The sequence below is a fragment of the Prionailurus viverrinus genome, chromosome E3 (genome assembly GCF_022837055.1).
Source record: "Prionailurus viverrinus isolate Anna chromosome E3, UM_Priviv_1.0, whole genome shotgun sequence".
NCBI classification, from domain to species: Eukaryota; Metazoa; Chordata; class Mammalia; order Carnivora; family Felidae; genus Prionailurus; species Prionailurus viverrinus.
Window position 1 is genome coordinate 10643227 of NC_062576.1, and position 121896 is coordinate 10765122.

Genomic DNA, 121896 nt, shown 5'->3' on the forward strand with positions numbered 1-121896 from the left:
ATCAGGCCTCCGAGCCCGCCTCTGGCCAAGCCTGTCATCTGAGTTTAGCTCCAGGCTGCCTGGGTGAAGGATTCCCTCACTGCCCACCACCCACCTGGAGGAAAGCTATCTGAGGTGAGAGGGGGGAGCTGGGGCCCAGGTACGAGGAGGAAAGTTGAGGCCTACGCACCCAACCACCTTCCCCTCCAGCACGCTCCCTCTTCCTCTGGGCGTCTTCTCTCAGCGAGCGAACCTGCCAGCCCCTCCCTCCCCACCAATGTCCTGGCAGCCCTGTAATGGCGGCCACATGGCTGTTGTGCCAGCACGAACCTCCCCGTCCCTTACTGGAACGCTTCACCGTCCTCTGTCCCCAGGCCCACCCTGCCTGTCCAGCCTCATCGACCATCACTGTGGGCTTACAGTAGTGACAATCTGGGGGTGTCGCCCTGAGCCTTACATCTTCCCTGGCTCCCTGTTGACTGCAGAGAAAGTTCCAGCTCCTTAGTCAGCCGTCAAGGCCCCTGGCTTCCATGCTCCCTGGGTCCCAGTCTCCCTGTGTGAAACACGTGTGGCCCCTGGAAAGTCTGGGCTGTCTGGCAATATCTCCTCAGTCCTAGGCCTGGAAAATCCTTCCCCAAAGATTTGGCTGAATGCCCCCCCCCCACCCCATGAAGCATGCTGCTGACTCCCCTCTCTGGCCTGAGGGGTGGACTGCTCCCCCCTGGCTGCCCCTCCTTCCCGGTGACCCCATATGGCTTGTTGACTATTATGCTCAGGGGCACTGATTTGGGTTCTAGGCTGTCCTCACGAAAATCAGGAATCAGGGGTGCCTGGGTGGCTCAGTCGGTTAAGCGTCCGACTTCGGCTCAGCTCACGATCTCACGGTTGATGGGTTTGAGCCCCACATCAGGCTCTGTGTTGACAGCTCAGAGCCTGGAGCCTGCTTCGGATTCTGTGCCTCCCTCGCTCTCGGCCCCTCCCCCACTTGCTCGCGCTCTCTCTCTCTTTCTCAAAAATAAATAAACATACTTTTTTTTTTTTAAATCAGGAATCAACCCTGTTTCCTTCTCTCTGTGGTCCCAGTGGCCTGTGTGGGATCTGGCCCGGAGAGAAGACACAAGGAATGCATTCCTTCATTCATTCCTGCATTTGGTACTGTTGGGGTGTTCTTTGAAGACTGGACTACGTATTCAAGCAGGACAGCTGTGTGCAGCCACAGGGTCTGGGGCCAGTTGATGGGACCCAGGAGAGGTACAAGTTATCGGTGTCTGATAGGGGAGACCCGACCCCCTCCAAGGAGGTTTTGAGGCAGCCTGGTACGTGGGAGCGCTTGGATTTGAATTTAAGCTCTCCCACCCCCTGGCTGTGCATTTGGGGCAAACCACTCACCCTATCTGAGCCTACAAGGGCATTTCCCCCCGGGGTGCTGCTAAAGCGCATGGTGGGCGCTTCGCAGATAGTGACTCTCCACCCCTACGTTCTCTAGGGAGCTTCTGGTTCAAGGTGGGCCACTGGGGACCTATACTCCAAGAACTAAGGACTTGGGACCCCTCTGCCCACAGAAGTCGGCCTGATGTGGCCGGGTGGGCCTGTGAGGGCAGCAGAGTGGTCCTAGATGTCTCTGCCCTGGGACAAGGGGCTGCCTGGGTTAGGGGAACAGGGGTGCCCGCCTCCCTTCCTACCCACAGGCCACCCGGTGGCCCTGCCCTCTGCGCTCCTCGGCAGGCCGTCGGGGCCAGTATCGGATGTGCCCAGCTTTGGCCCTACAGCCGCTGGCAGGGCCAACGCTGTCATCGGGCCTGGCCCTGTGTCTGGCATCTCTCTGGCGTCGCCTGGGCCCGGGCTTCCTGAAGGCGGATGCGGGCTTGTACCCGGTGCTGACAGGCCCTCCCCGGAACTGAAGGTGTCCTGGGGGCAGGCCCACACCCAGTGACCTTCCCAGTTGAACGCAGACTTGTCAGAGAAGGGCCACATCCTCCCGCAGGTCACAGCTCTCAGGGCAGGGTGACAGCTCCCTGCTCTGATTAGGGCTTCTCAGAGGAGGCCCCGTGCCCCCCTCAGACTTTTGAGCCAAGGCTGTGCCTTCCCCCCTCAAACCCTTTGCAGAGTATGACTGTGTCTCCCCCCCTTAGACTAACTTACTTCGTAGGGCAGATCCAAGTCTCTTCCTTCATATCAGCTTCTTGGGGCAGGGCCATAACTCCTGCTCAGACTAGGGAAGGGGGTGAGTTGCCAGAACATTCCAGGAGCACCTGGTGGCGGGTGGAACATGGCAAAATTCAAGGCCCTGCAAAAGGTCGCCTGGGTGGGTGTCCAGTGGTAGAGGACAGAAGGTAATGGGTGACGAGTGACAGGCCAGGTGGGCCCTCTGGCACCCTAAGAATGGGCTTTTGTCCTGAAGACTGTGCGGAGCCAATGAGGGGAACAAAGTCGTTCTCGCAGAACTTCCTGGCTGCCACGTCAGCCACGGGGAACGGAAGGCCGAGCTGCCCAGGGGTGGTGGGCAGACGAGAGGGAACAGGAAGGGCCACCTGGGGAGGAGGAATTGATGGGCCTGGTAGTGGAGAAGGGTGAGCGGGTCAGGCCCAGCACCCTGGCTTCTGGCTGGGGCAGTAGGGGTGAGGTCCACAGCAGGGGAGCAGTGCAGTGGGCCCTTTGGGGCCCAAGCCTACAAGGAGCCTGGGGGCCGTGCAGGTGGACGTTTCCAGAATGCAGCCCCCGGCGGCGGTTTTCAGCAGGTGGAGCGGGTGCATGAGGTTGCCTGGGGGCGAGGGGGAGACTCCAAGGAGGGGTTCCGGGGGGGGTGCACAAAGAGGAGGCAGGGTAGAGGCCGGGAAGACAAAGCCCTCACTGCTCTGTCTCCGCTTCCTCTTCTAGAAAAGGGGAGGGTCCCATGCTTCGGGGCCATGTCCCTGGCTGGGGGTGCCCAGAGCAGCTGAGGCTTTGCAGGCTGGGGGAGAGGAGCGGGGGGGGGGGGGGCTCCCCGCCCCCCCCCTCCAGCCCTTCAACCCAACACTGAGCCCTCACACTCCTTTGGAATTTTCCAGGTGGAAATTCACCTCAAAGTCCCTCTCTGGCTCCACATACTCAACGCATCCTGTCTCTGGTCCCAGCACCCCTGACCCCCAGCGGTTTCTAGGGGCTCCAGGGCTGAGTCCCCCTGGAGCGCCGGGCCCTCCTCCCAGGGGGAGGCCGCCAAGGAGGGAGAGAGGCCCTCTGGTGACCCCCGTGCACCTCTCCCCGCTCTCCACCAGTTCCAGACACATTGCGATTTATCTGTTGTTTATTGTGCGGAGGCCAGGCTTCCCAGCCAAATCGGAGCTGGACCGGCCAGCCGCGGCCCGAGACGGCTGTCCCGGCCAAGCCCAGAGCAGCCCCCCGCCCACCGTCCGTCCCCTCGGCCGCCCCCGAGCCAAGCGGGCCCTGAGCTCTGGCGGGCTGGACACTCTTTATGGAGCCCCAGGGCCCGTCTCCCCCATCGTCTGCCCGTGTTTACAGCCTTGCTCGTGTTTGCCTCATGATCTTATTCCGGGTGACGCCCCAGTCTGGACGGGGTTTGCATGCCATCCTGCTGAGGCCTCGCTCGTCGCCCGGGCCCTGGGCCCCTGGGCCCCCGGGCTTCTCATCCATCATTTCATTGAGCCTCACCCGCCCGGAGCAGTGGTGGGAGAGCTTATCACCCACGGGGGTGAGCGAGGGCTCGGCCCGTGGGAGCCGGGTGGGAACCTGTTCTCTTTCTGCCACATGCTGGGGGGGCGGGGGGCAGGGCGTGCCCTGGGTGCTCACAGATGCGCACGCGTGTGTGTGTTGGGGTTTGCGTTCATGGATGTGCATGTGTGTGTGCATGTGCGTGGGGGGGGGGGAGGCTTGCACGTGAGGGTGTGAGCACACACACACACACACACCACCCAGAGCCTACCATCTGTAGCTCTGTCTCTGATAGAGACAGCCCGCAGACCTCCAGGCCAGGCTTCCAGGATGGCTCTCTCCTTTACAGGTGTGTGTGACCTTGGCCTCATTCGCCTCTCACTTTCCTTTGGATAGAAGGGGGGCTGTATCGATTCCAGCCTCACAGCACGCCTTTGGGCATCTAGAAGGGCTGTGCTCAGCCCTCACTGCAGACCCGGGGCCTGTCTCTCTGTGCATCCCTCTGTCCCTCCCCTCCCTGAGCTACAGTTGTTGACCTCTGAGGCTCTGCCCGGAAAAATGCACCTGTAAGCATACAGGTAAAATTTAGCAAGTCCTCTGATGTCCCTCCGCGAATCTTCTGGTGAAAGACCTCTTGTGGGGCTGGACAGGAAAATCCGCAGAGGCCTAGAGTTTTTCACAGCAAAATACGATGGTGATGGCAGTCACCTTGATGTCCCTAGAGACAATTAAGGGACCCAAAGCTGCTACTCAGGCCTATCTCTTCCTTTTTTTTTTTTTTTTTTTTTTGTGAAGTTTATTTATTTTGAGAGAGAGAGAATGAGAGTGGGGGAGAGGCAGAGAGAGAGAGAGAGAGAGAGAGAAAGAGAGACGGAGAGAGAGAATCCCAAGGAGGCTCCGGTGCCCCATCAGCATAGAGCCCGACCCGGGGCTCGAACCCACGGACTGCAAGATCATGACCTAAGCCGAAATCAAGAGTCAGACGCGTAACCCACTGAGCCCCTAGGCGCCCCTCGGCCCCTCTCTTCTCTCCACCCAGAAGCAAAATACTGGGGCAGTTCTCAGACACCCTGGTATGACAGTATGACAGGTTACCTGAGGTCACACCTTCACCCTAGATTGTTTGATGACCAAAGTTGGTGCCTCCACCTCGGGAAATTCGGGAGCTGGAGTACTCATGCAGCTGAGCGGCCCTGGGCTGGGGTTTCCCCACCAGGCCCCCAACAGGCTGTAGATCCCCAGGCCAGGCAGGGGGGGTGGAGGGGAGGACACCACCCGGTGGCAGAGCCGGGTGGTGTGCAAGGTGGCGGGGGCTTTGTTGATCTTGCTCGTCCTTTATGATGCGCTGACAGCCCGCCCTAACACTTCCCAAACACACTCCCTTCCATCAGGACTGGAGTTCCAGAAGCAAACAGTGGCAATCAGACGACTGCTGCCTGAGACTCCAGACGGCAGGCCCGGAGGGTTTGTAAGCTCCTCGAAGACACCAGGTCCCCGGCCACCTGCCTAGGATTCCTGCCCCCAGAGCTGCGGCCTCTGAGCCCCTGGGGCCCCTGCGGCTTCCCCTGGCACTGGGCCCAGGGCTCTGGAGACTGGGGACCAGCCCGGGGCCCTCTGGGGCTGGCCGAGGTGCTGGTGGGTGGGGTGGTTGTGACTGAGGCAGGGTGGCTCAGGGATGCCCTGGGGAGGGAGAAGGGTCAGCCCAAGGTCGTGGAGCTCCCAAAGAGGCAGCCACCTCCCAGGCTCTCTGACTCTGGTCAACCCATCTCCACTAACCTGGGTGGACAGGGGCTCCCGTCAGGACCCGAAGAGGCTGAGGTGACCAGGCCCAGACAATCTCTGTTCCTCCCACGTCTCAAGGCTGCCTTGGAACCCGAGAATCCTCCACCTGTTCCACACCAGCCAAGGGCATCTGAGAAACGGATGCATCATCTTTCCTGGACCATGCTGGAAGGTAAGAAGCTGCCGAGGGTGTCAGGAAAACCATACCCCCACAAAGCAGCTGATCCCCGAGAGACAGGCTGGAGGGAGGGATGGTTCCGAACAGCCAAGCTCCTCGGTCCTCCCTATGGCAAAGTCTGGCACTCAGGAAAAGCTCAAGGGTGCACACACGCGTACGCGTGCACGTTCGAAGCCTCACGGACGGTCCAGAGTCTAGAGCAAGAACGAGATGTGCTCCATGACCCCAAGGCAGGCCATGCAGCTACATGGGAGCCCACAATCCCAGCCAAGGACGGGCTTGCAGCCCCCCCTCCCCATACACACGCAGAGGCCAATATCTCTCTCTGATTGTCTGCCTTTCGGAGAACAGAGGACCGAGTGGGGACTGGGAGGCCTCGGGAGAGCCCACAAAAGCGCCGATAAATGCATTTATGTTCCTCCAAATGACACTGTAACAAAGCACACAAAAGGAAGAGGCAGAGTTTCGCGCATATTAAATCATGGTCATGGGACCTGTGCAATTAATTCTCATTTATCATCTGCCCTGTGCGCTAGAAACTTCCGCGTCTCGGGCCAGCGCCCACCCCAACCCCCACAACTCCGTGTCCACCAGACGCTCATAAATCTGTTTTGCTTGTTCCACACGAGCTGCCTGGGAAAAGGCCCCATTTGCTGCGTCTGCTCCTCTGTCCAAACTTTCAACGCCTTCGACATTTTATGGTTTCGCGTTATTGACTTGGCCTCCCGGCTCCCCTGTGGTAGGCGGCTTTTGAGAGAGCAAGCGAGAGGCTTGGGGTGACCTCAGGTTCACCCCCTTGCCTGGCCGGAGCTGGCAGGACCGTGCAAAAGCCTTGAAGTTGCCTGGGGCCCGGAGCTCCTGAATCACAGATCCTCCCCAGGGTTTCCCCCCTGTGCCCCGACTCAGGCCCCGAAGCCCACCCCGAACTGAGGTCCTGGGCCCGTTCTTCCTCAACCTCCACAACCTGCGTTGCCCAAACCTCCGCTTTTGCAGCCCTCTCCAGCCCCAGCTCCTCCTTTTCCCAAAGGCCTCCTCCCCGCCCCCAAGGGAGCACACATGAGGTCAGTGTGCCTAGGAGCAAAATGCCCAGGTGGAGGGGACGGTGTGCAGGCATAATGCCTGGGGTGTTCACGCCACAACAGACCAGGCCTCCTTTGTGCCATCGAAGACACAGATAAAGACCAGACTGATTTTCAATTTCTTTTTTAGTTTATTTTATTGAGAGAGAGAGAGAGAGAGAGAGAGCACAAGCAGGGTGGTGGGGGAAGGCAGAGAGAGAAGGAGAGAGAGAGAATCCCAAGGAGGCTCTGCACCGAGAGCATGGAGCCCGACATGGGGCTCGATCCCACGAACCCTGAGATCATGACCTGAGCTGAAGTCAAGAGTTGAATGCTTAGCCGACTGTGCCACCCAAACGCCCCAAGGCCGGGTTGATTTTCAGCCAGTGTGTCCTGGAGAGGTTGTTAAATACTTTGATTCATGTCTTGAATGAGGGAAACCTGTCCTTGCCCTGAAGGAGCTGGATGAGGGACAAACAAGCAGATAACTAGATAATTATTATTCCAGCAACCAGCAGTGTATCAGCACAATTTGGGGGCTCAGAGGCATCATTTGAACCCTGTCCAAGGCTCCTGGGGGAGGAGGCAATGTCTAAGTTAATCTGGGAAGGACCCACAAGAAACACCAGAGGTTTATGGTGATAGGGAAGAGGAGGTTGTGGGGGGAGTGTGCATCCAGGCAGAAGGAACAGCATGTGCCAAACCCAGGGGCGAGGGAGGAACATTCGATGTCTGAGAAGTAGCTTTTGGTGGTCACGGAACAAGGAGATAAAGACTGGAGAGGTCAGCTAAGGCCAGCTGTGAGCCGAGGCACCTACACAGCTGCAGCTGGTTGGTTTGCCTTGTGGGAGACCGTTTAAGCAGGGGAGTGACATGGTAAGATTTGAATGTTGGCCAAACCACCCTATAGTGTGGATTAGAGGAGGAGTAAGACCGGTAGAAGTCCCCTACCTCACACCATACACAAAAATAAATTCAAAATGGATCACAGACCTATCATTGCTAAACTATGGAACTCTGGAAGAAAACCTAGGGGGAGAAAGTCCTAGTTACCACTTGAGTTTGGCAAAGATTTCTGAGATACAATATTAAAAAGCGCAAATAATAAAAGAAAAAATCAATAAACTAGACGTTGTTAAAATACAAAACTTTAGCTCCTCGAAGACACTGTTGAGAAAATGATGAAGGAAAGGCACAGACTGGAATTCTTGTAAAATATAGCCAACAGAGGGCTTGTATCTGGAATATATGAAGAGATTTTACAACTCAGTATGAAGACAAACAACCCAGTTTAAAAATTGGAACTCTCATTCATGGCTGGTGGGAGTATAAACATGAAACAACTTTGGGAAATAGTGCGGCAGTTCCTTAACAAGCTAAACATACTCCCACCACAGGACCCAGCCATTCTACTCCCAGGTACTTCCCAAGAGAAATGAAAGCATCTATCCACACACACACACACACACACACACACACACACACGATATATGAATATTCATAGCAGCTTTAATTGTAAGAGTCCCAAACTGAAAATAATCCAAATGTCCATTAATGGGTAAATGGATAAACAAATAGAGGTATAATCATATTCCTCTGATGGAATGAAAGGAATGAACTAGTGATACCTGCTATAATATGGATATATCTCAAAATAATCATTCTGAATGAAAGAAGCCAGACCAAAAAAAAAAAAAGTATATAAAATTCTAGAAAATTCAAGCAAATCTATAGCGAGTTGTCTGGGGACTTGGTGGGAGGTTAGCAGTGGGAGATTACTACGGGACAGGAGGAAACTGTTGGGCGTGATGAATGTGTTCGTTATCTGAAATGTGATGCTGATCCCATCAGATCGTACACCCACATCCCTGGGTGTATATAAGTCAACACATAACAAACTGTGCCTGTTAATGTACATGCTGTTAATATATGTCCATCGAACCTTAATAAAGCTATAAAAAGTAAACGTACAAATTACACCAAGTGACCAGGGAGGCAAGGGCGATGTTCAGGACCATGTCAGGGAGATTAAATACATGATTGTTGATTCACTCACTCACTCCCATTCCCACTCATCTTTTACTAAACTGTAAGTCTTCTAAAGGCAGGAAGTCTGCTCTGCTCACCCCCATGCCCCTAACATTCAGCTTGTAGTAGGCACAGGGGTGGAAAAAGGTGAATTGTCTTGGGAGGAATTTAGCAATACTGGGCTAGCCATGAGGATGTCTGAAGTGAGGGAAGTTGAGGAACGAAAAATAACCCCTGTGTTTCTAACTCAAGTAAATGCTGCTGGGGTGTGAGTTTGGAAAGGAGAGGAAGGTGAGCTCAGACTTGAGCTGAGTTTGCAGTGTGGCGTTATGTGGAGACAGACATGTTGGAGTGAAGGAGGCATCACTAGCGGATCTCAATACTTCTTACTGGTTCAGAATGAAGACTGGAAAGATTTGAAAGATACCAAATCCTGGGCCCCACCTCTAGACCAATAAAATCTCTGAGGATTCTACCTGGCACTGGGATTTCCCCATAGTTCAGAGGGGATTCTAATGTGCAGCCAGAGTGGATAACCCTCACCGTGGAGGGTGATTTAAGTCGTGGGAGGAGATGAGTGCCCCAGATGAGGATGTGGGAAGTGAGACAGAAGAGGACCTGGGACCGAGCCTCAAGGAGCCCTGACTTTAGGGATGGAAAAGGGAGAGTAGCAAGAGATGGGAGTAGCTGAAGAGATAGGAAGAAAATCAAGAGTGCAAGTCACAGAACAGGGAAAAGGGATCCATGGACTGGAAGGTGGAAACCGCTGTCAAAGGCTGTGGCCACGTGGGGCAAAAGGCAAGATGAATTGGGTTAATCAATAAAAGGTCATTGGTGAACCAGGAGGGAGCTGTTTTATGGGTGTGACAGAGCCAACCTTGGGAAGGGGTTGCGGAAGAAAGTGGGAGATGAGGGGTGGAAATGGTGAACTGTTAAAATAGCTTTGTTTTGAAGTAGAGAGTTGGAAGGAGAGAATGGAGTTAAGGGAGGGTCAGAGGGGATTAGGCAGCGGGGAGACCTGACCATGTTTAATTGCTGATAAAAAGGAATCAAATGGAACCAAATAGAGTCTAGAAACAGACCTTGCCTGTATGGTCACTAGACTTATGACAAAGGGACAAATACAATGTATGTAAATTTAGATTAATAAATTTAAGATATACAACATGTTGGGGCACTTGGATGGCTCAGTCGGTTAAGCATCTTACTTCAGCTCTGGTCATGATCTTATGGTTTGTGGGATTGAGCCCCGCGTCGGGCTCTGCGCTGGTAGCACGGGGTCAGTTGAATGATAAAAGAAAGATCTCTTTAATAAATGCTACTGGAACACCTGGATATATGTATGGGGGCGGGGGCGGGAAGAACCTTGATTCCTACCTCACACCACACACACACACAAATTAGTTCCAGATGGATCATAGACCTAAATATGAAGGCAGAAACCATAAAGAAATTATAAGGGAATTTATGATTCTGGAGCAGGCAAATATTTGTTAATAAACATGACATAAAAATACTGACCATAAAAGAAAAAATATATATATTGGACTTCTTAAAATTTGTAAGCTTCTGTTTATCAAAAATCATCACTAAAGGCAAAATCAATCTATGATGATGCAAAATAGATCAGGGTTGCTGGCTGACTGGGAAAGGCATGAGGGAACTTTCTGGAATGATGGAAATGTTCTGTGTCCTGATGGGGTAGGGGTTACGTTAGTGTATGCATTTTTCCATTTTTTTTTAGATGGTTTCTTTTTTTATCAAAATATATTTGACATATAACATTGTGTGAATTTAAGATATACAACATGTTGGGGCACCTGGGTGGCTCAGTCAGTTAAGCATCTGACTTGATTTTGGCTCAGGTCATGATCTCCTCATTCATGGGATCGAGCCTCTCATCGGGCTCCCCGCTGACAGCACAGGACTTGCTTGTGATTCTCTCTCTCCCTCTCTTTCTGCCCCTCCTCTGCTCACACGCTCACTCTCTCTTTCAAAATAAATAAATAAACAAACTTTTAAAAAAAGATATAACATGTTGATTTGACACATTTATGTATTATAATATGATTGCCATCATATTGATAGGTAGCACCTATGTCATATCAATAATGATCATTTCTTTTGTGGTTGGAATAATTAAATATAGACTGTTAGCAAGTCTGATGATTATAATATAATATCATTGTCTATATTTGGTATACTATGCATTAAACTTCCAGGGCCTGTCTATTAGTTGCAAGTTTGTAACACATGCATTTTTCAAAACAAAGATTGAACTGTACCTAAGATCTGTGCATTTAATTGCCTTCAAGTTATAACTTAATAAAAGAAGATAGAAAAGAAGGAAAGTGAAAAGGCAAGCCATAGACCAGAAGACAATATTTGCAATGTATATATATGATAAAGAACTTACATCCAAAATATATAAAGAATTCTCATAAATCAGAAAGGAAAAAAAAAAGACCCTATTTTTTAAATGGGCAAAAAAACTTGAACAGGCATTTCACAAAGCTATTCCAATGGTTCATAAACACATGGGAAGGTGCTCAACATCATTACCCAGCAAGGAAATGAAAATGAAAAACCACAATAAGACTCCCCCCCCCCACACACATACACATCCAGAATGGCTAAAATGCAAAAAACCGATAATTCCTAGTGTTGGCAGGATGTGGAGAGATTTTATACTTTCAGACGCTGCTGAAGGAAGCCTTCTTACAGCAGGGAAGGAGAAGGGCTCAAGGTTGACAAGGAGTCACTGTGCATATGTCACTGCTGCTCTCCTAGGCCTGGGTGTCCTCAGTTTCCCACAAGACACAACTGAGCCATTGTTGTGTTGCCTGAAGCCACACAATCCCCATTTTGCTCATATCCCTCCTGTCCACTCCCTTTCTTTCCATTCCTGCCCCATTGGCCCCTGGCACCTGAGGTCACAACACACTTCCCTGGGCCGTCTTTCTCAAAGCCAATAGCATAGGTAGAACAAATCCTGGCTCACAGGGCAGACAGCAGAGGCTCAGTCCCCCTCTGACAGCATGGTGGCTTTCTCTCCTGCAGCCTGGGCTTCCTCTCCACTAGCCCCTCTCCTCTCTCGTGGTTAGTACTAGCAAACTCCTCACTGCTTCCCCAGACTCCTGTCCCACCTCTATCCCTCTGCTATTCACCTGCAGTCTCACCAGCCCCTGCTGGCACCCTTTGATAGCCCACTGCCTTCAGGCTACAACTTGAGCTGCTGGACTCGGCATTCAAGGCCTCTGTGGCCCACTCCATTTCTTTAGCCTGTTAGATCAGATGTGAGCATAAGGGACCTTTTGGGCATGCTGAGGCAAGGCTACAGAAGGCCTACAGCACTGTCCAGAGAGAGATCAGGCAAGGCTTGGGCACAATAAGGAGGGAAGGGAAGTTGACTATAGGGGATGCCCCATCTGGCCCATACACAATGCACATGGCCAACGGGAGTGGGGTGGTCCAGGCCAGCCATTGGTAGACACAGCTGGCTTCCATGAGGAAGGAGGTGCCAGCATGAGTAGTCCTGAGCCAAGGAAGTGGGAGTTCAGCACGGACTTTTGTCCTGGTAGGGAAACTGAGTCAGAAGCTTGGACCTGTGGACCAGGCTGTGCAGTGGATGAAGGGAAAGGCGAAGCCTGGGCCACTGGGAGAAGTCAGCCAACTTGGTAGGGGGTGGGGGAGGCGTCTCAGGTCTCAGGGCTAAAGGACCTAGTTCCCAGCTCTGAGACCAGGGTGAGGAAGCTGGTGGGGGTGAATATCATTTGTTAAGCAGCTGCTTAACAAACAGGGCCTGTGTTGGGTTCTGTATCAGGGGGGTCTTGGCAGGGGGTGGGGACACCTCCAAAGAGGTTAACAGAGTGGCTTTAAGGAAGGGAGTGTGTGCAGAAAGGGGTGGGGGCAAGGGAACCAAGAAGGGAGGCTGAGGCCCAACACAGCAAATGTGGGGAGCTGTGATCTGCCCGGTTCAGGCCTGGAGGGGCCCCGGAAAGGAGCGTGTTACTGGAGTGCGGACCCCCCACCCCGGACGCCAAGACCCTAGAGGTACAACCACTGGCAAAGCTATGACCAGGCATGAAGAGAGCCTGGGGGTAAATACCCCAACTTCTCTCTCCTCTTGCCCCCCTCCCTGAGCACCTCATATGCATTGCTCAGCATCATCCTTCAAGATGGAGATTTTTTGTCCATTTTATGGAAGAGGAAGATGAAGGTCAGCAGTGGGGGGACCTGCCCACAGCCACTGTACAGTTCGTAAGTGGCCAAGGCACAGACTTTAGGACCTTGACCTTAGTGCTCCGGGCAAGCCTCCGAGGTGCTCCTCACAGGGAGGACAGAGAAGACAGCAGGTGGATTGTCGTCAAAGCTGGCTTCGAGAACTCAGAGCTCGTCACCAAGTCAGGTGTCTCCTTCAGGATGGTGACTTTAGCCCCCTCCCGCCTCTGAGCCGGGGACCTCAGCCACATCTGGCCCTCCTCTGGTGGCTCCCTTCGAGGCCATGGCTGGACACTGGCCAGTCACGTGGCCCATGCTGACAGATTGGGTGTCTCCAGTGCACCCGCAGCTGCCGCTAAGTGGCTTCCTGGCAGGGAGTCAGGGGTCACCTCATCGCTGCTCTGCTCAGACGGCACTGGCCTCTTCGGGGGTGCCTCCCACGTCTGTCTGCTGAAATCGGGTGTGTTTAGCATCAGGTCTGAGAGGCAGCCCTACTTGGCGACCCATGGGGGAGCCCTGAGGCCCTTGGGGGCAGACACAGTGCTGGCTGGGGGGTGGGGGTGGGGCTCTGGGCCCCAGTTCAAGTGAGCTGGCGGGTCTCACCACCCGTGTTCCTGGCGTGCCACGGGGGCGGGCTGCTCTGTGTCCTGGGTGCCTGTGTCGCATGGTCTCCTGCTGGCTGCTCGCGATGTCCAGGCCCCTGGCTCTGGGCCTCGGCTCTGGGTAAGTCCTCCGTCTCAGAACTCTTCTTTTTCTCTTTGCCGTGTGTTCCCCTGAGCCCCTTCTGGGACCTGGGACCAGGTGAGCCTGTGTCTGAACCACCATCCAAGGCTGTGGTCCCGGTCCCTGAGCTCCCCCTTCACCCCACCCCCCCCCGGCGGGGCAGGGAATGATCACAGGGGTCAGACCAGTGTGGCCCTGGGGCCAGCGAAGCTGAGTGAGTCTGGGCAAGTCACTTCCCTGCCTGGGGCTCAATCTTCTTTGAAAAACGGTAGAGCCAGCTACGCGCTAATACATGCTTCGGGACCCCTAAGATGTGTGCACAATCACAAGGCTGGTCGGCCCTTCTCTCCCAGCTGTCTTGGGCTGACCCCATCTGGGACTTCAGACAGCACCGGTGAGCAGGGGACGCAAGTTAGTCCAGGGTGACAAGTGCTCCTAGTAGCTGTCAGAATGAAAGGCCAGTACAGACAAGGCGGGGAGCAGGAAAGTCTCTTCGGAGTGACATTGGAGCAGGCAGTGAGGCCCAGGATGTCGAGTGCAGAAGGAGGCTGGTGAACAAGAATTCCAGATCGAGGGACCCTCACATGGAGGAGGGAAGGTGTGTCAGGAAATCAGACGTGGCTCTTGATGGCCAGAGCAGAAGGTGCGTGGGGTGGGGGTGGCGGGAAGTCAGCTGGAAAAGTGGGCGCCTGAAGGCCCAGGGTGAGGCCGGTGGGCGGGCCCCGTCTGTGTCAGGCTCCCTGCTCAGGGTGCAACTGGGCACTCTGCTCTGGGGGTCCCTGATCACAGACAGGTCCCGGTTCCCTGCGGTGGAAGCCAGGCCCCGGAGCCAGTGGGCGGGGCCCCGTCCAGCTGACACTGGCTCTTTGTCTACATCTCAGCAGCGGGAGGTGCCTGAGCCCGCGTCCAGCCTGGTCGGGGACCAGGCCAAATCAGCAGTGCCAGCCTCCCATCTGGTCCTGGAGATGCCCCCCAGAGTTCCAGTGAGAGAGGACAGGATGGCTGCGGGACAAGCGGCTGGCACTGGGCGTGGGGAAGTCTGAGGAATAAACAGCTTTCCCACCACTCACGGGCAGAGGCACAGCGGGTTCCCACAGACGTGGATGGGCCGCCCCGGGCCAAACCTTAGCCGCAACTGAGCCAGGGTGGTGAGCCCCATGCTGTTCCAGATGGCTCGGGGGCTCGGTCAGTTTGCGCACGGGAGTGAGGCGTTCCCCAGATCACCAAGCCTCCAGATTTGAACTAATTCCAGCTCGGTGAGGGCTGGGGGCTGAGGAGGCCAGGGAGGAGGGTGGGGCTCGGGGACAGGGCCCACGGAGGGTCCAGGAGCTCTGAGAGGGGCTTGTGTCCTGAGCCTGGGGATCAGCCGAGGCTTGGCCCGGGCGGAGCTCCCTTGGTGCCTGGCACCGGCCGAGGCTGGGGGTGCCTGGCCTCTTCCAAAGCCCTCCTTGTCGGGCAGCGGGCAGGGCGGGCCGGGGGCTGGGCGCGGCCGCTCATATCTTCCCCGTTACTTCATTCATTTTGCTCCCACTGATCCCTTGTTTATCTCACTGGGAATGCAGCACAGTGGAAGTTGGGGCCAAGGGAAAGGCCAGAGCCTCGGTGGCCTCCAGGAGAGCCCCAGCCTCACTTGCCTGTCTCCCTTACCTGGGTCCCTGGGCTGAACCCTGCAGGAAGGGGGTCCGTCTCTGAGAACTAACATGGGGCCCAGACGTTCCGGCCCAGGCCGTGTGAGCTCGTGGAGAGCTGACCGCTCTGGGCCCTCCTTGCTTCATTGCAGTGGGAGGTTATTCCAAATGACCTTTGAGAATGAATGCGTATTGTCATGAAATGAGCACCCATCCTGTGGCCACCATGTTCTAGCCCCGAGGTCCCTGCTCTCCCCCGAGGCTCACACATCTGCATGGATTACCATGAGCACATTTTTTTTTTTTTTAACATTTATTCATTTTTGAGAGACAGAGTGTGAGCAGGGGAGGGGCAGAAAGAGAGGGAGACACAGAATCTGAAGCAGGCTCTGGGCTCCGAGCTGTCAGCACAGAGCCTGACGCAGGGCTTGAACCTACGAGCAGTGAGATCATGACCTGAGCTGAAGTCGGACCTGATCATGACCTGAGCCGAAGTCGGACGCTTAACCAACTGAGCCACCCCGGCGCCCCACCAATAGGGCACTTTAGAGAGGAGGTGGGGCACAGGGGCCATTCCCGGGAAGAGGTGGGGCTGGAGAACGAGCTAGAAGAAGACCCTCTGGGCAGGGTGGATGTAGTCAGAAGTCAGGGCTGCCACGGGCAGGGGTGTGTGAGGCTAGCAGGACCAGTGTCTGAAAATGTCCTTTCAGAACGGGTCAGTGGGAAATGCCGGGCCCCCACCTGGCCCTCCTGTTGCAGGGCCCCCGGCTGAGGGTGGAGGTTGGAGGGCGGAGGGTGGAGGCTGGGGCATGAGCATCCCCTGGGGGCTTGGGTTAAGTGGGCCCTAATCCCCATCACCAAGCAAACCTGTCTGCCCTGGAAGATCACCCCTTCGGTAGAGGGCGGGCACCACGGCTCTAAGCAGCCTGGTCTGAGCCCTTGTCCTTCGTCAGGGATGTTCAAGGACACCGGACCCTGCAGGGAAGAGGCGGCCAGGCCCCTATCAGATGTGGAAACTGAAGCCCTGAGAAGCTGATTGAATTGCCCAGGGCACACAGCTGGGAGTGGCAGCAGCGGGACCTGATCACAGCTTGTCTGACCCACGAGCGTGCCCACTATCATCTAGGCTGTGGCTGCCTGGCCCTTCTGGGGTCCCCGCCCTGGGGGTGGCCACCCGGCAGGGCATGGATTCAGGCCAGGTACCGGGGCCAGAGCCTCAGTGCCCCCTTGTCTTCTTCCCCCGCAGTGAGTTGGTGTTCCAGTCTGTGAAACGGGATGGGTGGGTCCAACTCAGGGCCGATGTCTGTCCTCCGTCCTGGATCCTTAAGGAGGAGTGAGGTCATATTTGTCTGGGGGCTGGAGCATCTTGGAAGGAGAACGCTCGGCAAAGACAAGGGCCCATTGTCCCCCCTTCCCTGGCCCCCTGCCAGCTCCTGCTCTAGTCACCAGACAAGGCCAACCCTGCCTGCAGGCCCCAGAGGCCACCGTGTGCCAATAGGGGGTGACTCAGTGCCCCCTCCCTTCCCGTTAACTGGCATTGCCACCTACCACCCAAGCGTTGTCGGGGGTCCCCCAGAGGGGAAGGCCGGGAAAGAAGGGAAGGCTTGGGGTCCCAGCCTGGGGATGTCACACTCGGGGCTTTACAGCCGGCTTGAGCGAGGTGCCTCGTCATAATAAATAATTCTAAGAGCAGCCTGTGGGCTTGCTTTTGAGCAGCCTTGGTTTGAAGCTCTTACAAGCGTTGGCTCAACGCCTGCTCACAGCACCCCCCAAGGGGGGCACTGATGTCATCACCCTCACTGCACAGATGTGGAACGCTCGCCCTCCGCCACCTAGCTCATAACTGGTAGATGTGGCTGGGAGAGGCGGAATTTGGCCTGGAGGCTGTGTGGTTCTCGAGAATTCTACAGAGGCTCCAGGATGTGCAGGTGGGGGCTGAACTGGGGGATGAAGAAGGGGCCGGCCCAGAGTTCGTGTAGTAGATGGGGAGTCCCAAGAGAGATGTGGACGCCTCCCCCCCCCCCCCCCCCCCCCCGGCTGGGCCTGTAGACCAGGCCTCGGTCCTTCTGGGCCGCAGGATGGAGGGCTTTTTGCTACCAGGGACCGGGAAGGCTTGGTGGCTTCTGGCATTGACAAGGCGGGATAAGAGATGCTTGAGCAATTTCAGCGCTTTGAGACACCTCCTGGGGCCACACGTGGGCTGGAGACACCCTGCTCTCTGGCCTCCCTGCAGCTCTGAGGCCCATGGAGGTCTGTTAGCCGTGAGCCAGGCAAAGGCAAATAGCAGCTCAAGCCTAACGCGTCCGAAAGTAAACTCTCGATTTCCTCCCCAACCTGCTCCTCCTCGTATCTTCCCCGTCTCAGGAAGCGGCACCATCGTCCACCCAGTTGCTGGGGCCAGAAAACTGGGAGGCACCCTTGGATCCTCCTGGTTCTCGCCACCCACATCGATCCATTGCCAAGACCTGTCAACTCTACCTCCAAAATAAATCCCGAATCTGCCTCCCTCGGTTCCCGCTGCCACCGCTGTGCCCAAGGCACCACCCGCTCTCCCTGGACAGCACCGCTAAGCTGCCCTCCACCCCCTCCGGCCCCCTGCCCCAGCTTCCAACATACATCAGACCCCACCGTTGTCTTGCCTCCTCCCAGAGGCTTCCTACTGCGTTTGGAGCCAAACTGACACCCCTCGATGGCTACGAGGTCCCCCGTGACCTGGCATGACCTCGTGACCTCACCTCCATCTACCCTCCCCTCGCTGTCTCGCTCTCTTTGCATCCGTGCATTGACGCTCGCTGCTCGCTCTGTCTAGAAGCCCTTCCCTGCAGTTTTGCACCGAGTGGGTCCCCCCCACACCGGTCCCTCCCATCCCGGCTGGTACGTACCTTGCATCCTTCGGCACTCCAAACCGGGTCGCCCCGAGTCCGTTCCCTCAGAGCCAGTTTGTAGGAATTTTCCTTGATTTATAACTGCGTGTTTACCTTTTTGCCTTTCCAACTAACCAAGGCCCGTGAGAGCCGTGTCTGCCTTGCCAGCCATCATCCCCACCCCGGGATGGCATTCAAATCTCTGTTGGATGCATTACCAGGCGGGGTAATTGCAGTGGCCATTATTTCTTGAGCATTTCCAGCGCTCTCTCGTGTTGAATGCAGTCACCTCACCACCCACCGAGGGAGGCGACATCAACACTCCCCAAGTTTCAGACGTGGAAACCAAGGCTCAGAAGCCAGGGTCAGTCACCCCAGGATCTCGCAACCAGAATACGGCAGAGCCAGGTTCAGAGCCCAGGGCGGGCAGCTCTGAGGTCTGACCTTCTAGCCGCCCTGCCGTCTCGGTCACGAACCGTCCTCGATGCCTTTGCTATAGGCCATCGAGTCCGAGAAGTCAGCGGTTGCAAGGTGTACCTCTGTTTTACGGCCCATTCAGTCAGATAAAGGCTCCAAGATCTAAATCAGTACGCGCCATCCCAAATTTCAAAGATGTGAGATTGTGGTAACAGCGTCGTCGTCTGGGAATTGGTGAAATACGGTACTTGGGGAACAAAAACCATTCAATCCTTAGGACCCAAGGGACACAGTAATGGATTTCTCAGCAGTGCTGAGGATTGTTCCGTAACCACCTGGGGGCACAAAGGAGGCCCGCCTTTTGGCCCCCAGAGAGTTCAAGGTCAAGCAAGGACAGTCTGATGATGAATGTGCTGGATGGTGTGGTGAGAGAGCCCAGGGCTTCCCCAGAGGGTGGGAAGTGTGGGGAGCAGGTGGTGAGGCTTCACAGAAGAGGGGGCGTCGAAGGCAGACACCAGAGGAGGAACAGAGGTTAAGCAAGCTGAGAGGGGGTGAAGCATGCCAGGCACAGGGGAGGGCCCATAGAAAGGTCTGGAGCACACCTTCCCTTGTGGGAAACGGCATGTGGCTGGGGCGGAGAGCGAGCGAGGAAGTTGGACGGGTCATGGGATGGATGGTGATGGTCCTCCCCAGGCTGACGGAGCTGAGGCTCCATCCTGCAGAGCAAGGAGCCCGAGAAGTCACCAGACAGCAGAATGACAGAGCCACCTTTGTTCATCAGAAGGGTGGAGTGAGGGGTGATTGGGACCTCGAAGGCAGCAGGGAGGCCTGGGAACGTCTGGGAGAGGCCGTCAAGTCACTCGGACTGGATGGGGCCGCTGGCCTGAGTCACACACTCGCTCTGGGGGCTCCCCTGGCATGGCCGGGCCCACTGGTGGGGGGCATGGGGAGGCAGCCTCCCCCAGGCCTGGGAATGTCCCGGGCAGCTGAGAGCCCGCCAGAGGCCGGTGAAAGGCCCACTTACCATGACGGATGGGGGCCCCGTCGGCCACGCCGATTAGGCAAGATGGAGTGCCAGGGCAATGCTATAAATATCTTGGCTGCTGACCAGCCCAAGAATGTAAATGATGGTGTTGGACAAGCAGGAGAAAATGTTCAGTTCAGACAGGACGGGGTTTTTGTGTGTTTTTAAAACATGCTTTTCCCTCCCCAAAGACTTCAGGTCGGGCAGCAATCAGGCTGGGTGCCCAAGAGCGGGCTACTTGTCCCGTGGGGGGCCACAGCGAGGACCCACGAAATCCAAGTTTGGGGGCAAGTCCCTGAAAAGTCAGTGCATTTGAAGCCCAGAAAAAGCCTGAGCCCCACTTGCAGCCTTGTCCCCGGCCAGAGGGGTACACTAGCCATCCAGCTCGGGGACACAGGTGCAGGCAACTAGAAGCATCTCCCCTACACCAGCTGTTCCCAGAGTTCCCTGTCTTGTTGTGGGTGCGCCGGACAGGGCGTCACATGTTGGGGCTGAGGGCAAACCCAAGCTCTTCAAGATCAGAGATGGGAGGACGAGCTTTCTGTTGGGGTCATCGCGCAGTAAGGTGGGGAGACTCTCTAAGGCGTGTGGGGAGATGTGGGTCCCCCTGCCCTAACGCTTCTTGTAAATCTTGCACAACATTGACCTACAAGGAGATTAACCCTCCCCCCATCACCTTTTTCATTTCGAACCACAGGCTGCAGGACGACAGGCAAGGGGAAGCAAGGGCTGGCTGAGAAGGGAAGCGGTTCAGCATGTCCTTGGAGCTGCCTGGAAACCCTCCATCCAGCCCCGAGAGGGAAATGCATAAGGTCGCCTGACACAGGAGGGTCCGGGTGGAAGAGCCGGACTGGCAAATGGGACAGAGTGGCTATGGTCCAGGGTGAGCCAGGCCTGCAGAAGACCTTAGGTCAACAGAAAGGGCACCATTCAGGGTCCTTTGTGGCACTAAGGCCCTGGCCTTCATGTCCAGGAGAAGGCACATTGAATTGGGAAGGACGCACCATCCCTGCATACATATGTTGGGGGGGCAGGGAGGAGGGGGCACGGACAGAATGGAGTCAAGCAAGTTCTCATCCCCTGGTCCAAAGCAGCTCACCTGTAGGGTCCAGACTAAGGGAATGGGTCGAGAAGCTCACTGGAGTATTTGAAGGGATGATCGAGGAATTGACTCCCTTGGCAAATATTGGTTGAGGGCCCGGTATGTGCCAGGCACTGTGCTCAGCTCTGGCTGGAGTCCCCAGGCACAGAGGCAGGGCATGGGGGTCTGGCCTGCCAGAGAAGGGGCTCACAAGGGCCTGGAGACTGGACCCACGCTCAGCCAAGCTCCAGACACAGCTGTGGGTAGAGCTCAAATCCTGAGGGTTGGGGTGGGGGGGAGTTCTGGGGCTGGGAGGCAAGTCTAGACAGATATTGGGTGTTGGGGCTGGACCAACTGGAGGAAGGTAAAGGGCAGATGTGGGGCTTGGTGGGCAGGAGCAGACCTGGGAGGCACAAAGTGGAGGTCCGCCCTGCTCCCTTGGAGCCCCCCCGAGAAGGTAGTGGTGCCTCAGCCTGGGTAGGTGCCCTTGGAGAACAGAGCTGACCCTGCAGGTGAAAGGAATGATGGGACTCTGCACCCTGGCCAAGAACATGCCACTCACCTTCAGGGCCTGCAGATAGGGCTCAGAGCAGACAGAGATGTGCCATCCCTCTTGGGCTGGAGAGGGGTCCCATGTGGGGGCAGGGAGTGGAGCAGCAGGCCGAGTGGGCTCCCACTGGGCCAGTGGGTTGGGCTCAGGCCTCCTGGCCTGGTGGAGTCTAACAGGGTCCACAGCTACCACACCATGGAGAGAGGTGGCCACCCAGAGAGGCCCGGACCGTGCAGACGGGTGGAGCCCTGACCTGTGCCCAGCCACGGGCTGCACCTTCCCATTGGGTGTGCAAGCGCCTACATGTGCACAGACATCTCAAAGCAAGTCCCCAACGGTGCGCGTTGGCAGGAGGTCGATGGGGGTGGCAAAGCCAAGAGAAGATATGTCTATGGAAGTTCAAGGGTGTGAGATTGCAAACCAGAGTTCTAGCATACAACCAAGGGTGTGCCTGTGCCCTGACAGTGTGACCCGTGTGGGCATTCACAGGCTGCCCAGGGATTCCAGACACCGGTGACTTGGCAGTGGTGTGTTGGTGTGTATTTCTCCATCTTCAAAGATGATTTCTGGTCACTGTGGCCCTGTACCCCGTGGTCACTCCTGGAGCACTACCCCTTCCCCCCGCCACCCACACACCACATCCCAGAGCCAAAAAGATTCATCTTTTTCCTTGTGATTTCTTCTATTGCTTGGAAACTTATAAACCACTTGGGAAGTTTAAGAAAAGCTAAGGAAGTTAACAAAAATGTATAAATGCTTTTCCAGAAGGTAAGAAAGACTTCAATGTTTCCTACTAGCTACTGTAGAATTTTATTACTTACTTATGTAAGTGTTAACTCTGTCATCTGCCTGGAGATAATTTAAATATAAATTTATAAATATAAAGTGTTAGCTAATTTCCTCACACCCCAAATTGTTGTCCCTCCAATTCATTATAATACTTGCTTTACCAAGTCTTACGTTTTTATATATAGTAGGCTCTTGTATATAATTGCTGCTTTGTGTTTTGTTCCAATGGTGCGTGTTTCTGATCTACTCTAGTAGCACGCTATTAAATTATTGTTCTTTTAGAACATGTTTTATGGAAGGCTTTATAGCATAATAGCTAAGATTATGGTCTTTGAAGTCGAACTCACTGGGATTTATATATAGGAGCGTTGCCACTGAATAAATGTGTGACCTTGGGCAAGCTACCTCAGAATTCTTCAGCTGTAAAATGGAGTATTAGGAATTCTATAAATAACATCTTCCTCACACGTTCAGAACAAACTGAGAGATAGCTACAGGAATAAGTCACAGAGATAAAACATTAACCTTATTACTGAGGACTGCTGTCCACTGCCACAGCTTGATTCAACATTGTACTAGAGAGTCCAGCCTTTGCAATATGGCAAGAAAAAGATATGAAAATATGATTAGAAAATCAAGCCAAAAAGCAAAGCCTCAGTGGGCACTCTGATCCTTCATCCCTGACTTAGATACACTTGAATCTGTGTCATAGGTAGTGCTGGACCCCCTGGGTCTTCCCTCCACCTGCTGGAAGAGCCTTCCCCCATCAAGTTACTACAGACCATAGTTGAAATACAAGTATCCTGATGAAAGAGGAACAAGAGAAGAGAGAGAGGCCAGGAACGTCCTCTTGGTGAAGTCCCTTCTCATAGAAATATGAGGTGGGGATGGCAGTGGAGGCTCCCCCCGTGACAACCTCACATGGGGTTGTAGTCAGCATGCATGTGACGCACTCAGTACAGTGTCTGACACGTGGGTGCATAGCAAATACTGTTCTTATGCACAGGATCCTGTTCCCTTTCCTTCTCCTCTTGTTTTGAATTTCATACAAAAAAAATGTCCCCCATGTATTTTTCCAGATGAAATACAGGGTCCATTGGTGGTGTTCTAAGAAAAAAAATGCTTGTCCTTAATACCTGGCTCACCCCCCACCATTTCAGTACACGCTACATCAATGTATAAATGATCCCGGGGGTCGGGGAGGGCGGGGTGTGGGATTGGTTCAGGTACAGGACTGAGGTGGGCAGCAGGGAGAGGAAGGATGGGTGGGTGGAGAGGTTAGTGGGTTTGGGGAATGGGAGACCAGTGTGGAACCAGGTCCAGAGACTCAAAGACGGGGATTGTGAGTGAGCGGTGGAGGAAGCTCCCAAGAGCCAGGTGGGCTCTCAGCTGAGGAGAGCCAGGTGGGCAACCAGGGGTGATGATGTGAGCACGGGAAGTGAAGACCAAAGCCAAGGGGGTGTAATCTTCTGGGAACTGAGAACGTGTACCGAAGTCCAGGTCCTGGTTCCAGGGTCCAGCTCTGCCGCTGGCCGCTGTCGCAAGCTGCAGACCCTCCCTGGGCCTCAGAGCCCCTTCATCAAGTGAGGATCCTCTCCATGCCACAGGGCTGCAAACCTGATTGAGGGGTGTCCCCCGGGTCCCCCAACCTATTCTTTCTCTCCCCAGACACCCAGGCCTGTTTCCTTTTCCTGTTACCTCCCTTGAGCCTTAATGTCCTCCTGGTCCCTGGAAAGGGGAAATGCTCAGTTACCGGGACTCTGTCCCTCCCCGCCCACCACTCTGGGTCCGTCAGTCCCCACTTCTGGGAAAACAGCCTTCCTTCACTTTGGCCCCACTGCCACCTTGGCTTTTCATGAATGCATTAGTTCAGCAGCCCGCAAATCCCCTCCTCTGTACCTGCCCTCTTCTTGTCCCTGGGGACATGGAGGGAAAGAAGCCAGGGACCCACCCACCTAGAGCTCTCTTTAGTTCATTCATTGCATTTGGGGGGCGGGAAGTGGCAGAGAGGGAGAGAGAGAATCTTAAGCAGGCTTCAGAGCCTGACGCAGGGCTTGATGTCACAATCTGTGAGATCATGACCTGAGCCGAAATCAAGAGTCGGATGCTGAACTGACTGAGTCACCCGGGCGCCCCCTGTCTCATTCATTCTAAAAATGATTTGGAGGGACTGCCGTGTGCCCGGAACAGGGAAAACAGTGGTGGGCGCCCAGACTCGGTCTCTGCTCCTGGGGGACTTCCAAACTTCAGGTCAGTGAGCCAGGAAATTATCACTCATGTGATCTGTGCTCCGCGGGTCCCCATTGCAGCCCAGAGCAGGGGGCCCAGACCAGCCCTCGGAAGGAAGGAAGGCTTCCCGCTAGAGGTGATGTCTGCACTAAGCCGACGGTTGAGCAGACATGAGCCAGTCACGCCGCCACCAGCCGGAGGGAACAAGGCAAAGAGGACTCCAGGGAGAGGGCACATGATACACCCGGGTGTGTCTGGGGTGGCCGACCCAGAGTCGGAACAAGAGAACTCGAGGCGAGATCGCTGTGGGGATCTGAAGCCATAGAACACAGGGCCTTGTGGGCACGGCAAGGGTTTCTTATGTTGTCCTACAGGTGGTGGGCAGTTAGTGCAGGGGGTAGGCAAGTGACACTCTACGGTTGGCGTTTTTAACAGGTCAGACTGGATTAGAAGGGACAGGAGGGGATGAGGGTAGGGTGGGAAAGCTATCCCAAGAGATAGGGTGGAAATCGGATGCCAGCTTCGAGGGGAAGGCGAGGAGCAGAGGGGTAAGGGGGGAGGGGTGACGAGGGTAGGGAGCGGTGGGTGTGGGTAACAGGACAGGGCTGTCCTAGTGGAAATCTAGACATGGACAAGCATGAGATTTCCTGGCATGCCGGCGGCTGGACCTGGGACGGGGACGAAGAGGCCCGTGTGTGGAAGTGACTCAGGTTTGTTCAACAGGGACAGTTGCGTCGCTGACCCAGAGCACTGCGGGGGGAGCAGTTTGGGGGGAAGAGGAGGTCTCTGGGTTTGGGCTGCTGAGATTGAGGTGCCAGAGACGGACATCCAGGCAGAGACAGCGCCGCCCATCTGGACCAAGGAGGGTCGAGTGGGGTCCCAGGAGCCCGGAAGGGGACGGTATGGGGGGGGGGGGGGGGCGGGTGGTCCGGTTTCGGATGAGGCTGAGGTGACACCAGTGCAGTGCCGGTGGGGCTGGGCTCCGTGGGGTCCCCACTGACCTGGGTGGGAGCGGGAGGCCGACGGAGTGTGCTGGGGAGTGAGAAGGAGGTGAGGAGTGGAGACAAGTATGCAGACAGCTTTCTGGAGACTGGCCGGGGCAGGGAGGTGAGAGACGGGGCAGCCAGAGGTGGGAGTGGGGCTCCGGGAAGGTTGTCTTCTTCCTTTGATGGTGCAGTGCTTAAGTGCCAATGATAGCTGGTGGTCGAGCAGGTGGGGGGAGGGGCCCAGGCGCAGGTGGGCACCCCTTGGTAGAAGGGGTCTGTCCTGGAGAGACAGGGGAGGAGAGGGGCCGGCTGGCCAGAGGCCTGGAGATGTGAGGTTGAGGACAGTCCCACTGAACTAGTTCCAGGCTGAGGACAAAGACTCAGGGTTTGGGGACGGAGAGGGAGGCATGAAGGGCTTCTGTGTGAGTGTTCAGTGACAGAGAAAAGCCCCGGCTGGGCCTGGGGTTGGAGTCAGAGGTCACTGGGCCAGGTCTGAGTCTGGAATTAGGGTCAAGATTCAGTTTGGGCTCAGAGAGGGCTCTGTCCAGAGTGGAGAGCTGACGGTTAAAACAAGGTCAGAGCCTCGCATCTCTGGGGCCCGTCCCGAGTTCAGGGTGCAGCCCTAGAACCACTGAGGTCAAAGGTGAGCTCTCCCAGGGGAGATCTGTCCCGGGGTCTGACCTCTCCCGGCTCCCATCCCAAAACCTCCATCCCGAGGGACAATGCCAGCTCAGACCTCACTCTTCCTTTGGGCCAGAAAGGCCCCCAGCCCAGCCCACCCTCCCCACAGCTGGGCACGAGCCGAGTCCTGCCCTGCCCAGTCCAGGGTGAGAATTCCGGCCACACGTCTCTGTGATGTGGTCACATTGGAAAAATGTTAATCAAATATTCTCCTCCGTGTTTCCTTTCTTTCCCAGGCTGGATTCCTAGAAGACAGGAATTTATGGTGTGAGAGCTCCAGCCCCCGCAAACCCGCAGCCAAGGTCAACAGCACGAGGGGGGCAGCCCTGCCAAGCGAGGAGGGGAGCAGTGACTTTGGGAGCTGGTTGCACAGAAAACCAAAGTACATGCATTAAAAAAAAAAAAAAAAAAAAAACCCTTCTCTCCCTCACGTTCCCAAACTGGGGGCTTAAAAAAAGTCCCCCAGACTGGCCCAGACAAGGCCCCTTGTCTGGGAAGACTGAACCCGTTTGGAGACAAGGCATGTGAAGCTGCTGGGGCGGGGGCCCATGGAAGGCCTCGGGGTGGGTGGTGAGCAGGCTACGCATGTGTCCTCGTCCTTCGAGCCAACCGAGGACAGCTGAGATGGAAATAGGAGCCCTGGGCCCTTCAGAAAGCCCCCAGTGACAGCCTCATTTGCCCCCTCTCCCCTCTCCCTTCCGGAGTCGGGGGTCTTGACTACCCACACACACTGAATGCCCAGCACCCTGGGGACCAGAGCTCCCTGTCACAAGCCCTGAGTCTCTGGCAGGAGAGAATAAGTTTGCCCCAGCCTCCTAGGGAGCTGAAGAGGGGCCTGGAGACCACCTCGATTCAGACTCCAACGACTGGGCGCTGGGAAGATAGCCCCCACCCTGGTCCAAAGCCCGGGCAGGTGCAGCTAAACACCCACCGGTTATCTGTGCACCTGACGTTTCTGAACCCCATGGGGTTGCACCACCTGGGAAAATACAACAAGGCAGCCTCCTGCCCTGGAGAATCCCCGGCAAGCGGCGGGGGGGAGCACTGACACGGAAACGGATGGCGACCAACACGTGAGGGGCTGTGGGTCCCCCCAGGGGGGGAGTGAGCACCCTGGGGTGCAGAGAAAGACATTGGGCAGAGAAAGCTTCCTGAAGGAGGTGCCCCCCGGGGGTGGCCGGAGTTCATCAGGCGGACATCCAGTGGGAGGGGGGCTTGGAGGGAACATTCCAGCTAAGTCCACAGCATGTGCAAAGGCCCAGAATGTTTATACCTTGGTAAGACTTTTCATATAAATAAATGCTCAAATCCAAAAAAACAAAAAGGCCTCTGGCAAACCTCATGTCTGGGTTTCTTGCTCAGAAAATGAAGCCCTGCTCTGCCCTGGAGACCAGGGGCCAGCAGAAGGGGGGTGTCTGACACGGCCCTCAGGTTCCCACCCCTTCCACCCCCACAGCACCACCCCATAGAGCCCCCTACAGGGTCCACTTCTCAGCCCCCGCCCGACACTGGCTGCTTCCTCCCGACCACCTCCTTCCAAGGCCAAGTTACCACTTTCACCCTGGTCTCCTGCCGGGTGCCAGGAGCCGAGAGGGGATAGGGGACACTCCTCTGGGGCACCAGGGTCTTTCCAGGGTCTCTGATCCCTGGATGCCTGGAGTAGAGGGAACCTGAACCTCCAGTTTATATGGGTTTTTTTTAATGGTTATTTATTTATTTTGAGAGAGAGAGAGTGCATGTGAGCCAAGGAGGGCCAGAGAGACAGAGAGAGAGAGAGAGAGAGAGGGAATCTGAAGCAGGCTCCGCACTGTCAGCACAGAGCCCAACATGGGGCTCCAACCCATGAACCGTGAGATCAGGACCTGAGCCGAAATCACGAGTCAGATGCTTAACCGACTGAGCCCCCCAGGTGCCCCTATATGTTATTTTTAAATCTCTTTTTGGTCCTCAAGTAGAGAGGATTGACTGATTTAATTTTTTTTATTATTGAAGAGTAATTGACATACAGTATTGTATGAGTTCGGGGCGCCTGGGTGGCTCAGTCGGTTAAGCATCTGACTTCGGCTCAGGTCATGATCTCACGGTCCGTGAGTTCAAGCCCCACGCTGGGCTCTGTGCTGACAGCTCGGAGCCTGGAGCCTGCTTCGGATTCTGTGTCTCCCTGTCTGTGACCCTCCCCCATTCATGCTCTGTCTCTCTCTGTCTCAAAAATAAATAAACATTAAAATAATTTAAAAAAATAATATTGTATGAGTTCAGGTGCACAACAATACATATGCACGTGCGTTCTGCAAGTCCGGGTGCCATATTATCATACTGTTTCCGTATTATCGACTATATTCCCCATGCCGAGGAAGCTTCATTTATATTGTTCCTTTCAATCCTGTTCGTACCCCCACAGGCAAACTTTCCCAAGCATGTCTTTTTTCTTCCTGTGTATTCTTGGATGCTTAACTGGCACGGAGGTTCCTCTTGGGGAATGGCATGTCTTGGAACTAGGCTGGTGGCTGCACCACATCATGACTGTACCAAATGCCACCGGACTGTATGCTTCAAAACGGGGTCAATGTTATGCTATGTGAATTTCACCTCATTTTTTAAAACGTGTCTGGCTGTTGAGGGGGGGTGTTATTTACATGAGTGGAGTTCGGCTATTTTTTCCACTCGCGCTGCTTTTTTTTTTAATGTTTTATTTTATTATTTGTTTGAGAGAGAGAGAGAGAGTGTGTGTGTGCAAGCAGGGAAGAGGGCAGAGAGAGAGGGAGACAGAGAATCCGAAGCAGGCTCCAGGCTCGGCACTGACAGCAATGAGCCCGACTTGGGGCTCGAACTCACGAACCTCGAGATCATGACCTGAGCCGAAGTCAGACTCTTGAACCAACTGAGCCACCCACACGCCCCTCAGGCGCCCCTCGTGCTCTGTTTTTAAGATCTAACAGGGGCGCCTGGGTGGCGCAGTCGGTTAAGCGTCCGACTTCAGCCGGGTCACGATCTCATGGTCCGGGAGTTCGAGCCCCACGTCAGGCTCTGGGCTGATGGCTCAGAGCCTGGAGCCTGTTTCCGATTCTGTGTCTCCCTCTCTCTCTGCCCCTCCCCGTTCATGCTCTGTCTCTCTCTGTCCCAAAAATAAATAAACGTTAAAAAAAAAAAATTAAAAAAAAAAAAAAGATCTAACAACCTAGTCTCATCTCCACTGGGCTTGTGGCTTCACACGTGACTGTCACATGGTGCCCTGGTGTGGGCGTGGCCACCTTTTGCACACACACTCCACCGATGGGCACCTGGGGAAGCCCGCTCCCTGCCTCTACATGCACTTGACTGAACGGAGCGCTGTTGGATGGCCCCTCATTGGGGCTACTCCTGCTTACATCCTGCCAACACTGGCCAGTACCTACCTCTTTACTGCCTGGCAGCCTGATGGGTGGTAAGCAGTATCTTCTTATTATTCTGATTTGCATTTCTCTGATTATAAGTGAGTTTGAGTGGTCCTTTCTGTTCTCTGGTTGTTTACATTTCCTCTCCTGCAAATGGCCAGTTCATACCCTTTGCCCATTTTGCTATAGGGGCTGCAGTCTATCCGTCCTCACTTCACAGCCATCCCATGTGTATTCTAGAACCGCAGTCCCTTGTTGCTTAAGACGCACAAACATCATCCTCCTCCCGTCTGCCGTGTTGTCGGTGGAGTCCTCCTCTGAACCAAGATCCTGAATTCCGGCTGGATATTTTTGAGGAACTTGATAAACTTACCCTAAAATATATGGAGGGGACGCCTGGGTGGCTCAGTGGGGGTTGAGCGTTCGACTTTGGCTCAGGTCATAATTTTACGGTTCATGGGTTCGAGTCGCATATCGGACTCTCGGCTGTCCGCACGGAGTCCACTTGGGATCCTCTGTCCCCCCACCCCCCGTCCCTCCCCCACTTGCTCTCTCTCTCTCTCAAAAATCAATAAACATTTAAAATATATGGAAGAGGGGCGCCTGGGTGGCGCAGTCGGTTAAGCGTCCGACTTCAGCCAGGTCACGATCTCGCGGTCCGTGCGTTCGAGCCCCGCGTCAGGCTCTGGGCTGACGGCTCGGAGCCTGGAGCCTGTTTCCGATTCTGTGTCTCCCTCTCTCTCTGCCCCTCCCCCGTTCATGCTCTGTCTCTCTCTGTCCCCAAAATAAATAAAACGTTCAAAAAAAGAAAATTAAAAAAAAATAAAATAAAATATATGGAAGAATAAAGATTTGTAAGTGGCTAGCTGACTTTGAGAAAAAAAGAACCAAGAGGGGAGGACTGGCCCTGCTTCCTGTTAGCACAGACTACGAAGCCCCGGCCAGGAAGACAGTATGATCCGGGTACAAAAACAGCCAGATGGGCGACAGAACAGATCAGCCGGTTCAAAGGGAGCTGAACGCAGCCCCAGGTCCACGGGTTAAGGATGGAATGGTTAGTCGGGTTGAGGACATGGGCTCACTCTATGGAGAAAAATTACCACCGAAGCAGACTTAGTCTCTCCTAAGAAGGTGACTCCAAAGCGATAAAAGACAGACCTAGATAGGAAAAGCAAGAGGAGAATAAACCGTTGGAGAATATCTTTGTAACATAGGAGGGGGAGAACTTGAAACAAAACCCCAAGTGCACACACCATAAGGCAAAACCGGAGGGCCTGCAGCCTTATCCAGAGGAAGTGGCATTTCCTCCCGGATGCCAGCCTCGGCCCTGCCCACCTGGTGAGTCATGGGCGCACTTGAGGCTGGCAGCCCGGCCCGCCCTTCCCGTCGGTCCCCAGGAGGGAGTAGTGCAATGCCCGCCTTATCTCACCCTTGCCCGCAGCCCTGCAGACATGAGGTCAGGGCTGGGATGCAATGAGGGTGGGAGGCAGGAGGCAGCAGAGGGGTCAGGGAGGGGTCAGGGAGAGGTCAGAGGTCGCTGGCAAATGTTGCACAGGAAAAGCAGACCCTTGAAGGACCCCGGCCAGCTGCCAGGGCTGGGGGAGGTGAAAGGCTAATGCCATCAGGAGGTGGCAGGGGCGAGGGGACGGGGACACGTGTGGCATCCTCGTGGAACAGAGGGCCCTAGACTCAGATCTCCAGTGTAGGACTCCATCTGTGCCCCCCTACCTCGCTGCTGCTCCCAGAATCCTCTCTGGTTTCTCCAATGGTTCTTTAGAGCCAGACCTTCCAGCCAAGACATAGCCAGACCGAGAAGCCATTGAGAGACCTGGCAAGGACGTGTCTACCCTTCCCAGTGTGTCTATACTCCATCAGCGTGCGGCCCTGGGGTGCTCCAGGTAGCTGTGCCTCACCCCTTTGGTCATCCAACAGAGGGCCACCCAACACAGGCCCCAGCGCTGACCCCAAGGCTCTCCGAGTCCGGGGTGGGACGAGTGCCCCTCAACAGCAGGGTACGTGTGTCTCTGGATGTCTGGGGCCAAGCTAGGCATGTGGACACCCACATATGTCCGTGACTGTGTGTGTGCAAATATCCAACCCTCTGTCCCCTTTGTTTTGTCCCCGAGTCTACGCCAGCTGAACCAACGGCTCTTTTCCAGAAGGTTCCCTGACCCCTGGGACAACCGTCCTCCAGCCTGCCTCTGGGCATCCTGACCAGGAGTGGGCAGCAGTCTGCATGTTGGGCAGTCGGTTGGTCAACAATGAGCTATTCCGGGGTGCACAGGTCTGCCCTGAGGGGTTTACAGCCCGGGCAGCCCCCTTTTGCCAGCTAGCAGGGACAGGAGGGGGCTACAGTTGTCCATTCTGGCCAGCACCACTGGTCCCTGCAGCTGGACGGGGCCCCAGGGGCCCTTCCCCATCCCCAGGGTGCCAGTCCAGGGTGAGAGGGCAGGACCTATAGTCCATACCTCCCTCCACCCACCCACCTCCCCAGCATTGAACCCAATCGCGTGGAGAGAGAGCATTAGCCAGATTGTCCTAAATATAGAGCTAAGTGGCTGCTGTTACTGACAGAGAGAGAGAGAGACAGGGAGAGATTTGCACACACACACATGCACACACGTACATATACATACACATATCGTAAAATATCGCAACTCCTTTTTGAACCAATGCGTTCAGTTTGTGAAAATTCACACTTGAGTTGAGAGCCCCCCATCAACCTACAGAACTCGGTCAAGCCCCCCCGCAAAGCCGCCTGATACCCCCTTCCAGTCACAGCTCTTCCCCCCCCTGCCGGGCCCCCGCCCCAGCAAGGAGAAGCCCTCTCTGACGTCTCCCACCAGAGACTACTTTGGCCGTTTCTGAACTTGACAGAGATAGAATCCTCCAGCTCGCCTGCTTTCGTGTCTGAGATTCAGCGAGGCTGAGGCCAGTGGTTGACAACAGGTGGCTTTTGGGGGGCTCGTTGGAGGCAACAGGCCGCACCACCCTCATTCTCCCCCCACCCCACCTGAGTTCTCAGGAGCCCACTGCTGGGAAGAAGACCCTAGAAGGAGATTTTTCCAGAGACTAAATGCCTGGAGCTCAGGTCCTCCCAGAGTCCGGGGAGGCCTCAGGGGCATCTGCCGAGCTCCCAGGCGGATGCCTTTGATGTGGGCAGCCAGGAATGAGACCAGAGGGTTGGGCCCCAAGCCTTCTCTGGCCCTTTCCAGAAACGCCCAGTGGGAAAGCAAGATGGGTGCTGGAGGCAAAGAGCCGCCTTCTGGCCCGGAAGAGCCTCCTGAGCCGTGGTCCTGTCGGAGGCGGTCCTGCAGGGTGAGCTGAACTGAGCCGGTGTGGATGGGGCGCAGCCTAGGCAGGGCGGGAGACCCCAACTATCTTCTGCCTCTTTCTAAGAAAGGAGGCTCTGTTCGATTTATCTCCATGCGGGGCCTGGCACAGGGACAAACACAGAGTACGTGTTTGTTGAATGAATGAGTGAATGCACCCATTTTCCAGACAAGGGACGGGAGGCCTGGAAGAGCAGGGGTGGCTGTAATTCACGTGGAGTATAGACACAGGCCTGTGAGTTTCGAAGAGGGCTGGTGTCCAGCCTCCTGAGAATGGCAACTAGGATCTGCCCGCTCCTGACCCCACCCTAGGTCAGGCCGCAGCAGGAAGTGGCAGTCTTGACCCCCCTCTCCCCCCCAAGGAGCCATCTTTGGAGATCTTTGGGAATATTTCCTGAAAACCAGGTCAGCCAGGACATCCTCCCTGCAGCTCCGGAGCTCCCGGGCGGGGCCTGGGCTTGCTTCCGGGCCCCTCTCTGCCTCCCCAGCTGGGTGGAACTCGGGGTGAGGCCAGGCAGCACCAGGAGGGTGTGGCAGGAGCGGGGAGGTGGTGGAGAGAGACAGGCCTGATTTATGAGGCAAGTAGCGACGGGACCACTTGGCAAGGTGGGCACGCACGACAGACCCTTGGAGATAAGATCCCAGAGGTATGCAAGCGATGTAAACCATAGTGGGGTGAGCACTGCGGTTTCTCCGTACCAGCCAGAGACACCTAGACCAGAGCAGGACGAGGCAGCCGTCTTGGACAGAAGGAGGCCTCAGGACCTTCCAGGGCCTTCCAGGGCCAGGCCTCGATTCCCTCACCAGCCGTCCTGGACCCCTCATTCTTCCCCATGCTGCCGCCTCTGTGCCACTGCTCAGACCATCCCCATCCCTCCCGCTCAGATTCTGCTTCATCATTGAACCCTGCCCAACTCTGCATCCACTCTCAAGGCAGACCTGCTGCAGAATTTTCCCTGACTTCAGGCTCCCCTTCATCACCGCCCCCAGGCCAGGTCCGTCCCTCGTGGCTCATCATGGCCCTTCTCACACTCAGCCTTCTTGACCTCCCGCACATCCCTGGATGTGCCCACACTTCTTGACATTCTGGGGCCTTTGCACACATGATGTCTTGGCTCCCAAATCCCTCTCTGCTCTGATCTGCTGGCAAACTCCTATTCAACCTTCAAAACCCATCTCCCAGGTCCGCTCTTCCAGAGTCATCGCGGCCTCTTGAAGGTAGAGGGAAGGGAGCCCTCAGCTCCCACTGCCCCCCAGTGTCAGTCCAGCCTTCTTGGTCAGAGAATTCAGCACTCTTCCCAGACTGTACCCCCCTTTGACTGGGCTTGTCTAGGCCGGAAGCCTCAGGTGTGCCCTCTCCGGGTCCCCAACTTCCACCTCGGACTGTCCAGGACTCAGAATCTCCAAGTTCAAAGCCAGAGGCTCCCTCCTTTTATGAAGAGGCCATCACTGAGACACCAAAAGGATGGGGGCTCCACACCACCCCCTCACATGTTCACTCTGTCGCCGCCCACCCCCCCCAGCCCAGCCCTGGCCCATTGCCCTCCATCCTGATCACAGTGACCACTGTGAAGGCAATGGCCAGGACTGCTAGGAGAGGGAGAAACTGAGGCTAGAGGTGGGGAGAGGACGTATTATTCAAGCCAAACTCAAAACGGTGGTAAAGCCTTAAGCTGGTAAACTGCCTTAAGTGACCCTGTGTCCAGACCAGGTTGAGGACACGCCCCCCTCTAAGTAGAGGGCATGGGACCTACCAGCTGGTGCCCAGGCAGGACACATGAACAAGGGAAAGTCAATGTGTACAAGGTCGAGGGCTGCACCTGCTGCCTGCTCGGGGCTGGAGATACACATGGGCCAGGGCAGGCTAGTCAGGAGATGTCCTAGTTGAGCGCCCTGGGGAGGAAAGAGAACCAGGGCGTTGGCCGTCCGCACAAGGCCAGCGTCTGCTGACACACTGCCCAGGCACTGCAGCCACGAGCCAATGGCACAGCCACCAGGTGATGCATCCAACACAGATTCCCTTGGCTCTGGGCACAACCTGGGGACCCACGTCTGCAGACAGCCACGACCCCTCCTCACTGCCCTCCCACAGGAATGCATGACTTTGGACGGAGACTGTGTCATCCAAGAAACATTCCATGTTTTCCTTGGTGCGTGCTCTGGGAACGTGGCGAGAATGCTGTCCACACTGCCGTCCACATACTTGGGCGGCTGCCTGAACGCTGGGCTTCCCGGGCCAACCATGTCCTCAGTCCAAAGGGGCCCGGGCCCTGGAAGGCCACCCTTCTCCACCACCTGCCTGGGAGACCCGGTGGGAATATTTCTGGGTTTGGGATCAGGTTGGAGTGTGGGGGGGGCAGTTTGCTGGGAATGGAAGTCTATTGCCCCCACCCACACCCAGGCTCCTCTTGGCCAAGCACTGTCTTTGAACGTGGGAGACAGAGACCTGGGTGCCAGTTCCCCTACTGGCCACGGGTCTTGACTCTGGGCAAGCCGTGCCCCTCTCTGACCCTCAGTCTTACCCTCCATACAATGGGCTCCCTCGAGGCCTTCCAACTCCAAGGGGTCTAGAGTTAGAAACTTTTGAGTCTCCACCTAGACAGGAGCATAGGAAGGGGCCCACCCGTATCCCCACGCCCTCACCTCATGGCGACAGGGACACATCAGGCTTTGTTCCCGTTGGTGTCTTGCCTGCAACTGCTTTACCTCCTTTTTCCTGCTCTGAGCACAGAAGCCAGCCACGGGGCCTTCCTTCCCTGGGACACCTCCTCTGACCACATGCCCTGCTTCTCCTTCCCCTTCGGCCTTCTGTCTCATCTCACCTTGGTCCCTGGCCTTGTGCTGCGGGTGACCAAGCAAGGTGGCGGTGGTGGGGAGTGCTGTCCACACGCACAGCACTCAGGTGGCTCCGGAACATTTCTAGGATGGGTGTGCTTCCCTGGTCCCCCAGGGTGGCTGGAGAGAGTGTCAGTGCCCCAGCTCCACCCTCCCTCAGAAAGACCTCCCACCGAGGTAGCTGGTGGCGGTGACGGACCCTGCACAGGCGTCAGCCCCCGGGGTGCACCTGGGCCCCCGGCCGCAGCCCTAGGCTGGTCACCTGCTCTGCAGGAGCTAACAGCAAAGGCTCCGGCCTCTTCTGCTTTCAATTTGGACGTGGTGGACAGAGCGCAAAGATGTTCACGTTTCCTTAGACTCTTCCTGGCCAGGGCCCGGGGCAGAGGCTCAGGACAGACGACCTCAGGGAGAGAGAGTCAGGCACGACCAGCCCCCGTCTGGAAGGGCCGCAGAACAGCAGAACTGGGGTTGTCCTGGCCCACAGGTGAACAGTGCACCAGGGTCCAAAGGGTGTTGGAAACAAATACCTCTTTCTACAGGCAAAGAATCCGAGGCCCGCCGGGAGAAGAAGCTTGCCCAGGGCCCACAGGACACCTGCCTCTTGGCTTCTGGCTGAGCAGCTTTTGAGATGACAGCTCTAAAATGGGGCGTGGGAGAGGGGGACAGTCAGAGACCCAGGTCGAGATGGGCCTCAGGCCCCTGCCACAGGGGCACAGGTGTTATGTCTGTGTGAGGGCCGTCGAGGCCATGCCCTCTGACGCCTCTGACCAGCATTCTAATTTGAGATTCTGAGACCATGGATCTACCAGACAATGACCTCTCAAGGCCAAGTGCACCTGTCCCCCAGCTCAGGGCCTCTGCTAGGACCCCTGGAGCTAAGAACAAAGCCTGAGGTGAGCAGGGCCTCGGTCACTCTTTGGGTCCCTTGACCTGCCAGGCCTGTCCTTCCTGCCCGACCCCCCCCCCCCCCCAGCCGGCATTTGCCTTGGCCTGCCTCTCACCCAGCCTTGCAGAGAACCAAGTGCCTGGAGTTGGTCACATCCGGCCCAGCCGTCTAAACAGGCCTGAGGGCCCAGAGCATGCCGGGCCCAAGGGGAGCCCAAAATAACATCTGAGTCAGCGTCCCTGCAGACACCCCCACCCGCCTGAGCCCACAGGGAGGGGCCTTAGAGGAGGCCCAGACAGAGGACCAGGCCAGGTCAGACGGCCACCTGCTCTGATGGGGCCCAGCCAATGGCAGGCACAGCCCAGAGGCCAACGAGAACATTAGGGTCACAAGAGAGAGTCCGGGGAGTAGGGGCAGGAAGGGTGACCTCTAAGGGCCTCCTGTCTAAGGGAGACAGAGGTGACTGCAGTCCAGGTGGTTGATGTCACGCCATAGGGCCCCGGGGGTTGGGGGGGGGGAGGTAGGGAGGCAAAGGAGACCTCAATCCAGCCCGAGGTCAAAGAAGTCTCCCAGAGGCAAGCAAGTTCTGAAGGAAGGATGGGTTGGATCTGGACAGGACAGGACTGGAGAGGCACGCTCTAGATGGGAGGTGAGGAGGAGAGCTCGTACCCAACCCCAGGAGACTCCAAGGAGTTGAGAGCCCACGTCTGGGGCATCGGGGACAGGAACTAGGCTGCTGTCATCCAGGTTCCAGTCCGGCCCTGGGCCGGGGGGGGACAGTGCTCCAGGCCCCGGGACCTAGGACTATTTGAGACAGGAGGCAGGAGCCATGTGGCCTCGGCTCCTTCCCGAAGGCCGTCCCCAAGCGAGCTGGCCCAGGCAGCACTGTGTCCCCATGTCCCCGGGTGGGCGGCTCGCGCCGGTCCCCGCGCATTCACAGCCTTGGCAGCTGGGAGGTCGCCGTGCCCCTCATCCCCAAGCTGCGGCAAGAGGCAGATACCTGAGTCCCCGCTGGCCCGCGGCTTAATCCCCCAGCTTTCCTGAGAACGGCTCGGCTGTTCTTGGCCAAGGGCCTCCGCTAAGCCTGGCACGGCCACGGCTTGGCCCTCACCAGCGAGCAAGGGCTTGGCCGGGGCCCAGCCGGGGTGGCGGACATGACAGAAGGCACAGAACATGGGGCCCAGGAGGGCAGTGAGACCGAGCAGCAGGGTGGGGCTCGCCTCCCGGGGCCCCTCTCGTCCAGCGGAGGCCGCAGCGGCCTTCTCCCAGCTTAGCTGGTCCAGAAACAGGCAGAATTTATGCCCCTTTATGCCTCTGAAACAAATTAAGTCTTTCGCGGAGGGAAAACAACCCCAAGATTGAGAGCAAAATCCTGGTCTTCCCGCCCGCCCTCCCTCCCGCGACAGGGCTTGACTGAGCCTCTACTATGTCCCCCGCCCAGTGCCGAGCTCTGGGCAGGGGGCATGGAGACGAATTTTCTGCAGAACCCCTGGGGCCGGGCCACACCCCTCTCACTGCCCCAGTTTCCTGCACCAGGGATCCCAGTAGGGCCGCAAGGAGGCTGCAGCTACTGTCTGCCGAGCGGCTACCCCACAGCCGACGTGTGCAACGTGCTCCTTGACTCCTCACCACAGGGGAAACTGAGGCTCGGGGAGGGTGACTCACCCAGAGTCAAACAGCTCAAAATGGGACGGTGGGGACTTGAACCTGAGATACGTGAGCCCAGAACCTTGGCTCTTAACTGCCACGTGAGTGGGAGAGAGAAAGAGAGAGAGACACTGTCTGTGTTCACGTCCCCGTGTGCGCGTGTGTGTGCACGCGCGTGTATGCGTGCCATTAAGTGTGTATCACGTCTGGAGAAGGGGGGAGGATCCCGAGGCCAGCTCAGAGCGGGAAAGGGTGGTACATCAGGTCAAGACGGGTGGGTTTGTCACAGAAGGTGCCGGAGCAGTCCCCAAGGACTATTTTAGACACCCCAGAGGCCCCTGGTGCTTTTCATCAGCACTTAGGGTTTTCACACCTTTGTGTTTACCCGCCTTGTTTGTGGATGCCTTTCCTGAAAGTCGCCTGGAGAGAACTATTTCAAAGGGGGAACCACAGTCAGCCGCTAAGTTCCATTCTTTTTAAAATGACTGGGGCTGGAGGGTGGAGGAAGTGGGCAGGTGACCATCACGTGAAACCCCGGATGCATTCATTCTATATCTCGAATATTGGCATCAAGAAAATCACGGGAGGGGCGCCTGGGTGGCTCAGTGGGTTCAGCATCCGACTCTTGATTTCAGCTCAGGTCACGATCTCACGGTTCGTGGGATCGAGCCCGTCATCAAGCTCTGTGCTGACAGGGCAGAGCCTGCTCGGGATTCTCTTTCTCTCCTTCTCTCTCTGCCCCTCCTCCACATGCTCTCTCTCTCTCTCTCTCTCTCTCAAAATAAATAAATAAACTTTTAAAAGGGCGGGAGGGAGCACCTGGGTGGCTCAGTTGGTTAAGCATCTGACCTCTACTTTGGATTAGTCCTAATGGGGAATGGGGACTCAGACTAGATCAGAGACATGAAAAGCACAACCCCTACCGCCTGCTCCCAGGCAGACATTACCAAGCAACTGCATGGTTCTCACCCGCTAAACCAGGATATCCTCAGAATCCTTCTTAACCCCATTTCAGGCCACCGTTGCCAGGCAAACATGGTTGGTGATGGAAGCTATTTGCCATCCTGAGAGGGGACGAGCTCCCCTGGCCTTGAATCTATGAACGAGTGGAGAGAAGTGACCAGGAAGACCCAGGTTGTCGGGTGGGTTTAGGAAAGAGGAAGAAAAGATCAGGTGAGGAGGCTTCCTGGAGATTCAGTCTGGGGACCCTCAGACTGAGCTGTGTGAACCGGTGAGCTTGTCCTGCACCAGATGGGAAAAAACAGTGCGGATGGAGAGGGAATGGGGGACCCCACTCGCTGCCTGAATCCTGACGGAACAAACACTCATTCCAAAAACCACAGGCAGCTCAGAGCTTTTATTAATTCCAGGGCCTGGAGGAAGAACGGGGGCCAGGGAAAGCGGCAGTAGGCCAGTGACCCAGGAGGAAGGGAGTTTTCCCAGACACCGGGGCCACCAAGCTCGGGGAGGGGATGTGGGGGCAGGCTGAGGCCTGGCTCTCTGAGATTTAAAATTCTCTGGGTCAACGTTAAAAGCTAAAGGTAGGGGCACCTGGGTGGCTCAGTCGGTTAAGCGTCCGACTTCAGCTCAGGTCACGATCTCACAGTTCATGAGTTCGAGCCCCACGTCGGGCTCTGTGCTGACAGCTCGGAGCCTGGAGCCTGCTTCGGATTCTGTCTCTTTCTCTCTCTGCCCCTCCCCCACTTGTGCTCTGTCTCTCTCTATCAAAAATAAGTAAATGTAAAAAAAAATTTTTTTTTAAGTGGACAGGACTTGAACAGACACTTCACAAACAAGGATGTTCAAAAGCCCAAAAGGCATGTGGGAAAGTGTTCACCATCATTACTCATCAGGGAAACAAAAGTTAAAATCACAATGAGATACCCGTATACACCCACCAGAATGGCTAAAATTTAAAAAGTTGACAATTCTAAGTGTTGGCAGGATGAGGAACAACTGGCACTCAGACATTGCTGATGGGAATATTAAATGGGCCAACCACTGCACCCCCCCTTTTTTTTTAGATTTTATTTTTAAGTAACCTCTGCACCTAAGGTGAGACTCAAACTCGTGACCCCAAGACCAAGAGTTGCACTCTCCACCAACTGAGCCAGCCAGGCGCCCCCCCCGTGCAACCACTTTGTAGCTGTCTGGAAGTTCCTCAAAAATTATATGTACAATTACCATAAACTTCAGCAATTGTGGTCCTAGCCCTGTACCCACGAGAAATGAGGACATGTCTCCGCAAAATGTCAAGAACGTTCCCGGCGACATTATTTGCGATAGCAAAACCATGGGAACAGCCCAAATGTACATTGCCATCAGCACGGGTAAATAAGCTGTGGTAAATTGATAAAATTAAATAGCACGAGCGATGAAAACGAATGTGCTATTGTTATACACACAACGACATAGACAAATCCCACAGACGCAGTAACAGCATGGGCAATCAGACACCGAACACGGACTGTGACGTTCTGTTTATATGAAGTCTGCGTGAGTCTCCTGGGGCTGCCGTAACGAACGCGGTATCTTGGAACAACGAAAATGTATTGTCTTACGGCTCTGGAGCCAGGAGTCCAAAATCAAGGTGTTAGAAGGCTCTGGGGAAGAACTTCCTTGCCTGTTCCTGGCTTCTGGTCATTGACAGCCACTATCGGTGTTCCTCGGCTTCCGGGTGCTCCGTTCTAATCTCTGCCTCTGTCTTCACGTGCCTGTCTTCCTCCCTGTGTGTCTGTGTGTCCCCGTGTCTTCCCATGGCTGTCTCCTCCCTGTGTCTCTATGTCCTTATGTCTTCAGATGGCCTTCTTATGAAAACACCAGTCACTGTATTTAGGGCCTACACTCTTCCAGTATGACCTCATCTTAATTTGATTATATCTGCAAAGACCATAGTTCCAAATAAGGTCACATTCACAGGCACCAGGGATTAGGACTTGAATGTATCTTTTGGGGGGACACAACTCACCCCACTACAAAGTCCAAGAACAGGCACCACTAATCTATGGTGACAGACACCAGCTTGAGCGGTGATCTCCAGCGGGTACTGCTTGGAAGAGACACAGAGGAGTCTGTTGGGCTGGAAATGGTCTGTACGTTGATGTGGGGGGTGGCGATAGGGTATATAGACATGCAAAACTCCTCAAGCTGCCCATCTAAGCTTTGTGCACTTTGCGTGTGCTATTCCCACTTTAAAATGCCCTTGTGGGGGGAGCCCGGCTGGCTCAGCCGCTTAAGTGCCAGACTCTTGCTTTCAGCTCGGGTCTTGATCTCACGTTTCGCGAGTTTGAGCCCCGCTTCGGACTCTGCACTGACAGCGTGGAGCCTGCCTGGGATTCCTTGTCTCCTTCTGTCTCTCTGCCCCTTCCTTACTCATGCTGTCTCTCTCTGTGTGTCAAATATAAATAAATAAACATTAAAAAAATAGAAGGAAGAAGAGAGAAAGAAAGAAAGAAAGAAAGAAAGAAAGAAGAGAGGTAAAGAAAGAGAAAGGAAGAAAGAAAAAAAGAAAGAAAGAAAGAAAGAAGCTAAAGAAAGAAAGAGAAAGGAAGAAAGAAAGAAAGAAAGAAAGAAAGAAAGAAGGATATGCTCTTGTGGAATTGAGGTAACACCCACGTAAGACTGACGCATGCAGGCCCACTCACCCTCACGGACCCCTCCCCCAGGCCTTGGTGTCGTCCTGTACAATCAGCAGGGGTCGGCAAGAGGGCTGGCCAGGCCGCCCTGGTGATTTCAAGTGGACCATGAGGCAGAGACGGGATGTATCTGCCCCAAACCTGAAAGCCACCACCCATGCCCAGGGCCACAGAGACCACCCCACGGGGCACACTTCCTCCCCTGGGGCCTGGAAGGAAAGTTCAGGCAGCCGAGTCTGCATAGCATAAACTACTTAAATGCAAACCCGGGGACTTGAAATGCTCAGGCCCTGCAGAAGTGAACCCCCGCCCCCAGAGGCAGAGAAAGATACAGGAACACAGAGAGAGACTGGAAGGAGAGATATGTAGGCGGAGAGACACAGATCAAGAGATAGAGAGAAAGGGACAGACAGCGGGAGACATCCACCCATTTACTTACCCCCTTCTGGGTCTGAGTTCTGGCTCAGGTCAAGATGGGTGCTGGGGACGCAGAAGCGTCGAGACTAGAGCCATCTCCCAAGGAGCTCCCGGCGGTGAAATAAATTCCTGACATCCAGAGGGAGTGGGGCCAGCCTTTAAGTCAGGTCTGCCCCTCTTCCCGAGAGAGCCGGTGTTTCATCCCCCCTCTCTCCACACCTCCTTCAAGAATCCAGAGATGAGACGGATCCCAAAAGCAGAGGAAGTGATGGGCCAGCCTGGGGAGGGCATGGGCCAGGCAGGGGAAGACCCCCAGTGCACATCCAGGAGATGTGCATCAGCCCCCCTCCCAACACCCTGCTCTTCCCCTCCGATCCCTCCCAGGCCTTGCTCTGTCTGAGGACAGGGGCTGGGGAGAGACGCTGGACTTGAATGAAGGCTCAGATCCCATCTGCCATGACTGGTTGTGGGGCCTTGGGCAAGTCGCTTAACCTCTCTGGGCCTCAGTTTGCTCTTTTGATAATGGCAGGAGAATGTTTCAAAATACAGGTCGGGTATGGTGAGGCCAACAGACCAGGAGAGGATCGCCATTGAAAAGATGATCCAAGGGGCGCCTGGGGGACTCAGTCGGTTAAGCATCCGACTCTTGATTTCGACTCAGGTCATGATCTCACCTGGTTCATGAGATCGAGCCCCACATGGGGCTCCGTGCTGGTAGCTCAGAGCCCGCTTAGGATTCTCTCGCCCTCTCTCTCCGCCCCTCCTCGCTCAAAAATAAATAAACATTTAAGAAAGAAAAGGAAAGATAGTTTGTTACTCGTAGATCCCAAGAGAGAGGGGCTAGCTAGGCAGAGCCACACGGGGAAGCCTCAGGGCTGGTCAGAGGCCATGGGGGAAGGAATGCGGACAGGACCCTTTGCTGTGGTTGCTGTGGGAAGGAGAGGGTGAGTCAGGATAAGCGAACTCAGAGTTGGCTACTCTGAATAAGTTAGGTGGGCTTTTGGGTGTAGAGATGGCCCCCAATTGTCTGATGCCTGGCCATGGCGTGATTAGGGCCAGTGGGTACTGGCCTGGAGCGTGAGAGCCCCATAAAGTTGGGGGTTGAGGTGTAGGCTCTGGATGGGTTGGTTCATCCATGAAAAGCATGGCCCCAGACAAGCTGTTTGCTGTCGCCAGGAATTAGCTCGCCCTCGGAGGGGTGGCCCCTCCAGGGTCAACGCAGCCCCAAGACATCAAGGCACCAAAACCGCAGAATAAAAAGATATGATTAATACAAGGGAATAACAGCGCCCCCACCTTTGTTAGGACATTAAGCCAGCTAGTGTCACGGAAGTTCCCAGAATGGCGCTGACAGGTGGCAGAAGCTCGGCAGAGGCTAGCCTCCAAAGCCACATCTCACCTCCTCGGGGAAGCCTTCCTCAACTGGCCCCCCACCTGGCACCTCTTCTGCCTGATCCCCCCTCCCAGGCCTCCCCTTAACACTCTCAGATGCCCTTTTCCTATATCAGCGAGCTCTCGCACGCATGGTTCTGGGGGCCAGCGGTCTCATTCGTCCGGGCCGTTGGGAGAAGAGGGGGCAGTTCAGCTGGAATCGGAGAGTATTTTTTTTTCTACGTTTTTGTTTTTGTTTTTTTTTGGGGGGGGGACAGAGAGAGACAGAGCATGAATGGGGGAGGGGCAGAGAGAGAGGGAGACACAGAATCGGAAACAGGCTCCAGGCTCTGAGCTGTCAGCCCAGAGCCCGACGCGGGGCTCGAACTCACGGACCGTGAGATCGTGACCTGAGCTGAAGTCGGACGCTTAACCGACTGCGCCACCCAGGCGCCCCTAGTATTTTTAAAGAAATGAATGAAAACAATGATATCCCCCCGCCTGGATACTCGGACCAGCTGGTGCCACAGTGTGACTGGGAAAGACCCCTCAGAGAGGTCAGAGCGGGTGCGGAGTATTCTGTCCTTCTAGGCAAGAATCAGAACCAAAGGGTCTGCTCTCGGGAGAAGGTGCAATGAACGTGTGGATGGTCAGGGAAGGAATCAGAGCGTCCAGAGGGATTAGTTCCAGAATGTTCCTTCGCTGCACTTGGGGCCTGGCAGGAAGGAGGAGACTAGGGTCTTCACAGAGGCTAATTAAGTCAAAATGAGGTCGGGGCGCCTGGGTGGCGCAGTCGGTTAAGCGTCCGACTTCAGCCAGGTCACCATCTCGCGGTCCGTGAGTTCGAGCCCCGCGTCAGGCTCTGGGCTGATGGCTCGGAGCCTGGAGCCTGTTTCCGATTCTGTGTCTCCCTCTCTCTCTGCCCCTCCCCCGTTCATGCTCTGTCTCTCTCTGTCCCAAAAATAAATAAAAACGTTGAAAAAAAATTAAAAAAAAAAAAAAGTCAAAATGAGGTCATTGAAGGAGAATGGGTGCCCTTGTAAGAAGTGGAGATTAGGCCACAGACATACACAGAGGGATGACCACACAGGACACGGCAAGAAGGCGGTCATCTTATCTGCTAGCCAAGGAGAGAGGCCTCGGGAGAAACCAACCCTTCATCTCGAGTGTCAGCCTCCAGAACAGCGAGACAATAAGTTCCTATTGTCTGAGCCCACCCCACCCCCCCAGTCTGTAGTCCTTTGGTTATGGCTGACTAGTACACCCTCTGGTGGCTCCTCCTTCTTTCCAGAAGCAGCAGCTGTGGGTGGAAGATACAGGTGACCTTCACACAGAGGGGTCTGATGGTCAAGGTTAGGCCCGTGGTTCTCATGTTTGAAGGCACTCATTATAGCACAGATCGCTGGTCCCCCCACCATGTGTCCGAGTCCGAAGATTGGGGCGGGGCCTGGGAATCTGCGTTGCTAACAAGTTTCGTCCCCTGTGGTGCTGATGCTACTGCTGGTCCGGGGACCGCACTTTGAGAACCAACGATTTTCGCGCTCGTTAAACCCTGAGAACCGCGGGCCAGACAGCCGGAGTCCCCTGTGGGAGAGTCACTTGCAGAGATGGGCCATCTGGCCCCAATGTTTTGCAAGCTCTGCTGTGCATCAGAAGGTCTTGGGAAAACCCCAACACTCGGGCCCTAGACCAGAGATTGTGGTCCGGGGTACGGCCTGGGCAGTGAGACTTAGAAACCCCCACGGGTTCTGACATACAGCTAGAGGACGGCACCTTCTCCGCTCTGCACAGCCATTGTTCAGAGGGGGTCCGAGCCTGAGCGGGGAGGTGTTACCCAGGGTCACACAGCAATTGGGGCGGGTCAGGGAATGGATGGGCAGGGACCCTGCCTTCCCACCAGAGTGGCCGTTTCCAGGATTTCCACGCCCCCAAAGCCCTCCTTCAAATGAAATGTTACTCAGAGCCCCAGTATATAAACCACACAAAACCATGTCCGCCTAGGTATTTGTTGCGTGGGGCCAGGAGTCATGCCCACCCAGCGACCCCACCTCTGTCTTCGGGAGCGAAGTTCTAACTCATGATGTCCTCCCCGGGGCGGCACGGGGAGGCGACCCTCAGGAGTCTGGAGGGCTTTCGGGCCAGGAGCACGCATAGTCCACACCTCAAGAACAATGTGACCCAAGCTTGGGGGCCAAGACCCCAGTTCTTATCAGCTTGGCAAGACCCTGATGTGTAGCCAAGCCATGGGGGTCAACGAGGTGTGTCAAAGGGCGGAGGTTTCCCTGTCCCCACCTGTTCACTGATACATTTACTCCACCACACTGTGAGCGTCTCCCCGCATGTACATGGACAACTCGTAAATAGGGATTGCAACAGCATCTTGCAGACTTTCTGACCGTGACATGCAGGACAAGAATCCAGGGCTCACACGCAAACACATGTAACTCAGACAAAAGATTGAAGACAGCAAGGCTGGTCCGGTCACAAGTATTACCCTTCATCCATTCCATTCCACCCTGTTCTCTCCATCTTAAAATGTTGTTCCTGGGGGCTTCTGGGTGGCTCAGTCAGTTAAGCGTCCGACTCCGGCTCAGGTCATGATCTCACGGCTTGTGGGTTCGAGCCCCGTGTCGGGCTCTGTGCTGACAGCTCGGAGCCTGGAGCCTGCTTCCGATTCTCTGTCTCCTTCTCGGCCCTCCCCAACTCATGTTCTCTCTCTCTCTCTCATTCTCTCAAAAATAAACATGAAAAAAATTCTTTATTTTTTTATTATTTTTTTTAATGTTTATTTATTTTTGAGACAGACAGACAGCTGGTGAGCAGGGGAGGGCAGAGAGAGAGAGGGAGACACAGAATCGGAAACAGGCTCCAGGCTCCGAGCTGTCAGCACAGAGACTGATGCGGGGCTCAAACTCGCAAACGGTGAGATCAGACCCGAGCTGAAGTCGGACGCTTAACCGACTGAGCCACCCAGGCGCCCCGAAAAACAATTTTTTTAGTAAGTAAGTAAAGTAAAATAAAATGCCGTTTCTGAGCCACTAAATCAATTTCACACCCACCGATGGGTCACAGCCTACAATTTGAAAAGTGCTGGTGGGGCGTGAAGGCTGAGCAGGAAGGGCCAGCATCCTCCCAAGGTCAGTTACTGGCGGGTTTTACCCAGGGCGGGACAGCTGGGATTGTGTTTCCGGAAGCTCCCCGGCAGGCAGACAGGCAGGCAGCCCGTGGGTGGGCTAAGGGCAAAGGCCAGGGCCTTCAGTCTTCCTGCCTTTGCATACACCACCCGGAACACATCTCCCTGGGAGAGAAAGGAACAGGTTCAACTCTGGTATCATCTCCTCCAGGAAGCCTTCCTGATTACATCCCCTTTCCCAAGACTGCAGGTGCTGGTGTCCCGTCTGTCCCCACCCCTCCCAAGACCAAGGCCCAGCCAAAGCAGGCAGCTCAGGAATGTGGAGACCAGAAGGAACGAGGGAGGAGATAACCCGGGCCCAGCGGGAGCCCCTGGCCCAGCCTCGCTTGCCTCCCACCCTGCATCCTGGCAGCTGCCCTGTCCGCCCCGTGGGACCCGCCTGGCGCCACAGGGATCAGGCCAGCTGAGGGTTCCGGGCATGGGTGGAGGGGTCTGCCCAAGGCAGGGAGCGGCCAAACGTGGTGTAGGGATGGAGACCGGCAGAACCCAGGAGGAAGAGAGCTCCCCGCCCAACAGTGTTCCCGGCTCAGGCTCTTGGAAGGGGTCCTGGGCACGATGGGCTGGAGGAGGTGAGCCGATAAGGGCGCGCAGGAGGGAGCACTGCCCTGAGCCAGGCAAAGGGAGCACGGACCAGGCAGGGAAGGCGTAGACAGCTCTGCCCACCAGCTCCCAGAGCCAGCACAGGAACAACTGGGGTGCCCTGCCCAGGGAAGAGAGGGCCGTGCATCTCCAGATGTACCCCAAAGCTACGGCCATCACCCCGTCAGAGAGGGGAGTAGCTGCCAGGGTAAAATACTCCAGAGGCCTCAGTTCCAGGCCATAATGCCTTTGGGTGACCTTGTGCACCTCTGAAAGACTCCGTTTCCTCACCTGGGTAGCGGGTTGGTTTATGGAGCCGGGAATACCTGTGTGTGTCCATCTTGTGTCCCGTCCCTCCTGCAGCTCACCGGGCTGCAAGTCAAAGTGGCCAGAAGCCTTCTTCTCTGGGAGTGAGTATTCTAGAAGGGCAGGAGGCTTGGAGCCCAGGGATGGGAGAGACCCCTGGGGGCCCAGGAGCAGGTTACTACTGCCAAGCATCCCAAGAGATGGCCCAGGCCCTGGGTTCCCCAGTCCGATCACAGTCCCGGGGTATGCAAAGGCACCGAGGCTCCGGTAAGATCAGCGAGGCCAGGGGCCATTCACCAGACACCTGGATTTGGGTTGGGGATGGAGGGTGGGGACAGAGAGACCCAGTTACTGGGATGGAATTTACTGCTGTCTGGCCATGTGACAGGGGCTCCGAGTTAAAATTAAAAAGATCTGAAGGAGATACAAAGAGTGCTCTTCCTGGCTGTCCGAGCTCGCAGACAGGGCTCCTAACCCTTGTGTTTATACTTGGGATAATAATATCCCCAATCGCAAATGGAGATGTGCTTTGTAAACTGTCAAGTGTCAAACAAACGAAAGGCGTGTTCTGGATTCATCCGTCCTAGGTCCCTGGGGAGGCGGGGGGGGGGGGGGGGGGGGGGTTGCAGAGTCTGCCCGGCCAGCAATGTTCCCCCACAGACAGCAGCAGACGGCTCAGGAGACGATGTGGGAACAGCACGGGGCAGAACAGCACGGCCTGTCCGGGACACCCACCCCCCAGCGCGCATCGGCCAAGGACCCAGACTGACAAATGACTCAGACACACAAACACCCAGGCCTGGGCAGAGGCGAGGCGTCGCACAGAGGCTGCTGGATCGGAGATGAGGGGCTCAGGAGCCGGGGCGTGGGGGCGGTAGGACGGGTGGAGGTGGCGCTCGTGGGGAGGGGGCCTCTCCCTGGGCCTCCCTCCCCTCCCTCCAACCTCAGCCATCGGCCCTGGTTGCCTCAGTGGTGTCATGGAGCCCATCGTGCATCTGAGCACTTGCTTGTATACATGATGCTTACAGACATGAGTTTTCAACCTCAAAGGCTTACAAAGAAGACCCCTGTGTCCATAAGAGGCAACTGGGGTTTCTGGGGGTTAATTCGTTAGCATCGATGTCACCACTATTGGGTATTACTCGGTGATCTGTCCAAGCTCACGTGCTTATCAGTGATGACCACCTGCAGCCTGCAGCCTGGGAGAAGCAGAAACACCCTGTGCTAGAATCCCAGCCCCCTCCCCAACTTCCAAACTGCCTCTGAGAACCTCCTGTTCCTCCCTCAGGCTAATCCTGCGTGATGATCCAGACCCCCGGGTCCCCGTTTTTAAGTGCAGACCTTTTATGCCCAGCAAAGTCTGACATCTGCCCCGTTGGCAGTTCCCTCCCTTTGCTGGCCCATAGTCGGAGAGGTCCCTGGCTGCCTCTGGGCAGGGACGGGCCACCAAAGGCCTTTCTCGTTTTCCAGCCAAAGTGTCAGTTCGAGGTGCTGTCTCGTACCCCACCTGCTCTGGCTGGGTCACCAGCATGAAGCAGGACCTCTCCTCTGGGGCTGCCTGCCAAGGTTGCGCCCCAGGCCTCGCCCTCCCCATCATGCCCTGTAGCCTTTGAATAACGGGATCCCGCTCAGGCTCATCCTCACCAGTCCCCCTCGTGACCTCCACCTGCGTTGTCTAGTCCGGTGGCTCTTGGCCACACATGGCTACTGAGCGCTTTAAATGCGACTAGTCTTCCAAAAAATAAATAAATAAAAATAAATGCAACTAGTCCAAACTGAGAGATGCTCTAAATGTAACCTCCACGCCAGTTTTTTTTTTTTTTTAGTTGAGTGTAATTGACGTATAACATTTGTTTCAGGGGTACAACATGATAACTTAATATTTGTGTATATTTGGGTTTTTTACATGTTTATTTTATTTACTTTGAGAGACAGAGAGAGAGAGAATCCTAAGCAGGCTCCGCATTGTCAGCACAGAGGCTGACACGGAGCGCGAACTCACAAACCGCGAAATCGTGACCTGAGCCGAAATCAAGAGCCGGATGCCTAACTGGCTGAGCCACCCAGAAGCCCCCATATTTGTATATATTGTGAAATGATCACCACAATAAGTCTGGATAACATCCATCACCAGATACAGTTACAACCATTTTTCTTGGGATGAGAACTTTTAAGATCTGCTCTCTTAGCCATTCTCAAAAATATAATACAGCATTTTTAAATGTTTATTTATTTTTGAGCAAGAGATGGACAGAGCATGATCAGGGGAGGGGCAGAGAGAGAGGGAGATACAGACTCTGAAGCAGGCTCCAGGCTCTGAGCTGTCAGCACAGAGCCTGATGCGGGACTCGAACTCACCAGCCGTGAGATCATGACGTGAGCGGAAGTCGGCCGTTTTAACGACTGAGCCACCCAGGCGAGCCTATAATATGACATTGTTAGCTATAGTCTCCATTCTGCACGTTACAGCCACGGGGCTGATTTATCTTATAACTGTAAGTTTATACCTTTTGACCACCTTTCCCCTTCCACCCACCCTGCAACCCCCAACCCATTCCCTGTATCTGCGAGTTGGGGGTTATTTACTTATTTACTTATTAGATTTCACGTATAAGTGAGGTCATACGGTATTTGTCTTTCTCTGTCTGACTTATTACACTAAGCATGATACCCTCAAGGTCCGTATGTTATTGCAAATGGCAGAAATTCCTTTCTTTCTTATGGCCGAATAACATTCCATTGTATGTATATATATATTTTTTTCTTTGTCCGTTCATCTTTGGTGGATACTCAGGTTGCTTCCATGTTCTAGCGATTGTAAATAATGCTTCAATGAACATGGGGTGCAGATGTCTTTTTTTTTTGAAATGTTTATTTTTGAGAGAGAGAGAGAGAGAGAGAGAGAGAGAGAGAGACTCTTAAGCAGGCTCCACGCTGTCAGCACAGAGCCCGACACAGGGCTCGATCTCACGAACCACGAGATCATGACCTGATCTGAGACCAAGGGTCAGATGCCCAACCAGCTGAGCCACCCGGGCGCCCAACAGATGTCCTTTACAATTAACATCTTTGTTTCCTTCGGATACACACCCAGAAGTGGAATTGAGTCCTACACCCCAGTTTCAAGACTTAGAAAAAAATAAATAATGTGAAATATAGAGATACAGCGTATCATTAAAATCTATTTTTACTTCCTTTTTCTTTATTTTATGGGGCTATTAGAAAATCTAAAATCAGGGGCAGGTTCTGGCCTTAATGTCTGCAGCTGGGTCTCTCCGATGAGCGGGGATAGATCAGGCCGGGGGAAGGGGTGTTCTACCTTGTTGCGGATTCTCTCCAGAAGTGCCTACACTCGAACCCAACCTCCCAGCCAGCATTCTGTTCCCTCCCAAACCTCACTACAGGGGCTCCCCTGCCCCTGTAACCTTGACCTTATTTTAACCCACGGGATTAGCTGAAAGGAGCCATACCCACAGGGAGGTGGAAATGACAGACAGCAGGGGACCCAGGCAGTAGGAGGGGGCACAGCAGGGGTCGTGGGTCCCACTAACACCAAGCTGTCCCCAGGCTAGCTCTGCAGCAAATGTTCTCTCTTTCTCTATCTCTTTCTCTCCCTCTGGTTCCAGGTCCCACGCAGACAGCGCATCCTATAGTCAACAGATAAAAGGACCATGTGTAGACAAGGAGAAAATAGAAACCACACCCGGACCCTGGGGGTCAGTTCACGTCAGCAGCCTCTGCCCGTATCTCCTGGAGGGCACAACTGTGCTTTTATCCCACACTCTTGGACAACAGGGGAGACAGAAATGGGCCCATCCTCAAACGACCTCCAGGGACAGCCAGACCAGAGGGGGCATAAGAGGAAGCACCAAGCCCAACCAAGAAGGCTCCCACCAAGGATCCTCAGAGAGGCTGGGGGCAGGGATGCAGAGGGCACAGACCCGCAGGGACAGAAGCTGAGGCTAGGGGGCCTCGCCAACAAAGGCCCAACGTCCAGCCTTCCAGGACAAGTCTCGGAGCTAGGGTCCAGCCAGAAGGGAGGCCCGCCAAGAGGAAGGAGAGCGTCACTCGACTCTCTAGTTGAGCTGGGTCATGCAGGGCCTTGAAGGCCATACTCAGAAGTCTGGACTTTCTCCGGAAGGCGGCTGAGGGTTTCTGAGCAAAGCAATGAGAGGCTCAGAGGTGTGTGGGGCTGGCCGCTCTGGCCTTTCTAAACTGGGTGCACCTAGAAGACGTGGAAGACAGATAGAGGGGGCCGGTCAGTGACCCCCCCCTCCCCACCCTGGGATGCCCAGCAGCGAGTGGGCGGGTGAGGCTTGTCAATGTTAACAGCCAAGCCAAGCTCACCCAGGACGCAGCACACTATGCAGCCCCCTGTGGACAGTGCTACGTTCATGACCTTATTTAATCTATGCAGCTATGCGGGGAGGTGGGCACAGAGCAACTGAGGACTGCTAGGTTTCTTGAATGTATGCGTGAATGAACGAACGAATGTTGGCTAATAACTGTAACCCCCAGTCCTTACATTATGTACTGGATGCATTGGGCTAAATTGCACCGATGGGTTTGATTCTGGATTGAAGCCCCTTTCGAGGCATACGGAGCCTCGTTGGATACATTATTGGGCCTGCTATAAGTGAGCACCGGATGCTAAGAAGAAGGGGGCCCCGGGTAGGGGTGGCGCACAGGGCCTGGCCCTGCGGGGAGAGGTGTGGCCCAGCAGCCCCGAGTCTATCCCTGCAAGCGCCCCTCCACACCTCTCCTGGATCTCAGGCAACAAGCACTCTCCTGCTGGCTCCAGCCTCTCTCCAGTCCTGGAATTAATAAAGACTCTGAACAGACTGCGGTTTGCAAGTCTGAAAGCCGGTTCCTGCCCACGTCACTGCCCTGAGAAGAGTGGGGCCCATCTCCTCCCCAGCACCCCCTCCCTTCCCCCTTCCCGGGAGTTGGGGGGGGGCACGCAGATGCACCCCATAGACTCCCCTACCCACGTGCTAGCTCATCCTGGGCACTGAGCCTCAAGACCCCGGCCCCGGAGCAGCCCCTACCCCCACCAGCAAAGGCTAGTTCGGGCTCCTGACCTCTTTCAGCTACCCCAAAGCATCCCCGAATAACACGCACTGGAAGTAAGAGCCTTGTACACTTACTGTGTAGACGGCTTCAAGCCAGTTCTCCTCATGCACCCACCTTCTTCCAAACTCCGGGCGCAGCTGCTGTCTGAGACCAGGGAGAGGGAGGGATGGCCCAGGGTCCCGAGGTGGCCCAGCAGACAGCCAAACCTAACAGTCACCCTAAACACAGCAGTGGGCTTGCAGAATGGGCGATACCAAGAGTAACACTGGAGTGGTGGTTCCTGCAGCGAACGAGGAGAGAGCGTTTGGGATCTGGCAGGCACGGCACAGAAATATATGACCACATTTTATTTATCTTTGCAATAACCCTCCTAGGCAGGGATATTTATCACCCTCTGACGGATGACGAATCTGAAGATCTGTGAAGAGGCTACCCCGGTAGAAAGTGCTAGAGTTGGAAGTTAGCGGTAGGTTCGCCCGAGGCCAGTGCGTGGCCTTGCGAGACCTCCAGGCTGCCACAGTGCTCCTGGCTGGAGATGGGGTCCTTTGGCTCTTTTGCTCAGAGCTGGGGTGGCCTCTCCCCCTCACTCCCCATCTAGGAACAGGGGAAAGCTCACAGAACTTGTGGCCTCGACTTTTTCCCCTCAGAGGCTCTGATGAAGGCAAGTGTCAGTTTCCCTCTTCAATCCCCGAGCTCCCAAATTTATCCCCCACTTTCAGAGGCTGGGGAGGCATGACCTACCCCACCCCAGAAAAATCCCCAAGGTCCTCATCCTGTGTCAGGCAGGCTGGGACCACCTGAGTCCTTCTGGAAATGCTGGTCGCGGCTGTTTTGGCGCAGGGCTGCCCCCTCCCGGCCACCAGAGGAATGTCAGCCCCCCGGGCGTTCTCCCCGGGGCCTGGGGAGAACAGGCAGTCTGGGGACTCTGAGTCTGGTCTGCATGCTAACAGCGCTCAGCGTTGAGACAGATAGGAGCTGGGTGATAAAAGGGGGGCTGGGCCACCTGTCAGTGTGGGTGAGGTCCCCAACTCCCCGGTCCCCCATAGAGCACCTGGGGACCCTGCCTGAACTTCACCAGACACCGTGGCCTACACAGGCCTGCGTGTGGGACTGTGACCTTGATCTGTGACGAATGGAATCCCTGTGGTGTGTCAGGATCCCCCACATGTCCCTCAGATGTCCCAGGGGACAACACCAGCATGGTCTTCGTTCCCGGGCGGCCAATCCCCTGGTGCAGCCCGTCTGCTCTCGCAGATACGGATCCCGGACCTGTGCAGCACCCCTTCCCCAGCGGCCAGGCAGGGGAGTGTGCCCTTACCCAATAAGAGTGGAGCCCTATAACGTGTCAGGGTCCTCCTTCCTTTCCCCAGATGCCCCAGGGGACAGCGATCTCACCTTCCAGGCCATTGTGCTCATGGCCCCTCAACCTCAGGAGACCTGGGCCCCAGGCCTCGGACCCCAGACCTGCCCAACACCCCACCTCCCCAGCTTTGGGCAGGGACCATCTCTGACCAGACCTGGGGGTGTTGAGGGGAGTCTGGAGGGCCAGGGTGGAGACAGAGGCGCGGGACAGCTGGCCTGTGTCCCCACACTGGGCCCGGGGCCCAGCCGGAGGGGCGGGGGCCTGGCCACTCGGGCCTCGGCTGGGGCCGGATTTTTGGCTGGGCTGCAGGGCCCTCCCTCCCGCTTCCTCTCCCGAGGGCTGTCCTGGCAGAGGCCCCCCTCGCACTTTCTGGCGGGAACAGGGCCAGCAGTGAGGGAACAGCTACAGAGGGAAAGCAGGAGAGAGATGAAGGAACTCTGTGTGTGTGTATGTGTGTGTGTGTGTGTGCGTGTGCGCGTGAGTGTGTTTTAAGGAAAAAAGCCCACAGTCCAGTCCAGTCAGACCCAGCCTGGGAGGCTTGTGAGCCGGGCCTTTCGTAATTGCCCCCCTCCCCGCGGCCCCCTCCCCCAGGCCTCCCCCTTCTCCCGCCCTCCCGCCCGCCCTCTCTCCCTCCCTCCTTCCCTCTCAGCCGACGAGGCAGCAATTACGCTTTGGGGATAAAACGAGGCGCAGAGAGCGGGCTGGGGCATTTCTCCCCGAGATGGCGGGTCTGAGAACTGCAGCCCTGCGGCCCGGAGTCCTCCTGCTCCTGCTGTCCATCGTCCACCCCTCGCAGCCTGGAGGTAGGCCTCACCCTGCCCCCCGGGGCTCGCCGGCAGCCCGAGGGCCTCCCGGCCAGGTGGCCGGACTGACAGACCAGAGGGCGCCCTTCATCCCGCCGTCCTCCAGGGGGTCCCTCAGCCACTGGATCCTCAGAACGGCCCCTCCCGGGAGCCAGCCCGTGCAGAGGAGGAACCTGTCACACAGACACCCCGAGACTCAGGATGGTCCCAACCGTGTCCAGGTTCTGCCGCTCCGATGGGGCTGAGGACCCCTGCTCTGTCCTGGGAGCTCCGCCAGTGTGGGGGGTGGGGGGGTGGAGGGGGTCTGGAGCACACGCTGGGGAAGGGCCGGTGGGGGGTCCCGGTGGGTGGTGGGGCACTGGTGGTTTGCACACCTGTGAACCCGGCGGGGTTGTGCACATGCCCTGAGGGCAGGGGACCTGGGTTGGGGGCCAGCTCAGCCGCGGTGAGCTGTGTGACCTCAACAGGTTCCTTGTCCCCTGGGAAGCCAGGACCCCCCTCTGAGGAAGGTCAGAGTCAAGTTGATTACGGGGCTGTGGGTTGGAAAGCCTCTGCTGTGGTCTGTCCCTGGTGAGGAGGGCTGGGACATCTGAGCATCTGTGTGTGTGTGTGTGTGTGTGTGTGTGTGTGTGTGTGTTGAGGTGGGGGTTGAAGGGTATGTGACAGTGCCTGTTAGCATGTGCAAAAGTCTGCCACCTGACAAGCATGTACACGTGGGAAATATGGTCTCCAGGTGTGGATTGGCACTGTGCATGTGACTCTGTGTGTGTGTGTGTGTGTGTGTGTGTGTGTGTGTGTGTGGTACAGAACACAAATGAGGATGAGGGAAGCTAGGGAAGGTATTCATCTGGCAGAGGGAGGGTGGCCAGTAGCAGAGGCTAGAGGGGACCTCGGAGCAGTCCTGTACGTGCTCTCTGTTAGGCCACAAGGGTGCCCTCTGTGGGGCCACTGCACACCTCGAAGGACCCTAGGAGTGGCTCCCAGGGCGCCCCCGAAGGTGCTTCTGGCCACAGGAAGAGAGGAGTGCAGACACTTGAGCCATGTGGTGGGGTGGCCTGGGTGGGGTCAGCTTTCCGTGGGAGTCCTCCCCGCCTTAGGAACCAGACCCTCAGTGGGGCCGGCGTCGGGGGGCACAGGATGGAACAGGGCCAGGCCAGAGGGCCGGAGTAAGGGGTTGGGGCTGCAGGAAATGTTTCCGTGACATTGACCAGCCAGACAGGACCCCAGAGAGCAGAGGCTTCCTGCACAGAGGTCAGCTCCCAGGCCCGGATTGGGGGGCGGGCAGGGGGGAACACGCACACCATCGGTTGGGCCCCACAGGGGGAGCGAGACAATCCCAGAGGACCAGCCACCCCAGCGCCGAGAGCAGCAGCTCTGGGCCCTCCTGAGCCTCCTCCCGGCTCCCGCAGGTGTGGCCCCCGCACACCCGTCTCTCCAGACAGTGCCACCAGCTATGCAGCGTGGCAATTAATCCCCTCAAAAACCCTAAGAGTTGAGCCTATGACCTTCTTTTACAAATAGGGAAATGGAAGCTCAGACAGCCAAAGGCAGCTCTGAGGGGGTTAACACCGGCCAAAGGGGGTTAACACCAGCCAGTTCTCTGCCAAAGAGTGACGGGTGGATGCAGGGCACCGGGCGACGCTTGGGAAAGCCCACGCCCGAGACTGAGTCCTCTAGAGTGGGCACACCCTAGAGCAGGTGCCCTCAGTGACACTACCAAGCCTCGACCGCCCTGCTTCTCTTCTTGCACATAAGTCTCAGCTCTGGCCCACGTGGTAGACCAGCTGGGTCCCGGGAAGGAGGACGTGAATCCATGCCATCTGTTGGGGGTTTTGCCCAGGGACTACCAAAATCTAAAGAGGTCGGGGTGTGGAAAGGGGTGTGGAAAGGGCTGTGCGTCTACACACACACACAGAACCGCCCTCCTGGCTCTCCTGGGGAGCCCAGCTTCCCCCCGCCCTCCATTGAGACGATATCACCCCCACGAGTTCCCCAGCCCCCAAAGAACCATACTGTCAGTGGAGGGGGCTCCTCAGAAAAACTGGTGGCAAGGGGTGTCTAGACCCACTCAGGATAGCTCCAAAGTAGCTTTGAGGACCAGCTGTCCCAAACCCCTATGCCATTTATAAAGGGAGAGAGAGAGAGAGAGAGGGAGGAATTAAATCAGACAGAGTTCTGTCTCCCAGGACCCAGAAATAATATCAGCCTTTTCTTTTTCTGATTTCGGAACTAAGGATGATTTAGTACAGGGCTTGTCAGCCCCTGGCTGAATATTAGACTTAACTGGGGAACTTTAAACAATTTGAATGCCAGGGTCCCACCCAAGAATTCCTGCTCTCTTTGGTCTGAGGAGGAAACTGGACGTGGAGGTTTTGTAAAAACTGTCCAGGTAACTCCGATGAGCCTCTGGGGCCAAGGACCTCCGGCTGAGCTAATCCTGCTCTCCGCATTTGCTGGGGCCAAGGCAGGAGGTCAGATGTGCCCAGGGGAGGGAGGGGACAGAGTCCCACACTAGAGGACGGATTGTTTTTGAAAAGCCCTTGGCAGGCTTTCTCCCTGCAAACAATAAACAGCTTCGTGCGGACTGATCTGCTCCCCTGCCAGCCCCCTGGACTTGGGCTTGGCAGAGCCCCTTGCCAAGGCCTGCTGGCCCCATGCTCATTCTGGAACAGCCTTCTCCACATCTCTGAACCTGAAGCCCGGGGGCCCAGGCAGAAGGCCCTGCGTGTGACTGGGGTCAGCTGTGGGTCCCCGGACAGGCGCCTCATCTCCCAGGCGCTTGATTTCCCTGGCTGCAAAATGAGGGAAAACATCCCTGCTGCATTTATCTCCTAGGCACAGTGGGAGGCGTCAGCCACGGAACATCTGCAAACATCAGATAAGGGGACTGTGGGGATGTGAATTGCTCAAACGATAGATCTTCGTATTCGGACGCACTCATTCGGGCTGATTGACGTTTATCATCAGTGCCCGGTTTTAAGGTTTAACTTTCCCTCTCGCTACTCACCCCCACGTTCTGTCTCCTGGGCACAGCAGGCGTGAGTGATGGAGGAAGCAGCTAGGGACGGGGCGGGGAAGGCCCGGAAGAGTCCCAGGAAATCCAGGAAGGCTTCATAGCAGAAGAGGCCTTTGAGTTAGACCCTGAAAGAAAGGTCAGCGTTTGAGGGGCTGACTGTGGATGAGAGATGAGCCTGGGCCCAGGGGGCCCTGAGAGGCAGAATTGGAGAGACGGAGGGGCAAATTCTATCTCAGCAGAAAGAAGACCTCTCTGCAGGTAGGGCTGACGGTGTCGGGAGGGGGTGACTTTCCTGTCACTGGAGGCGTGTGAGCAGAAGCCCGGGGGGGGGGGGGGGGGGGCGGGGGCGGGGGAGGGAGGGATGTTTGCGGAAGGAGTTTCCACCCAGGCCAAGAAGACTGTTACGATCTCGGAGAGTCTAGGATCCGGATTCTAAGACGCAAGAGACAAGTTCCACCCTGGGCTAGCCCGCGAAACAAGCCAAACCCACATAAAACAAGACAAGCATATGCTCCAAGCCAGCTGCTTTGGGCCAGCTGAGCAGTGAGAGCCACAGGCCCAGAGAAGGCAGGAAGGGAAGAATTTGAGCTCAGTCTTGGAGGAAGGGCAGGACTGGGGAGCAGAGAGGCATCCTGGCAGGAGGATGCGCTCTCGCCAAGGAGGTAAGAAGGAGGGTGACCAGCTGGAGCACGAAATGAGGCCACTGCCTTTTTGAAGGCCCCTGACCGACTCCTGTCGTCATCTGTTCTCACCTCCCCTGCACTTGCCCGGAGCGGGCAGGGCAGGGATCCTTCGCACCCCCCTGAACCTTCTCTATTTCCTCAGCTCAAAATGAGGGTCCAAATCTCTAGCCCCCTCCAGGCCATCGTGGTCCAGGCACAGAGCTTGGCACTGTTGGGATCTGAATCCTGGGGGTGGGGGACGGGGGAGAACTGGGGAGGGCCAGGAGGGCTGCAGGGAGATGAGCAGGCGCTGGGGAGAGAGGAGGCAGAGGATGGGGGAGGGAGCAGATCCTGGGCAGAGGAAGTAGGGGTTCAGCTGGGACGAGGTAGGGAGACTCCCGGGCTGGTTGGGGATGGAATAGGCTGGACTGAGACCCACAGGCAGCATCCTCCCCTCAACCTAATTCCCCCATGCTTTATTAAATACCTACTGCATACCTGGCCGCAGGCCAGGTACGGTGCAGCAAAGCAGAGACAAAGGCTGACCATCTTTTCCTTTTTTTTTTTTTTTTTTTGCAATTATTGTAGCCCAGAGCCAGGGCAGGACATGTCTCTTATTTGAACCACTTGACATTTGACAATTTGCAACAGCCTTGCAGGACAGAGGTTATCAGCCCCGCATTTCTTTAAAGGAAACTCGGGCTCAGAGGGGTTAAGTGACTGGCCCAAGGGCACAGAGACAGGAAGCAGTGGCACAGCCAGAGGCCAGATGGGTCTGTCCTGAGCCCCGAGCTCTGTCCGCCACTCCCCCCCCCCCCCCCCCCACGCTGCTCCTGCCCTCTGTCCTGGAGCTGGAGAGCAAAGAAGTAGGGAGAGAGGCACGGTCAGGAGGGAGAGACAGGGAGAGAAAGGGGAGGAGGGGGAGGGGTGTGGCTCTGGGGCTTCGGCACCGGATGACGGTGACCTGCTGGGCTGATGACGGTGACCTGCTGGAGGTGACTGGGCTGTGGGGCCAGCAAGCCCAGCGTGCAGCATCGTCAGGCCACGGAGGCCAGACGTCTGCCGTGAGGCCTCTGGACACACGACAGTGCTGCCCCACACTGTCCCCCGACCCCGCCCGCGCCCCTTTCAGCAGGGTGGTGCCGGGGCCCCGGCTGGGGCATCGGCCAGGCAGCTCACGAAGCTGGGGCCACTGTGGTGGTGGAGTCAGGGCCCGGTCTGCCCCCGGATCGTCTGTTGCCATGACCACGCTCGGGCCCGGTCTGGGGCCCAGCGCCACGGCGTTCCCCAGCGAGAGCTTCGCGGGTCCGTGGGGAGTGAACTCGTGATCTCGGCTGGGCAGACAGCCCCTGGCCTGGCCGGTGAATTAACTTTTCCTTAGGAAACTATTCACTTTGCTCATTCATGGTGTCCCCCTCTGGGCCCCGGCGCCTCCCAAGACAGCCTGGTGTCAGACGGCCAGAACCCCACCCAGCCGTCGCTGCCCAGTGGCTGAGGACGCTGACCTCACGCCATCCTATCAGTGTGGGAATGGCTACATTTTTGCTAGCAGCAGCCACATCTCCTTAGGGCTCACTGTCGTAGCCCAGCCTGCCCTCCCACAGCTCTGGGCCCTGCTCAAGCTGCTTACGGCTGGAGAGGGTTGACCGCCCAGCAGAAGGCGGACAGCCCCCAGCCCCGGGGCCGGACCCTCTCTGGGGGCGGAGGGGAGAAGAAGCAGGTAACACCGTGCAAAACACCGTGCTCAGAGGGAAGGCCTGGGTTTAAGCCCAGACTCCACTCTTCCCAGCTGTGTGTCCCTGGGCACACCTCTTAACCTCTCTGAGCCCGATTTCACATCTGTTAAAATGAAAATCGTAATCTCTGCCCTTCCAACCTCACGGGGGCCATTCTGAGAAGCATGAATGAGAAAATGCTTTGTAAACATAAATTGCTTCGGCCAGCGTATCTTTCTTTGTAGATGTGCAGCATCATCATTATCATCTGCATTATTGTTACTGTGCTTTTATTGGTTCTGGCTGATGGAGGGTTCTACCTACTCACTTCCAGGGGTCCCAGGGGCTGTTCCCGGTGGAGTTCCCGGAGGCGTCTACTACCCAGGTAACGTACAGGAAACTTCCGTGCGCTCGGGGAAGGCAGGTCCTGATTTAGTTCGTAAGAAACGCACGGTGTGACAATGTGGAAGGGGAGACATTGGCACGCCTACCAAAGTGGACCCACAAGCCCCTCCTACTTTCAAAAGCAGTCCGCGTGACACTTTCACAAGCACTCAGAGCATAAATTTTCTGAAAGTTGAAAGACGATGCTTGCGAGGCTGTAGGAAAGTGGGCGCCTTCAGGCACCCCTGCCTTTCAAACCCTTAACCCCGGTCTTGGGAATCCACACAAAGGAAATAACTGAAAAGCAGAGAGAGATCCCGAAGAAGGTCCATCGGAGGGTTATTTGCAAAGACGTAAAACCATAAGCCCACCCTGACTGAAGGGAGTGATCAAGGACACTCTGAAATAACACCCAGCTACTCAAAAGTATGAGTGCACTACCTGCGCAACCGTATGGCGAAATGTTCTTCAAGTGCAAACAACAGAAAAGCAGCGTAGGGGACTGGGAACGCCCCCAAAAGATAATGAGCAGAATGTGTCGCAGCTGTGGCACGGGGTGGGGGGGTGAGGGGGCGCGTTTTCTTTGAATGTGGAAAAAGGCATCATGCTTTAAAGTAGATTGAAAAACCGAAGGTAACGCTTTCAATACTGAAAAAGTAATTTGAGAGGCGCTTCTGGGAGGTGCACGCCTGGAAAAGAGAGGTGCCCGGAAAGGATGGGGAAGCCCGGTACCCTTCCCCTACACCTTGGCCTCTTCCATCTCACTGTTCCTGGGTTATGTCCTTTTATAATAAACTAGAGATCTAGTGGGAAAAAAGAAAAAAAGCAGTTGAGTGTTCAGAACTGATATGAAGGTGAGGGCAGCCTCGGACACTCCCAGACACTGGCGGGCACCAGGCTGTTGGCCCAGTGGGGAACTGAGGCTCACGGAGCTTAAGGCTGGCCCGGCATCATGCGGCTAGGCAGCGAGGAACTTGACTGTGGGTCAGTGGGCAGCTTTCTGGCTGGCTAAAAAGAGAGCGCTCCATGAGTGAGAATGCCGTTGGCATTCTGATGGTTCATTCTCTCTCTCTCTCTCTCTCTCTCTCTCTCAACGCAGGGGCTGGTCTCGGAGGTCTGGGAGGAGGAGGTAAGCTCAGAAACCAAACTTGGTTCTCACTGATGGGGTCTGGCTGTGACTCTGGCCCAACCAGGTCCCCATGCCCCAGAACCCCAGGAGGCCTCAGCATCAAGGGCCCCTCAGTTTATGGACGGAGTGTCCAGTGTTGGGGGAGAGAGCCCACCAGCCTCCCGGGCCCCTCCCCTGCCCTCTTTCCTGTTTCTTTTGATCTTCCGTAACTCCCCTGCAAGGCCTACCGGGTGGGTATCACCTTTCCCTTCTGGGGCTGAGAAACTGAGTCTGAGAGAGGGTACGCCATGAATCCGGTCAGCTTTGTACCCGCACATCCAGACACCGGGCTCCCAGCAGCTCCCTGTCCAAAGGGTGGGGGGACCATCCCCTGACAGCCCCCTTCTAGAACCCGGGGAATGAGAAGCCCCAGTGCCCCGGGGAAGATAAACAGTAGATAAATGGTGGCGTGGGACTCTCTATACATTATCACCTCTTTCCCTCTGCAGCTCTGGGGCCAGGAGGCAAACCACCCAAGCCAGGTAAGACCCGAGGCCTCGGGGCATGGCGAGAGGGCTGGGAGCATGGGAGGGGAGGGCCCACAGAGTGGTGGACCCAGTGAGGAGGGAGGGAGATAAGCAGGCTGGGGCCAGACCCCCGGGCTTCTAAGGAGCAGGCGGCTGGCGGCCGCTCGAGGTCTCCCCCCTGTGAGGAGTGCCTCGCATCTACCCTGCAAAACGCCTGTGTGCCCAGCTGCCTGGAGAGTCCCCTGGGCACAGGGTCCCAGAAACAGCCCCAGGGGCAAAGGTAGGGACTGACGTTCCAGGGGCCACCAAACCTGTGAATGTCAGTCTGGCGCTCAGACACAGACGGTAGGCTCCAGACTCCATCTAGATGGTCCCCTGACCCCAGACGGAGCTTTTTCTAACGCCAGGCCAAGACCCTAGACATTTCTGACCTCCGTGACAATCGGAGTCCTTATCTGACCACAGGCTGAACCCTGACCCGAGACCGAGGTCTGGGCTTAACCCCAGACTGAACCCCGACCCTAAGCCCCAGATGAGCTCCCTTCCCGACCAGGCCCCTTCCGGCAGTGTCTAGACCTTGGAGGTTTCCAGTAAGAGGATCTGGTTAGATCTGTCCAGGCCTTGCCCGTGGGGCCCGGATCTGCCACTGAGGTCCGCCATCAGCTCAAACAACACACCCCCAGGAAAGGGGGACGGAGGGTCCCTCCGGGAAGCCCTTAGACAAGCAGCAGGTGGAGGAAGCGGTGTCTCAGTCCAGATTTATGGCGCCGTCGGCATGAGATTCTCCACATGTGGCCTTGGCGCCCCCGGCTCCGCGTCTCCCTGGCTCTGAAGCCGGAGGCTCCGGGACAGTTTGGATGTCCAACGACTCTTACGAAATCCTGATGCTCAATGATCCAAGCGCAAATGAATCTACGGGACCCAGATCCCTCTTCCCTGCAAGCCCATCTGGGTTGTGAAATTCCAGGGCCGGGCCAGGCAAGAGAGAGGCAGGACAGCAGGAATCTTGGGCAAGGGGTGTCCTGGGGTCTAGAAGGGTCTGCGAGTCCGGGAGACTTTGTGCTTCACTGCTTATCCGGCCAGAACCCGTGTCCTGTCTCCCTTGGAGGGGCGACCCTCACAGGGTCTCCGGTGGCGGAGAGGACACAAAGGCGTGGACGCAGGACTTGGCTCAGCCCGGAAAACCCAAGCAGTGGGGGTCGTGACAGCAAAGCTGGAGGGGCATGGGGGATGGGCTGACCCCAGTGTCAGCACAACCAGAGGGAAGACAGGGGGGACTGCATACAGGGTCCCATAATGGATGGGCGCTGGAGTGAGGCATGGATGAGACTTAGTGGGGACTCTGAAAGAACTTCCAGCTCAGGGCAAAGGAGTAAGACCAAAAGGGGAGTCAGGATATCTCCCTCTGACTAGAAGGGGCTGGGGGACACCCACTGGGTGCCCTGGCAGGTTGCACACACTAGGTGCTTTCTGCTCACCAGCCCACTGGCCCCAGGAAGGTCGGGGACACACTGGCCATTCTATAGTCTCCGAGAGGTGAGGTGACTTGCTTCCTCACACACAGAGTAGGTGGGGGCAGCAGAATTTGAGGCCGGGGCTCTTGGACTCTGGAAGAGACAGGGTTGGGCCGGCCAGGCCCCTTGGCTCCCGGCTACGGTCAGTTCCTCACCAATTTCCTCCTTTCCAGGGGCCGGACTCCTGGGGGCGTTTGGACCAGGTGAGTCTACAGGAAGGAGGGCCAGCAGGGGTGGGGCTGGTCGTGCTGAGGTGGCCCTGGGATCAGGCAGCTGGCGGGGGAGCCTGGGAAAAGGACAGATGGCTGCCCAGAGGTTGCCAGGCCACCCTCACAGGCCCCAGCTCCTTCCCACTTCCTGTTGGGTCCCCATCTTCTCTTCCCAGCCCTTCTGTGGTCAGGAAAAGCCTGAGCGTGTTCCCTGCCCTATTGGAGCTCAGGAAACGGGCCCAGCTTGAGAGAAGCCCCTGACAGCCCTGGGGAGGGGCAGGGCCTGCAGTCCTGGGAAGTGAACCCAGAACACCCCAGGCCCGCCCTGACCCACACCGCACCTGCCCGGAAGGGAGCGGGGCCGCAGTTAGAGACCCACCTTACAGAGGGGCCGGCTGCGTCTCAGGAACGGTCAGCTCACACAAGGAGGAGATGGGGGAAAGGGGAGACCACACCCCATGAAAGCCAGGTAGACCCTCCGGGGCTCAGCAGCCCCCCATGTCTGGGGTCTGTCCCCAGAGAAGGCTGCCCCTGGGCTCAGGATAGCCAAGACTGGAGCTTGCAGGAAAGATTCTCACAGAATTGGAAACAAACCTGGCACGGTTGTGAACTCCAACCTGATTGCCCATCGGTCCTGGCCAAAGCCATGGAATGTCTCCTGGAGGGGGAGAAGGAGCAATTGGGCCCAGATGTGGGAAGGAGAGAGCCAAAGGGACCCATTCGGCTTCTCATAAACATTTTAGCATCCGTCTACAAGCGAGGAGGCTCCTGGACAGCAGGGGCGGCTGGATGGACAGATATACAGATGGTGGGAGACAGAAGGGGTTCCAGATACAGGGCAGGAAGATTGGGCTGAGCCAGGGGACTCCCTGCAAGGAAGCAGTACAGGCCTGGGGTCGGGGGCTGATGGCAGGAACAGAGCAGGGCCTGGCCCCGGGGCGGGGGGGGGGGGGGTCCTGCTAGCAGACTGCTCAGCCCCAGCCCCCCTGGCCCAAAAGCCCGGCTGGGTGCTCCTTTATCTGGCAGACCTTTTAGGGGAAGCACGGTGTGGCTTAGGGGTGTTATGGGGGGGGTCAGTACAATCGTGCCTACATGGCACACAGTAGCTGGTCACTGAATGGTAGCTGCCATTTTATCAGGATTGGTCCCCAAGTCCCAACGCTTGGTACTTGCCATGGGGGACCTGTCATAAGCCCTGCTTGGGTCCAGCTTAGGGGCCTGAGCACCCCACACTGACCACAGCACTGCCTGGTTCCCGATCACCCTCCACGAGACCCTTCCCACGCCGGGCCCGGGAATGATGCCCGCACACCAGCCTCTCCTCTCCTCACCTCGCTCTGTCTCCTTCTCCCCCTGCAGGGGCTGGTGGGCTTGCAGGAGCTGGCCCCGGGGCAAGTGAGCGTTGACATCCAGGCAGTGTGCGCACCTGGGGGCCAGAGCCAAGCCCAGGGCATCTGTTCGGCATGGAGGGCTGTTGGGGTCCAGGGATGCAGGCCAGGCCTATCCTGGGTGCCAGCATGGGGGGGAGGGTGAGACCACCTGTGCTGAGCGTCTGTCCAGGGCACGAGTGGGTCACAGCTGGGTGCTGGGTGAGAGCAGGACAGAAGCCCCAGGGGCCAATGGAGCCCAGAGGAGTCGTTCAAGTCGGAAGGGCTCCAGGAAGGCTTTCTGGAGGAGGGGAGGATGGCGGTTTGACCCAAAAAGATCACCATAATATCGCAAGGCTGAGCAGAGCAGCCTGGGCATATGTTGTTCTCCGACGCCGAACCTGGTCCTGGCCCAGGGGCCACCGCTTGGTGTGAAAGTCCTGCAGAGAGCCGAAAAACCTCCTGAAATGTGCCTCCCAGGAGGGACAGGGCCCGGTGGGCTGGGGCTCAGGGCCTCACCAGGTCCTCCCCTCGGCAGGGCTCGGGGCCTTTCCTGCAGGCACCTACCCGGGGGCTCTGGTGCCCGGCGGAGTGGCAGGTGCTGCTGCGGCCTATAAAGCAGCTGCCAAGGCTGGTGAGTGTCACTCCTGGGGACGCGCCTTAGGCCCTCTGGCCTCTGTGGGCTCACAACTTTGCAAAGCACCTTTCCTGGAAGGCAGGCGGGAGGGCGGAATTCTCACCTCCAATCCACTGGGGCTTGGGGAGGCAGCCGGCTGTGCCCAAGTCCCCAAGTGAGGCGGAGGCAGGGCCAGACCGTAATGGGGGGCGTTCCGCTGGCAGCCCGGGGGCCTCCCGCGTCCCACTATTCCTTGCATGACCCCTTGCCTCCCCCTGTCCCGGCTCCGTAGGTGCTGGGCTTGGCGGCGTCGGTGGCATCGGCGGGGTCGGCGGCTTAGGAGTGTCTACAGGTATGGCGGTGAGCCCTGAGTCGGCCAGGTGAGGGCTGCAGGCCTGGGGGGAGCCCACTGTGATGCGGCCCGTCCCATGCCAGGTGCAGTGGTGCCTCAGCCCGGAGCCGGAGTCGGAGTCGGAGTCGGAGTCGGAGGGAAGCCTGGGAAAGTGCCCGGTCAGTGTGCTGTCCCCGGGGGGGCAGAGGGCGGGGAGGGCAGAGGCCCCCACCTGCACACCGCACAGGAAGGGCCGCAGTAGGTGGGGAAACCAGCTAGGCCCGCGTCTGGTGCCTCGTCTGAAGCCTGGGAGACGGGCCCTGGCCCGCCTTCCGGGCCGTTCTTCCAGCTCTTAGAGCAGGAGACCTCAGAGACAGGCTCTGTGGCAGGCATTCAGATGACAGCTGGGGCACCGGGGCTCAGGAGGGACAGTCAGCTCAGAAGGGCCTGTCACGGCAGAGCAGGGCTGAGCCCCAGGCACTCGGACTCCCCATCTGGTGCTCATTCCTCTGCCCCAAGCCCTTGAGGAAGTGACTTCAGGTTGAACAAAAGGCTGCCTGAGTCCACACAGCAGGGAGGGAACATCTGGAAGCTGTTAGCCCAGAGGTGGGCTGAGACGGCCATGTAAACAGGCTCCAGGAGACAAGATGAATCCACACGCAGAAGGGTTTGCGGATGATTTCCGAAACTCGTGGGAGAGCTGCGGCCACTGCACATGTGTCCCTGGCTATGCCCTCTGGGCCCTGGGAGGCCGGCCCCGGAGCCCCGGAGCCGCTTGGGAGAGGAGGAGCGGGGAGGGGTCCCCAGAGGCCAGGCTGCTGCTCATGGCCCAAACCTTCCCTTCTGGCCGCAGGTGTGGGCCTGCCAGGTGTCTACCCAGGTGGAGTGCTCCCAGGCACAGGTGAGGGCAAGAAGAAGAAAGGGACCCTAGAGCAAGGAGAGCAGCCTCTGGCAGCTTCCCAGGTGGCCCGTCACCTCCCCACAAGCCAGGGCCACCGGCTGGGCCCTGACCAGCCCTGTCTCCCTAAGCGTCAAAGCTCAGGCCTGGCCATCTTTCCCCACAAAGTCTGGTTGGCGTCACACACACCCCCCCACCCCGCCCCAAACCCTGACCCTCAGCCCAAACCCAGACCCTCGTCACAGCCCGAGAAGGGCCCCCCGAGGACACACCAACTCCCAGTGTGGCCAGCTGTTTCCCAAAAGCTGTGAGTCACCAGGGGGCCCGCCCAGCACATCCGCCCCGCCGGAGACCCCTCAGAGCTGCCCTCTCGCCCTCCTTTCCCTGCCAGGGCCTGGCCACCCCACCCAACATGTGACCTCCTGAATTCCCCCAAAAGCCCAAATTCAGCCTGCTCGGAGGGATTTGCTGACAGAATGGCCCTCCCCCTGTCCCTCCGGCTGAGGTGGCCCAGCCCCAGTGGAGACATGAGTGGTAGAACCACCAGATGCTGGCAAACAGAGAGTTCCCAGCCACGGCAGATGGCCACTTCCTGTTTGGTGTGGCCGCACCTCCAGCGAGAGCCCCCGAGGGGCGCAGGCTTGCTGCCTCGAGCAGGGTTTAACTGTCTGCCTTCTCTGGGGACGATGTGCCGCTTGGCTGGAAATTAACTCCAATAACTGAGGCGCGGGCTCAAGAGGCTAGGAAATGGGGTGCAAACTCAGGTCTTCTGACCTTGGGTCAGACGGGGAAGGAGAGTCACCACCCCACGCGCCCCTATCACCACCTGAGCCATGCCTGTCGCTGACAGTCAGCACAGAAGGTCAGCTGTGTGACCCGAGGGAGGTGTGGGTGTCTGCGAGGCCTGCCTTCCCACCCTCACCGCCAGCTCCCTCCCTTTGCCCCCATAGGAGCTCGGTTCCCGGGTGTGGGGGTGCTCCCCGGGGTTCCCACCGGAACAGGAGTCAAGGCCAAGACCCCAGGTATGCGGCCAGCGGTCTGGGAGCCCATGGTGGGAATCTCCACCCACCCTCAGGCCTCTCCGGCCAGGAGTGGGGGTGGGGAGGGGGACCCTGGGCTCAGGGCCCTCTGGACGGGCACCTCCTGGGCTCCAGTCCTGGTACAACTGGCCAAGATGGGTAGCACCCCTCTCAGAAATCCCACAGTGCGTGTGAGGGCAGCCTGGGCCGGGGGATCTGGGCAGAACTGGCCGTGATCTGGTCAGCCCACCCCTCAGTGCCTCCTGGCCCCGGTTACTGGTCCCCATGGCGGCAGGGCCCCAGTGACGGCTCCTTGTCATTGGTCGTTGCAGGCGGAGGCGGAGCTTTTGCTGGAATCCCAGGTGAGGCCAAACTGGGTGTCCCCGGGTGGGCGGGCAGGCCAGCAGAGGAGCCAGCCAGGCAGGGAGGGGCGGGGCCACCCAGAATCCCCTGGGGCCTGTCCACTTTCCCTCAGGCCTCCTGCCCCAGGCCTCCGACGGACTTCAGCACAGCACGTTGCTCCCCCCACCCAACCCCTCCGTCCAAGCAGCAGCCAGATGAGCCCAGAAACCCCACCAGCCTGTGCCAAATGCTGTGAGAGCTGCAGGCCCCAACTCATGGCTCGAGCCCCAGGAGGGAGAGCGCCCGGCAGTTTCCCGGGAGGAAGTGACCCAGCACTGAGCCGACCACTGATCAGCTGCTCCCACGGAGCAGAAAGTCAAGTGTGAGGCTGAGGGCTGAGCAGGCCTGCTGGCCCACATTGCTGGAACCTGAGTCTGCTCTCCTTGTTCCCACAGGAGTTGGACCCTTTGGGGGCCAGCAGCCTGGAGTCCCACTGGGGTACCCCATCAAGGCTCCCAAGCTGCCAGGTAAGTCAGAAGGACGATTCAAGAGGTGCCACTCACTGGGCCTCACTCACATGCACACATATGTTTACACACGTGCACATGTGGGCACAGGTACAGAGACCCATAGCCCTGATGGGAAGTGATCTGTGTTGATGGAAAGAAACACCCTTCGATGGAAAGACCCCTCCGATGTCAGCCCCCACCCCCGCAATCAGCTCAGACAATGAGATGGTTCCTGTTGGGAGGTTAATAATCAGGAAGATACTAGGATTCTAAGGCCATGGCAGGCCCTGGATTTGTGGGGGGAGCGCTGTTCCATCATCCCCTGGAGCAGGGATCCCTTTCCCTCCTCCACCGAGGGCATCTGCACTCCCGAGAGCCTCTGTGCGCAGCGCAGGACCTTTGGTGCGCGTAGGGAGGTCTCAGGCCTCAGTACCTGTGGGGGTAGGTCCGTCTACCCAGGCAGTGGGGGCCCAGCACAGGACTGCCATGGAGCAGCCCCTAAGCCCACCCTGCCCTCTCTTCAGGTGGCTACGGACTGCCCTACAGCACTGGGAAACTGCCCTATGGTGAGTAAGACCCTCCTAAACGGATGGGCTTCTAGTGCTTTCCAGCTGCAGGGTCTTAGCAAGGACCTATTCCACTAGGAGAGCAGCCACCTGGGGATGGAACAAAGTCTTGGAAAGGGAATTCCCTAACAAGGGAACACAGATCTTGGACTCAGGCAGCCTGGTTCTCAATTCTGGTCCTCACACTTAGCCCCAGGCCTTGGGTAAACCAGTTTCTTCTCTGAGCCTCAGTATGTTCATCTGTAAAACGGGAAGAAGCATCCCACACGCATTTGAATCTGTTTTAACTCTGGCTGGGAGTGATAGGGTGGAGACTCCGGGCAGCCTGACCCCTGAAGGGCAGGGCAGGGCAGGGAGGGCAGCCACAGTGAGATCTGTACAGACGCCCACTGAGCCTCTCTGTTTCACAGGCTATGGGCCAGGAGGAGTGGCTGGTGCTGCAGGCAAGGCTGGGTACCCAACAGGGACAGGTAAGGAACCTCACCCAACTGTCAGCTCAAGGGGCACTAGTCACCCAGGCTCCGGAGCCGCAGGGCTGGCCAGGGTCTCTCGAGAATGCAGGCCAGCCCACCGTGCATCCAGACCCCAGTCTGAGCCTGGAGAAGATTCTCAGGTGGGGGCAGTTCCGTCAGCCTCTGCTTGCTGTGAAGTCCCTCACCCACACGCACACATGAAAGGATCGGCTCTCGTGGGGCTGGAACAGGTGGGCTCAGAGACACAGGAGCAGTTTTCAGAGTCTCTCTCTCCTTCCCCCTCCCTAGGGGTCGGCCCCCAGGCTGCAGCAGCGGCAGCTAAAGCAGCTAAGTACGGTGAGTGCCCCTGCCAGCCCCCAGCCCTCCAGCCCTCCAGCCCCCCGGCCCTATTATCACTGGGAGCCTGCCTCACAGAGAACAAACAAAGGCAGCCTCTGACCCCACCATTTATCCAGTGTTTTCAATATCATCCATTCTCCCATCCATCCATCCATCCATCCATCCATCAATCCTTCCTTCTTTCCATCACTCCGTCCTTCCATCTATCCATTCCTCTTTCCATCCCTTCATCCATCCATTATCCATTCATCCCTCCTTCCATCTACCCATTCCTCCTCCCATCCACCCATCAATCCTTCCTTCTTTCCATCCCTTCATCCATCCACCCATCCATCCATCCCCCATCTGTCTCCCCTCCATTCCTCACTCCATCCCTCCCTCCTTCATCTATCCATCCCTCCCTCTCTCCACCAATCCCTTCCTTCTCCCATCTCTCCATCCTGCATCTCTCCATCCATCCGTCCACCCATCCGTCCATCCCTCCCTCTCCCCTTCTCTCCCTCCCTCCATCTATTTCAGAGACCAGGGTCAACTAAGAGCCCTGCTGGAAAATGCAGGCACTGTGGTGGGAGTCAAGAAGAGGGAGACATTATTTCTACCTGGGGAAAATCAGGAAGGCTTCTCAGGGAAAATCATGTGTGATTCTGGAGTTTACCATGTGGTGAATATAGGAAGGAGAGGCCCAGGCAGAGGGGATGGGTTTCTACGGTGGTTGGAATGATCATTTTGGGTGGTGCATACTTGAGCATTTAAACAATGTTGTTGTTCACTATCAAGTTAATGTGTGCTATACAACGTCCAACCCGCTCAAGTCAGTGATGCCTTGACCAGCAAAGGTGGCAAGGCCTTCCCTGCGCCCGTGTAGTGGGCAGAGTGAACATCTGTGCCCCTGCCCCAGATCATCCCCCAGTTCAGAATCAGTCTACTGGGACCGAAGCCCTTGGCTTCATCTCTAGTTCCCGGGGGAGCCCTTCCTGTACCGAGATGGGACAGAGGACATCTCCCCACCGGCCCAAGGTGGGAGGATGGGTGGGGGAGGGGCAGAGTACTGAGCGGGAGGCCTGCTCCCTGGAGGCCCCGCAGGCCCTCCCTCTAGGCCCCCAAGGCTGGAGGGGATGGCTGGAATGTGGGAGCAGGAGAGTGGGACAGAGAGGGGCTGCCAGAGCCAGGCAGCCAGGCGCTTGGATTACAAACTTGGCCGAGGCTTTGGAACACAGGGAGAGGAAGCCTTGAACATTCCTGCAGGGGCCCCTCTGGCCCGGGGAGCGGCCGCTTGTGGTTTCTCAGTATGTGGCAGTGATCAGGATGGGATTTGTCTGAAAACATACAAGTCCCTTAATGAGCGTGTTGAAATGGACACTTTGGGGGTGAGTCAAGGAACAGTCGGGTGGGGGCCTTCTCCAGCAGGCCCATCCGGAGATGCCTGGGCCTCGTTCCCAGTGGAGATTGTGCTGGTTAAAATGCCGGCATCCAAGGAGCCTTCCTGCCGGGGCTTCCCGGGGGCGGGGCCCTGGGAGCCACATCACTGTCCCCATCCCAGCAGGTGCTGGAGGAGCCGGGGTTCTCCCTGGCGTTGGAGGTGGCGGCATTCCTGGTGGGGCCGGCGCAATTCCTGGGATTGGAGGCATCGCAGGTAGCGTCTGTACCGCTGGGGGTGGGGGTGTCCTTGAGAGGGTCCCCGGGAAAGGGCCTCACCCTCTGTGACTGTCTCTCAGGGGCAGGGACTCCTGCTGCTGCTGCTGCTGCTAAAGCCGCCGCTAAGGCAGCTAAATTCGGTGAGTGCCCTGAGCAGGCCCGGGGCCCCAGCCTGCCCCCAGACCCCCATCTGCATGGGCCTTGCACAGCCCAGCCCTACAAGACCTCCATCCATCTATGGCAGCCTCTATCCCCCACCCCCGCCCCCGCCCCAAACATGCGATGTCCCTACCTCCTTGCCTTTGCCTGTTCTGGCCACTCTGCCCAGAAGGCCATTACTTTCCACTGATTGGCCCAGCTGGTGGCGGGTGAGGGGGCTCCCATGGAGCCTCTGGCTTCTCCCTTCTTCCTACCTTCAGGGCTGCCCGCACCTGCTGCACCCACTGCCTGGGCGCCCAGCGGAGAGACCTGACTTGACTTTAGACACAGATCGGGCTCTTCCCGTCCACTGATCCAAACCCGCAGAGCTCTGTGCAGGTTCCGTCGGCCTCCCCTTCTCTCCGATGGGTTGGATCCACGCAGGGGCAAGGCCAGCCTGCCTGGGATCTGCACTCAGGACCTGCCTCTCCCACAGATCACCAGAGCCATGCCCTTGGGGCCCTCTGAGATTCCCACAGGGTCCGGCCAGGAAGACAATCCTTTCCTCCCACAGGAGCTGCCGGAGGCGTGGTGCCTGGTGGGCCAGGCTTTGTCCCAGGAGTTGGAGTCCCAGGTGTTGGGGTCCCAGGTGTTGGCGTTCCAGGTGTTGGGGTCCCAGGTGTCGGCGTTCCAGGTGTTGGCGTTCCAGGTGTTGGCGTTCCAGGTGTTGGCCTTCCAGGTGTTGGAGTCCCAGGTGTTGGAGTCCCAGGTACTGGGGGCCCGGGGAATTGTGGGTTGACTAGGTGAGCTGGGCTGTGTGTGCGTGCATATGCGCACGGGTGAGAGAGAAATACTGAAACTATTGCTAAGACTTTCAGATTCCCCCTAATACCTCACGCATCTATCCTCTTCTCTTCATACGACTGCCCATGCCTCGCCTTCTCCTCCTTGGGCTGTAACAACTTCCTAATTAGTCACTGTCAGCATCATCTTCTCTAATTCATCCTCTGGCTGTCAGTGTGCTCCTGGAAGCAGTGGCCATTTCTTTTTCGTCTCTGTGTTCCCAGCCCTTAGCTGAATAAGTGCTCAGTAAATGGTGGGTAAGTGGATGGATGGATGGATGGATGGACGGACACCTGGGTTTGTAGGTGAATGGCAAGTGAGTAGGTGAGTAGACAAGTTGATGGATGAGGGAATGGGTAGATGAAGGGACAGTACAAGGATATGTAGATATATGGATGACTAGACACATGGGTAAAATGACGGATGGATAGATGACGCAGGGATGGAAGGGCAGATGGAAGGGCAGATGGGGCCCTAGATAAGTGGCTAGAAAGATGGCTGGCTGGATAGATGGGTGCCTGCATCATGCGTGATGGATGGATAAGCACATGGTTCAGTGAGCAAATGACTAGATGGGTGTGTGGAAGGCAAATGCAAAATGAATGATTGGATGGATAGATGAATGGCTAGATAGGCGGATGAGTGAATAAGTGGATGGATAGGTAGGTGCACAGAAGGACAGAGAGATAAGTCGTTGAGCGGGTGGATTGAAGTCCAAGGATAGCCAAACAAATGGACAGACGTGTGGGTAGGTCGATGGGTGGATGAATGGGTGGTTAAGTAGACAGATGGTCAGAGGAGTAAATGCGGATATGCATGGGTGAATGGATAGGTAGAACTTCGTGTCATTTGTGTCCCCCTTGGCCTCTCCAGGAGCTGTGTCACCAGCTGCAGCTGCCAAAGCAGCCGCCAAAGCAGCCAAATACGGTGAGTGCTGTGTGGCTAGCTCTGCCCCATCCTGTTCTGGCCAGAGAAGGGGAGTGACTTACCCAAGGTCACATCACAAGCCACTGACAGAGCTGGGACTTGGAACTGTTGGGCTCCAGGGCAGTGTCTCCTCTGGTCGTCTCCCACCACGAGGCCATGGGGCTGAGTGATGGGAGAGTCCCAGTACGGCATTCCCAGTGGACACCACGTCCCTGAGCCTCCCTGCCCTGGCCAGGGCCCTCTCAGAGGAGCCCAAGCCTGACTGGGGATACGGGACCTGCCCACAATCTCTCTATAGCCGACAAAGGGGCCCTTCAGAGAAGACAGTGGTTGGAGAGCGGAGGGGGCAGGGTGTCCGTAAATGCTCCCCGCAGGAGGCTGGCAGGAGGCCCATGCATTCTATGGTTTCCGGTCCTTCATTCATCAGACTTGGGAGAGGTTTGCATCGTCTTTCCGGCTGACCGGCACCCCCCAGAGCCCTCCCCAGCCTCCCTCACTGAGATGCTTTTCCACCCAACTCTCTTCCCTCTGCAGGGGCCAGAGCGGGAGTGGGAGTTGGAGGCATTCCCACTTTCGGGATTGGCGCCGGGGGCTTTCCTGGTTACGGTGTCGGAGCTGGAGTGGGCGCTGTCCCTGGAGCTGGCCTTTCCCGTGAGCCTTAGTTCCATCTGGGGAAACTTCTCTTTTGTAGGGCTGGGGGGGGGGGGGGAGGTAGGGGGGCACAAGGGAGCGTAGACTGGGCTTCAACATGCGCAAGGACGGCCTCCAGCAACTTTGGGTATGAGCACTGCTTGCCCAGCCCCACTGAGATGCCCCAAACTTTCTCTTTCCTCGCAGCAGCCGCTGCCCAGGCAGCAGCCGCAGCTCAGGCAGCAGCAGCTGCCAAGGCAGCCAAGTATGGTAAGTGCCCCTGCCCTGCCTGTCCCCACACCCAGGGCGGTGCCCTCCCCTCCTGCTCACCCCAGCCCTGCTCTCCGGCTGTCACATCCTGGGCTTTCTCACAATCGTTGGCTTATCTGACCTGAGGCCCAGGCTCCAAGCTCAGAGCAGTTCTCCAGAGAGAGGGCAGAGCAACCCCACCCTCAGGCCCCTGGGGCTGAATGGCCTGGGTCAAGGTCAGGAGTCCCCCAACCCCATCTTCCGAAGCCACTCTGACCTCTTCTGCCCTTTTCAGTCGCTCACCACTATGATTATCAGCCCCGCTTCTCAGCTGTACCCCACGTCAGCCAGGTGGAGGTGCCCATGCAGCCATTCTGTTCCCCACGCCACCGTCTCCCCTTCCCTCTCCCAGGAGCCTGACACTCTTTGCTCTTCTAGGTGCTGCAGGGGTCGGAGGCTTGGGCGGGCTGGTGCCAGGCATCGGAGACGGAGTAGCAGGCGTGCCAGGCGTAGGAGGGGTCCCAGGTGAGCTGCGTCCCCAACCCAGGGGAGGGGTGGCTTTGTCTCACGAAAGGAGCCCTGGAGTTGACCGGGTCAAGTACCTCACTTTGCGGATGGCAAGACTTCACGGAGCCCAGGGGTGGGGAGGGGAGAGGGCGAGTTCCCCTTTGGAGGGAAGACCCTCCAGGGGACCCCAGCTTGCCGGGGCGGGGGCGGGGGGCTCGGGAAGTCAGCCGTCATCCAGCTAGGCGGCCGAGCTGTGCTCTGCCAGGGCTGGATGGCCTCCTTCACTCCAGGGGCCTTTCTGGTTCCTGATCAGGCAGGAAGGTCTATACCACCGTTGGGCTCACGTCCTCGGTGGCTTTTCCCCACCAGATTTCTCTTCTGTGTGCCTTCTTTCCGGGAGAAAATTTCCCTTCTGAGTTTCCCCCTAAGAAATGGGCTGCTTCCTCCCATTTGGGATACGGGCACTGTTAGGAATTTCTCTTTTTTCTTTTTTTTTTTTTTTCTTCTTTTTTTTTTTTTTAAATAAACACCACCATCAGCAGAAAGCTGCACAAGCCTTCTAGAGGATGAGGAGAGGGTCTGTGCTTCAATCCATCAGCTTTGGGCTCCGGTCTGCCATAGCCAGAGCTAGAATGTCACAGTCCCAGGGCCGCTTCCCAGGGAAGGGACGTGCCTAGGTTGACTAGTGGGCCATCCTCGGAGTGGGACGCAGGCCGACTCCATGTGCTTCCCTCTCTGTCTGCAGGGGCAAGGAGGCAGCGTGGGGAGGGTCTGCTGGGGGAGGGGACATTTCCCTATGGGTGGCCTTTCCAAAATCGGGGAAGGGGAAGGGAGGATGTGGGGAGGGGTGCCAGGGACTGCCCCCTGATCCCTGTTCTTCACCTCTCCAGGAGTGGGGACCCCGGCCGCCGCAGCCGCCAAAGCCGCTGCCAAAGCCGCCCAGTTTGGTAAGTGTCCCCCCCCCCCCATTCTGGAGCACGGCTCTCTCATGTTCCCTGTTCTAGGGTCTAGCGGGGCCCCTCCCCCCAAGGAGGCAAGTCCCCTCGGGCTGTCGCATCCTGGGCTTTCTCACAATCGTTGGCTTATCTGACCACTTTTAGGGGTGTGGGTGAAGTCCTGATCAGGAAAACAAAGTGAGAGCGGGCCCTGGTGAGCCCTCCAGGACCGGGCTCCCCATCCTTCCCAAAGCCCTCGTCGCCTCCGAGTCCAGCTGGGGCCTGCCCCCCTCTGCACCTCACGCTGGGCTCACTGGACTCCCACCTCCTTGAGCTATGGCCAGTATTTCTGGCTCCCTGACCAGCACCTTCCTGAATATGCCAAACCACAGCAGCCCTTCTAGATTCCTTCCCATCTGTAAGCCAGGCCCTGGGCCAGGGTGGGGGCAAAGAGGCAATTTGGGGACCTGCGGATATCAAGGTTCAGATCACGCAACTCAGCAGTGTCTAGGCCAGAGTCTCAACGTCGGGGCTGCTGACCCCCAAACTCACATATGACAAACAACCCCTTTTATACAAAGCTGCTGTTTGCGGAGGCAAAATCCCTACACCGACTTTGCGAAGTTGGTACCACCATTCCCATTTTACAGATGTGGAAACTGAGGTTCTGAGAGCCTAAGTGACACGTCCACATTCACACAGCCAAATGGCGGCGGAGCTGAGCTTTGAGCCCGGGTCTACCTGTCTTGCAGAGTTCCCTTTACTGTGTAACTGCCTCCATCACCCCCGAAAGTCTCAAAGGGGCCCCCGTCCTCCAAAGGTTAAGAGCTCCTGATCCCACACATGTCTCGTTTTAGGAATGAGGAAACTCAGGCCCATCAAGGGAAAGTAACTTGTCCAAGGTCACACAGCAAGTCTGTGTCTGGGCTGGGACAAGATCTCAAGGCTCTGGACTTCTAGCCTGCAGCTGTCTTCCTTGGTCAGGACTTGGCTAAGAATTAGCTCCTCCGTTCTTGCAGGTTTAGGCCCTGGAATTGGCGTGGCTCCCGGTGTGGCTCCCGGCGTGGCTCCCGGTGTGGCTCCCGGCGTGGCTCCCGGCATTGGCCCCGGCATTGGCATTGGCCCTGGTGGTGTTATAGGTAAGCTACTGAGTAAGAGGGCCTGAGGGACCTCTGAATCCTCCATGGGTGCCATCTCTGAACCCCCCCCTCCCCCTGCAGGAGTGGGGACCCCAGCTGCAGCCAAAGCCGCTGCTAAAGCAGCCGCCAAAGCCCAGTACCGTGAGTGCCCTACCACCTTTCTCCCCTCACCCCTGCGAGCCTGGGGCTGGCCCAGTGTGACCCAAGCCACGATATGCAGCCTCAGCACCAGAGGGGTTGGAAGCATAGACTGGGCATGAGGGAGACCTGGGTTCAAGCCCTGGGTCCCACACTAGCGAAGCAACCTCCGAGTTTCCTGTCCTTATATGGGACACACGGGTGCCGACGGCAAATGTTGCAGATGGTTGTCAGAAGTGAGTTAATCCAAGAGGGAAGGAGCCGGTAGGGGGGCAGGGAACCAGGCTAGAAAGGACGGTGGTGTCCACAGCCACCGTCTGGCCCTGAATGCCAGACTGGGAGAAGCTGGACTTGGTGGTCAGTGGGAGTTTTAGGAAGACCATTCCTGGTAGGAGTACAGAGGGCAGGTTAAGGGCAAGGAGACCCCTGCATGGGTCTGGGCCCCACCCTTGGGGCCTGACTCGGCTTCCTGGGTGGGACACCCCCAGGGGCGCATGCTCCCTACCTGCTGCCACCGCACCCCTGCCCATCTCCCCCAGGGGCTGCAGCTGGGCTTCCTGCTGGTGTTCCTGGCTTTGGAGTTGGTGCCGGCGTTCCTGGCTTTGGAGTTGGTGCTGGCGTTCCTGGCTTTGGAGCTGGCGTTGGCGTTCCTGGCTTTGGGGCAGGTGCGGGTGAGGGGCCTTCTAGGAGCTGGGCGGAAACTGCCCCCTGAGCTCAGAGGAGGGAGACCTCTCTTCCTGGCCACACATTCCCGGGAGCCTTACTCAGGGGATCGTAGTAAATTCCCCATCAGGTCCTCCTGAACAGTCAGAGACGACTAGGGTAACAGATGGGGGGCAGGCCAGGCAAAGGGAGTGCCCCCAGGCTGCTAGATTTCAGAGTTTCTGCCTGCTCAGTAGAGGAGTGATGGGGTTCCGAAGTGAAAAGGAGCCCACAACCCAGGAAAGGAGGGTGGAGGTCCCTGGGGTCAGCGGGCATGAGTGGGGCCAGTCGGGCTCCCGTTCAGCAGTGCACTGTGGCAAGAGGGCCACTAGGACCTCCAGTTCTTCACCTAGCCCCTGCTCTGCGTCCAGCCTCAGGCAGATCACACTGGAAGAAGGAGGCACAGTTCAGCCTCCAAGCAGCCCCAGACAAGACTGGCAGTGGCACGGTTAGATCCCGGAGCTCTGTACCTGTCAGGGTGAGCTCCTGGCTGGGAGTCTCTGTTCCAGGGCTTTGAGACGAACGATGAAGGCTGATGAAGTCAGGGAGGGCTGCCTGGAGGAGGCAGAACTTCTGGGCACAGAGCTCACCTGCTGACCAGCCCTCTTTTCCTTTTTCCCCAGTGCCTGGATCCCTGGCTGCCGCTAAAGCAGCAAAATATGGTGAGTGCGCCCTGCCCACTGCCCACCCCCCTTGGGTGGCTTGCTTGCTGCCCTATCAGCCCTGAGAACACCTGGTCACCCGTCGCTCCTCCACGGGGCCAGGGCCCGGGGCCTGGAGCTTGCAGAGCACGGCTGGGATGGTCAGGGTGGAAAAAGGCAGTTTCTAGGACACATTAATGATGGTTCAGTAGACCTGGCTCCTGCCCCCTAAATGCCTATCATGCTTCCAGCTCCGGGACGACTCGAAACGCCCCTCACATTTCCAAACCCCCTCCTCCCCCCCACCCCACCCCCCCACCGCTGGTGGCAGTTCCTTGATGAGGACCATGGTCCCTAAGGCCCTTCTGGCCCTGACAGTTTCAGGGGACCCGAGGCCAGGGGCCCCGCCTGCTGTCGGCCGGGCAGCTCCTGCCTCCTCTCCAGCACAGCCAGGACACCTCGTCTAGGCTCACCTCCCGCCTGCCTCGCTGTCAGCATGACTGTGCCTGCCACGAGCCTGGAGGACGTGGCAGCCCGCCTGGACAGACCCACATTGTCTGTGGCCCCCGCATTCCTGGCCTCCTAGGAGCCGGACTCGGCCTCTGCCAGGGAACCGCCAACCGGCCCCGGCCAGTCCGCTTGGGGCCCGTTTCCACTTCGGAAAATCCCGGCTTCCTCGGCCCCCACCCCACCCCAGCCCCCACGGGCCTGGTGGCCCACAGGCCCCTCTCCTGTTCCTTGCCGGCTGCTGGCCTGCCTGAGCCTAACAGACGTTGCCAGGGAAACAAAGCAGTTAAGGGCGCTGGCTCCCATTTCTTGCCCGTGGAAACTTGAGGACGCCGCGTAGCCTCTGCCGGGCCTCAATTTTCTCATCTGCACAATGGGGACGATAATAGTGCCTGCCTGCCCTGTCGCAATGAATAATAAGCGGGCCACTGCATGCAAAGCACAGAGAACCGTGACTGTTGCGTAAGGCGTTACCTGGCCATACGCAGCAGCTCCGTACTGGACGGAGGTTCCGAACTCAGAGTACGTCCGCTCCCCAAACACCTGTAGTGTGAGTGGGGTAAGGATCATCATCCCTGTTAGGGAGATGGGGCTCTGGGGGTCAGAGAGGCGACAGCTATAGTGAGAAAGCAGAATTTGAACACAGGATGGGCAGGACCCGAGACGCGTCTTCTGCCCTCCGCAGCTCGTAGCCACCGCTGTGGCCACCTGTGGCTCCCAGCACCAGCTGTCTGGGAAGGAGACAAAATGGGTGGGCCAAGGCTCAAAGGGGTCCCCCCCTTGCCCGATTGGTCAGGACAGAGCCAGGACCCATACCGAGGCTCCTTCCACTGGGTCACGTGACTTTGGCCACCCGTCTGCTCTGCCTAGCATCCCCAGGGCAGGGAGACCTCGTCCTGCAGAAATTGGGGTGCTGACTTGCCATCATCTCTCCACAGGAGCTGCAGGGGTGGGGGCTCTTGGCGGAGTAGGTGTCCCAGGCGGTGTGGTAGGTGAGTCAAAAGCCCAGGACAGGTGGGACGCCTGGGTGGCTCAGTCGGTTAAGTGTCCGACTTCGGCTCAGGTCATGATCTCACCGTTTGCGAGTTCGAGCCCCGCGTCGAGCTCTGTGCTGACAGCTTAGAGCCTGGAGCCTGCTTCGAATTCTGTGTCTCCCTCTCTCTCTGCTCCTCCCCTGCTCATGCTCTGTCTCTCTCTCTCTCTCCTTCAAAAATAAATAGAAACATTAAAAAAATTAAAAAAAAAAATTTAAAAAAGCCCAGGAAAGGCTGGGCAGGGAGGAATGCTGACCAGTGGAGAGTCCCTCACTCTGACCTCCTCCTGTGTCCCCAGGAGCCGGACCTGCTGCCTCAGCTGCTGCTGCCAAAGCTGCTGCCAAAGCTGCCCAGTTTGGTGAGTGCTGGTTGGAGGTGGGGGTGGCCCCCAGGCCCTGGGGTTTGGGGCGGGGAGGCCTCTGACCGTGCACCATGGAGCACATAGTCCCTGACCCACCCCCGGGGCCCTCAGAGGCATCGTCTCCCCAGGGCCCAGCCCTTCGAGGCCCCAGGAGCTCAGGCTCCACGTGGGTCCAAGGATGAGAACCCCACTGTCTGCAGACAGACCAGCTATTCCCACCATCGGGATCTGAACACGCAGCTCTCTCCACAGGCCTCGGGGGAGCCGGAGCCCTGGGAGTTGGGGGGCTCGGAGCTGGCGGAGCCATCCCAGGGGTTGGGGGCTTTGGAGGTGAGTGGCTGCTCTGGAATCAGAGCGTGCATGGGGCGTGTGTGTGTGTGTGTGTGTGTGTGTATGAGAGAGAGACGTGGAGAGACTGACCTTCTTTCCCACCCCACGCACCTGCCTCAGGCTGGCCTGCAGCATTTGGGGGACCTTCAGCAAACACCCTCTTGCAGTTGGGCGCCCCCTCCCCTCCCTCTCTTCCATCAGCCTCCCAGACCACTTTAAGTGGGAGTACATCAAGACAATGATGGTTGTGCCCATTTTCCAGAGAAGGAAAGCAAAGTCAGGAGGGAATTTTTTTTTTTCCCCCAAAATCTCTGCCACCGTGGCGGGCCTCGTGTTGACATTTCCCTCTTCCGTGGGTCATCCGTTGTGTCCCCCTATCCGAGCCAGCCCGAATCTCATCCTGCGTGCTCCAGCCTGGACACACAGGAAGAGCTTACTAAAGACTTTTGGGAAGAGGGATGGATAAGGGAGGGCGGCAGGGCGGATGAGTCGGCGGGCAGATGGTAAGCGGGGCGAGCAGGTCAGGAGGGGACATGACTCGGGGAGGGCCCTGCTGTTCCTAAGCCCACATACCCCGTGTCTCCCCAGGTGTGTCCCCAGCTGCGGCTGCTAAAGCAGCCAAATATGGTGAGTTTCTCTCCTGCCCTCCCCTCTGCCCAGGTGTCAGGTTGCTTCGCACCCCACCCCACCCCTGTCCCCTGTCCCCACCCCAACTCAGGCCTCAGTCCTGCTCACAATAGCCCTGCAGGCCTGTTCTTGCCCCCAGAACCCAGAGAGGGTGCTTGGCACCCCTTAAATCGTGTGTGGTCCTGACCCCTGTCCACCTGCAGGTGCCACTGGCCTTGGAGGTGTCCTAGGGGCCACCAGGCCATTCCCAGTTGGAGGCAGGGGCCATCCATCTCTCTGTGAAATCCTCAGCTCTGCCCAGGGCCTAGAGGAGGCCTGTCTGGATAGCGGCCGGGGGACCCCTGGAGCTGCATCTCGCACAAAGACAAAGAGGGCAGAGAGAGAGAGAGAGAGAGAGAGAGAGAGAGAGAGAGAGAAGATAGTCCAGGAAAGGGAACATCTGGGCAAAGGGGCAGGCCTCAGGGTCAGGGGGTACACTGTGGGGGACAGACACCAGGCTGATGAGCTGGGGCTACGGGACTGGAGACAAGGTTTGTAAAGAAATCTGCTCATCCAGTGAGGGGCACGCAGGGGGAGGGGGTGGTCCTGGGCAGAGAGGCAGTAGGCCCAGCGGCTGGAGCAGGGCCTGCCCTACACCAACCTCAAACCCCTCCCACAGGAGTTGCGGCAAGACCGGGCTTTGGACTGTCTCCCATTTACCCAGGTACACCCAGCCTCCCTGTCCCCGGGGCCCCTTCCTGTCAACTCCCCCACGCCATCTGCTCAGAAGGGCCAGGCCCCGGGGGCAGACCCATGACCTCCATCACACGAAACAGGGCCTCCCCTCAGTCCTCTCCACCTCCCTTGCAAGGGCCAGGGAGCATCAGCTTTTCCAAAGCCCCGTGTCCCAGATGAGGCAAACTGAGGTTCAGACAGTGGGAGGGACTCGCCCAAGGTCACACACCGAGGGAGGCAGAGCCCCGGGCTCCTGACACCCAGGCTCAGAACTTGGCCCTCTCGGGTGGGGCCCACACTGTCCGGAAAGCCTTGGTGGGCTCCCCGGAAGCAGACATACTCACAGCCCCTCTCCCTGCCCCACAGGTGGTGGAGCTGGGGGCCTGGGAATTGGCGGCGAGTCTGCAATAGGAGGAGCCCCGCTTCAGGCAGGGCCCTAGTTACTTTCACGGAGTCGGGGTACTCCATGCTATGGTGGCCACGGCCTCGGGCTGGCCCTCTGATGCCAAGAAAATTCAGCCCTGGGATGTAAGAATGGGGGCAGTGATCCCATTCCTGGGGCTCCCAGCCTGGCATTTGATGGGACACCAGGAGTGAGACAGAGACCTGGTCAACCCCCCACTCCCACCCCACCCCGTCTCTGGTGTAACTGGAAAGACGGACAAGGTCCCAGAGAAAAGGAAAGGAAGCGTGTAAGGGGAGAAACAAGGTCCGTTCAAGTAGGTGGTCAGGGAGGCCAAAGCCTAGGGCATGTTAGATGGGGCAGTCAGCATGGCCAGGGTCTGACTCAGGGCGGGGGCGCCCTCCTAGCCGCTCAGACCTCCACAGGTGGGATGCCATCCACAAGGAGCAGAACTGGACAGCACAGGTCAGGCTGGTGGGACTGAAGGGCAGGCTGGGGGCAGGAAGGCCTTCAGAACCTCCCGAGACAGGGTAGAGGCCTAGTACAACGTAAGGTTCTAGGGGAAGCAGGAAAGCCTGGCCCCCTCCCCTCCACAGGCAAACCTCCCAAGCCCTTTGGAGGGGCCCTGGGAGCCCTAGGATACCAGGGTGAGTAGAGACTCAGCCCCTGGGGACAGGGCAGAGTAGGCAGGGGCAGACAGAGGCAGGGGGCTGGGGTCCATCAGCCTAGGAGAGGGGAGCACATTTGGACTAGACCTAGCAGGGTATGGAGAGGCTGGGGGGAGCTGGACGCGCACCCCCCATCCCTGTGTCTACCTCCGACATGCACACTCAGAGCTAAGAGTGGGCCCGGATCCCCCGGGCTCACCCCAAGCCAGCCCTGGCAGTTTTTCGCTCCCTGCTGCCCACCCCCACCCGGAGGAGCCCAGGAAAAGAGAAGGGATGTGGGGAAGGGAGGAACAGGGAAGGAAAGAGAGAAAGCGGGACAATAGACCCTAGAGTCAGGGAATTTGAGGGGTGGCTGGGGGACCCAAGGTGCCCCTAGCTGGGCAGGATGTACAGAGGCCATCACCCGGCCCAGAGCCACACCCTCGCTCAACGATGCAGACGTGCCTCTGGGAGTGCGGGGGGCGGTCATGATCAGCACCCCCAAAGGCACCTCCCAGCAGTGCCCAAAGGAGACCCAAAGAAGCCCAGCTCCACTCCCATGTGTGTTCAGGCTGCACATTCCCCTGCATCCCCACTACACAGAGGAGGCAGCTGAGGCCAGGGCAGGAGGAGGCAGAGGCAAGACCAGCCTGACCCTGTCCAGGGTACCCAGCTCTCCGTCAGGCACTATTTGATGCCTGTGGCCCTGTCACACTGTTTTCTAAGCCCCCAGCGTGAGCTTCACAGAGAGAAGCCTGTCCTGGTCCCGCTCAGCTGCCCGCTGCCACCAGGTGGCGGTAGGAGCCACGTCGAGCTCCAGGCCCTACTGGCAGACCGTGGTGCCTCAGTGGCTTAAAACAAGGCTTGCCCATCAGACGGTCCCCTGGAGGGGGCAGGAGTCCTGAGTGTGTGTCCCAGCTCAGCCGCTACGAGCTCTCCCTTTCTCTGAGCCTGTTCATCTGATGCACCCTCACGTTTCGGAGGACCGTCTCCTCCAGACTCTGTCAGCTGTCCCTTCCCCTCCTTTCCCTTATGGGGACTGCTCAGAGCTGCTGGCTAAAGGCTTCTCAAATACAGTAGACTCAGAAGATAGAGACCTGGTCCAGGCCAGGTCCCTTCCCCTCTCTGAGTCTTGATTGCTTCACTATCCCTGCTCCCACCCAGCTGCCCACAAGGAGTTTGTGCAATGTGACGGCTCAGAGTCTGGCGGGAGGTGGCGGCCAGACTTCTCGTGGCTTTGGAGCCTCTGTTCCCCATTTCGGTGATGTGGGTGTAAGAACAGCTCGGAGCTGATCCGAGTGGGCAGGGGCTTGAGCGGGACCCAGAGGGGGCCGGACGGTCACGCGTGCCTCCTCCCACCCAGGTGGGGCCTGCCTGGGGAAATCCTGTGGCCGGAAGAGAAAGTGAGCTTCCCAGGACCGCTGACTCGCGACCTCATCAACGTTGGTGCTACTGCTTGGTGGAGAATGTAAACCCCTTGTGATCCCTCCCCCACTCCCCTTCCCCAGTCCCCACCCCGGGAGGGGACAGGCCAGGCTGGGTGGCCTCGGAAATCCGCAAAGCAAGGACACAAGAGTGGTGGCCAGGTGGGCCCCAGGAAGCCCCTTACTTCAGAGGCCAGGGGCGGGTGGGCTCGGCCCCCTGCCCCCACCCCCTTCCCACCCAGGAGCTCCCCCCCTCCATACGCTCTCCATCTCCAGGGGAACTTGGTGCTACGTGCTGGTGCTCTCATCTTCCTGGGGGGGGAGGGAGGAGGGAAGGGCAGCCCCTCGGGGACCCCCTCCCCGGGGCTCCTCTGAAGATGGTGCAGACACTTCCTGGGCAGCCCCATCTCCCCCTGCCCACCAGAACCTCTCCCCCCACCTCGGCTGCGGTCCAGTTGGTACCCAATCACCAAAAGCCTCAAGCTGGATTCGGTCCTACCACCTCTTGGCCCCTCGTCTCCCACCTATTCCCCGTGGCTGGGACCCCTTCGGATGGGAACACCCCGCCCCCGCCCCCCGCCATCGGGAATAGCCCTCTTGCTCTTGTGGAATCCATCCACCCGTCTGTCCATCCGTCCATCCATCCTTGTCCCCAGTTGACCGCCCCGCACCACTAGCTGGCTGGGCGCCCCCACCGTCAACCTGGTTAACCTGTCCCAGCGGCCTGTGTCCTGCCTCCACCCCTCCACACCCCACCCCACCCCCCTACGATGGGGCCTGAGCACCCAGGGTGTGAAGAGCTGTGCCAGCTGGGGCAGCAGGAATCTTCTCCCCAACCTGGGTCCCCCCCATGCAGTACTGTAACCCCCAGCCCTCCCTCGAGCCACTGTATTTCAGAGCATTTCCCGCCCCTGCCCCGCCCATCTCTTTGTGTCTCGCTGTGATAGATCAATAAATATTTTATTTTTTGTCCTGGATATTTGGGGGCTGTCTTTGATTGTTGATGCTCTCGTGGTTTTATTTGCGTGGTTAATTAAAAAAAAAAAATTTTTTTTTTTTTTTTCCTGATCTGGGGAGCTATATCCCCAGCAGAAAATTCATTTTAATCACTTGGGTATAACTCCGGATGAAACATATTTTTTTTCCTTTAAATAAGAAAAGAGAATTAACTACTTCAGAAAAGCCTAATAAGTGAAACCTTTTGAAGGAAACCGTATCATGGCCTCCTCTGTACGGTCTCATCTGCCCCAGGGACAGAAGGAACTTCCACTCTTCGAGGTGTATTTGGGAGTGCTATTTACCAAAAATCACCTGCCCTTGGCTCCTGGCAGATCCATCCTTCTCCAAATTGAATCTGCCTTTTAACAATAAAGCCCCTTTATAGGGGAAGCATGGCCAGCCGGCCCCACACAGGCCCACTCCCGGAGGTCTCTCCTGAGGAGGTGGCTCACCCACCCAGCCACACCTTCCCCAGGCCTCCCCCTTAGGCCCAAGAGCCAGAGCACAGGGCCTAGTGGGTGGCCTCCAGATGCTGAGGGTGCAGCCGAAGGGGTGGAGAAAACAAAAATGACCCTGTGTCCAGACCAAACCCTCGGCCTTGGTGAACAGCCATGCAGACAAGGGAGATACGGCCCCACCTAAGAAAAACCAGAAGCGTTTCCCTCTGAAACATCCCCTCAAAGGAAGAGCCATTCACCCACACGGCCCACGGGAACACGCCCACGTGGAGCCCACAACTCCCCTTGGGAGCACGCCCTGTGTGTCAGATTCCAGAATCTCCTCCCCAAACCACCGATTCCACGTCCCAGGGCCCACGTGGCTTCAGGCCTCCCTCCGTCCGTCCTAGAGCCAACCCCCTGGCCGGTGGGCATACCCCTAGGTCAGAAGGGTGGCGAGGGAGCTGTCTGTTGGGAGTGTGGGTGTCTGTGTGAGCAGTGCCAGGAGGGGGTCGGATGGAAAGCGAAGGCGGTGGGGTGATGCTCTGGGAGGATGTCCCAGGGGACAGAGGAGCGCAAAAAGCAATTCAGCAGGAGGAGCAGGGAGGAGGGTCAGGACAGCTGGAGTGCCTGGAGGGGGCGGGGAGGGGAGGAAAGGGGGGAGGGGTGGGTTCATGGAGACCCACAAGGGGACCGCTGTGACAGTCTGTGAGGGATGACACAGCTCACCCAAGAGTGGCGACAAAGGAGACTCACTCACTCACTCACTCGTTCAACAAAAATATCCCTTGCTGGGGTGCCTGGGTAGCTCAGTTGACTAGCGTCCCACTGGCCTCAGGTCATGGTCTCGTGATTTGTGGGTTCAAGCCCCATATCAGACTCTGCGCTGGGTGTGGAGCCTGCTTGGGATTTCCCTCTCCCCCCCACCCCAAATAAATAAATAAATAAATAAATAAATAAATAAATAAATAACTTAAAAAAAAAAAAATCTCAATATCCTTTGCCGGTCCCCTCTCAACTCTCTGGCCTCTGAAAGTCTGCCAGTCCCAGCATTCAGCCCATCAGTCTCCCTGCTTTGGTTTCTCATAGTTGATGGCTTTAAACACCACCCCTGCATTGGTGACTCCCAGAGTGACACCTTCAGCACAGATCTCTCCCCTGGGCTCCGGACTAACACAACCAACTCTTCACACGTCCACCTGGGAGTCTCACGGACACCCCGCTGGAGCCCAGTCCCCCCACCTTCCACAGCCTGCCCCCTCCCGCCTTGCCCACCTAGATGGCAGCTCGGGTGGCTCTCTGGTAGTCAGGCCAGCAGCTTCGCAGCCATCTGGGACCCCTCTCTCCTCACGCCCCACAGCAGACTGCCCAGCAAATCCTGCAGCACGACCGCCTGAAGACCCCAGATTCCAGCAACTTCTCACAGCCTCCAGGGGTGGCGTCCTGGTCCCCCAGGAGCTCTTGCCCCAGTTACTGACACAGCTTCCTAACTGAGCTCCCTGACGCCCCCCAGCCTTCTCTCCACGCAGCAGCCAAAACAATCCTTTTAAAACATACGTCAAGCCAAGTCAAGCACCTGCTCAAAATCCTGCCATGGCTCCCGGCTTACTCAGGGCCAAAGCCAGAGACCTTTTGATGGCCGAGGAGTCCCCACAGGAGTGTCCCAGCTGTTCTGACCACGCGCCCTGCTACCTGGCCCTCTGCCAGGCCATGCACTTACCCTGGCTCTCTCTCTCCCTTGTAGGGAGCAGCCCCCGCCCCCCCCCACCCCCCCACCCTGCAGGCCTCTACATCTGCTGTCTCTCCTGCCCGAAGCGTTCTTCCCTCTGCTGTCAACGTGCTTGGCTCCCTCGCCTCCCTCAGTGACTCCAGTGTCACCTTCTCAGAAGGTCCTCCTCAGTCTCCGTTTCTAACATTACAAACGGTACCCTCCTCCCTCACCTGTCCCTGCCTTTTCTCCAGAGCACCCGTCGCCATGTGACAGACCATGTATTACACTTCTTTTGTTCACTACCTGACTCCGCACACCAGCGTTGTTAACTCCCTGAGGATGAACACTGGTTTTTCTTTTAACGTTTACTTATTTATGTTTGAGAGACAGAGAAAGCCAGAGCTCGAGCAGGGGAGGGGCAGAGAGAGAGGGAGACACAGAATCCGAAGCAGGCTCCAGGCTCTGAGCTGTCGGCACAGCCCCAGACGCGGGGCTTGAATCCTAGAACTGTGAGATCATGACCTGAGCCGAAGTCGGACGCTCAACAGACCGAGCCACCCAGGCGCCCCTTAAACACTGTTTTCAGAACAAAATACAGGAGCACCTGGGTGACTCAGTCAGTTAAGCGACCAACTCTTGATTTCAGCTCAGGTCATGATCTCATGGTTCATGAGGTCGAGCCCCTGCGTGGGGCTCTGCACTGACACCACCGAGCCTGCTTGGGATTCTGCCTCTCCCCCTCTCTCTGTCCCTCCTCCGCTTGCGCTCTTCGTCAAAAAATAAATCCATAAACTTAAAAAAGAACAAAATACATAAACTCCTTGCTTTCATTAGTTATACACCCAGGTAGAGAGATGGCAAGTGAATGTGTCGGGCTGATCATAGCCCCAAAGACATCCAGGTCCTAATCCCTGGACCCTTGTGAATATCACCGCCCTCCTCTGCTCAGGCTGCCATGGCCAAGTACTACAGACTAAGTGGCCTAAACAGCAGAAATGTGTTTTCTCACGGTTCTGGAGACCAGAAGTTCAAGATCAAGGTGCCCACAGGGCTGGCTTCTTCTGAGACCTCTCTCTTTGTTTGTTCTCCTCCCTGTGTCTTCACATGGTGTTCGCTCTGGGCCTATGTGTTCGTGATCGCCTCTTCTCATAAGGACACCAGTCAGACTGGATCAGAGCCCATTCTAATAACCTCATTTCAACCTAATTGCCTCTTGAAAGGCTCTATCTCCAAATGCAGTCACATTCTGAGGTACTGGGGGTAGGACTTCAACATATGAATTTTGCAGAGATATAATTCAGCCCATGACATTTACCTTATATGCAAAAAGAGTCTTTGCAGATGTGATTCAGTTAAGGGTCATGAAGTGGACAGATTACCCTGGTTGGCCCTAAATGCCATCACAAGTATCCTAGGGGCGCCTGGGTGGCTCAGTCAGTTAAGCATCCGACTTCGGCTCAGGTCATGATCTCACAGTGTGTGGGTTCAAGCCCCAGGTTGGGCTCCGTGCAGACAGCTTGGAGCCTGGAGCCTGCCTCTTTTTTTTTTTTTTTTTTTTAATGTTTATTTATTTCTGAGACAGAGAGAGACAGAGAATGAGTGGGGGAGGGGCAGAGAGAGAGGGAGACACAGAATCCGAAACAGGCTCCAGGCTCTGAGCTGTCAGCACAGAGCCCGACGCGGGGCTCGAACTCACAAACCATGAGATCATGAACTGAGCCGAAGTCGGACGCTCAACTGACTGAGCCACCCAGGCGTCCCTGGAGTCCACTTCTGATTCTGTGTCTCCCTCTCTCTCTGCCCCTCCCCTGCTTGCTCTCTGTCTCTCCCTCTCTCAAAAATAAATAAACATTAAAAAAAATTTTTTTAAGTATCTTTATAAGAATTTAGACAAACTGTATGCCAATAAATTGGACAACCCAGAGGAAATATATAAATTCCTAAAAACACACAACAAAGCAAGACTGAATCACGAATAAATAGAAAATGTGAAAAGACTAATAACAAGCAAGGAGACTGAATCAGTCGTCAAAATTCTCCCAACAAAGAAAAGCCCAAGACCAGATGGCTTCACTGGTAAATTCTACCAAACATTTAAAGAATTAACACCTATCCTCCTGAAACTCTCCCTCCCAAAAAAAAAGCTGAAGAGGAGGGAGCATTTCCAAGTTTATTCTAAGAGGCCAGCATTGCCCTGGCACCAAAACCAGACAAAAACACTACAAGAAGTGGGGCACCTGGGTGGCTCAGTCGGTTAAGCGTCTGACTTCAGCTCAGGTCATGATCTCATGGCTCGTGGGTTCGAGCCCCATGTTGGGCTCTGAGCTAATAGTGCCTCTAGAGCCTGCTTGGGATTCTCTCTCTCCTCTCTCTCTCTGCACCTCCCTGATTTGTGCTCCCTCTCTCAAAATAAATAAATAAACTTACAAAAAAAAAAAGAAAATGGTTAAAAAACAAGAACACTACAAGAAGAGAAAACAACAGAGAGGGGACATCAGCAAGATGGCAGAATCCACATCCCCCCACAGAAACAAATATTTGGCAGCCATTCATGGGTAAAAATGCCTTTATGGGAGCTTTGGGAGCTAGGTAGGAGGTGATACCTCATGGAGCCCAAGACCCAGGATGCCCTCTTTTAGAAGGTAGGCCCACAGGGGGGGCCTGTGGTTAAGTGTCCGACTTCGGCTCAGGTCATGAGCTCACAGTCTGTGGGTTAGGGCCCCGCATCGGGCTCCGTGCGGACAGCTCGGAGCCTGCAGCCCGCTTCAGATTCTGTGTCTCCCTCTGTCTCTGCCCCTCACCTGCTCACACTCCGTCTCTACCTCTCTCTCTCTCTCTCTCTCTCTCAAAAATAACATTAAAAAAAAATTTTTTTTTTAATTAGAACTACCATAGGATCCAGCATTCCCACCTCTGGATATACATCCAAAAGAACTGAAATCAGGGACTCAGATATTGCACACCCATGGTCATGGCCACATTATTCCCAACAGCCAAGAGGCGGGAAGCAACCCCGAAATCCATCAACGGATGAGTGGATAAAAACACGTGTATATCTATACAATGGAATATTATTCAGTCTGCAACATGGATGAGCCTGGAGAGCATGATGCTACATGAAATAAGCCTGTCACAAGACCACTACTGGATGATTCCACTCACATGAGGTATCTAAAGCGGTCTAATTCCTAGAAACAGAAGGTAGAATGGTGGCCCCCGGGGACTCGGCGAGAGGGAGAGGACCCTGCCCCCACCATGCTGCTGTTTAACGGTTACAGAGTTTCAGAATTAGAAAAGTTTTGGAGATCTGTTTCGCAACAGCTTGACTAACTTAGCACTACTGAAATGCACGCTTAAAAATGGTGAGGATGGTAAATTTATATTATGTGGGGGTTCTTGCTGCAATTTAAAACAGAAGAAGCTAGAAGAGGAAGGGAACTGATTCTCCTCTAGAGCCTCCAGAGGGAGCGCAGCCTTTGCTTTGGGCTCAGCGAAACTGATTTCGGACTTCTGGTCTCCAGCACTGTGAGAACATTAATTTCTGTTGTTTTAAGCCACCGAGTTTGTGGTAATTTGCTACTGGCGGCCCCAGGAAACTGGAAATAAAGGATTAATTCTAATGTCGGGTGAATCCCTGCCATGAGGATTAAAGGCCAGGACAGGGGGTGCCTGGCTGGCTTAGCACAAAGAGCATGGGACTCTTGATTTCAGGGTTGTGAGTTCGAGCTCCACGTTGGGTGTAGAGATTAGTAAAAAAATAATAATAATAATAAACTTTAAACATTTTTTCTTAAAACTTTTTTTAGGGGCACCTGGGTGACTCATTTGGTCGAGCGTCTGACATCGGCTCAGATCATGATCTCACGGTTTGTGAGTTCAGGCCCCGCATCAGGCTCTGTGCTGACAGCTCAGAGCCCGGAGACTGCTTCAGATTCTGTGTCTCCTTCTCTCTCTGTCCGCCCCCGCTTGCCCTCTGTCTCTCTCGCTCTCAAAAATAAACAAACATTTAAAAAAAAAATTTTTTTTTTTTTTTTTTTAATTAAAGCCGAGAGAGAAGATACTGACAAAGAATGTTAGGTTCGGGATGGCTGGGGACACCTGACCTCCAGTCAAAGTCCCCGTGATTTGTAAAGCACATGCTTGGGAAGTTAGGACTGCAGAAGAGGTGCCTGTGGTTAAAAAAAAGTGAGCAAGGGGAGAAGAAATAAAAGCAAAGAAGTAGCCAGGGGCTAAGTCCTGTGAAGGCGGAGTTAAGGGCTTTGGGTTTAAAAGCAATATGTTCGGAGGCTCTGAAGATGAAGGGGCTATTGCATCCAGCTAGACCAGGGGGGAGGGAGCAGTGGTGGAATTCTGGACATATTTTGTGCAGCAAGCCAAGAGCATTTGCTGATGGATCAGGTGCATGGAACAGGAGGACAGAGTGAGAGAAAGCCACCCGCAAGTTTTGGCCTGAACCGCTAGATGATGGCAGTGTCACTTACTGAGATGAGAAACACCCATAGAAAAGCAGATCCAGGCACAAATCAAGAGCTCTGGCCTGGACACATGAAGTGTGAGGTGCCCATTTACCGTCAAAGTGGAGGTGCCACTTTGGGCTGACGCTTGGGTCCTTATGTCTCGTGGTTCAAAGACAGGACAGGGAGTCACCAAGCCACGTGTCTGGGTGAGGTCACCCAGAGTGGGTGAGAAGGGGACAGACTGTGTCTGACCACAGGGATCCCGTGATGCCAGCTCTTTTTGTCCCCAAGCTAGGACAGTCCAAGCTCTGGCCCCTGCCCTGGGTGACAGTCTTGGGCTCATCCTGTGACAGTGTCCCCATGGAGTCTCTTGTTTGTCATCAGCTTGTGTTCAGCCAGGCACCAATTTAGCAAGTTTGGACAAATCCTAATCATTGCCCTGGAGTAAATATGCCTTTCCCATTGGGCTCCTGACCCCTCATCTAGAAAATTTTTATCATGAACCCCATAAGTAAAATATTTTTGAGCAAACATCATATATATATTTGCCATTCGGATGGCCAACAGGCACCTAAAACATAACACATCCGAGCCAGAGCTCTTAATTTGTTCCCAAATAACCTATGTTCATTACATAACCATGCAAAACCAGAGTTATCTAAACTCATCTAAAGATGAGATAAACAGGGGCATCTGGGTGGCTCAGTCAGTTAAGCACCTGACTCTTGGTTTCAGCTCAGGTCATGATCTCACAGTTTCATGAGCTCAAGCCCCGCATCAGGCTCTGTGCTGGCAGCTCGGAGCTTGCTTGGGATTCTCTCTCTCTGCCCCTCCCCCACTCACACTGTCTCTGTCTTTATCAAATAAATAAACAAATAAACTTTTAAAAAATAAAGATGAGAGAAACAATATTTGAACAACTATAATATTTAAAAGAACAAAATCCCTCTTTTTGTTTTTGGTTAAAAAAAAAAAAAAAGATTTAATACCTTCTATGAGCAATGCTATTGAGTTCATCAGATCTGTTGAGCCAGTCACTGATGTCACTGGGAACAGGGGCTGACAAGTGTTAGCATCGTCTTCAATCTCTGCTTTCTTTTCAGGAATCTTTTGCAGCCACGAGTCCATTCTGTGAGCATTAGTTTTGTTAAAACCACTCAGCTAACAAGGCACAGGTCGACTCTGTGCTGTGGCCTTCTCACACCAATCTAAATATTAAGTATTTTAAAAAGCCCAGCTTCTTTCTTATCAGAAATTAAAATTCTAATATTTTCTTCCCTCCCCCAGGTAACTGTTTAGCACGGGGGGGGGGGGGGGGGGGGCGGAGCGCCCTTGCCTTGCAGGCCATTGACTGCAGGCCCTGGCTAGAAGAGTCCTACACAGACGTGATTATCTATAGTCCAAGTCTGGCCAGCTCTCCCCCTTTGTTCCCTGGGCGCACCTGGCATGTTGCTCAAGCTCTCCACTCACCACCTCTCGGCAATGGGATGCAGTGCGAGGATGGGGCTAAAGGGACAAAGGGTCGCGCCCCCTCCCCCAGGTCCAGTATTCTACGATTCTCCACTTCTAGGCAGCGCGGTCCACCTTTTCAGGGCTCGACTGGGGGCCTGCGCTTTGGGGACGGCCCAACTGCTCCGGCCACTTCGCTCAGCCCAAACCCTGTTTCATCTGCGTCCTCTCCTGCACCCCCTGCAGGGCGGCGCCAGCTCCAGGTCTCCAGCCCTGGGAAGAGCAAACCCCTGAGCACATCTGTCACAGCCGGCAGAGGTTCACTCCTCCCCAGACCCTCCTCCTTTAGCCCCCTGCCTAGCCGGTGAGGACCTGAGACGTGGACCCTCGGCTTCCCCGGCCGAGGCCTGTCCTCGCTGCAGGACCAGACCGGCGCCCGTCCCCAAGGCGACCGCCAGTCCTCCGGGTCCACACTGCCTCCTGCATCCAGCTCGGATGTGTGGGGCTCTCCGCGGGGAAACCGAGACCCCTTCCCTGGGCCTCTGCATCCCCCTAGGATGCCGCACCCGAGCTTCCCCTCCGACGCCGCAGTTCTCGGCTTACGGGTCTCAGCCTTGGGGCTCCCAGCACGCGCTTGGCGCTCCCGGGAAGATGAATGAAAGGGCGGGGCGGGGCGCCGCCGAGGGCGCGGGGCGGGGCCGCGCAGGGCAGTTCCGCCGCTCGCCCGCGCCCCGCCCCGCCCCCGTGCCGCAGCTCCAGGCCCCGCCCCGGCCCGCCCCTCCGCTCCCTCCCCAGGCCGCCGCGGAGCGGAGCCGGTGCCGGAGCCGGTGTCCGAGAGGCGGCGGCGGCGCCGCGAGCCCCGAGCCCACTCCGGCCCGGCCCGCGCTCTCCGCCTCCGCCTCCCGGGCCGGCGGCGGCGGCGGCGGCTGCGGGCGAGCTCGCGGGGCCCGGGCCGCCCCCAGCCCCAGCCCGCCGGGCCCCGCCCCCCGCCGAGTGCATGAGGTTGACGCTACTTTGTTGCACCTGGAGGGAAGAACGTATGGGAGAGGAAGGTGCGCGGGGTGCGGGCCGGGCCGGGCGCCCGCCGGGGGCCGGGCGGGCGGGGGCGCCGCGTCGGGGCGGCCGGGCGAGCGGGGGCACGGGAGGGGGCCGGGCCGGGTGGCCGCGGAGGCCGGGTCTGCTGCGAGGCCGCGCCCCTGCCTCCTCGGGGATGAGCTCGCCCTTCCCGAGACGGCAGGCCCCTCCCTGACACGCTCCCACCCTGTTTCCCCCTCCTCGGCCCGGCGGGGTGGGCCCCTCCTCCCTTTCATCCCCGCCTGCCCCATCCCCCGACCGAAGACCACCCCGGAGGAGTCCCAGGCGCTGCCCGCCCGGCCCCGGCCTCCATCCGCGTGCCTTGCCCACCCGGGGCTCGCACTGGGGCCACCCCTTATCCTGTCTCTAAGCCGGCCGGGAAGAAAGAGGTGCTGGGGAAGCCGTAGCCCTGGGTCCGAGTTGCCCGCCCCGCTCCGTGACCTTGAGCCAGGCGCTACGTGTCAGGCCTCAGTTTCCCCGTCTTGACAACTGGGGGCTGGGTAATTGGCCCCCGGTACTGGTGGTTGTGGGCCCGGATGGGCAGAGCAGAAATATACCTCCTCCAAGGAACCATCGACAGTATCCTGGGGGCCCCCACCTCCTCTCTCTGCACCAAACTCAATGCCTGCATCAGTCTTGACTGGGAGGATGACTTTCATCCTAGCCTCCTTACCAGGAGGCCCAAGGATTGGGTTGCAGGACAGTTAGGGTATAAAGACCCCCGAGACTCCCTCCCTGGGGTCCCCTTCCCGGGGTTCCCCCAACAGCCATCACACAGGCTCACCTGGTCCAATGCAGGTCCCGTTTATGCCAACCCGCTCCAGCCCTGCCCCAGGCCCTTGAAGGCCTACTTGGGACAAGGGCCCACCTCACTGTCACCCCTGTCTTAGGTTCCTGTGTCCTCATGGAAGGACAGGCTGTGGCCTGGGAGCCTAACTGTATGTCCAGGCAAGCCTTACCCTCTCCAGGACTCAGTCTCCCCATCTGTACAATGGGGAGGGGCAGGTTTGGGGGATTCGCCAGGGCCCACCCAGCTCCAAGGATGCCAGGCCCCTAGGATGACTAAGCATGCCTGGTGGCGGGCTTAAAGAGGTGCCAGTCGTCCTCAGAGCAGGTGTCGGGGAGTGCCCAGCTCTGTAACCCCAGCAGCCCCTCATAAGCCCAGGCATCGCCAAGCCTCAGACGAAGCATGAAGCACCTCTGGGCTTCCTTGCCTTTCTCCTTTTGTAGGGGCTTCAGCCCCAGATGCACCAGCCCAGTCCTTACTCTTTGAAGGTTCCTCTTCCTGGGCAGGCAGGGGAGGAGAGGGGCTGTGACAAGAGAGTTACCTGCTGCCTTATCCCTAAATCCTGCTGCTTTCTTTCTCCCTATCGACCTTGCCAGACAGTAGCTGAAGTTGAAGAAGGCTGTTGCTGGAGGGTGGACATCTGATTCCCCTCTTGAGTTTACAGATAGGGAAACCGAGGCCCAGAGAGGCCTAGCAACTTAGCCAAAGTCTCAGCAAGACTCTCAGACCTGCATCCTTTATCCTTCTGCTCGGCACAGTGCCTGGGCGCTGCCTGTGTGTGCACAGGGATGGGCAAGTCCACGTGGGATGGGCAGGGCAGGCTGGGCCTCCGAAGAATGGTTCCTGACTCCCTGTCCACTTTACAGGAAGTGAGTTGCCCGTGTGTGCGAGCTGCGGCCAGAGGATCTATGATGGCCAGTACCTCCAGGCCCTGAATGCTGACTGGCACGCAGACTGCTTCAGGTAGGGGGGGAGGGGGCCCTAAGCAAGGCCTGCCAGAGACGAGAGGCTGGGTCAGCAATCTGGGAGACCTGGCTCTTCCTTCTGGTGCTGTCTCTGGTTGTGACCACCAGCTGAAGGGGTTTCTTTTAGGCAGTGGAAACCTCTGACAAGGTTTGTTTTATTTTTCTTTAAGAACAGCACCCAACGTTTTCTCTAATTTAGTAAGGGCCAGGCGCCCTCCTAAGGACTGTCTAGTTAACCTATTATATTGTCTCCATTAATGGGGACACGGAGGTTAATTCTCTTGACCAGAGTCACACACAGCCTGTGAGTGAAAGGGACACACAGCGTCCACCCTGGCTAGTGAGGCCAGAAGAGAGGCAGGCGCCAGACCCGGGGTGGGGGGGGGGGCCCAGTCAGGAGTCCACTACGAGGCCTTCAGGGAAGGCGGCCATCGGCACGGAGACAGACACAGACAGGAACAATAGCTCATTTGGTTGGAAAAGAGCAGGGGGAGGAGGCCAGGTTGGGATCAATTTGCGAAAGGGCCCTAAGGCCAAGATAAGGACCTTCCAAGGGCAAGAGGGAGCCAGCAGACAGGGTTTGCAGAAAGCAGGGGAGGGACGTGGGCGGAAGTGCCATCCCAGTGGGCAGATGGCAGTGACTTGGCAGAGAAGGGACTGTCACAGTAGTTCAGGGATCCGAGCTCATAAGGGCTGACCTAGGACAGGGACTACAAATGGAGAGAATTTCAGCTGTAGAAGGAACACTATTGGCAAGTGGTTGTCCCAGCAGCCAGCATTTATTGGGCATTCTTAACATTACATTGACTCTGAACAACACGGGTTTGAACTGCGCGGGGTCCATTTAATAGGCAGATTTTGCATGGTGCCGTACTGTAAGTGTATCTTCTCCTCTTAATGATTTTCTTCACCACCGTTTCTCTAGCTTGCTTTTCTGTAAGACCACGGTAGGTAGTACACATAAATACGAAATCTGTGTTAATTGTACCGCTTATATTACGGGTAAGGCTTCCAGTCAACAGAAGGCTATGTGTACTTAAGATCGGAGTTGAAAGTCTGGGCTTTTGCCCCGGCTGCTGGGGAGGACGGTGGGCCCTTGGCTCTCGTGAAGCTGGGGCCCGGTGGGTGATGAGCCGTGCCCAGCCGTGTTGATTTGAAACGCAGCAGACCATCCAGGGTGGCAGTGCCCTGCCTGGCGCTGGGGAGGTGGTCTGAGACCACTCGGTCACGGGTGGGATTCAGGATGGGGCTGAGAGAAATCAGGAAGAACTTTGGGGCCCCCTGTGCTGGGGGTGGGGAGGGAGGTGGGATTTGGGGAGTCATGCTGGAGGGCCAGGAATGCGGCCTCGGAAGCCACAGCAGGGAAGGAGGGGGGCAGGATGTATCAACCTAGCTTTGGACGGGTTCCTGCCCTTCATAACCAAGAGAGGGGTAAGGCCCCAGGTCAGGGCCCTAGGGAAAAGGCATGTGCCGCTGAGCCGGCTGTGATGGGGGCACAGAGAAGGCTCCCGCAGTGAGAGAGGGTCCACAGGCAGTAAGAGCCACAGCGTCCACACGCTGGCTTCCACAAGTGCTCCTGGCCCAGCGGTGTGTGCTCGGCCCAGCCTCCCCCCCAAATCTGAGCAAGGCCAGCAGCGTCCTTACCCCCGTGACAGTGAGGAATCACTCAGGACTCGCTGCTTGCCCGAGCCCCACGGCTACCCAGCAGCCAGCTTCTGGTCTCTACTTGCCTTGTTCCCAGGAGCCTCTCAGTCCATGTCGTGCACCGGCAGCAGTCGCTGGCTCCCCAGGCCTTGTGGTGAGAGGGTTGTGAGTGCATACGGCATGCCTCTGGCATCAGCGCTGGGGTCCCTGTCACCACAGGACCTGCTCCTTCCTCAGCTCTAGCTCTCCCACCTCCCGGAGGGTTATGGCCGGGCTGAGTCGTCCAAGCTCTGCTTTGGTCCAGCTGCTGCCTTGGTGAGGTCCCTTCCCAGAAGCCCACGGCACTCGAGCCCCGGGGGCCACCGTAGCTCTGGAGACATCTCCCTGGAGGCCTGGGGCAGGGGGGGTGGGGAGGGCTGCCCTGGGCGAACAGGGGTGAGCCCACAGCTGGCACAGGGCTCAGAGCCCAGGCCGGGAGGCAGTCTCCCCCGCTTCGGGGGACCTTTCAGGCAAGGGGAACAGACTGTCTGTGGAAGTCAACCTCCGTTCCCTTGGGAGCAGCACCGGCAGGAGCAGCTGCCTTTGAGCTTGTCCCTGTCCCCAGAGAGTCCCAAGCCTCCGGGACCTCTGTCCAAGCAGAGGCCGAGGGGCACGGAGGGTGCTTCCTAAGGTGTGCAGGGCTGAGGGCCACCCGAGCCGCCAGCGGAGCCCAGGCAGAAGGCCCCTCAGCTGCTTCCTGTTGTGGGCCCAGACCAAGTCCTGCTCACCCGTGTTGCTGTATCGTCCCCGCTGCTGTGTGGCCGAGCTAGCCCCACCCTCTGCAGCCTCCAATCCTGAGGGCCTGGGGTAGGATGGGGAAGCAGCTGGCTGGGCCCACCCCACCGCAGCGCAGCCCGCTGCCCCCTGCTGCAAAGGATGCTGGCCCTGAGAAGAAGCCGCTTCCTCAAAGGAGCCAAGTGAGTGCACAGCCCCTCTCCACCCGTCCCAAACCTTAGGCAGGGCCCCCCACCCCCCTGCCGCCCCGGGGCCCGGAGGCCACGGTGGGGCAGACCTACCTGGGACCCGGCTGTGGGGCAGGAGAACCGAGAACCGAAACCTCTAGGTCACTGTCTGGCCGCCTGCTGGGGGAAGCAGGCCGCCGCTGAGACTTCTGGTCCTTTGATCCAGTCTCCCCGCGAAGCTGGTCCTCCAGCAGCTCTTTCTGCGGGATGTGGCCCTGGGTCAAGATTGTCCCTGGGAGGGCTGGACCTGTCCCTGCAGACCTTGCCTCCCAGCGCAGCTCTCCGTGTCCTCCCCAGGGTCCTCCTCCCCACCCGAGCCTGGCTCTGTAGGTGCCTGCTCTCAGGGAAGTGTGCCCTGGACTGGGGCAAAGACCGTCTTCCAGGAGCTCCTCTCTCTGGCCCTTCGGCCATCTCTGCACATCCTCAGTACTGGTACTCCTCTCTTGACATCCTTGCTGGGGGCAGCAGCACGTGCGGGGCACCCCTAAGAGCCAGGCCTGCGCACCCCACGTTCCTCCTCTGGCTCGTGGCCCAGACAGAGGCCTGAGGGGTGAAGTGATGGACAGGGGCCAGGCGTTCCTATGTGCCTTCCTCGTGCAAAGGTACGCCGAGGCCCTGAGTGCCAGTACCAAGCTGCTGGGTGAGTCTGGGCTAGATCCCCTCTCTGAGATGGAGACCCCGCCCGGGTGCCCTCGAGCAGTTCTGAGGGTGCTGGCGAATGAGACCTGCTCCAGGTGGAGCGTTCAGCAGGAACCGCTCACCTTCTCTCTGGGGTCCAGCATTTGTGGATGCCTGACATGGGACCTCAGAGAGCCCTCAGGTTGATGGCAGAGACTGGTAGGGCCAACGGAGGCTGGCGATGCAGACAGGCCTGGTGGAGGTGCAGACTGCTTGGAGGCACCCCCTCCAGGTGACTGAGCAAACTTCAAGGAAGTGGTGGCCAGGGAGCTGACTGCACCCACCCAGCCCTGAGTCAGCGCCACCCGGGTCTTCCAGGCCTGCTACGGTGATGAATGTGAGGGAGTGAAGGGGTAGGAGTTTGCAGGCTGGAGAAGAGCATTCTCTCCCCATAGGAAGACAGCTGCTCCCGAGCCCCCACCAGCCCACCCACCCACCCACCCAGAGGCAGGCGAGGCCCTGCTTCCTGCAGGCTGGCAGCCAGGAGTGAGGGGGAGACTTCTATGGTGACACTGCTGTGACGCGAGGACGGTCTGGTCGGTCTGGTCGGTGGAAGGGCAAAGTGAATCACTCACTGATTGCCCCAGGACACGTGGGAGGTGGGGGAGCCTCCCCAAGGTCACGGTGCTTGCACACCAGCCAGCCTCTCTGCAGAGCCTACTCCTCTGTGCCTTCCCGCTAGGTTGCAGCCCCCTGGGGGCGTGCACCAGAGATCCCCTCAGCCTGGGCTGCCGCCCTCCGGGCCCAGTGCCTTACTTGCCCCTTCGCCCACCTTGCCCACCTGGCAGTGAGATGCGTGCCCTAAGGACGCCTGGGGCTGGGGGCCTGGGAGTGCTGGGCAGGAAGGGCTGAGAATGACGTCATGGCTCCGGGCCAGCGTTGCTTCCGCTGCCTGGTCTCACATCCCAGAGCAGTCTCCGGAGGCCCTCCCTCCCCCACACCCTCCTCTTGTAGGGGGAGCTCATCGAACTCCCCCGTCTTCCTGGATGCACCACCACCCCTGTGCTTCTGAACCTGGGCCATGCCTTCTCCCCAACCCTCAGCCGCTGGCTGTGGTCCCCCGCCCCTCCCCTCAGGCTCCCAGACAATGGGGAACTGTCTGGATCCTCTTAAAGGGACAGTGTCCCACCAGCACTCTTGCCTGCGGGCCTCTCCCTCCTCTTCATTCCCAGTTCCCTAAAGAGCATCCGTGTGCCCTCAGTGAGATATCCCACATGCCTGCTGCAGAGGCTGAGGGTTCCCTGGCTGTCTGGGGGACTGGGCAGTTTCACTCAGGCCCCAGTCTTTCCTCTGCTCTCCTGGATTGTTTCCCTGCTGGGCGTGAGCTCAGAGTCTCCTCCCCTGTCCCTGCATGACCTTGGCACATGACCCAGAGTGCTCAAACGGCAGCAGAGCCGGCAGATTCTCTGCTCCTTGTGTATGCTGGCCTGGGCGTACCTGTGCACCCAGGACCCTGAGTCAGGCTCTTCAGAACGAGGTGTGGCTCCTGCCCCCGCTGGCTCACCAGGCACCCTGCGCTTCCTCATCCTGCCGGCCTGGCCTCTGGTCCCCCTCCAGCTCACTCCTGGGTGGAGGGCAGCCAGGCATGTAGGTCTAGCTCCTAGCCTGTGGGATCACACATAGAAGCGGGTGCATCATTTCTCTCCATCTGCCCCAACCAGGCCTCCCCTATGGCCCCTCCCAACGCTGCAGGGGTATCCTGACCTTGAGGACTGCACATCTGGGCGGTCTCTGCAACAGTGCCATGGCCCTTGTGAGGGAAGGTGTGGGCACTGGGGCTCTGGTTGGGCCCCCCCTTCTTGTGACTACAGCATCTGATAGCTAGGAAACCGGGAGACCCTCTGTCTGTCTTCACTGATCCTGGCTGGTTCTGCTGAGCTAAACGTCTGCCTCGTATGGCCGTGAAACGGGGAGTAGCTCTGCGGGGTCTGTGGCACCCATCATGTGGCCCAGGGCAGTTTAGAGCCTCCAGAACTAACCTTTCTCATGGTGGCCTGTGTGGATTGAGTACATTTCGCCAAGGCGGTGGGAAGGTGCCAGCATCTGGTAGGTCTCCACGGCTCCAGCAGGTCACTGCCATTTGCATCGGCTGGCACTCGTCCAGCCACCCCACCCCTACCCCGCCGAGGCCTGGGCTCCCGGGTTCCATTCCCCTCTCCACTGGACTGGTGACCAAGAGCAAGTCATCTGCCTTCTCTGGGCCATCTTCCTTGTGTGACAAGGGACAGGGGCTCAAACGTGAGGAGCATCTGTCACCCTGGGGCTAGCAGCCCGGCCAGATGCTCTGGGTGCAGAAGTACACGGGTGGTTGTGCAGGCTGTGCACTGCACAGAGGCTTCCAGCTGAGGGACCAGGGGCAGCTGAAGCCATCCCTGGCTCCACCTGCTAAGCCCTCTGCCCCAGGAGCAGGCTTTTTCTGCCCAAGGAGGGTGAGGGGCGGGGGGCACACCTTTTTCTGATTCTTACGGAGGCAACTTAGACTACGGCGAGGCTCAGCTGTGCAGTGGGCCAGACTGAGTCCCTGTGCCCGCCCCCCCCCCCCCAGGTGTTGTGAGTGCAGTGCCTCTCTCTCGCACCAGTACTACGAGAAGGATGGGCAGCTCTTCTGCAAGAGGGACTATTGGGCCCGCTATGGAGAGTCCTGCCATGGGTGCTCGGAGCACATCACCAAGGGGCTGGTCATGGTAAGCACCCGCCCCTACTCATCGCCCCTGGTGCTTGTGTGTGCGCGCGTCCTCACGGGTTTCCCTACCCCAGCCTCCCTCTTGTTCTTTTCGCCTGTTTTGACCTCCCCACCCCGCCTTCTGAGCCCATCGATCGGTCTGTGTGCCCGTCTGCGGAACCAGAATTCTGCAGCTGGCCAACCGGGCCCCCAAAGTTTGTCTGGGGGCTGTTCTGAGAGGAGGCCGGGGGTGGGGGGGGGGAAGGCAGCTGACCTGGGCCGTCCCCGCCACTCCCCCTGCCAGGTGGCCGGGGAGCTGAAATACCACCCCGAGTGTTTCATCTGCCTCACGTGCGGGACCTTCATCGGTGACGGGGACACCTACACGCTGGTGGAGCACTCCAAGCTGTACTGGTGAGCGCCCTGGTCCCCTCCGAGCCCGGGGTAACCCTCATCGCCCCCCACAGGTCTTCCACATCCCATGCGGGACGGTGGGTCGTTAATAGGAGCCATGGGGTAGGAGTGCCTGGGAAACAACCCAGGAGTTCACTGAGAACACAGCAGACATCGCTCTTGCTGATGTGTCACTGAGGTGCAGTTCTGGCACTGACCCTGACCCTGCAAGGTCAGGCCCGTCCCCCAACGAGACTGCCCTCGCTTCAGACACCAGCTCCGAGTTCAGAGGTTCCCACAACCCCTGAGGTTTCATGATTCTCTGCACAACTCCAAGAACTCAGGAAAGCCCTGTACTTAGGATTCCAGGGCATTTTATAAAGGGTACAAATCCCTCTATATAAGGACCAGCCAGCTAGAGGATGGAAAGAGCAAGGTCTGGAGGGCCCCAAATACAGAGCTTCTGTGCACTACCCCGCATGGAATCAGGACCTGTGACACCCCCAACCTGTCCTGGCCTCACCAGAGTTTTTATCGGGGCCTCATTGTGTGGGCACTATTGATTGAATCATTGGGCACATGATTGAACTGATTCTCCAAACACACACACACACACACACACACACACACACACACACACACGCCTCCTTCAAGGTCAGGCTGGGTCACAGGTCCACCCTCTGATCACACGGTCCGGTCTTTCTGGTGACTAGCCCCCATCCTGAGTCACCTGTTAACAAAAGCTCAGGTATGGTCTCAGGGACACTCGTATTCCAAGGGTTGAGAGCCAGGACAAAAACCAGACAAATTCTGTATCATCCAGTGCTGAGAAAGCTGGATTCCCAGGCAGCATGGCTTAATCCCAGATGGACTTTTAATGACTTCCTCCTGAACCGGATGTATCTACAGGCCTTTTCCTGGCCAGCTGACAGCATGTCAGGAGCAGACAAGCCCAGAATGATTGAGCCCGGTTCCTGCCCCAGTCCTATTAGGCAGCGACGACCCCTCTGGCCATGGGGAGCCATAAAGGGAGGCGGGGAGGAGAGAAGGTGCTGGGGACTGTCCTAACAGTCTTTTCTTCCCCCTCTTTGGGTCCCTACCACCTGTGGCCCTTGCAGCGGCCACTGCTACTACCAGACTGTGGTGACCCCCGTCATCGAGCAGATCCTGCCCGACTCCCCCGGCTCCCGCCTGCCCCACACAGTCACCCTAGTATCCATCCCAGCCTCGGCTCATGGCAAACGTGGCCTCTCGGTCTCCATCGACCCCCCGCACGGCCCGCCGGGCTGCAGCACAGAGCACTCCCACACCGTCCGCGTCCAGGGGTGAGTGGCTGGCCGAGGCCATGGCCGGTCTGGCTGTGGCCATGGGTGCTCTTGGTGGGCGGCTGGAGTCTAGGGCACCCTGAGAGCGGGTGAGCATTTGGGCACAGACAGAACCCAGCTCTGACAATCTGCTGTACCTCGTCCCTGGCCCGGTCCTTCCTTTAAAAACCACGGCAGATGCTAGATGAAAAATATTGAAAACTTCTTGAGTCCATGTATAACCCAACAAGAAAGAGGGGAGTAAGCAGCTCGGGGCCAAGTAGGGAGCCCAGGAGTGTCAGCAGAACCACTGAAGACAGCCTTGCCTTAAGGCCAAATGGAAATTGAGTGAACTTAAGCTTCTGTCTTTAAGTCCTTTTGTGGCTGGGCCTCTCAAAGCCCTGACCTGTAGAGGAAGCCAGTGGAACTAGAGAACTCCTGTTCCATTAGACTGGGGTGTCCCAAAGGGCTCTCTGGATGAGGATGAATGAGAAACAGTCCACACCTTCCATCAGCCCCTCACTCCCGGAACTGTAAGATAAACTGATTTGAGCCTGAATGGAAGGGGAGGGGGGAATCTCCCCTGAGAATTTATAAACAGGTTTGCAAAGCAAATTCCTATGCCGGGGTGGCTCAAAAAAAAAAAAAACGAAGTCACAACTGTAAGTTTAAAGTACTTCCCAACTGGCATTGTTCCTTGGTAGAATCAGATGCAGCTCTTTTCGTTGGGTGGACTGAGCTAAGTGTCCCAAGGAAGCGATTCAGTCAAAACCCAGCGAGTGCATAAGGAAGCAAGGCACTGTGAGACCCAGCAGACACAACAGGAAATAGAACCAGGCCCACAAGACCTCCAGATACTGGAATGATCAGAAACCATGTAAAATAATTGTTTTCGATATGTTTTAGTCATAAGAGAGGTTTAGAAAAAAATGAGGAAAGAGCAGAGAAATTTGGGGGCGCCCAGATGGTTCAGTCGGTTAAGCGTCCGACTTCGGCTCAGGTTATGATCTCGTGGTTTATGAGTTCGAGCCCCATGTCGGGCTCTGCGCTGACAGCTCAGAGCCCGGAGCCTGCTTCAGATTCTGTGTCTCCCTCTCTCTCTCTCAAAAATAAATAAACATTAAAAAAAGTAAGGAGCAGATAAATTTGGAAAAGAACCAAATGGAACTCCTAGAAATGAAATAAAAGGATGAAAGCTGTGACAGAGGGGTGAGGACACATGGAGGACAGAGTGAGGATCTGAACATCCATTGGGCATCCCAGGAGAAGCACAAGATGGCAGGAGGGAGGCAGCATTTGAAGGTCCAATGTCTGAGAACATTCCAGAACTGACAGACACCAAATCACAGACTTCAGCCCAGTAGATCCCAAACAACAAAATAAAATATCCACCCTTGGGTCACCCACCCCGCATAGTGAAACTGCTACACCCAAGGCAAAAGAAAAGTCCTTAAAAGCAGCCACAGAAAATAGATTACCTTCAAAAAAGGGCAGCTGATTTCTCAACAGAAACGACAGAAGCTAAAAATCAGCAAAATGATATATGTATTCAATGCACTGAGCAAAAAATAACCATCAACCTAGGATGCTGTCCTTGAGGAAAATACCCTTCAAGCAAAAGGGAAAAATAAAAACACGTTAAGGCGTGGGGCGCCTGGATGACTCAGCCGGTTGAGCGTCCGACTCTTGATTTTGGCTCGGGTCATGATCTCACGGTTCGTGGGTTCAAGCCGCACGTCAGGCTCCGTGCCAACAAGGCTGCTTAGAATTCTCTCTCTCTGCCCCTTCCCCACTCACATGCACGCGCTCTCTCTCTCTCAAATAAATAAATAAATACAAACTTAAAAAAACAAACCACGGTAAGGTGGACAAAACCAAGACTTGGATAGGTCATCCATAAAGAAACTTCTAAAGGATGTAGAAAGAGTCTGAAATGCAGGAAGGAATGCAGATTGAAGAGCCCACACAGTATGCTGCTCTCCTCTCTGGGCTTTGGGTTTCTTTGAACAGTGAGGAAGTTGGACACCTTGGAGCCTTCTAAGGTCTCTTCTGAGCTTTGATGGACTCCTTGAGGAAGTAGTTTTATAATTTTTTTAAGTTTATTTATTTTGAGAGAGAGAGAGTGAGTGGGGGAGAGCAGAGAGGGCAGGGGACAGAGGGGCTGAAGGGGGCTCCATGCTGACCGAAGAGAGCCCGATGGAGGGCTCGGACTCCTGAACCGTCAGATCGTGCCCTGAGCCGACGTCGGATGCTCCACCGACTGAGCCACCCAGGCTCCTGAGAAGTAGCGTCCGCCTGTGCGGGCGTGGGAGCCAAGTGCCAGCTTCCATTGGATCCGGCGAACGCTTCTCACCAGCTGTCAGGTCCCAGCACCAGGGCTGGGCACTGGCCAGAAGGGAAGGTGGTACTGGGCTTGTTCTGCTGACCCACCCTGCACGCCAGCCAGGCCGGCAGCTGCCTCGTATACATAAGCGGGCAGACAGACTGGGCAGAGGTGGGGAACTCCCAGACCAGCTGGGCCCTCAAAACCAGACGGGATGTTAGAAACGGGAGCCGCAGCCCCTCCTCCCGGCATCCCTCGCTGGATGAGCATTCTTGCCCGCCAGCAGCCGCTTTCCCAACGGCGTCGGCAGGGACCGTGCCCCTCTGAGAAGCCGCCCAGCCTCGCCGATTTACTCACCTGATTTACTTGTTTGTTCTAAACGAATCAGTGGACTGCTTTTCTTTTTGTTTTTTTCTAAGCATTTTAAGGAAAGCTTAATTCATCCATGCCCCAGCCCCCCACCGCCCTCGCAGGAGACTGAGGGATGACAAGAGGCTAAGGAATATACCTTTTTTTTTTTTTTTTAATGTTCACCTATTTTTAAGAGAGACAGAGCCTGAGTGGGGAAGGGGCAGAGAGAGAGAGACACGCACGGAATCTGAGGCAGGCTCCAGGCTCCGAGCTGTCAGCACAGAGCCCGATGCGGGGCTCTAACTCACAAACTGCAAGATCACAACCTGAGCTGAAGTCGGACACTTAACCGACTGAGCCACTCAGGCACCCCAAGGAATATGCTTCTAAGACGCACAAGAAGCCTGTTTCAATGAAATATATTCACTATTTTTCAACTTTTTGTCATGAAATTTTCAAACGTACAGCAAATTTAACAGATAAGTACATTGAATACCTCCACCTCCTTCTGTGTTCACCAATTTTAACGGGTTTTTTTGCCACATTTAGGTTATGTGTGTCTCCTACCTATATGTGTGTGTTTATGTGTATGTTTGTATGACTTATTTATATTTATATATACACATAGGTACATATTGCTGTTATTTACTAAATCACTTGAGAGTAGATAGCAGGCGTTAGTGACCCTTCCTTCCCACCAAATACTTTATACCTTCTCCTAAAAGCAAGATCATCCTCTTCCATAATTATCAATTGTGTCTTATGGTGCAATTATGAGGTTTAGGAAATTGAACACTGACATGACACTCTCACCCAATCTTAAGTCCACGTTCAAATTCTGCCAATTTTCTCAACGCCAGCCGTTATAGCAATTTCCCTAGACCCAGGATCCAACCCATGACCATACAGTGCATTGAACCCTCACGTCCCTTCAGTCTCTTTGACTCTGTGACAGTTCCTCGGCTTTTTCTTGTCCTCGTGACCTTGACATTTATGAAGAATCGCAGCCGATTGTCAAGTCGAATACCCCTCCGTTCAATTTGGGCTGCTGTGTCCCCTTTGTTCGATTTAGGTTATGCATTTTGACCTGGTAACTGCATTAGTGACTCTGTGTCCTTCTTGGATTTTCCCGCCAGACCCACATTGCCAATAAAGCATGCCCTTTACTGGGAGATGTCACCTTTGATTACTTCGTTAAAATACAGTCTGCTGTCTACTGTCCAGGATTTTTTGTCCCTTTGTAACACAATCAGTAAGTCATTTGTGAGATTTGGTTCTGTAAATATCCTGTCCCCACCAGCCTTTCCCCGAATGGTTTTAGCATCCACAGAGGATTCTTATCTGTATTACTGTGACAACTACACCATGGTGATATTCTAACTCTGTTCTTCCTTTTGCATTTATTACCTTTTTCCTTTTTTGTTTTTTTAATGTTTATTTATTTTTGAGAGAGACAGAGCTTGAGCGGGGAGGGGCAGAGAGAGAGGGAGACACAGAATCTGAAGCAGGCTCCAGGCTCTGAGCTGTCAGCACAGAGCCCCCACGCGGAGCTCAAACTCATGAGCCGAACTCGGACGCCCAACCGACTGAGCCACCCAGGCACCCCATATGAACCTTTTTCTTAAAGTTCCCAGTCTCCATTCTGCCCCCTACCCCTTCCCTATCTCAGGACAGAGACAAAGTAAACATTCCTTTAAAAAGCCTTCATGAAGACAAAATGAAAACACGGTGACCAAGGACTTAAAGAAAGCAAGTATAGGGGTACCTTGGTGGTTCAGTCTGTTAAGCGTCCAACTTTGGCTCAGGTCATGATCTCATGGTTTGTGGGTTCGAGCCCCGCATCTGGCTCTGTGCTCACAGCTTGGAGCCTGCTTTGGATTCTGTGTCTCCCTCTCTCTCTGTCCCTCCCCAGCTCACGCTCTGTCTGTCAAAAATAAATAAACATTAAAAAAAAGCAGCAGCAAAATATATTTGGCAAAACGGCCGTTCTGTGAGCTAGATTTTGGGTGTCATCCTATCTCCACCCAGCTGCTGATTCTGGAGAAGTGGAAGCCTTTGCCTCATCTTGCATGGCAAGTTTGGGAATCAGGAATCCAGGGGGTCCAGACTCTCTTCGGACTCCTCTCATGAGATGATGCGTATCTGCCTGAAGCATACCAGGCAGCTGGAAGGATCTGTCTGTCTCCATGGCAGAGACAGCACCTTGTTGAATGGGAGCCTCTGTGCATCCAGTGTAGATGCGCTTTTCTCCAATTTCCCACCCACAGCAGACATTAGTAATCGATTATAGAATTCTTCCCCATCAAACCAGAACTCCACATTCTAGGCAGTTGCCATCTATCAATCACGCAAAATAGAATTAATTTGCCTCCTCACCCCCATCTGATCCCCTTGGGCTTGGTTTCCCATCCAGGCTCCAGGGGACAGGCAGGCAGGGGTCTGGCTGACCACTACTCTATGCCCACAGAGTGGACCCAGGCTGCATGAGCCCAGATGTGAAGAATTCCATCCACGTCGGAGACCGGATCCTGGAAATCAATGGCACGCCCATCCGCAACGTGCCCCTGGATGAGGTATGGGCCCTGAGTCTGGTGAGCAGAATTGGAGGTGGTGCATTCATGCCTGACTCCTCCCCCAGCTCCACCTGCACCACCTCCGACTCACCTGTCCGCACACCTGCTCTCCCCAGATTGATCTTCTGATCCAGGAAACCAGCCGCCTGCTCCAGCTAACTCTTGAGCACGACCCACACGACACACTGAGCCATGGGCCAGGGCCTGAGCCCAGCCCCCTGGGCTCTCCAATCCACACTCCCAGCGGGGAGGTGGGCAGCTCTTCCCGGCAGAAGCCTGTCCTGTAAGTCAGTCCCGTGCCTTGTCACATCTAGGTACTTTCACAGACGCTGGGCCTCGGGGATGAGACCTGGTTCCTGCCCTCTGAGAGCTCCCAGTCTGATGGGGGAGGCAGGCCCGCAAAAAAGCAGGCCAGCAAGGGGTGCGGAGGGATGAGAAAGAAAGGTTTGTGAGAGGTAGGAAAGCAGGGGTGCACCTCCCCCAGCCGGGGGGGTCCCACAGCACTTCCAGGGTGGAACAGCAGGCAGGTAGCTCAGGATGAGGGGAGCATCGAGTGTGGTCGGGGAGGCACGGGCCCCTGTGCACAAGGGTGCCCAAGGCCAGAGGTGGCTTGTGGGCCATTGCGGGGGCCCAGGCGGGAGGTGCCAAGGGCCCCATACCCTCTTGAAGGGAGGGGAGACACAAGGAAGAAACCCAGAGGCAGCCTGGTCCTCACTCCACTTACCTTGGGGGTCTGCTCAAGACTCCTGGCAAAGGTTTTGAGGGGGGGAGGCATATCTTCTGGGGTGACACTGTTTAAGAGCTAGTGGTGTCGAAGGCACGTATTTCCTCCTTGCGTGCGTATGTCTAGAGCTCACGCTACCCTGTGGAGCCACCCACGTGGCAGGGTTAAGGGCATCCTGGATAGGTTGTCTGCCTCTGCACCCCAAGGCCCGGCACTCAGATGCTGGGAGACAAAGCATCTGCCCCAGGGCCACCAGCCAGAGTAGGCCAAGGACAAATGGTCCCACCAAGGGCACCTGCAGGACAGCAGGCCCAGGACAGAGGTCTAGTCTAGTCTGGGTGCTGGATGGGGCATGAGCCTTCTGACCGCCCAGGAGAGCGGCCCTGTGCCACCTTCTCCCGGACTGGGGTGGGGGTGCTGATGGTACATGGACCGGCATGGATGGGAGCGTGGCAGGCAGGAGGAAGGGGGCAGGACCGAGGCCCAGTGCCCACCGGCCCCCGTGACACCGAGCCCCGTGTGTGCCTCCCCAGGAGGAGCTACAGCATCGACAGGTCCCCAGGTGCTGGCTCCCTGGGCTCCCCGGCCTCCCAGCGCAAGGACCTGGGTCGCTCTGAATCCCTCCGTGTGGTCTGCCGGCCGCACCGAATCTTCCGGCCGTCGGACCTCATCCACGGGGAGGTGTTGGGCAAAGGCTGCTTCGGCCAGGCCATCAAGGTACAGGGGGGGCCTGGGCAGGGGCGGGGCCAGAGGTGGGAATGGGGGACAGGCCAGGTGAGACCCATCAGTCCCGCCTGCAGGAATCCACAGTGGAAGGGGTACCGGGCTTCCAGACTTCCTGGCCGGTACTTTCCTCCACCTGGGCCTCCCTGAGTCAGTTAGGGGAGGGGACCCACTACAGAGAGACCCAGAACGTTATGTGGAGGATGTGGTAGGGGGTGGGAGGGCAACCCGGGCTGACCCAGAAAGCTCCCCACCCACCCCGGGGCCCTGTACTGAGCCTGAAGCCAACCCCTCACGGCCTCTATGCTGCCCACCCCTTCACATGCTCCCCCAGTAGAGACACAAGCCCCTCCTTGGCTCTGAGGTCACCTGGCTGTCACCAGGCTGGAAGGTTCAGGATTATATAGAAGGTGCCGGCGAGGCCCTGTCCCTGGTCCCCTTCCCAGGGGAGAAGTCCCATCTGACCTCCAGGAAGCAGCCCAGCAGAGCAGAGGAAAGAGCTAGCCTCTGAGTCAGGCGGTCCTGGCCCCCAAGACCCAGCCACCCCCTCCATCCTGCTGGGTGCCCTTGGCCACTGTCAGGAAACCTCCAGAGCGTCTGTGTCCTCGTCTGTAAGGGAATTGATGAGGCACCACACGAAATGTCTGTGAAGAGTTTGAAGCCATCTGCCCGTCCCCCTTGCAGTTCTGGGGGTGGGGCTGGGGCCTCCGTCGGTACCCAGGCTCCGTGCCTCTGTGTCCCCACGCAGGTGACGCACCGGGAGACGGGCGAGGTGATGGTGATGAAGGAGCTGATCCGGTTTGACGAAGAGACACAGAGGACATTCCTCAAGGAGGTCAGTGAGCAGAACTGCACCCTCCCCTTCACCACACTCCTGGGACATCCCATGGCCCCCGCCCCTTCTCCACTGACAGGGGTGGCCCGGGGTTCCGGGAGGATGTGACGCTCCACCCACACACCGAAAGAAGAGAAAGTATCCCAGCAGGAGGGAGAGAGGGGCCCGGGCATCCTGGAGGGTGGCAGGGGCCACACGGGCACCTTGGGGAATCGGCTGCGATCTCTGGCGGGGCAGCAGGGGAAGAGAGAGACTTGGGTGGAGCCCCAGGCCCAGCCTGCCTTCACCCCGCCAGGTGAAGGTCATGCGATGCCTGGAGCACCCCAATGTGCTCAAGTTCATCGGCGTGCTCTATAAGGACAAGAGACTCAACTTCATCACTGAGTACATCAAGGGGGGCACCCTCCGTGGCATCATCAAGAGCATGGTGAGTGCGTGGGCAGGGCCCACACCTGCCGCCCCGGCCCCACAGCCAGTGCCACAGGCCCTGGAAGGGGGGGGGGGCAGCTCCCCTCTGGGCCTCCTCAGCTCTCCGGTGGGGTTGGCCTCTGGTCTCCAAGGCCCTTCAGACCCTGAATCCGAATCAGATGGGGAGCGAGGTGCAGAGAGGGTGGCAGCTTGGCTGAGGGGACACACAGGCTATTTCGGGGCAGCCGCCCTGCCCCGCCCCAGAGCAGCCAGACCCAGCCTCGCCTGCCCCAGGGCCGAACACCTCAGGAGGGGCACCTTGTTACCTCTCTGCTGTGGGCCTTTGTTTTGCTTGTAGAGAAACCAAATCATATTTACTATTTACTATGTTCTGTAAAATTCAGAACTTTATATATTTTTTTTAATTTTTTAATTCAAGAGGCAGAACACAAGCAGGGGAGGGGGAGACACAGAATCTGAGGCAGGCTCCAGGCTCTGAGCTGTCAGCACAGAGCCCAATGCGGGGCTCGAACTCACGAGGCGTGAGATCATGACCTGAGCTGAAGTTGGGTGCTTAACCAACTGAGCCACCCAGGCACCCGAAAATTCAGAACTTTCTTTAAGGGCTTGGATGAAATTGCAAATCCCAACTGGGAAAGTATTTGGAGAGAAGCTTCTAACGCTCTGGTGCTCTCGCACAGTGCCCCGGGGGTCCCCACCTGGGCATCACCCGGACACCAAGAGGTCCTGACCCCCTCCTGCACCTGCAGACTCCTCATTGCCCCAGGCTGTGGTCCCTGCAGGCCTGTAACAGGTGTGACTTCTCAGAAAGGATTCTGTGGTCAAGTACAATCTGGAATCACAGCCTCCACCCACTTGGGCTTCCTCACTGCACTGGGTCTTGATTACGCTCTCATGTCCTTACCTCCCCCCAACTTGAACTCTGTAGGGGGCTGGGGTGTGAGAACCAGGCGTTTCCCAGATGATTTGAGCCCAAAGCCTTACTTGCTGGCACTCTGCAGGCGATCTCGCGGGGCCCATCCCTCTCTGCCTGCACGGGAAAGTAGGTTCAGATTTCCTAAAAACCCGAAGGCATGGGATTGTGTCGAACATAGAGTTTTTTTCCCCTGCGAAGAGCTGGCTCAGGAGTTACAGAGGAGTGTCCCCCACTTTGCGTTTGAAAACACATACTGGAAAGTGGTGTTTTTGAGTTATTCCCCCACACCCCTTAGAAGCAGACAAAGGTGGGTGCAAAAGAAAGTGGGGGGGTCATTGGACTCTCCGAGACACTTGCTGCCTTGGCTTCCCTCTCACCCAACTGTCCTGCCACTGTGGCCCCGTTGGTCCACGCTGGCCCTTCTCTCCCCACGCCCCCCACAGGACAGCCAGTACCCGTGGAGTCAGAGAGTGAGCTTTGCCAAGGATATCGCTTCAGGGATGGTGAGTAGGCTCCGGGGGTGTGGCTGGGTGATCTGACCCCACCGATAAAAGGATTCTGTCCTGCTGACCTTAAACCTTAGAAGGCACTGAGAAACAGAAGCCATCAGGAAGTGCCAAGAAAGAGCAGGGGTATCGGCTGAGGGTGGGAAGTGTCCCTGAGGCAGGAGGGGAGGTAGAAGCCGCTGGGGGGCCAGGGGTGGGCTGGGGTCCCTCGGCGCAGCTGCCTCCTGACCTCTGTGCCCCCTGCCCCCAGGCCTACCTCCACTCCATGAACATCATCCACCGGGACCTCAACTCCCACAACTGCCTGGTCCGAGAGGTGAGCAGCCCGGGCCGGGGAGGGAGGGAGATTGCAGGAGCCACGCCCGCCCACTCCTGGCCTCGTGGCCTGCCCCGGACGGGGCTCCTAGGTTGCCCGGGCCCACGCCTCCTTCGGCCCAGGCGGAAACAGCGCCAGGCCAGGAGGCAGACAGAGCCGGCTGCGCCATTCACGTGGATGGTGGCTCCAGCGCTCTGAGCCATCAACAGGTCCCAGGTGGTTAGGAGGCTCGGAGAAATCGATAAAGGAGAGAGTGGTGTGTAAACTGTAACGGGCGGTGAGCGAGGTGGCATTCACAGGACAGCCCACGGCAGAGTGGCCAGGCCCACGCCAACAGCTGCAGGTCTGGAGGAGGGCCTGGGCGCGTGGGCTGAGGAGGTCAAGACAGGCTTCGGAAAGAGGCTCTGGGGGACACACTTAAGTAGGGGAGTTGGGGGGGGAGGCGCCTGGGTGGCTCAGTCGGTTGAGAGTCCAACTCTTGGTTTCGGCTCAGGTCATGATCTCATGGTTCATGAGTTCGAGCCCCTTGTCAGGCTCTGAGCTGACAGTGCAGAGCCTGCTTGGATTCTCTCTCTCTCCCTCTCTCTGCCCCTCGTCGGCTCATGTGCTCTGTGTCTCTCTCTCAAAATAAATCAATATGTAAACCTAAAAAAAAAAAGGGTGGGGGTAGCCTGAGGTGGGGGATGGAGGGGGACCGTGGACCGTCCACAGAAGGCAGAGGAAGGGGCGGCTGACCGTGCCCCACCGGAGAGGCAACGCCCTGGTTTCCCGCGGCTGCCGTGACAGGGAACCACAGACCGGACGGCCTGGAACAACGGGAATGTATTCGCAGGGGGCAGGAAGCAAAGCAAACAGTCCAAAATCAAGGTGTTGAGAAGCCTGGCTTCTCCTAGAGGCTGTGAGGGGGAGCCTGTCCTGCGCTCCCCCCCAGCCTCTGGAGGCTGCCGGCGCTCCCTGGCGCTCCTTGGCCTGTAGCCACATCACTGCGGTCTCTGCCTGAGTCTTCACACAGCTTTCTCCCCTCTGTGTGTCTGTGTGTCCTCTTCTTTTTTTTTTATGTTTATTTTTGAGAGCGAGACAGAGATCGAGCCCGAGTGGGGGAGGGGCAGAGAGCGAGGGAGAGACAGGACCCAAAGCGGGCTCCAGGCTCCGAGCTGTCAGCACAGGGCCCGATGCGGGGCTCAGACTCATGAACCGCGAGATCATGACCCGAGCCGAAGTCGGACGCCCGACCGACTGAGCCACCCAGGTGCCCCTGTCCCCTTCTTATAAAGGCACCAGACACTGGATTTCGGACTCACCCTAATCTAGTAGAACCTCATCTTAACTGGTAGCATCTGCAAAAGTCCTCCAGGCAGACGTTTGCCCAGTGAATTCAGTACAAGAAGTGTTTCGGGTGGTGGGAAAAACACACGCAAAGGGCTGGTGATACGACATTTAGGAAGCAATGAGTTGGTCACTATAGAGTTGGGGGAGGTGGTGGTCTGAGCCCTCTGGGGATTTCCGGGAGGCTCTGGGGGACTCTGGGCCTCCGAAAGCTGTGGGCAGTGGACACACGAGAGAGGTGGGCAAGGCGGGCTCCGTCGGCCTCCCAGGGAGCCTGCTCGGGCCGCCCCTGCTGGTGATGGGTGTTACTGCAGGGCTGAGCCAGGCCGGTGTGCAGGGCGAGGAGGGGCGGCCTGTCCCAGCTTGGACCCCACAGCGGGGCCCATCCCCTGAGAATCTGATGAGCGCTGTGAGCTCCCCATCCCCAGAATCCATGTGTACACAAACCAGAACTTTCACCTATCGCTTGGGGCCTCTAAGAATCCAGTGGGCACCCTTGCTGGTTTCCCTGGAGCTGTTTCCCACAGCAGGGTCTGGGGGCTGTGTACCATCGGACCCTGGGGGAGTCTTCAGAAGCGCGGGTCCTGAGAGGGACCAGCACTTGAACGATCCTGGTGGACACTGTGCGAGCTCGGCCCCTCCCCTGTCTGCCGTCTCTGCAGAGTCTTCTGTAGGCAACCGTCCACGTTGGTGTTGCAGAGACAGCACAGAGTCCTTCCCTGTAGACTGAGCCTGGTCCTAACCCCTCCCTGGCTGGGCCCCTGCCCCCTTGGCCTGTCACGCACGGCCTCTGTGTCCGTGCCCAGTGGTCCATCCTGGGGCTGGCACACACAGTCTGGACTTCCAGGACCCTGGACGCCACGCCTAAGAGACCTGGCTGCCGGACCTATAGAGACCTCTCCAGGCCCCTGGCTTGACACCGGTGACCCAAGGCAGCCTGTCTGTCCCTTGCTGGGTGGACACAGGGGTCGACATCTGTACTCCTACAAACCTAAAACAGTAAAGCCGACCGGCTGGATGGCCTCGGGCAACTGTCTTAACCTCTCTGGGCCTGAGTAACCTCATGTGTAAAGTGGGGATAAAAATCACACCCCCCCCAGACTGTTGGAGGAGGAAGAGACACAGCTGTCACGTGCCAAGCACAGGACCCAGGTCTTGAATTAGAATTACTCCCTCCCTGGCACAGCAAGGCAGCCCTGGTGCCCTGATGGGGCACACAGAGCACTACTCACAGGCCCCCGGGTGTCAGGGGCGTGTCCTCCGGGCTGTCTGTGGAACCGTCCGGACTAGGAGTGGGGCGGGCATGTGCTGCCAGGAGCCCCTCTCAGTGCGGCCCTGCTTCGTGGTCACCCCAGAACAAGAACGTGGTGGTGGCCGACTTTGGGCTGGCACGGCTCATGGTGGAAGAGAAGACACAGCCCGAAGACCTGCGAAGCCTCAAGAAGCCAGACCGCAAAAAGCGCTACACGGTGGTGGGCAACCCGTACTGGATGGCGCCTGAGATGATCAACGGTGAGTGGGTCCCCCCCCCCCGTCCCGTCCCGTTCCCCCGGGCCGGGGGTCCCAGGCAGGGCTGCAGCCCCCGCTGCCCAGCCCCCCCTCCCCTCCAGCTTCCTCCCTGGGTCCCGCAACTCGTTTCCCGTGCCACTGTCCCGCACGCCACCCGCTTATCACAGAGTCCTGGAGGTGGCAAGTCCAGTGTCCACGTCACTGGCCTGAAGTCAGGGGTCAACCGGGCTGGGGGAGGTCCCGCTTTCTCTCCAGCTTCCAAAGGCTGCCTGGCTCCATCAGAGGCCCTTCCTCCATCAGAGGCCGGGACCCTGGCACCTTGTCGGACGTCTGTGTCCGTTGTCCAGTCTCCTTCCGTGCCTGCCTCCCTCCTGAGGACCTTTTGTGGTTGTATCGCAGGTCCTCTCCCCATCTCCAGATCCTTAACTCAGTCACGCCAGCAAGTCCCCTGCAAGGTGACATCTTCTCAGGGCCCAGGGATCAGGTGGCGGACAGCCTGGCCCACCCGGGGCCTCTCTCCCACTCGGTTTCTTTTTTATCGGGCCTGTCACATGATGACTACATATGACACCCCAGGTGACACCCAACACAGGCAGGTGACATTCAGACAGAGGGCAGGCAGAGCTGGGGGCATCTCGGTGCCAGCACTGACCAGAGTTAACATAGGCCTCCATATCCCCTCCCACACCCCCCCCCCCCCCGTAACTTAACCTGCAGAAGGGGGCTCAATCACTACCTTTAAGGGTTTACTGTGAGGGCCTGCTGCATCTGACACATGAGGGTGGCTGTACTGGCTGTTTTTAACATCACAAGGTTAGATGTATCACCCCCCCACACACACACAGCTGAGGAAACTGAGGCCCAGAGAGTCTGTATCAGCTCCTGGGAGTGCTGTTAACAAATTACCACAAACCGGGTGGTTTAAAACAACAGACATTTATTCCCTTGTAGTTCTGGAAGCCGGAAGTCTGCAATCCAGGAGAGCCCCGCTCCCTCCAGGGATTTCCGGGGAGCACCCACTCCTTGCGGCTTCTGGCTTCTGGTGGCTGCCCTGGCATTCCCGGGCTCGTGGCCACGGCCGCCTCTCCCTGTGTGTCGTCCTCCTCAGTCTCTCTTAGGATGTTTGCAACGGTACCTAGAGGCCGCCCCCGGATGATCCAGGATTATCTCATCTCAAGATCCTTTTAATGGCCATATTTGCAAAGACCTTTTTTCCAGTGAAGTAATGGTCACAGGTTCCAGGGGTTTGACATGGGTAGTTTTGGGGGTCACTGTGTGGTCCATGACTTGTCCAGAGTCACACAGCTGGTGGGTGGCCGAGCTGGGCCCGGAACCCCCCCAGGCAGGGCTCTCATCCTCACCCCGCAGAGGTCTGCTCAGACCTGGCGGGGGCGGCAACACAGCGACATAAGCCCTGGTCCCACGGCAGTCCAGTCGCTCGCTACTTTCTCCTGGTCCCACCCTGCTGGCCCCCAACCCAGCCTCACCTGCTGACAGCCGATCTCTCCATCCAGGCCGCAGCTACGATGAGAAGGTGGATGTGTTTTCCTTTGGAATCGTCCTGTGTGAGGTAGGTGGGGGTGGGTGGCGGTTGGCCTCGGGCTTGGGGCTCCTGGGAACCTGCAAGCTTGGGGCGGGGTGGGGGTGCGGTGCAGTGGTCAGGCTGGCCCCAGACCAAGTGTGACCTGCCCTCAAACCCACCTGGTTGGCGTCAGTCCCAGCGGCCCCCCACCCCCACCGCGGGTAACCGCTGGGCCTTGTGCTGGACAGATCATTGGGCGGGTGAACGCTGACCCTGACTACCTACCCCGCACCATGGACTTTGGCCTCAACGTGCGAGGCTTCCTGGACCGCTATTGCCCCCCAAACTGCCCGCCGAGCTTCTTCCCCATTACCGTGCGCTGCTGTGATCTGGACCCCGAGAAGAGGTAAGTGGGGCGGGGGGCTCAGCCCGGAGCAATCCTTAGGGGTGGGGCCGCCCCCCCCCCCACCCGGCAGCACAGAACCCACTATCCCGCCCACCTGTCACCCCAGACCCTCCTTCGTGAAGCTGGAACAATGGCTGGAGACCCTCCGCATGCACTTGGCCGGCCACCTGCCACTGGGCCCGCAGCTGGAGCAGCTGGACCGGGGCTTCTGGGAGACCTACCGGCGTGGCGAGAGTGGACTGCCTGCCCACCCCGAGGTCCCCGACTGACCCCGGCCCACCCAGCTGCCCCCGTCCCCACCTGCAGAGAATCCACCCAGCACCAGACTCCTCTGCGGGCGGCAGCCGGCTGTGGAGCCCTCAGCTGGGCAGCAGGCAGGCAGGCTCCTCCCCGGCGCCGGGCCCTGACTTGCCTTCTCCTACCCTGCGGGCCGTGGCCCCTTTGCCCCGTCTCTGCCCCCGGCCCCGGCGCTGGCCTGGCTGCACACACACCATCACCTCACCCTGCCTTACCTCTGTGTTGGTGGGGCCGCCCCCTCTCGCTTCTCTTTGCATGAGCCGGAGGACCCATCCCGCACCCCATCGCCCCCGGCCGCTCTGTGCACACCCCACCTGTCCGCAGCTACTCCGAGGCTGGGCTGGCAGACGGCCTCAGACCGGGCCCGGTAACGGCTGGGGACGTGGGAGGGCGCGGAACGAGGGAGAGGCCAAGCTCCTGGGGTCCTTCACCTCCCGGGGGGTGGGGTGTCTCGGTAGCAGCAGGTATCGATAATTGCCCGAACCCCAAAACAGGGAGAGGTCAGCTCCTGCAGGGTGGAATTCCCCGGGGGCTAAGCAGCAGGCCTCTCTTGCTCTGGATCTTTTCATTTCTTTATTGAAGCCACTTTAGTGAGAAGCAGGTACCAGGCCTCAGGGTGAAGGGCGGGCCCACTGAGGGAGAAGGGGAGTAGTTGGGTCCCTGGGTCAGAGCTGCTGGGAGGAGCCGCAGAGGGACGCTGGGCAGAGCGGACGAGGCAGGCGTCCACCAGCAGCCCGACCCCTGCAGTTCATCTCCGTGCCCCTCCGGGCTTCTCCCCAGGCTCCCTGCCCTCCCCACGGCCCTCAGTCCTCTGGGTTCTTCCTGTGTAATCTATTTTTTAAGAAGAGTTTGTATTATTTTTCATACGGCTGCAGCAGCTGCTGCCGGGGGGCTTGGGGTTTTATTTTTCTGGCGGGCGGGGGTGGGGGGGCCATTTTGTCACTTTGCCTCAGTTGAGCATCTAGGAAGTATTAAAACTGTGAAGCCTTCTCAGTGCACTTTGAAACTGGAAAACAATCCGAACAGGCCCATGGGACCGCGAGTCCAGGGGGTGGGACACGTCCCCGCCGTCCAGGAATCGTGATGTCTACGGAACAAAACCCAGACCCAGAACAATAAAATAAATTCCATACTCCCCATCCGGGTTCCAAGTTGCCATGTGTGTCTGGGGCTCCGAAGAAACAGGACAAGAACAGAATTTCGTGACTAGGAGTCTGGTGGGAAGATGAGAGTCGGGGGCATGTGGGGATGGGCAGGAGGGACGGGCAGGTGGGGATGGGCAGGAGGGACAGGAGCAGGTGGGGACGGGCAGGAGGGACAGGGGCAGGTGGGGACGGGCAGGAGGGACAGGGGCAGGTGGGGACAGGCAGGAGGGACAGGGGCACGTGGGGATGGGCAGGGAGGGACAGGGGCACGTGGGGATGGGCAGGTGGGGATGAGCAGGAGGGCCAGGCACAGGGCAGCAGTGGAGGCCTGGCCGGATGAGATACTATGGAATGTATTGCTTTCATTTAATGTTTTCTTCTTTCTAAACCTTAAGGGATCCCATCAGGAAAACCACACTAGCTTTTTCAAATAGAGGGCACTTAATCCTGGGAATTATTTTGCTTTTTGTTTTGTTTTTTTTTTTTTTAATATTTATTTTTGAGAGAGAGCATGTGCACAAGCCGGGGAGGGGCAGAGAGAATCCCAAGCAGGGGCTCGATCTCAGGAATCATGAGATCATGACCTGAGCCGAAATCAAGAGTTGGACGCTTAACCAACTGAGCCACCCAGGCACCCCCATCCAGGGAACTGCTAATATAGTGGTCGAAAGACAGCGGAAGGGCAAAAAGTAGATACTGTGATGACCCAGAGATGGTGAACTTTGGAAAGCTGCTACCACCCCCTGGCAGGGGCACTTAGGGCAAGAGGGGTTACTTTAGTGATCGGGTGTTGGCATAGCAAAGCAGCGCTTAAATTCAGTGGCCCAGAAGAACAGTAATCACTCGTGGCCGACAACTTCTCTGTAAGAACTGGGAGCAGCTTGGGTGAGTGGTTTTGGTCTGGGGTCTCTCCTGAGGTTGTGGTCACATACCGTCTGGGGCTGCAGTCCTTTGAGGGTGTGACCAGGGCTGGACTCCCAAGGACCTTGTATGGGGCTCACTCACAGAGTTGCAAGTTGATGCTGGCTGATGACCAGAGGCCTCAGTCCCTCTCAGGGCCCCTCCACAGTGCTCCTTGAGTGTCCCTGTGGCATCCTCTAGAGTGAGCCTCCCAAGAGAGCAAACCGGGAGCTCCACTGCCTTCTATGACCTAATCTCAGAAGTCACAGCATTACTTCTACCATGTTCCATTGGTCACACAGGTCAACCCTAAATCAGAGTGAGAGGGAACTACCTGAGGCCACAAATACCTGTACCAGAAGGGAAAATTAAGGGTAATCTTGGAAGGGGGCTAGGACCTCCCTAGGAGGGAGGAGCCCTAGGAACCAGTGTTTGGATTTTTTGATATGTGTTGGGACAAAGGGTTGGATTCTAAGCAGTCGATGCTGGAACTTCTAAGAAGGTGGGTACAAAGCTGATATGTGCTGGAGCTAAAACCCACTGCTGCTGACGAGTGCTGGAGAGCACAAGCAAGTCCCTTCCTATGTCTCACTTCCGGGTCTCCCTCAGCTCGCCCTTGTTAGCAGGCCCACTTTCACAGGAAACCTGCTGGCAAGGAAGCCTGGGAAATGTAGTTCTCAGTAATCCAGCAACAGCATTACAGAACAGAAAGTGGAGTGGGCTTGGGG

The 121896-nt window shown here is 57.2% G+C and overlaps 3 protein-coding genes across 21 annotated transcripts; 2 read left to right on the top strand and 1 right to left on the bottom strand.

The window, feature by feature from the left end:
* The first annotated feature begins 54274 nt into the window (after positions 1-54274).
* ELN (elastin) lies at positions 54275-85783 on the top strand. 12 transcript variants are annotated; one of them, XM_047838658.1, is made up of 33 exons: positions 54275-54680; positions 60408-60458; positions 61557-61586; positions 62075-62107; positions 63780-63809; positions 65721-65816; positions 66091-66150; positions 66234-66308; positions 66983-67030; positions 67978-68049; positions 68379-68408; positions 68844-68915; positions 69422-69463; positions 69874-69933; positions 70225-70272; positions 71816-71908; positions 71991-72050; positions 72623-72682; positions 73765-73818; positions 74353-74469; positions 74656-74718; positions 75136-75222; positions 76095-76151; positions 77159-77278; positions 77360-77419; positions 77956-78081; positions 78742-78780; positions 80205-80258; positions 80599-80658; positions 80914-80991; positions 81580-81618; positions 82277-82321; positions 84746-85783. In XM_047838658.1, exons 1-33 carry the CDS (start codon positions 54599-54601, stop codon positions 84787-84789), a joined length of 2085 nt encoding a protein of 694 aa, XP_047694614.1. In that variant the 5' UTR covers positions 54275-54598; the 3' UTR covers positions 84790-85783. The 12 variants fall into 12 exon arrangements, with proteins under 12 accessions (XP_047694614.1, XP_047694606.1, XP_047694609.1 ...); XM_047838650.1 differs by having other exon boundaries at positions 54276-54680; positions 72623-72802; XM_047838647.1 differs by having other exon boundaries at positions 54277-54680; positions 72623-72817.
* Positions 85784-94790: 9007 nt separating this feature from the next.
* Positions 94791-120256, top strand: LIMK1 (LIM domain kinase 1). Of its 2 annotated transcripts, XM_047839090.1 has the most exons (16): positions 94791-94911; positions 96587-96683; positions 102554-102692; positions 102975-103084; positions 104182-104388; positions 109509-109614; positions 109731-109897; positions 110872-111055; positions 111810-111896; positions 112192-112323; positions 113685-113744; positions 113998-114063; positions 116745-116901; positions 118413-118468; positions 118669-118826; positions 118933-120256. In XM_047839090.1, exons 1-16 carry the CDS (start codon positions 94857-94859, stop codon positions 119093-119095), a joined length of 1944 nt encoding a protein of 647 aa, XP_047695046.1. In that variant the 5' UTR covers positions 94791-94856; the 3' UTR covers positions 119096-120256. The 2 variants fall into 2 exon arrangements, with proteins under 2 accessions (XP_047695046.1, XP_047695047.1); XM_047839091.1 differs by lacking the exons at positions 94791-94911; positions 96587-96683 and adding an exon at positions 99155-99285.
* On the bottom strand, positions 97443-101063 carry LOC125154597 (translation initiation factor IF-2-like). 7 transcript variants are annotated; one of them, XM_047839098.1, is made up of 4 exons: positions 100092-101062; positions 99385-99530; positions 98416-98721; positions 97443-97619 (listed from the first exon to the last, which is right to left on the bottom strand). In XM_047839098.1, the coding sequence occupies exons 1-4, from the start codon at positions 100110-100112 to the stop codon at positions 97607-97609; spliced, it is 486 nt and encodes a 161-aa protein (XP_047695054.1). In that variant the 5' UTR covers positions 100113-101062; the 3' UTR covers positions 97443-97606. The 7 variants fall into 7 exon arrangements, with proteins under 7 accessions (XP_047695054.1, XP_047695052.1, XP_047695049.1 ...); XM_047839096.1 differs by lacking the exons at positions 97443-97619; positions 98416-98721 and adding an exon at positions 98789-99170 and having other exon boundaries at positions 100092-100183; positions 100790-101063; XM_047839093.1 differs by lacking the exons at positions 97443-97619; positions 98416-98721 and adding an exon at positions 98789-99170 and having other exon boundaries at positions 100092-100201; positions 100790-101063.
* Positions 120257-121896: the final 1640 nt, after the last annotated feature.

Excerpts from the sequence above, each read along its gene's own strand:
- ELN (XM_047838647.1), top strand. The coding sequence starts at position 54,599 with ATGGCGGGTCTGAGAACTGCAGCCCTGCGGCCCGGAGTCCTCCTGCTC. Across the intron at positions 73,819-74,352 it reads CGCCAAAGCAGCCAAATACG|GGGCCAGAGCGGGAGTGGGA; the intron begins GTGAGTGCTGTG and ends TTCCCTCTGCAG. Across the intron at positions 81,619-82,276 it reads TGCTAAAGCAGCCAAATATG|GAGTTGCGGCAAGACCGGGC; the intron begins GTGAGTTTCTCT and ends CCCCTCCCACAG.
- LIMK1 (XM_047839090.1), top strand. The coding sequence starts at position 94,857 with ATGAGGTTGACGCTACTTTGTTGCACCTGGAGGGAAGAACGTATGGGA. Across the intron at positions 94,912-96,586 it reads AGAACGTATGGGAGAGGAAG|GAAGTGAGTTGCCCGTGTGT; the intron begins GTGCGCGGGGTG and ends TCCACTTTACAG. Across the intron at positions 96,684-102,553 it reads TGGCACGCAGACTGCTTCAG|GTGTTGTGAGTGCAGTGCCT; the intron begins GTAGGGGGGGAG and ends CCCCCCCCCCAG.
- LOC125154597 (XM_047839096.1), bottom strand. The coding sequence starts at position 100,112 with ATGCTGGACCCCAGAGAGAAG. Across the intron at positions 99,531-100,091 it reads TGCTGGACCCCAGAGAGAAG|AAAGAGCTGCTGGAGGACCA; the intron begins GTGAGCGGTTCC and ends CACATCCCGCAG. Across the intron at positions 99,171-99,384 it reads GCCCCACAGCCGGGTCCCAG|GCCCTCAGGATTGGAGGCTG; the intron begins GTAGGTCTGCCC and ends ATCCTACCCCAG.